General features: G+C 41.8%; 10 protein-coding genes and 3 long non-coding RNA genes across 15 annotated transcripts; 6 read left to right on the forward strand and 7 right to left on the reverse strand.

The window, feature by feature from the left end:
• Positions 1 to 20,581: 20,581 nt before the first annotated feature.
• Positions 20,582 to 25,822, forward strand: LOC122008693 (protein MAK16 homolog A-like). 2 transcript variants are annotated; one of them, XM_042564522.1, is made up of 10 exons: positions 20,582 to 20,874; positions 22,023 to 22,157; positions 22,264 to 22,373; positions 23,292 to 23,410; positions 23,491 to 23,588; positions 23,730 to 23,817; positions 23,894 to 24,031; positions 24,112 to 24,220; positions 24,394 to 24,542; positions 25,442 to 25,822. In XM_042564522.1, the coding sequence occupies exons 2-10, from the start codon at positions 22,096 to 22,098 to the stop codon at positions 25,478 to 25,480; spliced, it is 912 nt and encodes a 303-aa protein (XP_042420456.1). In that variant the 5' UTR covers positions 20,582 to 20,874; positions 22,023 to 22,095; the 3' UTR covers positions 25,481 to 25,822. The 2 variants fall into 2 exon arrangements, with proteins under 2 accessions (XP_042420456.1, XP_042420457.1); XM_042564523.1 differs by having other exon boundaries at positions 20,582 to 20,852.
• Positions 25,823 to 37,326: 11,504 nt separating this feature from the next.
• On the forward strand, positions 37,327 to 39,306 carry LOC122008696 (putative serine/threonine-protein kinase). The gene is made up of 5 exons (XM_042564525.1): positions 37,327 to 37,580; positions 37,685 to 37,824; positions 37,898 to 38,111; positions 38,303 to 38,697; positions 38,776 to 39,306. Exons 1-5 carry the CDS (start codon positions 37,511 to 37,513, stop codon positions 39,172 to 39,174), a joined length of 1,218 nt encoding a protein of 405 aa, XP_042420459.1. The 5' UTR covers positions 37,327 to 37,510; the 3' UTR covers positions 39,175 to 39,306.
• Positions 39,307 to 39,391: 85 nt separating this feature from the next.
• Positions 39,392 to 51,635, forward strand: LOC122008695 (DNA repair and recombination protein RAD54-like). The gene is made up of 21 exons (XM_042564524.1): positions 39,392 to 39,891; positions 41,433 to 41,816; positions 42,104 to 42,190; positions 42,310 to 42,550; positions 42,660 to 42,785; positions 42,973 to 43,029; positions 43,108 to 43,194; positions 44,260 to 44,355; positions 45,020 to 45,070; positions 46,988 to 47,062; positions 47,165 to 47,251; positions 48,084 to 48,175; positions 48,250 to 48,382; positions 49,193 to 49,312; positions 49,392 to 49,505; positions 49,583 to 49,666; positions 50,002 to 50,079; positions 50,156 to 50,214; positions 50,298 to 50,499; positions 50,596 to 50,694; positions 51,053 to 51,635. Exons 1-21 carry the CDS (start codon positions 39,665 to 39,667, stop codon positions 51,356 to 51,358), a joined length of 2,805 nt encoding a protein of 934 aa, XP_042420458.1. The 5' UTR covers positions 39,392 to 39,664; the 3' UTR covers positions 51,359 to 51,635.
• Positions 51,636 to 53,084: 1,449 nt separating this feature from the next.
• On the forward strand, positions 53,085 to 53,853 carry LOC122011445. The gene has a single exon (XM_042567836.1). It carries the CDS (start codon positions 53,203 to 53,205, stop codon positions 53,587 to 53,589), a length of 387 nt encoding a protein of 128 aa, XP_042423770.1. The 5' UTR covers positions 53,085 to 53,202; the 3' UTR covers positions 53,590 to 53,853.
• Positions 53,854 to 55,287: 1,434 nt separating this feature from the next.
• Positions 55,288 to 56,029, reverse strand: LOC122011455. The gene has a single exon (XM_042567848.1). The coding sequence runs from the start codon at positions 55,983 to 55,985 to the stop codon at positions 55,458 to 55,460; it is 528 nt and encodes a 175-aa protein (XP_042423782.1). The 5' UTR covers positions 55,986 to 56,029; the 3' UTR covers positions 55,288 to 55,457.
• A 12,452-nt stretch (positions 56,030 to 68,481) lies between these two features.
• On the forward strand, positions 68,482 to 72,216 carry LOC122008697 (65-kDa microtubule-associated protein 7-like). Its single transcript, XM_042564526.1, has 11 exons — positions 68,482 to 68,944; positions 69,155 to 69,358; positions 69,554 to 69,814; positions 70,011 to 70,226; positions 70,303 to 70,458; positions 70,548 to 70,707; positions 70,798 to 70,949; positions 71,030 to 71,117; positions 71,191 to 71,264; positions 71,368 to 71,442; positions 71,537 to 72,216. Exons 1-11 carry the CDS (start codon positions 68,885 to 68,887, stop codon positions 71,864 to 71,866), a joined length of 1,776 nt encoding a protein of 591 aa, XP_042420460.1. The 5' UTR covers positions 68,482 to 68,884; the 3' UTR covers positions 71,867 to 72,216.
• LOC122008699 lies at positions 68,785 to 69,247 on the reverse strand. Its single transcript, XR_006119352.1, has 2 exons — positions 69,107 to 69,247; positions 68,785 to 68,982 (listed from the first exon to the last, which is right to left on the reverse strand). It is a non-coding gene; the product is annotated as an uncharacterized LOC122008699 (long non-coding RNA).
• Positions 72,217 to 72,806: 590 nt separating the features above from the next.
• On the reverse strand, positions 72,807 to 74,335 carry LOC122008698 (protein Barley B recombinant-like). Of its 2 annotated transcripts, none has more exons than XM_042564527.1 (2): positions 74,290 to 74,335; positions 72,807 to 73,979 (listed from the first exon to the last, which is right to left on the reverse strand). In XM_042564527.1, exon 2 carries the CDS (start codon positions 73,870 to 73,872, stop codon positions 73,030 to 73,032), a length of 843 nt encoding a protein of 280 aa, XP_042420461.1. In that variant the 5' UTR covers positions 73,873 to 73,979; positions 74,290 to 74,335; the 3' UTR covers positions 72,807 to 73,029. The 2 variants fall into 2 exon arrangements, with proteins under 2 accessions (XP_042420461.1, XP_042420462.1); XM_042564528.1 differs by having other exon boundaries at positions 72,807 to 73,976; positions 74,290 to 74,328.
• A 201-nt stretch (positions 74,336 to 74,536) lies between these two features.
• Positions 74,537 to 77,209, reverse strand: LOC122008700 (protein GAMETE EXPRESSED 1-like). The gene is made up of 5 exons (XM_042564529.1): positions 77,075 to 77,209; positions 76,261 to 76,727; positions 75,592 to 76,179; positions 75,213 to 75,526; positions 74,537 to 75,130 (listed from the first exon to the last, which is right to left on the reverse strand). The coding sequence occupies exons 2-5, from the start codon at positions 76,719 to 76,721 to the stop codon at positions 74,703 to 74,705; spliced, it is 1,791 nt and encodes a 596-aa protein (XP_042420463.1). The 5' UTR covers positions 76,722 to 76,727; positions 77,075 to 77,209; the 3' UTR covers positions 74,537 to 74,702.
• Positions 77,210 to 83,185: 5,976 nt separating this feature from the next.
• Positions 83,186 to 85,993, reverse strand: LOC122008701. The gene is made up of 2 exons (XM_042564530.1): positions 85,249 to 85,993; positions 83,186 to 83,455 (listed from the first exon to the last, which is right to left on the reverse strand). Exon 1 carries the CDS (start codon positions 85,768 to 85,770, stop codon positions 85,249 to 85,251), a length of 522 nt encoding a protein of 173 aa, XP_042420464.1. The 5' UTR covers positions 85,771 to 85,993; the 3' UTR covers positions 83,186 to 83,455.
• A 1,012-nt stretch (positions 85,994 to 87,005) lies between these two features.
• Positions 87,006 to 89,595, reverse strand: LOC122011478 (putative vesicle-associated membrane protein 726). The gene is made up of 5 exons (XM_042567872.1): positions 89,238 to 89,595; positions 87,675 to 87,813; positions 87,479 to 87,599; positions 87,336 to 87,398; positions 87,006 to 87,152 (listed from the first exon to the last, which is right to left on the reverse strand). The coding sequence occupies exons 1-5, from the start codon at positions 89,425 to 89,427 to the stop codon at positions 87,006 to 87,008; spliced, it is 660 nt and encodes a 219-aa protein (XP_042423806.1). The 5' UTR covers positions 89,428 to 89,595.
• A 797-nt stretch (positions 89,596 to 90,392) lies between these two features.
• On the forward strand, positions 90,393 to 93,116 carry LOC122008702. Its single transcript, XR_006119353.1, has 3 exons — positions 90,393 to 90,471; positions 90,560 to 90,913; positions 92,866 to 93,116. It is a non-coding gene; the product is annotated as an uncharacterized LOC122008702 (long non-coding RNA).
• An 8,589-nt stretch (positions 93,117 to 101,705) lies between these two features.
• Positions 101,706 to 105,700, reverse strand: LOC122008703. The gene is made up of 6 exons (XR_006119354.1): positions 105,495 to 105,700; positions 103,441 to 103,853; positions 103,110 to 103,371; positions 102,837 to 103,040; positions 102,671 to 102,764; positions 101,706 to 101,896 (listed from the first exon to the last, which is right to left on the reverse strand). It is a non-coding gene; the product is annotated as an uncharacterized LOC122008703 (long non-coding RNA).
• Positions 105,701 to 115,379: the final 9,679 nt, after the last annotated feature.

Raw genomic sequence — 115,379 nt, forward strand, 5'->3', positions numbered from 1 at the left:
CGAGTTCCTCCTGAAAGCGTCACGGTGCTGTCGTCCAGCCTCGTCCATTGTCTCTGCTCGGATGCAGGAGCGTTCCCACAGACGGCGCCAATTTGATCCTGTCCGAACCAGAAGTCAACAGACGCTGGGCACGTGACGCTCCAAGGCTCGCTGATGTAGGTCTCCAACTAGTGTCGAGATGCTCCGGCTATCCTGCACAGAAGTCGAGCCGGGAAGGGGATTCCCAGCGACGACCCTCCGACGCTCAAGTCAGGTAAATCACGATGAACAAGGTGGCTCCAGAAGTCTCAGAGTACATACCAGAATCCTCTGTCGATGAAACCTGAGGTTCTTTATATAGAGCTGTGAAAGGTTTGGGCACGCGTACCAAGGTGCATAAGTGTCCCCTGTCCTATCCTAGGTATGCGGCTGTCAGAAAGTTTACCTGACCCATATCGCTACAGTCAAAGCATGCCCTCGATGGGACAGCAGAATCCCCTGTCACAAGATTTGGAGCATGACACACACGTGAAACCTACAGGTTGTTGGAGAAAGAAATCCTCTGGCCATTTCCTTTGCTCCAAACTTGTAGTCCGAGCGGAAAGATACCTAAACATCCGACCGGACATCCGCAGTGGTTTACTTGTGCTTTGTGGAGACTAACAAACAGGGGTGCTTTATGACTGTGATCGGTCAAAAGGTCAGCTCGGTCCATGACCTTTTTAACTGAGCGTCGGAACCCCGATTTGACAGGGTGCCTACCAACTATAAGTGCAAACCGGCCGGACCCTTCCGGGTACTCGATTCCATCGGCCGGCCGGCAGTCCAGTCGGACCGGCCATCTATGGCCGTCCGTCCGATCGGACCACACTATCCTCTGGGTGGGCGGCTGTTCCGGTGACTTCCACTTGGCGTTGACTTTGCCAGAGAAGGGGGGGCCCGCTCTTACTACCGGATCAATTCCCGTGACCTGGATCCAACGGTGGAGGCCGCCCGGCCTCCACCCTATAAAATCTTCGTTTTTTCCTCCGTCGCCTCACTCCTTCTTTCGCGTGCCCCCGATTATTCTTCGCGTTCTAGAGCTCCGGCGATCGTGTTTTCCTGCTTCCGTCGATCCCCAGTGTTCTTCCCTCGATCCTCCTTTTTCCCGTAAGATTCTCCTCTTTTCTTTCTCGTTTCCGGTGCTTTCTTTGCATTTCTTTCTCCAGTTTTCGCTTCCAGGGTACTCTTTTCGCTTGCTGCCGTCTTTCTTCTACCTTTCTGCCTTTTTGATTTCTCCCGCTCGGATCATGGCTAGTTCTTCTCATCCGGAAGACCAGTCCCTCGGCCCATGGTACACTACCATGCAGTCCCGATTCGACCAGCGTGACTTTGATGTTCTGACAGACAATTTTGAAATCCCCGATGATTTTGAACTTCTTTTGGTCGGTCCCTCCGCTCGGCCACACAGGTCGCCGCGCGGAGCTTTCTGTGTCTTCCGCGACCAGTTTACTGCTGGTCTGCGTTTCCCTGTACATCCTTTCATTATAGATGTTTGTAACTTTTTCGGTGTTCCGCTCGGCAGTCTAGTACCCAACACTTTTCGCCTTCTCTGCGGGGTTGTTGTTTTGTTCAAAATCCACAACATCCCCCTCCGACCGGACGTCTTTTTTTATTTCTATTACCCCAAGCAGTCCGAGCCGGGCACCTTCATGTTCCAAGCTCGGCCCGGCCTAGTTTTCTTCAACAAATTGCCTTCTTCCAATAAACATTGGAAGGAGTATTTTTTCTATATTTGTATGCCCGATCAGGCCAATTTCCGGACCAAGTGGCAGGTCGACCTACCCTCCACTCCTGAGCTGAAGAAATTCAAGACCCGACCGGACTACCTCCATGCTGCAAATATGCTAGCCGGTCTACGGCTCGACATCAATAAGCTTCTTCACGAAGGAGTGATGTACATCTTCGGTCTGAGTCCCATACGGACTCCTCTTCCGACCGGCTTCGGTAAGAATTTTACTTGGGCGTTTGCTTTGATTGCTAACTGATTTTTCTCCTTTCCTTTGCAGCGGACATCATCATGGAGTCGGTAATGGCCGGCATTCTGAAGAGAAAGGCGGCGGCGCTCGAAGTCGCAACAAAGGAGATGGAGGCGCTCGGCATCCAGCCGGTCGGCTCGCACGAAGAAGAGAGCGGGACACATGCTGGGGAGTCGGCCGCTTAGGCTTCTCTCCCTGAGCCAGCGGCTGGGGCAACCCTCACCCAAGAGCCCTTCGCTCGGGGTGACGGCTCAGCTCCAGAAGAAGAGCAGCCTCACCCGAAAAGGCGCCGAGTGGAGACTCCCGTCCGCTCAGCCACGTCTGCTGTTCAACCTTCCGCCCGAGCCACTGCAAGTGCTAGTGGAAAGGCTCCGGAGATCGAAGCCATTTCGTCCGATCGGACTCCTTTGGAATGGGACGAGCCGGCGGCCCCTATTGAAGCTGTTCCAGTCAGCTCCCTTCCGCCCGCTCCTCAACCAACCCAGCGTTCGACCATTCGATCTCAGTTTTCGGCGCCAGCTTCTGATCCTCTTCCGACCGCCGGTCGGATGACCCCAGGTCATGGCCGCACGATACGAGTCACTCTTCATCTCCCGACTGAAGAGCTGCTACCAGAGGCCGACCAACCGACAGCGCCCGAGCATACCATCACTCTGAAGGGTCCATTAGCTGAGATGTGGGCCGACGCTCGGGCACGCGTCGCTCTGATCCCCCTCCGAAATTTGGCCAATAGCCATATGCAGCAGGCCACGGGGGTAAGTTTATTTTCTCCCAAGCTTTGTATGCATTCCTTCCGATCGGCCAATAACAGCCTCTTCTTTTGTCAGAGATGGGTGGAGGAGATTGCTGTCTCCAACCGCCTGGCCTTGGTAGATGAAGAACTGAGACAACTGAAGGCGGCAGTTGGTCTGTCCAACCCTCAAGGCCCTTCATATGCCGAGCTGCAAAAGGAGCTGAAGAAAGCTCAAGATCTGTTGGCGGCCGAGCAGAAGAAGACGGCCGATCAGGCCCACGCCTTGGCCGAGTCCGAGCGACAGGTCAAGTTGCTCGACACAAAAATAACCCTGGCCACCACTCGAAAAAATACGGCCATCTCCGATCTGGAGAAAAAGAATGTGGAGGCTCGGGGCCTAGAGCAGAAGGTAAAGGGGCTGATGGACCAGCTCGATGGCGAGAAAGCAGGCCGCTCGGCTGACGCACTGAAGCATATAGACGAGCTGAAAACTCTTCAGGAGTCCCTCGAAGCGTCTCAATTGGCCTTCAAAGAATACCAAGAGGCCGAGCCGAGTCGGGTAGCTACCCTAAGACAAAGCTACATCCGCTCACCCGAATTCTCGGAGAAAGTCTGCGAGCGGATGTACACAACCTTCGACTTGGCTATGACCGCCACCACTACGTATCTGAAGTCTAAGGGTCTTCTTCCGGACTCTACTACTATTTCGGCCGGCGATCAAGTGGTGCTCCTGAACAACATTCCCAAGGACCTTTACGATTATATTGAGTAGGCGTTTTCATATGTAATTAGGTTGCTCAGCCAAAAATGATCCTTTTTTGTACTTAAGCCACTCGGCTTAAAGTTTTATTCTTAATGCAATGCTTTCCTTTCGCGTACTTCGCCCCTTTGGCTAGCTAATATATGTGTTGTCCGCCCATCTATTATCACACCTCTAGCATCCGAAAGGGATTTTTACGAAGTATTTGGCGTGACCCTTCCGCTAGGCTAAATATGTAATATTTCACTTTGATAGCAGAGATCGCTCGCTCTATGTTGATGAAGTACTCTTGGGTTCTGAGCCAAGCGGAACGTAGAGACGGTCGAATGATATTGACGGCGAGTTTCTTGGATACTTGCAGTCCTTTTTATTGGCCTCATCCGCTCGGAGGGTTTATAGACGCCAGCTCGTCTTTCGATTTTTAACGTCGGAGCTCGACGGTGTTCCGCTCGGATGATTTATAGACGCCGGCTCGTCTCTCGATATTTAACGTCGGAGCTCGACGGTCTTCCGCTCGGATGATTTATAGACGCCGGCTCGTCTCTCGATATTTAACGTCGGAGCTCGACAGTCTTCCGCTCGGAGGGTTTATAGACGCCGGCTCGTCTCTCGATTTTTAACGTCGGAGCTCGATGGTCTTCCGCTCAGATGATTTATAGACGCCGGCTCGTCTCTCGATATTTAACGTCGGAGCTCGACGGTCTTCCGCTCGGATGATTTATAGACGCCGGCTCGTCTCTCGATATTTAACGTCGGAGCTCGATGGTCTTCCGCTCGGATGATTTATAGACGCTCGCTCGTCTCTCGATTTTTAACGTCGGAGCTCGACGGTCTTCCGCTCGGATGATTTATAGACGTCGGCCCGTCTCTCGATATTTAACGTCGGAGCTCGACGGTCTTCCGCTCGGATGATTTATAGACGCCGGCTCGTCTCTCGATATTTAACGTCGGAGCTCGACGGTCTTCCGCTCGGATGGTTTATAGACGCCGGCTCATCTCTCGATTTTTAACGTCGGAGCTCGACGGTCTTCCGCTCGGATGATTTATAGACGTCGGCTCGTCTCTCGATTTTTAACGTCGGAGCTCGACGGTCTTCCGCTCGGATGATTTATAGACGCTGGCTCGTCTCTCGATATTTAACGTCGGAGCTCGACGGTCTTTAAGGCTAATTTGAACACCGTCGTTCGGCGAAGCTATTTATCATCCTTTTTATCATTTTTGCTGCCTGCATTACAAGTACATAGGCGATCAAAATATACACAAAAACGAATTACATCAGTGCACCTTTCACCCAGCTCGATAAGGTTGGAGATGATTCGCACTCCACGGTCGGTCCAGCTGTCGCCCGTCTTTATCCTCTAAATAATAAGCGCCCGAGCGGAGCTTTTCGATGATTTTGAAGGGGCCTGCCCAAGGAGCCTCCAGTTTGCCGACGTCGCCGACCGGCTTTACTTTCTTCCAGACCAGGTCGCCTACCTGGAATGATCTGGGGATTACGCGCCGATTGTAGTTTTGCTTCATACGTTGCCGGTACGCCATCAGCCGGACGGACGCCTTGGCTCGCTCCTTGTCGACCAAATCCAGCTCCATGTTCCTTCGCTCGGCGTTGCCATCATTATAATTCTGGACCCGGACGGACTCAACGCCGACTTCGACAGGAATCACCGCTTCGCCGCTGTACACCAGATGGAAAGGCATGACGCCCGTTCCTTCCTTTGGGGACGTGCAGATGGCCCATAAGACGCCGGGCACTTCATCCACCCAGCTTCCTCCCGAATGGTCGAGCCAAGCACAGAATACGAAGAATTTCCCGATTGGCTACTTCGGCTTGACCATTGCTTTGAGGATATGCCACGGACGTGAAGTGTTGCTCGATGCCATAGCTTCTGCACCAATCTTCGAGCAACTTGTTGGAACCCCGAGGTGTTTTGATGTGATTAAACAAGTTAAGTTAGGTCCTGCGTTGTTTAACCCTTGTGTCTAAGTGTGTAGGAACTTAGGAACACAGGAAGTCGAGCGGAAGACGCGGCTAGCGAGAAGGACGGCACGGGAGAGAGCCGACGGGCTCGGTGCGTCCGAAGGTAAGGTGTCCGCGGAAGAGTACACCGGTGGACGAGAAGAACGTGCGCGGCGTTCGAGGGAAGGGAAGGTTGCTCGAGGAGAAGGGCGGAACATGGGTTCGGTGAGCCCTATTCGGATGGCCGAGATCACCCAAGCTAGTGGAGCCGAAACAAGACCCGGACCGAGACGAGCTGAACCGGAAGAGCGATCAGACGGAAAAAGTCAACCGAGTTGACTTTTGGGGTCCGGGCGCCCGGAATGAGTTTTTGACCATCGTCAAATTGACGCTGGGGATAAAGTTTTATCCCCCTAGGGCGCCCGGAACCCTTCCAGGCGCCCCAACCGAGGTTATAAATATAGCCTTGGTCCAGAAGCAAATCAATAAATCAGAACGACGAACTTGTAATCAACTTCTGTGTGCTTTACTTTTCTTCTTGTACATTCAACGCTGTAAGAGGCTACTCCGCCCAGAGGAGAATCAGATAGTGCGCTTACATTCCTTGGATTAGCAATCCCCTGATTGCAAACCAAGTAAAACTCTGGTGTCTGTTTTTCTTTACTTAGTCTCTTTTATTTATTTATTACAAGTGTTCATTATATAGTTGAAATCCGAGAAAGGTTCGTGTTTTAATTTGTAGGGCAATTCACCCCTCCCCTCTTGCCGGCCTCCAAAGGGACCAACAAGTGGTATCAGAGCAAGGCGCGCTTCAAGAGGACTAACCGCCGATCGAAGCAACAAGATGGCCGGACCAAGCATCGTTCCACCAAAATTCGAGGGGAACTTCGCAGACTGGAAGCGTCGTATGGAGGTATTTCTAAAAACAGATTTTGAAATTCGGTTTATTATGAAATATGGTTTTGTAGCTCCAATAGATAAAGATGGAAAAGAAAAAGAAGAGAGCGATTGGACAAAGAAGGAGCAGAATGAGTCGGTAGCAAACAGCCGTGCGGAACATCACCTGCTGAGCGTGTTACCGCCTCAAGAGGTCAACCGCAAAAGAACTTTGGGAGAAGTTCTTGGAACTCCACGAAGGCACGTCCGAAGCAAAGCTCGCTAGAAGGGACATCCTCCACAACAAACTGATGAACATCCATCTGGAGAAAGGTGAGAAAGTAGCCAGTCTACATGCAAAGGTAAAAGAACTAGTTACTGGTCTCGAAAACCTTGGTGAAAAGGTGACAAACCGGGACACTATACGCTACGCACTCAACGCGTTTCCAAGAACTCCGGAGTGGACATCAATCGTCGATGCTTACTACATCTCAAAAGACTTGGAGGTAAGTACTTTAGAAGAGTTGTTTTCTACACTTGAATTACACGAAACTAGATATGCAGAGATATCAAAGGACACAACCCAGACTATGGCGCTAAACGCAACAAATAAGGATGAACCCGAGTCAGACTCCGAAGACGATCAAGAAGCGTACATGGTAAGAAACTTTAAAAAGTTTTTTAGATCTAATAAATTTAAAATGCAGAATAACAAGAATCAAAAAGGTAGAAGAAAGGTACGGTGCTACCAGTGTCAGAAGGAGGGACACCTAAGGGAAGACTGCCCAGAACTCAAGAAGGTCAAAATGAAGACACCTAAGAAACACAACCTAAAAGCAACTTGGGATGACACTTCTTCATCTGAATCAGAAGCTCAAGAATATGCGGGGATTGCACTGATGGCAAGTCATGAAGGACAAAGTACATCAGAACCCAGCATCGATGAAGGGGGAGCGACCTCAGATGAAGGCAGCGAAACAGGGGGAGATTCAAGCTTCAAGTCTGATATGGTAAGTGAGGTATGCCTCTTACCCCCTAATCAACTTTATTCTGGCATTAAGGCAATGACTAAATCCATGTATAAATTAGAAAATGAAAATATCAAATTAAAAAATGAAATTTTGGAAACAAAAAGAATTTTAGCAAAATCATGTCTTATAGAGGATTTTGATAAATTGAAAATTAAAAATGAAAAACTAAAAGAAGAAATAGAAAGATTGAAAAAATATAAAAGTTCAAATATTTCTACTTTTTATAGAGGTTTAAATTGGTACTATAGATTTCATCAAAGTCAAATTAGAAATATATCAAAAATCTATGTACCTAGGAAATACTTGGTTAACCCTGTAGGTAGGAACCTCTACTGGGTTCCAAAAACTTGTTTAATTTAAAATTAGACTTAGCATTTTCAGCAAGGAAATTAAACGACTAATTTCATTATGAGGCTTTGTCTAAGGAAGTGGTTGTTGCTCTAATAACCAAGAAGGCCTAGTGCCTCGCCACGACCTGGAAGTCAAGTATCGAAATGAAAAGTTTAATTGACTAACTGAAAAAGCATTAATTTAATTTACCTAATGCTTTAAAAGAGTTATTCAATTTGTGTTAGAAAATATTTAAAAATAATAATAATAATAATAATAATTTTTTTTTTAACTTAGAAATTTTTCTATGAATATTGTCTTAGATATTTTCCTTTGAAAATTGCCTTAGAAATCTTTTATGAAATTAGATAAAAGATGTTCTGAATATTGACTTAGAATTTTTTTCTCTTTTGAAACATTGCCTTAGAAATTAATATTAATTGCCTTAGAAAGTTTTATGAAAATTCACTTAAATTTTTTTTACTTGCTTAAAGAACCCCTATTTTTAATGTGATCAAAGGGGGAGAAGAATGTTAAGTCTAGGGGGAGGTATATAAACTTTTTTATGAAATATCTTTGGACTTAATTACAAAGAAATTGTTTTTATTGCATCTGTTTTTCCCTAGCTTAACTTGGGTTGCTCACATCAAAAAGGGGGAGATTGTTGGAACCCCGAGGTGTTTTGATGTGATCAAACAAGTTAAGTTAGGTCCTGTTAGTTTTTTAACCCTGTGTCTAAGTGTGCAGGAACTTAGGAACACAGGAAGTCGAGCGGAAGACTCGGCTAGCGAGAAGGACGACACGGGAGAGAGCCGACGGGCTCGGTGCGTCCGAGGGACGAGGTGTCCGCGAAGAGTACACGGTGGACGAGAAGAACGTCGCGGCGTTCGAGGGACGAGAAACCGGAAGGAAGGCTGCTCGAGGAGAAGGCCGGAACATGGGTTCGGTGAGCCCTATTCCGGATGGCCGAGATCACCCAAGCTAGTGGAGCCGGAACACAAGGAAGCGGCCGAGCGAACTGAGCGACCAGACGAAAAAGTCAACCGAGTTGGCGTTTGGGCGAACGGAACCATCAGGCGCCTGAATGAGGTTTGACGAGATCAAGTCCTCGATCTGAACGTTGGGGGATAAAGTTTTATCCCCCCAGGGCGCCCGGAACCCTTCCAGGCGCCCCGACCAAGGCTATAAATATAGCCTTGGTCCAGAAGCAAATCAATAAATCAGAACGACGAACTTGTAATCAACTTCTGTGTGCTTTACTTTTCTTCTTGTACGTTCAACGCTGTAAGATGCTACTCCGCCCAGAGGAGAATCAGATAGTGCGCTTACATTCCTTGGATTAGCAATCCCCTGATTGCAAATCAAGTAAAACTCTGGTGTCTGTTTTTCTTTACTTAGTCTCTTTTATTTATTTATTACAAGTGTTCATTATATAGTTGAAATCCGAGAAAGGTTCGTGTTTTAATTTGTAGGGCAATTCACCCCTCCCCTCTTGCCGGCCTCCAAAGGGACCAACACAACTTTCCTGTGAATTGCCGACCGTTGTCTGAAACAAGCCGACGGGGATGCCGAACCGGCAGATGATATGTTGCGAGATAAATTTCTTGACCATCTGCTCGGTAATCTTGGCTAGCGGCTCGGCCTCCACCCACTTAGAAAAATAATCAACCGCCACCAATAAAAATTTCCTCTATCCGGTCGCCATAGGAAACGGACCCACAATATCCGTTCCCCATTGGTCGAACGGACAAGACACAGTAGCTGCCTTCATTTCTTCCGCCGGTCGGTGAGAGAAATTATGATACCTTTGGCAAGAAAGGCATGTCGCGACGATCCGAGCGGCGTCTGCTTATAAAGTTAGCCAGAAGTATCCGGCCAGCAGGATTTTCTTAGCCAGCGATCGTCCGCCCGGATACCCACCGCAGGATCCTTGATGCACTTCTTGGAGGATGTACGCCGCGTCTTCCGAGCTTACGCATTTCAATAGTGGGCGAGAGAAAGCCTTCTTGTATAGTTGGTCTCCAATGAGCGTGAACCGACCGGCTCTCCTCCTTAGTAGCTGAGCTTCATCCCGATCGGACGGTGTAGCACCCGAGCGAAGGAACTCCATGATGGGTGTCCGCCAGTCGCTCGGAAACGAGAGGCCCTCCATCCGGTCGACGTGAGCCACCAGCAAAACTTGTTCAATTGGCTGCTAGATGGCGACCGACGTTATTGAGCTTGCGAGTTTGGCTAACTCATCGGCCGCTTGGTTCTCCGCTCGGGGTATCTTCTGGATAATAACCTCTCTGAAGTCGGCCTTGAGTTTCTCGAAGGCTTGAGCGTAAAGCTTGAGCCGAGCGTTGTTGATTTCAAAGGAGCCTGAGAGTTGTTGAGCGGCCAATTGGGAGTCTGAATGTAGCGTCACCCGTCCGGCCCCTACATGCCGGGCAGCCTGTAAGCCGGCTATAAGGGCTTCATACTCTGCTTCATTATTCGTAGCTCTATAATCAAGCTAGACGGATAGATGCATCTTTTCTTCTTAGGGAGACAGCAACAATACACCAATACCGCTCCCGAGCCGAGTGGTCGATCCGTCCACAAATATCTTCCACATGGCTTCGGGTTCTGGCCTTTGTACTTCGGTGACAAAATCCGCCAAGGACTGCACCTTTATCGCCGACCGGGGTTGGTATTGGATGTCGAATTCGCTCAACTCCGTCGTCCATTTAATGAGCCGTCCAGACGCTTCGGGATTCAACAGCACTCTTCCCAATGGGCTATTCGTCCGGACGATGATAGTATGAGCCAAGAAATAAGGACGGAGGCGCCGAGCGGCGAGGACCAAAGCGAAAGCTAGTTTCTCGAGTCCAGTGTAGCGAGATTCAGCATCTTTTAAAATATGGCTCAGAAAATATACAGGCTCTTCTCCGCTCGCCCTTACTAGTGCCGAGCCGACGGCTTGCTCGGTTGAAGATAAGTAGATACAAAGTGGCTCACCCATAGTTGGCTTGGCTAGTACCGGAAGAGAATTCAAATACGTCTTCAAATCTTCGCACGCCCGATCGCATTCTTCATCCCAGTGAAACTTGGTAGCCTTGCACAAGATTTTGAAAAATGGGAGACTCCGATCGGCGGTCTTCGAGATGAATCTAGACAATGCTGTTATCCGACCGATCAAGCGCTGCACTTCCCTCAGATTTCTTGGAGGCGGCATATCTTGTAAGGCTTTCACCTTGCTGGGATTTGCTTCGATACCCTGCTCGGTCACTATGTAACCCAGGAAACGCCCTCCTTTTGCTCCGAACAGACACTTCTGGGATTTAGTTTAACTCCATACCTTCTTAGCGTTCGGAAAGTTTCCTCCAAGTCTTCCAAGAGATCGGCCGCTCGGACGGACTTGATGAGAATGTCGTCCACGTATACTTCCAGATTTCGCCCGATCTGCTCTTTGAACACTTTGTTCATCAATCGCTGATAAGTAGCTCCCGCGTTCTTTAGTCCGAACGGCATCACATTATAGCAATAGGTGCCGTCGGCTGTAACGAAGCTGACTTTTTCTTGGTCTTCTCTGGCGAGCGGCACTTGATGATAGCCTTGGTAAGTGTCGAGCATACATATTAGCTCGCAGCCAGCTGTGGAGTCCACCAGTTGATCGATCCGAGGCAGAGGATAAAAGTCTTTCGGGCAAGCTTTGTTGAGATCCCGAAAATCTATGCACACTCTCCACTTGTTGCCCGGCTTGGAGACTAATACTACGTTCGCCAGCCAGCTCGGGAACTGAACCTCGCGTATATGGCCGGCCTCCAAAAGCTTCTCAACTTCCGCCCGGATGATGGCATTCTGTTTGGCGCTGAAATCCCTTTTTCTCTGCTTTACCGGCCGAGCGTCCGTTCGGACATGTAGCTCGTGTTGCGCTATACTTGGTGAAATTCCGGGCAGCTCATGCGTCGCCCAAACGAAAACATCATGGTTTCTCTGGAGGCATTGGATCACTTCCTCCTTCTGGCTCGCCTCCAGATCGGACGCGATGAATGTCGTGGCCTCCGATCGGGTCGGGTGAATTTGCACTTCCTCTTTTTCTTCATAAATCAAAGAGGGTGGCTTTTCAGTGATAGCGTTCACCTCGATCCGGGGCGTCTTTCGAGCGGCATTGGCTTCTGCTCGGACCATCTCGACGTAACATCGCCGAGCCGCCAGTTGATCCCCTCGTACTTCTCCCACTTTGTCCTCGACGGGGAACTTGATCTTCTGGTGGAAGGTGAAAACGGCCGCTCGAAATTCACTGAGAGCTGGTCGCCCCAATATGACGTTGTATGCCGACGGAGAATCCACCACGACGAAGTTCGCAGTACGCGTCCTTCTGAGCGGCTCCTCTCCCAGCGATATGGCCAACCGGATTTGTCCGACCGGCTGAACTTCATTGCCCGTAAATGCGTAAAGGGGGGTTGTCATGGGTAGCAGCTCGGCTTGATCAATTTGCAGTTGATCGAATGCCTTTTTGAATATGATATTGACCGAGCTTCCTGTGTCAATAAAAACGTGGTGAATAGTGTAATTGGCTATTACCGCTTTGATGAGAAGAGCGTCGTCGTGGGGAACTTCAACCCCTTCCAAGTCCCTGGGCCCAACCACTCGGGTCCGCCGCCTGCCTCGGCCGCACGATCAGATGGATCTGGAGCTACGACGCCGCCTTCCTTGCTCTTGGAATCTCCTCCGGACCACCGCCTATGATGTTGATCTCGCCGGAAGTATTACTTATTTTCTTCTTCCGAGGCTCGGGGCCGTTTTCTAGACATCCGGAGATTCTCCCGCCTCGGAGAGCGGTGCCGAGTCGGGTGTCTGCTCCTGTCAGCTCGCGTCCGATCGGCTTCATGAGTTCTCTGTCGCTGTCGGATGATGGCGATCGATGACCGCCACTCCGGAACGGGGAGCGATAAAGGAAGACTTCGACAATCCCTTGTGTTGTGCGTGTCCGTCCGTGGAAGGAGCAGAACATTGGGGTCCATTTCTTCTTTGGCTTGGGCCGCAAGATCTACCTCTTACACGGGACCCAGCATGGGGAGCGGATTGCTTCCCTCGGTCCTCCGGGTGGTGATGAACAGCAGGCGACTTTCGCTCGGCAGAGGAGCCCGCCGTTAGAGTTTCTTTCGGGCCGCTGGGCTTCCTCCACGCTGATGTATTCGGGTGTAGCATGTGGTCGAGTCTCGGGCGGCTTCCGAATGAGTGATCGGAAGAAATCCCCATCCACGAGGCCTTGTGTGAAGGCATTCATCATGGTCTCCGAGGTGGCCGTTGGAATATCCATGGCCACTCTGTTGAACCGCTGGATGTAGGCTTGGAGCGATTCGCGGGCTTCCTGTTTGATGACAAACAGGCTGACACTAGTCTTCTGATAGCGCCGACTGCTCGCAAAGTGGTGGAGGAAAGCCGTTCGGAAGTCTTTGAAACTTGAGATAGATCCGTCCGGCAGTCTCCGAAACCACCGTTGAGCCGATCCAGAGAGGGTGGTGAGGAAAACCCGACACTTCACCCCATCTGTGTATTGATGCAGGGTCGCCGTGTTATCAAACTTACCCAAATGATCATCCGGGTCGGTGGTTCCATTGTATTCACCGATCGTCGGAGGCACATAGTGCTTGGGCAGAGGGTCTCATAGAATAGCCTCTGAAAATTGGCGGTTGATCTGCTCGGGCGATGCGTCCGCTCGGGGGGCTTTCCCTTTTTTGTCGTCTCGTCTTGTCATTTCATCCGAAGAAGATCCCCGATCTCGATTAGTTGCTGCGGCTTCAGGAGTGCGGAATAGGGCCCGATGGAATGCAACGGTGGCTGGGGGTGCTTCCGCTCGGCCACCAGATGCTGATGTTGCTTGCTGCTCAGGCCGCTCGGCTGGTGCCTTCTGTTTTTGTTCCACAAGCTTGGCGACCCTCAACTTGATCAGAGCGTCGAGTTCCTCCGTGGAAAGCGTCACCGTGTGCTGTCGTCCAGCTTCGTCCATTGCTTCCGTTCGAATGCAGGAGCGTTCCCACAGACAACGCCAAATTGATCCTGTCCGAAAGCTGAATCAACGGACGCTGGGCACATGGCGCTCCCCGAGTCGCTGACGTGGATCTCCGACCGGTCGTACGGTCCTCCGGCGAACCTGCAAGGAAGTCGGGCCGGGAAGGGGTTCCCGGCGACGACCCTCCGACGCTCAAGTCAGGCAAAGCTCAACAAGAAAGTGGCTCCAAGAATCGTAGAATGCGTACCTCCGGTGAAGGATGACGACCTTTATATAGGGCTGTGGAGAAGCGGGTGCACACATACTGAGGTGTACACGTGTCCTCAGCCCATACCCCAGTAAAGGCCTGTTAGTGAGCTTACCTGACCCCATACTGCTACAGTCCAAGCACGTCTTCGATGGGACAGCGGAACCCCCTGTCATAAGGTTTGGAGTATGGCCTAGTCCTAGAGCATGACAGCTGTCAGAAGATGTTCCTTGTCCTTCTCTCCCTACTCCATGCCGGGGCGTCCGGCCGGCCGACACTCACATCACGTCCGGCCCTCCATATGCACTAGTATGCTTGGGAGATCCTCGATAATGTGATATGTGGGGACTGTTCGCAGTATGCTACCTTATGTCTTCGACCGAGCGTGCCATCCGCTCGGCCCTATGATCCTGTTCAGCGAGCGTCGGAACCCCGACTCCCGCCCGGGCACCTTTTGCCATCATTTAGACACCGGTGGGCCGTCTGGGCGGTTGACCCACCCTTATCCGGTCGGCCACCTGCCCTTTGACTTCCATGTGGCGTTGACTTCCCAGAACGGGGGTCCCCTGTTCTTACCGCCGGATCACATGCATTCAAGGTTTTCCAAATAGTCCTATCCATTGAACTTAATACAAAACCTTAGTCTAACTGGTTAGAATCCATAAAAGACAGCTTCGATTAGTTCCACTTAACCAAATGCACTGGATCGAAACCATATCTTCCTAGATATACATAGACTAAGCTTCCGTAACGTACTATCATCCAAAACTTCAACAGTATCATAGGTCAAGTTAAACTGTTGTCCATTTTTATTTTAATCCTAATTACCCCGCCGTGTAGGTTAGTTTTGGTTATCCTATCGGGTAAATTATTTTGGAGGTACCAACTAGTTTGGAGCCTCTCCTAAATTATTGATTTTCTTTTTAAGATTTTTGTATATTTTAATTTAATCTGTAAGTTTTTAATTTTGAATTAATTAGATGGGGCAAATTGTCTTTCTTTAAATGAGTGTATTTAATGTTTAAATTTTCATTCAATTTTAATTTTATTAAGTTAATTGAATTATCTTTCTTTAATAGCTTATTTTTAATCTTTAAGTTTTTATTAATTTTTAAATTTGAATTAATTAAATTATTTGAATTATATTTTTTTAAAGGTTTATCTTTTAGCCTTTTAGTAATTGTTAATTTTGAATTTTCTAGATTATCTTGGTTTAATATGTTATCTTTAACATTTAATTTTAAGTTTGTTAAATTTAGTTTTGATTCTATGTGTTTGATTTTATCCTTATATCTTCTTTGCCATTTAAGTTAATATGATTAGTTAAATTTATTATGTTAGTCTTACCTTTGTTAATTAAATTATCTTGGTTTTGGATAGCATCTTCTAGACTGATTTTATCTAGATTATTAAATTATTTATTAAATTATTTATTGATTTTATCTAAATCCATTCTCTCATTTTTAACTTTTAAATTCGAATTTAGTTTAATGTTTGACTTACTTATGTCTAAATGTTCACTTAATTTTAAATTTTCTGAATTGACTAAATTATTTGAATTAATTTGGTCATTATTCTGTTTGACCAAGTCAAGGTTGATGCCAAATTGATCAGAGTCTTGATTGACTTGATCAGAATCTAGATTATTTTGTGATTTTGAATTTAAATCATATAGATCTAGATTATCATTCACCATACTTGGGATAAGTTCAAACTTATCTAAATCATCATACAAATTATTTAAACTACTACTTATAGGGGTATTTTGGTAAATTGTACTAATCTTAAGCGCATCCCTTAATTCAGTAGGCTTTTGAATTGGATTTGAATCGAGTCCAGAGTTGATTTTGACTTGATCATCTACCTCCAACGACTCCTCGTGAAGCTTGGTCAAACAGGTCCAAAACTCGTGGGCATTCTTGATTTTTCCTATCCTGCAATTAACTTTGTTAGGTAATAAATCTGAAACTAACTTTATTACCTTTTGGTTTGCTTCTGAGTTTTGTGTTGATCTTCTCAGTGCCAAGCCACTATCAAAGTCGTTCATGAAGATGAAGCTTTTTATCTGCATCCTTCATAAATTGAATTCATGCCTCTCGTATATCTCATATGGAGGTGGTTCGTCGACGCTCCGTTCTTCTAGAAGAGACATTAGTCTTGCACACAAGGAAACAAAAGAAAGAACCCAAGACTTGGTCTTGGATTAGCAGGGCTGGAGGAAAAGAAATATGCGAAAAAAAAGATAATAAATTTTTTAATAATAAAATATTAAAAATATTTTTTAAAAAATATTATTACAAATTTTTGAAAATGCGATATTTCGCTAATACCGACCAATGGTGAAAAGATGAAAATGAAGTTTTCAAAAACGGTTTTTGGAGGGAAAACGGTTTTAAACCTAGACGATATCTATTTTACTTTTAAAATGAACCTCCCTTGCTTGATTGATTGTTGCACCAAATCAGAGCGGTACCTGTTCTGATACCACTTGTTGGATCGATGAGTTCGTAGAGGGGGGTGAATAGTGATTAAAAAAAATGTAGAGCGCACAACAAAAAGTTAAAGACAAAAAAGTAAAGCAACGCTAACAGAAGTCATTTTTACTTGGTTCGGAGCCTGTGTCGACTCCTACTCCAAGGCCCACACACAAGGGTACTTTCGATGAGCAATCCACTAGCAATTCAAAATGAATGTTACAGAAGAAGTACAAGAATTACTTAGCAAGGAAAAATCGACAATAAGAAAAACAAACAAACTAGCGATAGTCGGAGAATCTTTGCAGCGTCGCAGGAGCATAAGAGAGCAGATTGCGAGTTGTTTCATTGTTGTGTTGACCTTTAGCCTTCACCCTCCTTATATAGGAGGTTTGGGGTGCTCGGATCCCTTCGGGCGCCCTGAATATGACGTAGCCGACCCAACCAGGATGCTCTACGAGGCGAAGTGACGCTTGGGGATAAATTCACCTCCGGGCGCCTGGACCCTGGTTTTCCAACAACTTCTTTCCTGCAAGAAAATGTTAGTCCGGAGGCAAACATACGATATATATATCCTACAAAACAAAGTGTTAGCACAATTTAAAATTAACAAGTAGAGTATTAGTTAGATTCTGTCTCCTCGAGACCTGAATCTAGTCACGATCTCGACTTAGATATCCGAAATGGATCTAAGTCGGATCGACGTCTAATGTTCCCTTCTCGGGAATGCGTCCTCACAATCACTCCCCTCAGTGACTTACCTTTACTTACCTGCCAGACGTCTGGTCAGCCCTTCGACCCGTCTGGGTTTCGTGCCAGCTATCCGGTCAGCTCGTCGACCTAGCTGGACTTCGTGCCAAACGTTCGGTCAGCCTGTCGACCCGTTTGGACTTCGTGCCAGACATCAGGTCAGCCCGTCGACCTGTCTGGGCTTCTCCTGCACACTCGGTCAGAGTGTTAGATAACAACAAAACTAACTTAACGTATTTTGTCATTCATCAAAACTTGAGTTAGGCCGTTAGTGCTAACCGCACCAACAGAACCGTCTTGATCTCAACTTGAAAACCTTCTCAATTTCTTCAGTTGGATCAGCAACCTAGGGTTTGTTCCTTTCTAGAAGACGACCTCACAATCACTCCTTCAGTTTCATACCTCAACTTACTTGCCAAACATTTGTCTTTTAGACTTGTTTAGACTTTCTCTGCTCAGTTTCTGATCCCTGATCCACTAAGGCTTTTCCTGTAATATTACATTAGCCAATAACAATAATAGTAATACAGAACCATATGGTAAAACTGAACTTAGAATTACCGAGATCTGCTAGTCTGGTCTACAACCTTGCTTGGAGTTCACTCCTCCAAGACTTTCTGTTACCTAAGGTTACCTCCTCCTAGGATTTTCTCCGTCTGACTTCACTCACCAAAACATAAGGTTACCTCCTCCTAGGTTTTTCTCCACCTAGCTTCACTCACCAAGACTCAGCATTGGATCGACCCACCAAGGATTCGATATCGGGTCCTCCAGACCTATCGAATCCACCTGGTTTCCACGATCTACCAAGATTTTCCTTGTTTGGTCTAACTAGGACTTCCCTTGCATAACCGTAGTTAAGACTAGTTACTCGGTTGACTTCTCACCCTTGTTTAGCCGCGACTAGGGCTTTCCTTAATCAATCTCATTTAGACATATTTATCGGGCATTAAACGTTAGAGGTCGATTGCACCAACAGTTTCCACAGTGTTGTCTTCCCTTTCGTCTTCATTCGATTTGGCCAAGCCCGTCGTGGTTCACCTGACAGAAGCTCAAATCGATGGAGAAAGATCAACCCTCCATTACTTCCGTTCAATTCCATCAAAGGGGTTCTTCGGTGGAAGATTTCCTTACTATTGTCGACGAAGCAAGCTGTCCACCGGCTCTTAGCTACTGTCCACCGGCTCTAGGAGTTTCAGATTCGGGTTCTTCATGTAACGACAAAGAGTAGTCGGATTGGAGTTGATTGTGGAAAAGGGAGATTGGTTAACTATGATTTATTTGTTGTTCTTGTTTTATTTTGTAGTTAAGTTCTTATGCGTGTTTGATTGTTTCCTGTTTAGTTGTTAGCTTATTTTCATGTTTGATCTATATGTTATTTCCTTATGATGCATGTTAGACTATTTAGTTTTGGTACTTTGTTTAGTTTCATTATACATGATTGTTAATTTTGTCTCATAGTGTGATAATATGGTGCAAGTTTATCAATTATGTATAATTAGGTTTTGTTTATTGTTGTTTAGGTTTGTTTAGTTCACTCGTATAATTTAGTTATAAGTCTTGCAATTTTATTTGTTTTTGTATCATGCCTATTAATAGATGTTCTTGTGTCATAAAGCAGCAATGCGGTGCGAGTTTATCTTCGATAGTTAGGTAGGATTTTAGTTCCATTTCTCGCATGTTATTTTTGTTTATAGCATTATCCATAGTGTAGAGTGACACTGAGCTAGGGGTTCATTGTTTCTTATTAGTTAGGATTTCATTTATTGCATTAAGTTTAGAGAACAAAACGCCCAACAAAAACCCTGCTAGTTTGATTTGATATGAAAACAAACGTCCAGCTATTAGTTCTACGAGAGAGATAATCCGGTCCTCTATTTTATTATTGTACTAACTTCGTTTTGTAGGTTAGCCTTTGTTTTTTTAGACTAACACATTTTACAGGATGAAAGGAGTTAAAATTAACTCAAGCATCAGGTGAACAGCGACCTAAGGCGGCTCCTGTTCGAGTGGAGGCGCCTCAGATGTTTTGGTCGAAGTCCCCGCGTGGAAGGGCACGGAGGTGCCTCCCATGCGAATGGAGGTGCCTTGAAGCTTAGTGCTGGAGAGCTTTGAAGACGCCCTCAAGAAGATAATATCCGTAGGTTGCAAATTTTATCGATTCCGAAGATAAGAGGTACAAGTTGCTTTTGGAGGCATCTCGAATGAAGCTGGAGGCACCTTCAACCGTCTATATAAGTCCTGTTGGAGCAACCTTCATTACAAATCTTCTCTATGAACTACAAAGAGTTTTTTGCTATTATGAACACATTCGACTGCTACTGTGCTACTGCTCTGCGACTTCCAGCTGTTGCCAGTAGATCGACACCAACTCTTGAGCGCTTACGAATTCTCTTCTTGCGATTTGGTAACTAAACTAATTATTGTATTTATTTTTTACTTGAAAAAAGAGAGTCTAGGCTGTTACACTTCCATTTCTTCAATATCTTGTATTTGATCCCTTCTTCTAACGGTTCCGGAAGATATGTATAGTGAATTGTCCATCGATAGATCCAATGGATCGTGTGTCTTGGAGTAGGAGTCACTGATTGTTTCGAATCAAATAACTTCTCGAGTTCTTGTTTGTGTTTTTGTTTCTGTGTTGTGTTATTCCGCTGCCTTCTCGTTCTCAAAGTTGAAAAAGATTGATTTTTTAAAAGATACATGCTTCACCTCCTCTCACGTGTGCAGAAATTCTATACAAGCTATTGTAATAGACTCCACCCTTATAGGAAATTAATTTAATATTATATTAGATCTTAGTAAAAAAAAACTAAGAAAGGTGTGTTTCCTAATGTAGTCGGTTCAAGGTATTTATAAAAATTTATCCGCTTCCAATATTGCTAATCTTAAGATATGAGACTAAAGAGAATCTGAGAAAATTATTATGAGAAAAATTTGTAATAATATGCCTATGAAAATTACAAATAATTTTTAAAATGATTTTGTGAAAAAAATTAACATAATTTAATTTTAAAATTTATCAAATTAATCAAGAGTTGGTTAGTAAGGTCCATATTCTTCATAAAATCGTAAGAAATTCATTTCATTGCTCAACGTTTAATTTTATATAACCTAACAAATTTTATTATTTTTTTATTAAATTTATTTTAATTTTTTATTAAGATTAGGATTATAATTTTTAACCAAATTTATAAATAACACACACTTAAATACTGTTTTAGCAATTTGGTTAATTTTAAAATTATGTTTTTTTTATAAAATATAATTATTTTTTAAAATTAAGTTATAATATAAAAAACCATTAATATTTTTAAAATATTTTTTATATAAATATGTTATATATATATATATATATACAATTTATGTGATATCAATTATAAATTGATTTCTCTATTAAAATATATTTTAAATTGAATCAATTAAATTGTATGATATAAACCCTACCCTTTCTCCAGCTCCAGCGAGTTCCGACCTACCGCGCTAGCGTGTCGCCGCCGTCGCCCTCAGCTCCTCTCGAATTGGTCGGTGGCATCGCATCTCCGTTCAGCTCCCAAAACTACGTCTCGAGGAGATTATCGAGTACTCAGCCCTCGTCGGTGCTCCTTTTCCATCGTCACGCAAGCAAGCCGTCGTTTTTTTTCTTCGAAGAGCACTGCCCGCGAATCCTTCGAGCCCGCGAGTGCCATCCTTCTTCAGTTATTTCCTCGTTTACGGGTTGCTACCTCTATCCCCACAGGTTTGATTACATTTAGTCACCGCAAACAACTCGATCAGTAACCTGTTCTTATGGCCGTAATGTTTTAAGAGTCATTAGAATGTAGCATTTTGATTTTATGTTTATTATGAACTTGATTTTGTAGTGAAATTATGTTTCTGTGAATCGGTCACTATTTACATGTTCTTGAAGTTCATGACATGGTAAATACGTGGACTCGTAACATTAGTCATCTGCTTAGAAGTTACAAGGAGTATTGCTCTTGCTTGGCCCATTATTATTATTATTATTATTATTTTGCTCGATTAATAGTTAGCTACATTTTCCACAAATAACTATAGTCTAACTTCCCTTGCTGAGTTGCTGTTAGCATTAAATTTGTTCAGGGTCAAAATTTAATCTTTTTATATTTATTCTTTTTGTTTAAATTTATAGTTTTGCTGTTACAAATTGTACACTTCTTTTTGTTATAGGATAGTTTGATTGATTATTAGGATATGGTTGAATATTTGCTTTTGACTGTCACTGAAGGATAAGGGTGGACATTGAAACAGAAATAAAAAAATGAATTGGAACCAAAATAAATAAAATATATAAATTTGATTTTAACAACCTTTAAGTTGATGCAATATGATATACCATTTGATAAGTTTTTTCATATTAAACATAAAATCTATCATTTTTTTTTTTACATTTTCAATTGAAATTTAGACCAAATTTATTGTCTCAGTTTGTTTTCAAATGTTCTATTAATTACTCAATTTGGTCTGAAATTTCAAATAAACCAGTATATTGAATCAATGCAAACTCTTACCAACTGAACTCTCTTTTTTATTAGAAGCAACCAGTATCAAATATTATATGAAGCCATTGATATATGTTATCACTTTTATTTCCCAGAAACCATATGTAATATAGAATTCTAAAAATAATAGAAGAAAAATATTAATTCTGATCTGTAATAAATTTTCTTGTACAAGTTTCAATTTCCTTGAACCTTATATCTTTATCCTATTTATTGCTATGTTTCTCATCTTAACTGTGGTTCACTATTCTTTTGTATTTGTTGAAGTATTTAGCTAGTAATATGTTAGTGTTTAGTACTTTTGACGGCTGATGGTTCTCTTACTTTTTTTACTTCAATGGATCTAACCCTGACTTCATAACAGGACTACGAAGACTCTCCTGCTCCCATCATTTATCCATCTCTATTGAGTTCCTTGAAGAAACCTATCTTCAGAGATGCAGCACGATGATTTGATATGGCAGGTTATCAAGAACAACCACTGCAGCTATATGTGCAAGTATACTCTCCTTGTTTCTTTCTCTATTAAGGCTACTAGTTCAGTCAAGTGTTCTAAATAAATCCCCCAAGTCCTAAATTGTTGTTGCCTTTGGCCATTGTTATAGGATCACAACAGGGTCGTTCTGCAGAAATGTATATAATGTCACTGGCATCTGTAATCGTAGCTCCTGCCCTCTTGCGAACAGTCGATATGCTACTATTCGTGATCATGATGGTATGGAACTAGATCATGATATTATTTTGTGACGTCCGATAATTGATTCTACACTCGTGTTCAATTTTCATATTCTTGCCATGAATGACAGTAACTAAAAACACTTAAACATAACATGTACACTAGTAATTCTGGCAGGGAACAATTTCTCAGAATATAGTTTATTTGAAGAATTTTATTTTTAATAAACTTGCATTGACAATGTTAATAATTGGTGAATAACATGTGATTGAATTTTATTTTATGAATTCTTATCAAATAGAGTATGTAATTTTGGTTTGTGGTGAGTTTTGTGTTTCTTGGGGTTGATTATAATTCAATGGGTCTTATTTCATCTGTGAACATTGGTCACTCTGACTACCTAATTATATTATCATAGTATGGTCAAATAAAAAAGATAGCTCAATAAGTATGTAGACATATAGGTTACCAATACAGTTCTTTCGGTCATTGTGCAATTATTGCCAGGAGAGATTACTTCATTACATAGCGTTACTACCTTAGATGTTGTACCAGTGGACTATCTCTATGAAAATTTCTGCAGTTATCTATGACGTTTTTGACCATTGCTTGTTACAAAAGATTGCAAAATGTTTTGTTGGAAGGCGTGGCAGGGAGTCAACAGCAATCTAGCCCCTAACAGGTCAAGCTAAAAGATCAAACGAAATGCACGTTATAAATGTGGAAATGTAACAAGAATGAGCCTCAAAGCATGTGGAGGAAACAGAAATGTTTGGGCAAGGGAAATGGATTGCATATATACTGAATTGGAAAAATGAATATCATGATAATGAGGATTGCAAGCTCCAACAAAGAAAATCATTTTTTGTTGTTTTGGTACTTTGGGATGGAAGTTTTTTATATTGTTCCTTTCTTTCAAATTTTCTGATTCTTTATATTCCAACTTATCTTCTGCAGGAGTTTTTTACTTGTATATGAAAACAATTGAAAGAGCACATAAACCAAATGAACTGTGGGAGAGAGTTAAACTTCCGAGAAACTATGAGAAGGCTATAGAAACTATTGATAAACATTTGGTACTTGCTACTCTCGCTGATTAATTATTTTGAATTATATCTTTCAAATGTTAAATGCTTTTAGCTTTGATTTTTGTCAGGAGTTCTGGCCTAAATTACTCATACACAAAATAAAACAACGATTAACCAAAATGACTCAATGTCGAATACGCATGAGAAAACTTGAACTGAAAGTGAGGTATGCAGTAATTTTAGTTAGTGCCTAGAAAGAAGTATTGTTATCATATTCAATTGTGTACAGCGTCTTTGTCATCATCATCTTTATGCCATTTGCTCTTGGGAAATGACTTAACTTGCAATCATATGCTATTTACCTCAGGGAAAAGATAATGACCGTACCCAGAAAGGAGAAGAAAAGAGAAGCTAGGAGGGAGGAGAAAGCAGAAAAGGCTGCAGTTCTCGATAAGGTTATTTTCATTGCTTGTATTACTCTTCATCCTGTGTATACATTCAGTTTAGTGTAACTGGTTATTTTTGTGGCAGAGCATTGAGACCGAACTGCTAGAGCGTTTGAAGAAAGGTGTTTATGGTGATATATACAACTACCCTGTCGAGGCATATAATAATATATTGGAAATGGAAGGTCTCCAGCCAACTGCAGTTGAAGAAGAAGAAGAAGAAGTAATGTTGTGACCCATTCTAAGTCATATACTTTTCTCAATTGGTATTGGTAGATAATTCAATTTGTTCTTATTTTAAAGGAGGCAGAAATAGAGTACGTTGAAGGCTATGATGGACTTGAAGAGGAAGAGGACATGGAAGATTTTGATGGTTTCATGAATGATGAAGGCTTGATGGGCAATGATGAGGGTAAAAATTTCTTGACCGATTCCTTTTGTTCTTCATATTTTTAGATTGACGTAACAAATTAAAAAACCAGCAATATGTGAATTCCTTGATGACTAGCTTTACCGAATTCCAGCATTGGTAGTTTGCTCAGCTTGATTGTGAACTTCCTCAGTAATAAACTAATTTTGGTGCAGGTGGAATGTATGAGGATGATGAAGAAACCGATCCATTAGAACAGCAAATTGCCAAGAAACTAAGACCATCATATGGATCTAAATCGCAAAAGACAGACAGTCATTATTCTGGCAAAAAGCCAAACAGAAAGGGTCGGGTAATCATCGAGGTATGCATCGTCTTCTTAATCAATTGGCCCTGCAAAAAATTCGTTAACATGTGATTGTTGATAACTAGCATCTCAGCATCACTCATCTTCTTCAGTCCTGCTTGTAACAGCTATTGGAAGTTTTTTCATTTTTCTTGTCTATGGAAACTAACCTCTCGCCTGGCACTCTCTCTCTCTCTCTCTCTCTACCATCTTTTGCCTTTTCCCTCCGGTCCATTTTTTTCTTTCTTGTTTCCAATTTAGGCAAACGTTACAAAAGGCTCCACTTGTTGAGTATCTAAGCGTCTATTCTATTTCTAATAACTTCCATTGAGGCCTCATGAAATAAGTAATTCTGAGATTATCTACTAAACTTTGATCAAACTTGACTGTAAAAAAATCATGCACAATGTGTTTGCTCAAAACGTTTTTGTAGGGTCAGCTCAGTATTTTTTCAGGGCTCCTCAGTAAAGAAATTTTGAAAATGGGGTTCTAGTTAGGTGCTTTGGTACAACAGAAGCCTTATTTGCTCCTTTACTCTATTTTTTTAGCTTTCTTTTTTCAAATTACTGTCTCTTTTATCAATCAATCAACTGTTCTCTACTTTTCACTCATCAATAATGCTTATATTCTATTGCTTTGTTTTTTTCCCTTCGCATTGGAACCTTTAAGGTTTATGCAGCCATATGAAATCACTCAGATCATTGTGTTGACATCTATTGGTAGATAACTTTTGCAGAGTTTGAATTGTTGTTCTAACAAGCTATTGAATATAATGGACTATTAAGGAAACCAATTCGCTATGCTAATACACGGCCGTCACAGTGATCTCATGAGTCTATTCCTTTCTTCTTTCGCATTATTCTCATAAACATTGCAAAATTTTTGGAAAATACCTGCATGCTTCGTTTGGACTGCAGGTCGAGGAGGAAGGAGAGCCGAAGCAAAAGGCACTTTAGTTAAATTGATTTTTGACATCTACTTCAGTAAAGTCACCCGGCCATTTTCAAAGAAGATTAGATCATAATTTGGGACCGACATCGAGACCGTGCTATTGATGAACGTCTAGTTTATTTTTACTCATAAGTCGTGTGCTATTGAGACCTCATGTTTCTTTCAGTCTCTAGTGGTAACATCGAACCAGACCTCTGTGCTTCATTGTGACCCCATTCGAAGAGGTTGGTTTACACTTTGCCTGGTTTTGATCAGTAAGCAACATATTTTCCTGTTTTTTATCATTGGGGTCCTCATAACTCATAAATTTACAATTTTAATTTTCTGCAGTTGTCTTTAAAATGCTATTAAGTTGTGCAAGTGACAGCTAACAAGTTTGGTAGATCATGAATCCTCATGGTTTGGTAGATCTTAAAAATTGCACCCTTTTTTTTTTTTCCCCATTTTTTAAGATTTTTTTTTCAACTTATTATGTAAAATCTCATTCAATTTGAATTAAATTGTTCATCTAGCTACATCATTATCGTATTTCTATTTCCTTTTTTTATGGTGTAAATTGTACCATTTCTATAATGATCCTGTCCGAGCGCTGAGTCGACAGACGCTGGGGACGTGGCACGCTCCGCTGTCTCCGATGAACCTGCAAAGAAGTCGAGCCGGGAGGGGTTTCCCGGCGACGGCCCTCCGACGCTCAAGTCAGGCAACGAGAGAGGCAGCGTAATGAGACTACAGTAGAGATGTGCGCATACTTTCGTCGACGTCTGGGGGTCCTTATATAGGGCCCCGGGGAAACGTAGGCACGTTTCTCGATGCGTACGCGCTTTCCCAAACTTACCTTAACGAGCTTGTGTCAGAAAAGTACCTTTGGCGCCATTCCGCAATCGTCCGAGCATATCCCGGATGTGACGGTGGAAGCTTCCACCGTATGATCCTGTGTACGGCTCGACCGTCAACTCTGCTGGTTGTCGGCGGCAGGTGTCTCGAGGATGATGTTATCCCCTGTCTCCTTTGTCCTCTTGTATCCCTTGTCTGTTCCAGGGCCGAGCGGGTAGGCCGCTCGGCAAGTATATTACTCCTGTCGCCGGTTATAGTCATCGGTCCGATCGGGATACCTCCCGGCCGTATGCTCGGATGATATTGCCCTACCTCTGTTGCCTGGTGCTCGGCCGAACGGACATTCCGTTCGACCTTGAAACCTTTTTGCCTTGGAGCATTGGAAACCCGACCTTTAGTCGGGTTGTCTTTCATTCGGTTCGGGTCATGTCCGGTCGATCGACATGCGATGCTCGACTCGGTAGGCCTGCTTCCTCCGATCGGCCTATCTCCGTGTTGACTCTCCTGACCTTTGACCTCCACGTGTCGTTGACCTTCCGCTAACGAGTGTCCCCCGTCCTTATCACCGGATCACATGCCTCCCCTTCAAGTCTAGTTGAAGGAGGTGCTAAGTCCGACTGACTGGACTGCCAGTCGGCGTGAATGAAACCGCCCTGCCACTCTGGAATGTTCCTCCCCTGGCCACTCGGCTCCTTCCGAGCGCTGGGTTGACGGTCAATGCTGACGCCCTTCGGATCTCCTCGGGATTCGTGCAAATCCTCTCCATTAAGACCGAGCACGCGCGCTGCGCGCCGTAATGACGCTCATTAAATGCGCCTTTATGGCATGATGCCACGTGGCGCCTTTGCTGGCGTCATCGTACGGCTCGGCGGTGTGTCCAATGGGACATCGGCGGTGTGTCCGATGGGATATCGGCGGTTTGAAATGAACGACCCGATGGGGGCCTCGGTTCCTGTGACCTGCATTGGACGGTCGAGGTCGATCGGGCCCGACCTTATAAAGCCGTCACCTCCTTCCTCCGCCGCATTTCTACCTCCGCGTTCCTCCGTCTCTCTTCGGTGCTTCAGCTTTCCGGCGACCCCGCTTCTCCGTTTTCCAACGATTCTCCGCCGCCTTCCTTCGATCCCCAGCTTCTTCGTAAGGTTCCTCCTCTTCTCCTTTCTAGTTTCCTCGTCTTCTTTGTCGAGTTCCCGTCTTCTAGTCATTGTTTCTCCCATCTTCTGCTTGCCGTGTGTCTTTTTCCATTCTCTCGGTTTTTGCTTTTTTTTGCCCGATCGGATAATGGCCAGTTCATCCCGACCGGTAGACCCCGCTTTAGGTCCTTGGTATACGACCATGGAATCTCGCTTCGATCGACGTGACGTCGAGGCTCTGTTTGACGGTTTTGACATTCCATCTGACTTTGAACTTATTCTACCTTCACCAGCCGCTCGGCCTCACAAACCGTCGAGCGGAGCCATATGTTTTTTCCGCGACCAATTCACAGCCGGTCTGCGGTTCCCTCTTCACCTCTTCTTCGCCGATGTTTGTAACTTCTTTGGTCTTTCGCTCGCCCAACTAGTTCCCAACACTTTCCGCCTTTTGTGTGGAGTGGTTGTACTGTTCAAGATACACCGCATCCCTCTCCGACCGGAAGTTTTTTACTACTTTTATTATCCTAAGCAATCCGAGCTGGGCACCTATCTATTCCAAGCTCGGCCCGGTCTGGTCTTTTTTGATAAACTCCTCTCCTCCAATAAACACTGGAAGGAGTACTACTTTTATTTGCGTCTCCCCGAGCGGGCTTCCTTTTGGACCAAATGACAGGTCAGACCGCCCACTTCTCCTGAGTTAAAAAGATTCAAAACCCGACCGAACTATCTCGATGCCACGAACATGCTTGCCGGTCTGAAGCTCGATATCAACAAGCTTCTGCCTGAAGGCGTGTTGTACATATTCGGCCTGAGTCCGAGTCGCACTCTACTTCCGAGCAGCTTTGGTAAGGATTTCACTTGCACATGTACTTTGAGTGCTAACTGATTTTCTTCTTTTTCTTTGGCAGCAAATATCGTCATGGAGTCCGTGATGCAAGGGATTTTGAAGAGGAAAGCCGAGGCGCTCGAGGCGGCCGCCGCCAAAGAGATGGAGCGATTGGGCATCACTCCGGCCGGCTCTCACGAGAGTGAGAGCGACACACATGCAGAAGAGTCGGCCGCTCAGGCCTCCCCCGTGGAGGTGACGGGAGGCAATACATCGAATAGGGAGCCAGCTATGCAAGAAGAAGGCTCCGGTCAGGAAGACGAGCAGCCACTCAGACAAAAGAGACGCCGGACGGAGATGCCGCTGCGATCGGCTACTTCCGCTGTTCGTGTATCCGAGCGAGCGGGATCCGATTCTCGCGGTAAAACTCCAATGGTGGAGGCAGTATCCTCCGATCGGACTCCGTCTCAGTTGAATCTGCCCGCCATCCCTATTGAGGTTGTGCCAGTCAGCGCTCTTCCGCCTGCCCCTCGTCAGGTCCAGCGCTCGGCTATTTTGTCCAAGTTCTCCGTCCCGGCCTCTGCTCCCTCCGCATCTGCTCACACGTCTCCTGGCCAGAGTCGCACCATTAGGGTCACCCTGCATCTTCCCACCGAGGAGCTCTTGCCCGAGTCCGATCGGCCAACCGCGCCTGAGCATATGATCACTATGAAGGGGCCCCTCGCCGAGATGTGGGCCGACGCTCGGGCACGTGTCGCGATGATTCCGCTCGGTAACCTGGCCAACAGTCATATGCAGCATGCCACTGGGGTAAGTGTGTTTTCTTTGAAGTCCTCTACGCACTTTCTCCGATCGCCTATTAATAATCTTGTTTATGTCATAGGTGGGTGGAGGATATCGCTATCTCCAATCGTCTGGCCATGGTGGACGCGGAGCTAAAGAGGCTAAAGAGCTCGGGCGGTGCGCCCTCCCAGGGTCCCTCATACGCCGAGCTGCAGAAAGAGCTCAAGAAGACCCAAGACTTGTTGGAGGCTGAGCGAAAGAAGACGGCCGATCAAGCTTATACTCTGGCCGAGCTCGAGCGACAGGTCAAGACACTTGACCGGAAAATAAGCCTAGCCACCGATCAGAAAAATACGGCCATCACCGATCTGGAGAAGAAAAACGTCGAGGCCCGGGGCCTGGAGCAACGGGTCAAAGAGCTGATAGAACAGCTGGACGGCGAGAAGGCGAGTCACTCGGGCGAAGTGCTCAAACATAAGGACGAACTGAAGAAATTGCAGGAGGCTCTCGAAGCTTCCCAAGCCACCTTCAAGGAGTACCAGGAGGTTGAATCGAGCCGGTTCATCGTGCTGAGGCAAAACTACATCCGCTCAGACGAGTTCGCTGAGAAGGTCTGCAATCGGATGGCTGAGGCCTTTGAACTGACCATCACTGCCACGTCGGATTACTTGAAGGCCAAGGGTCTCCTCCCAACTTCAGCGGAAATTCCCGCCCGGGAACATGCGGCGCTTCTTGCAACCATTCCGAAGCATATCTTTAATTATTTTGAGTGAATGTGCTTTCAGGAGTGCTTCCGATCGGCGTGTCTTTCACGTGGCATCTGTAACCTTTAAACGCTAATTTTAAATGAATGCCTACTCTTGGTGCGTTATTCTCTTATCTCGCGTTCTCTTTGACTACGCCGACAGGTTACTAGACCTTTTTCTCGCAGGGAATTTTTTAAATTCCTTGCTTTGCCGATCGATCAAACGCCCATCCATCTTGTCTGGGATTTCTATGAGCTTTTCGCTCTTAAGTGCTTTTCTTTGTTTTGCCGATCGACCAAACGACTATCCACCGCACTGTGGATATCTATAAGTTTGTGTTTTCCTTTACCGCGCTTGACGGTCTTCAAGTCGGGGGGTTTATAGTCGCTGGTCCGACTCTAGAGTTTAACGTCGCCGCTCGACGGTCTTCAAGCCGGGGATTTATAGTCGCCGGTTCGACTCTAGAGTTTAACGTCGCCGCTCGACGGTCTTCAAGTCGAGGGGTTTATAGTCGCCGGTCCGACTCTAGATTTTAACGTCGTCGATCGACGGTCTTCAAGCCGGGGGGTTTATAGTCGCCGGTCCGACTCTAGAGTTTAACGTCGTCGCTCGACGGTCTTCAAGCTGGGGGGGGTTTATAGTCGTCGGTCCGACTCTAGAGTTTAACGTCGCCGCTCGACGGTCTTCAAGCCGGGGGGTTTATAGTCGCTGGTCCGACTCTAGGGTTTAACGTCGCCGCTCGATGGTCTTCAAGCCGGGGGGGGTTTATAGTCGCCGGTCCGACTCTAGAGTTTAACGTCGCCGCTCGACGGTCTTCAAGCCGGGGGGTTTATAGTCGCCGCTCGGCATTATCTTCGTCGTAGTTCTAGATCCGGGCGGACTCTACGCCGACTTCGACTGGGACGACCGCCTCGCCTCCATACACCAGATGGAAAGGTGTTACTCCCGTTCCCTCTTTAGGGGTCGTGCGGATGACCCATAAGACTCCTGGCAGCTCGTCCACCCAGCTTCCTCCCATGTGGTCGAACCGAGCCCGAAGAATTCGGAGTATCTCCCGGTTGGCTACTTCGGCTTGACCATTGCTTTGGGGATACGCCACCGACGTGAAGTGCTGCTCAATGTCATATCCCTTGCACCATTCCTCAAGCTGATTTCCGACGAACTGTCGCCCGTTGTCCGACACGAGCCGGCGCAGAATGCTGAACTGACAGATGATGTTTTGCCAGATGAATTTTTTTACCATATGCTCGGTTATCTTGGCCAATGGCTCAGCTTCTACCCACTTGGAGAAGTAATCTACCGCCACCAATAGAAACTTCCTTTGTCCGGTCGCTATAGGAAAGAGTCCTATGATGTCCATGCCCCACTGGTCGAATGGGCAAGACACGGTGGACGCTTTCATTTCCTCCGTCGGCTTATGCGAGAAATTATGGTACTTGTGACAGGCATGTAGCGTTGGCCAGAAGTATCCGGCCAGCAGGATCTTCCTAGCCAGAGATCTGCCGCCCGGATGACCTCCGCAAGATCCTTGGTGTACCTCCTGAAGAATGTACTCTGCGTCTTCTGAGCGGACGCACTTTAGCAGCGGTCGGGAGAAAACCTTTTTGTAAAGATGATCTCCGAGGAGAGTGAACCGGCCGGTCCTTCTCCTTAGTAGCTGAGCTTCATCCTGATCGGATGGTGAGGCCCATGAGCGCAGAAACTCCATGATGGTTGTTCTCCAATCGCTTGGGAATGTGAGGATTTTCATCCGGTCTATATGCGCTACCAAGTATACTTGCTCGATTGGCTGTTGGATGACGATCGACGATATCGAGCTTGCGAGCTTGGCTAATTCATTTGCCGCTTGGTTCTCCGCTCGGGGTATCTTCTGGACCACTTCCTCGGTGAAGCCAGTTTTGAGTTTCTCAAAGGCCTCTGCGTACAATCTGAGTCTTGCATTGTTTATCTCAAAAGCGCCCGTGAGTTGCTGAGCGGCAAGCTGGGAATCCGAGTGGATCACGACCCAATTGGCTCCAACATGTCGTGCGGCTTGCAATCCGGTTATGAGGGCTTCGTATTCCGCCTCGTTATTGGTTGCCCGATAATCTAGCCGGACGGATAAATGCATCCGCTCTCCCTGAGGCGACAGTAGCATGATCCCAATTCCGCTTCCGAGCCGAGTGGACGATCCGTCCACATATATTTTCCATGTAGCTTCGGGCTCAGGATTTTGTACTTCGGTCACGAAATCTGCCAAGGACTGTGCTTTGATCGCCGAGCGGGGTTGATATTGGATGTCGAATTCGCTAAGCTCCGTTGTCCACTTGATGAGCCGTTCGGATGCTTTAGGGTTTAGAAGTACCCTTGCGAGTGAGCTATTTGTCATCACAATAATGGTGCGCGCCAAAAAGTAAAGGCGCAACCTCCGAGCGGCGAGTGCCAAGGCGAAAGCCAACTTCTCAAGACCGGTGTAGTGAGACTTAGCATCTTTTAAGATATGGCTTAAAAAGTACACTGACTGTTCCTCACTGCTCGGCCTTACTAATGCTGAGCCCACAGCATGCTCAGTTAAAGATAAATAAATGCGGAGCGGCTCACCTTCGGCTGGTTTCGCCAACACGGGTAAGGAATTCAGATAAGTCTTTAATTCCTCGAATGCCCGATCACACTCCTCGTCCCATTGGAACTTGGTGGCTTTACGGAGGATCTTGAAAAATGGCAAGCTCCGGTCGGCCGTCTTAGAAATGAACCTTGACAGCGCCGTTATCCGACCGGTGAGACGCTGTACCTCTCGGAGATTTCTAGGAGGCGGCATGTCCTGCAATGTCTTTATCTTGCTGGGGTTCGCCTCTATACCCCGCTCGGTCACAATGTAGCCCAGGAAGCGCCCGCCTTTTACCCCGAACAGGCACTTCTGAGGGTTAAGTTTGACGCCATACCTTCTCAACGTTTGAAAGGTCTCCTCAATGTCCGCGTAGAGATCGCCCGCCCGGAAGGACTTGATAAGTATGTCGTCCACGTATACTTCCAAGTTGCGTCCGATCTGTTCCTTGAAGACCTTGTTCATCAGACGCTTGTAGGTGGCTCCCGCGTTCTTCAGCCCGAACGACATTACATTGTAACAGTAGGTGTCGTCCGCCGTGATGAAGCTGACCTTCTCTTGGTCTTTTCGGGCGAGCGGCACTTGATGGTAGTCTTGGTATGCATCTAGCATGCATATCAGCTCGCACCCGGCCGTGGAGTCCACCAGCTGATCGATCCGGGGAAGGGGGTAGAAGTCCTTCGGACACGCCTTGTTCAAGTCCCGGAAGTCGATGCAGACTCTCCACTTGTTGCCCGGCTTGGAAACCAGGACCACATTTGCAAGCCAACTCGGGAATTGTACTTCCCTTATGTGGTCGGCTTCCAGAAGCTTCTCTATCTCCGCCCGGATGATTACATTTTGCTCCGCGCTGAAGTCCCTCTTCCTTTGCTTCACCGGGCGAGCGTCCGACCGGACATGAAGTTTATGTTGCGCTACGCTCGGTGAGACCCCAGGCAGCTCATGGGTCGACCAGGCAAAGACGTCGCAATTTCGCCGCAAGCATTTGATCAACCTCTCCTTCTGCTTCTCCTCCAGATCGGATGCTATGAAGGTAGTGGCCTCCGGTCGGGAAGGGTCAATCTGCACCTCCTCCTTTTCTTCATAAATTAAAGAAGGTGGCTTTTCAGTAATAGCATGTACCTCGACCCGCGGCACTTTCCGAATGGACTTGGCTTCGGCTTGGACCATCTCCACGTAGCATCTTCGAGCGGCCAGCTGGTCTCCCCGCACCTCCCCTACTTAATCTTCCACCGGGAATTTGATCTTTTGGTAGAAGGTAGAGACGACCGCCCGGAACTCGTTGAGAGCCGGTCGCCCCAAGATGACGTTGTAGGCAGAGGGAGCATCAACCACGATGAAGGTGGTGGTCCTTGTCCTTCTGAGCGGCTCCTCGCCCAACGAGATAGCTAGTTGGACTTGGCCGATCGGCAAGACTTCGTTCCCCGTGAATCCGTAGAGGGGGGTCGTCATTGACAGTAGTTCGGCTCGGTTAATTTGTAGTTGGTCGAAGGCCATCTTGAAGATTATGTTGATCGAGCTGCCTGTGTCAATGAAAATGCGGTGAATAGTATAATTAGCTATTACCGCTCGAATGATCAGGGCGTCATCGTGAGAGACTTCAACTTCTTGAAGGTCCCTGGGCCCGAAGCTGATCTCGGGTCCGCTCGCCCTTTCCTGGCTACAGCCGACCGCGTGGATCCTCAGCTGCCTCGCGTGCGCCTTTCTGGCTCTATTAGAATCTCCGCCGGTCGGGCCCCCGGCGATGATATTGATCTCTCCCCGAGATGCGTTGCCCCTATTCTCCTCCTCCCGAGCAGAAGGTCAAGGTCGTTCATTTGACGCTTGGTGGTGGGCTCCGTGCTGCTGACGATGATGCCGCTCGGGGGATCTCCGTTCTATCCTTTGAACGGGGCTCCGTGGTCGATGTTGCCGATCTGGTGAAGGCGATCGGCGGCGGTAACTCCTCGGTGCGGGATGAGCGATGGGGGGTAGGCTCCGGCAGTCGCGGGTATTGTGAGTGGCCGACTGATGGAGTGAACAAAACATCGGGGTCCATACCTTCCCCTTGTGCTTGGGCCGATCAGTGGCGACTTGTTGGACGGCGTGCAGCTGAGTGTGCTGATGAGGACGGGCGGCTTCGGCCCGCGATCCTCTGGGTGGCTGGTGACTGATGGGTTGCTTCCGCTCGGCGGGAGCTGGTTGGTCACTCTGGGCTTCTTTCCTTCTTGCTGCCTGGGCTTCCTCCACATTGATGTATTCGTTGGCTTTATGCAGCATGTGGTCGTAGTCCCGAGGCGACTTCCGGATGAGCGATCGGAAGAAGTCACCGTCCACGAGCCCTTGCGTGAACGCATTCACCATTGTTTCCGAGGTGACCGTTGGAATGTCCATGGCCACCTGGTTGAAGCGCTGAATGTACGCTCGGAGCGGCTCCCTCGCGCCTTGCTTAACGGCAAACAAGCTGACGCTTGTCTTCTGGTGGTGCCTACTACTAGCAAAATGATGGAGGAACGCCATTTGGAATTCCTTGAAACTTGTAATTGAGCCGTCTGGCAGTCTTCGAAACCACTGATGCGCCGATCCCGAAAGCGTTGTGAGGAACACTCGGCATTTCACACCATCTGTGTACTGATGCAGAGTGGCGGTACTGTTGAATTTACCCAGGTGGTCGTCTGGGTCGGTTGTCCCGTTGTACTCCCCGATCGCAGGGGGCACATAATGCCTCGGCAGTGGATCGCGAAGAATGGCATCTGAGAACTGCTGGTTGGTCCGCTCGGGCGACGCGTCCAATCGGGGCGCCTTTCCTTTTCTGACGTCCCGGATGGGTGCCTCGTTTGATGAGGATCCCTTGTCTTGATTGGCTTGCGAAACCTCCGAGGGCGTCTGGAACAGAGCCCGATGAAAAGGTATTGGGGCGGGCGACACACCCATCTGTGTGCCGGGCGGCCCCTTGTTTTGCCTCCATATTGAGAGATGCTCCTGCTGGTCTTCGGGTGGCGCTCGACCCCCCGAAGCTGACATTGCTTGCTGCATTGCCCGCTCAGCCTGAGCTTTCTGCTGCTGCTCCACAATTTTCGCTGCTCGCGCTTGGACGAGTGCTTCGAGCTCTTCAGGAGAGAGCGTTAACAAAAGTTGACGTCCAGCTTCTTCCATCTTCTTGGCTCGGATTCAGGTGCATTCCCACAGACGGCGCCAATTTGATCCTGTCCGAGTGCTGAGTCGACGGACGCTGGGGACGTGGCACGCTCCGCTGTCTCCGACTGGTGGTGTAGCTCTCCGACGAACCTGCAAAGAAGCCGAGCCGGGAGGGGTTTCCCGGCGACGACCCTCCGACGCTCAAGTCAGGCAACGAGAGAGGCAACGTAATGAGGCTATAGTAGAGATGTGTGCATATCTTCGTCGACGTCTGGGGGTCCTTATATAGGGCCCCGGGGAAACGCAGGCACGCTTCCCGATGCGTACACGCTTTCCCAAACTTACCTTAACGAGCCTGTGTCAGAAAAGTACCTCTGGCGCCATTCCGTAATTGTCCGAGCATATCCCGAATGTGACGGTGGAAGCTTCCACCGTATGATCCTGTGTACGGCTCGGCCGCCAACTCTACTGTTTGTCGGCGGCAGGTGTCTCGAGGATGATGTTATTCCCTGTCTCCTTTGTCCTCTTGCGTCCCTTGTCTGTTCCAGGGCCGAGCGGGTAGGCCGCTCGGTAGGCATATTACTCCTGTCGTCGGTTCTAGTCATCGGTCCGACCGGGATACCTCCCGGCCGTATACTCGGATGATATTGCCCTACCTCTATTGCCTGGTGCTCGGCCGAACAGACATTCCGTTCGGCCTTGAAACATTTTTGCCTTGGAGCATCGGAAACCCGATCCTTAGTTGGGTTGTCTTTCATTCGGTTCGGGTCATGTCCGGCCGGTCGCATGTGATGCTCGACTCGGTAGGCCTGCTTCCTCCGGTCGGCCTATCTCCGTGTTGACTCTCCTGACCTTTGACCTCCACATGTCGTTGACCTTCCGCCAACGAGGGTCCCCCGTCCTTATCACCGGATCATATAATATTAAAAATAATAGACAGAAATAAGACCATAGTATAAAATGCATAATTCAATTTTATACTAAACTAGTAAATAAATATATTTAAATTATCCACAAATTTTCCTCATAATTATTAACCCACTAAATATTAATGAGTTACATTGGTTACCCTTCAGATTTATTTATTTTATATATTTAATTCCTAACACATACAAATAAGCTTAATAAATAATTTATTCGTAAAACCTACTCAAATTCAAAAATTGTAATTTAATAATAAAATATAATAAATAAATAAATAAAGTAGTTAAAAAATCGAATTTTTTTAATGGGATGCTGGGGGAGCTGAACAGGCAAGGTACTCTACTTAATTAACTACTCCTTATTTGGTAAAATAGAAGAAATTCTTTATTTGGTAAAATAGAAGAAAAAAATTATAAATAAAAAAATAATAAATGGCACATTTTAAATCTTGAAAATACAGAATTTTTTTAAAAAAGAAAATTAGAGAAATAATTGAAATAGATAAGGTTCAAAGTAGTGGGATACTGGGATGAGATCAGGATTAATGCCATTTTTTATGTTAAATTAAAAAAAATTAAACATTATCTAAAAAAAATGCTAAACAAATTTATCTGTAAAATTTAGAAAAGATCGATTACGATACGAATTGAGTTTTGATTTATAAGGAGTCACAATCTTGTGACTTAATTCACGTAGCGAGAGAGAAATGACATGAAACACTTGAAATAAAAAATCCGCCTAGTGTGATTTACTTCGCCGCCGGGTTGACCTTTTGTTAACGTCAGCTTTTACTGGTTGACTTTTCTGAATCTTTGAGCGATAGTTATAGTTGTTGGTAAAAACTCTGACCCGGATGCTACCCGCTTTCCTAATGGTGAGAATACACTATCTCACGGGACGGGCGGAGAGCTGTTCCTTATCAACCGGGTGTGTTTGATCGTCAATTCACCTTCCGCGCAGGTTCGTCCTTCCGACGGCTTCTCGATACATTTAAGGAAAGAAATGGCCGATCGAGACCGATGGGTTGATTTCCAAATCGAACTCGTCGGAATCGCTCGCGCCTGCTCTCTCTCAATTCATCGTCGTCGATGGGCAAGAGTCGCAGGAAGTTCTTCAGAGGCCTCGGGAAGCTCTTCTGCGGAGCTGGCGGCCACCAAGGTCGCCCTTTTATTCTTCTTCTTCTTCTTCTTCTTTCCCTCTGTAATCTGTATTTTCGATCTTCCGTTGCAAATTGATTCCTCGATTCGCTGTGGCGGTTACAGACGGGAATGACCAAGAGGCCTTGGAGGCGATCACAGCGACGGAGCAGCGGGTGTTCCGGTACGACAAGCTGGCGGCGGCCACTGGCAATTTCAGCTCCAAGCACAAGCTTGGCGAAGGGGGATTCGGCCCTGTTTACAAGGTACTGTTCCTGTAGTCGCTGGAGAAGAAGATGAATTGGGGATTGATTAGGGTTTCGGTTGATGCGGAAACAGGGGCGGCTGGAGGACGGGCGGGAGGTGGCGGTGAAACAGCTGGGGCGGGGCTCGCGGCAAGGCGCGAGGGAGTTCGAGAACGAGGCGCTGCTGCTGTTGCGCGTGCAGCACAAGAACGTGGTGAAACTCCACGGCTACTGCGCCGATGGAGACGACAAGCTCCTCGTCTACGAGTACGTCTCCAACCAGAGCCTCGATAAGTTCCTCTTCTCCAGTAAGCACCACCGCCATTAATCCTCCTCCTCCCTCGCCCTCTTCCATCTGCTTTTCCTCTTCCCTCAGATTTCCTCTTCCGATCTTCGTCAAGATCTGAATTTGATTTTCAAAGGTTCAATCTTTCTCCCTTTAGAATCTTAAAAATGATTTTTTTTTTCTCTTTCGTTCTGTTGGTGATGGATTGAGCAGGAGAAGAGGGGAGGAAGGCGGAGCTGGACTGGGCGCGGCGGTACCAGGTGATCCTTGGGGTGGCGCGGGGGCTGCTCTACCTCCACGAGTCGGCGCACACCACCATCATCCACCGCGACATCAAGGCCAGCAACATCCTGCTCGACGGCCGGTGGACGCCCAAGATCGCCGACTTCGGCATGGCGCGGCTGTACCCGGAGAACCAAACGCACGTCAACACCCGCGTCGCCGGCACCAACGGCTACATGGCCCCCGAGTACGTCATGCACGGCGTCCTCTCCGTCAAGGCCGACGTCTTCAGCTTCGGCGTACTCCTGCTCGAGATCGTCGCTGGTCGCAAGAACACTGCCTTCGCCCCGCTACCAGACCCCGACGCCGGCAATCTCCTCGAATGGGTATACGATACGATCTTTAACTGGTACTTGATGGAATCGCACTCGGTTTTTTTTAACCAAATCGTGTTCGTTTATCAGGCGTGGAAGCTTTATGAAAAGGGGAAGAGCGTGGAGCTGTTGGATCGGGCCCTGTCGCCGGCGATCACCGCCGCCGACGAGGAGCAGGTGGGGATGTGCGTGCAGCTGGGGCTCCTCTGTACGCAGACCGACCCGAAGCATCGCCCCGACATGAAGATCGTCCTCGTTGCACTGTCGAAAAAGCCGGCGACGATGGCGTTGGAGCAGCCGACGAAGCCCGGGATTCCTGAAACCAGGCGCCGGAGGAGATCCCATGGAACCACCACCACTCGGGGATCCACTACTACCCCCGTCGCGGCTGTCTCCGGTGACAAATCTTCCTCCGCTTCCTCCTCCGCCACCATCACAACCACTGCAACCACCACCACCACCACCCACTCGAGCAATTTGCTACACTAATCTTGTCAACATCAATTCAAATGTAGTTATTTAATTATAGCATATTCCTTCGTTTAGTTATAATATATTTTTGTTTAATTATAATTAATTTTTAAATCGGTATAATAAAAGGATTAAGTTAACTTTTGGATGTATATTTAGATATGTATCAAATTCGTAAAGACTATATACTACCTAAAATCATTTTAAATTAAATAATTAATATTTTAGTATTTCAATTGTTTAATGATTCTTGTAATAATGTCAATACAACAAAAGTAAATAATATTTTTTTTGCAATAAATTATATATTGTTTTGATAATAAAAATATTTTGAATTAATTAAAACATTATTGTAGATTTAAACTATTAATCTAAATATATTTGGATCAGGAAACGAGAATCGTGAAAAGCATCGGTATCTCGTTTCCTTTATTTGGCCGAATTGCCGCCAAAAAATTGCTTCACTTGCAAGCTCGCAACCTGCGAAGCGGCGGCGGTGACGGCGACAATGGCGTCCAAACAAGAAGAAGAAGAGAAAGAAGAAGAAGAGAGAGAAGGGGAAGAGTTCGCATCTTCCGATTCCGAGCGAGGCGAGGAAGGATCTGATTACGAAGAGCAAGATGATGAAGAAATCGAACAAGAAGGCGACGAACCCGAGGAGAACCAAGCGTGCTCCTCTGAGTCTCCCTCGTCCGATCAGGATAGGAAGTCCCAGAACGTTGCTGCCCTTTTGAGGTAAACTACCTTTTCTCGGCCTCGCGTTGCCGCTCGTAGCGCAAGTGGTCGGTGGGATTGCGGAATTTAGGGTTTCGATCGTTACTGAAATTGATCATTTCCGGGGGCTTCCGATCTTTGTTGATGAGATTAAAATGCTGTCTTTTACCTCTGTTATTTTGCTCGGATTTGGATGGCTATCAGTAGTTGTATCTCATCGCCATGCCCAAGCTACACTCCACTTTTTACCGTTATTTTTACGGTTCACAGTGTTGTTATTATAAGGATATGCTTTTCTCGTTTGGAAACTTAGTAGAAATGTAAATAAGACGGAGTAGATTGAAATGTAATCAAATGAATGTGCTCCATGTACATAATTTTGGTTAAATATTATGTTAGACATTCATGATAATAAGTGCTGGATTGATGTCATTCTAGCACATCTTTAAGTTCGTATCAACACTAGCATGAGACCACGGGTTTGACAACTCTGGTAAGATAGATGTCAAATCACCCCATGTAGATTGAAACAGGTGCGCCTAGGTTATGGAAATCTACCCCTATCACAAAGCATGACAAAATAAAACGTGGAGAATTGCCTCGCATGCAAATGCACCAAGAATAGGCCACAAGAAATACATTATATGCACTAAATACCTTGTATGCAATCGAGAATTACCCTGACTAACACTGTAATATGGCAAACACAAAGAAGACACAAGAAAAGTCCACAAGTAATAAAACGTGGTTCAATGTGAGCCTAATTTAGAAAGAAAATTTGAATGTTTTAATATGAGAGAAAAAATAGAAAAACAAATTTGGGCAAACCCCCTTATGGAAATCAACGCAAGAACCTTCAATATGTCATTGTAGACATGGAGCTAATCCGAAGGACGTATCTGCTCTTGCCTGCATTCTTACCATAGAACTCATCAAGAGGTGCTTCACAATGCTGTACAATTCATCAGAGGGGCTAAAGAAGAGTGTAATACGATATGGTGGGGCTCATCGATTTGTGTTATATAATCCAAAATTGATATACCAAAGAGAGTTCAACTAAAATATTGAGTTTATCAGTTTGATTTAGGTATGTAAGCTAGGTAAAATTCTCTATTTTGGTTTGAACCTATGCATACCATTCTGAATTAAATCATCTGGTTTTATATATATATATATATCAATTTAGTTTTATTTGTTCTTACTATACTGAATGGTTCCCACCCTAATGTAACCATCCTCAATTAGGCAGAGTGGCAAAATAATAACAGTAATAATGCAGGGAAGTGGGATTCATTCAACTATACAAGTTCGTACATACATTTTAACCTAAGAAATAAAGTCTGCAGATCTTTGACTGTGATACTAGTTGAGGTTATATAAAAGCAAGGTTTTCATTGTTACATGGGATAATAGAAATAACAATTTCTACATATCATAACTGGTAGTTGCTCAGCAGAACATTTAATTAGCCCTGGACATCATTCTCTATCTTGATTTCATGTTTGTGAAATTTGTTTTGTGTTAGCTTACTTAATTTTTCTGATCTTTGCTTTATTTGTCAGAGGAAATCTTCATGTAAGAAGGCAGCCACTTATTCCACGAATTCTCTCTGTCTCTGATGGAGCAGCAGTGGCTAGAAAACCATTTAAGCCACCGTGCTCCAAAAGATACAAGGATCAAAATGATGAACTATCTCGACGGCTTTGGGCTCGTAAAAGGTTTGTTCCATGGGGTTCATCAGCACCAAGGAGACCATTGGTAGCCATTGACTACATTCAGCATCCACCTAGCATTAATAGTGATGATCCTGAAAGAGAAGATCAGCTTCTGCCACCTGGGATAGAGCCTTTAATTTTATGGCAGGCAGATGGAACAGACAAAACAAATGATTTACCTCAAATTGAGGTAGATGCCTTACTTGTTCGCTATCTTCGTCCTCATCAAAGGTATTGTTTTTTTTTTGCTTCTCTTCCAGATGACCATCTTGTCTGTAGATAAATCTTCATGTTTTCTTTTACCATGTGTTAATATGGTTTTGGTCTTTTGGACCTGTTCAGTTGTTTAAATGTAACTATCTCTTTATCTAGTCAAGGTAGGGTATCAATTTAGTTGCTATGAAGTGAGCTGAGAACTTCAGCTGAACCAAATACAAAATGATATTTGGAATCAAGGCCACCTAATGGGTGTGTTTGTAATGCCCTCATATTAATGTGCAACCCCTCATATTTTGTAGGGAAGGAGTTCAATTTATGTTTGAATGTGTGTCTGGGTTATCTGGTTCTGATGGTGTCTCTGGTTGCATTCTGGCCGATGACATGGGGTACATGGCTTTATCTCATCTTTATCAAGAACAATAGTTTTTTTGTTGTTGATTCATGTGGTCTGCATAATCTAAATCTGATGTTTCTAATTACCTCAATTTTTTGTTAAACTTTTCAGTTTGGGTAAGACACTGCAATCAATAACTTTATTGTATACACTCCTTCGTCAAGGCTTTGATGGGAAACCAATGGTTAAGCGTGCAATGATTGTTACTCCCACAAGCCTTGTTAGCAATTGGGAATCAGAGATTGATAAGTGGATTGGACGAAAAATTAGAGTTGTTGCTCTCTGCGAAACTACACGAGCTGATGTTCTATCCGGGATTGAAAGTTTCCTAAACCCTTGCAGTGCTTTTCAGGTTTTTTTTCTCTTTTTTTCTTTGAAAGTTCCATCAAGCCATAAATTATTGATGAGTATCGCAGTTTAAGGGATCAAGTTTATGGTTCTGATGCATGAATGTCTTTCAGGTGCTTATCATATCTTATGAGACATTCAGAATGCATTCGTCAAAGTTTGATAAAAATGGAAGTTGTGATCTTCTTATATGTGATGAAGCTCACAGGCTTAAGAATGATCAGACGCTAACTAATAGAGTATGGGATATTATTATTTTTTGAAAATGATATTCATTTGCTTCTTAACTTCTTTTCCATTATCTTGATTAGGGTTGCTATTCATTATCTTCATTTTGGCATGCACACTGATATACTCGACTTTTTCTTCACACACAATTTAAACCTCACCTCTTTCTTCTCTGTTACATCTCCTTTATTGAATTAGGCATTGGCTGCTCTTCCTTGTTTAAGGCGTGTCCTATTGTCAGGAACACCAATGCAGGTAGCCTGATTTTTTGTTCTTATAATGCAAGAGTTTTCTATGAGTTTATTATATCTCAACTGTTTTTCTTTCCTGCAGAATGATCTTGAAGAATTTTTTGCCATGGTAAACTTTACAAATCCAGGAATTCTAGGAGATGCTTCATATTTCCGACGATACTATGAGGTGACTTGATGTTTGATACCTTGATAAAGTATTTTCTACATGAATGTTGTGTGTACATTTGGCTATGGTCTGGCAAAAGTATGAAATTTGTGTTTCTTTTTGATGGTTCTAATGGAAAATATCAACTTATAGTTTTGCTTTGCAATAACATGAAACTTTTAGTCAATGAACTTGCCCCTTTAATCATGTGGAAGATGTTAAAAATCACAAAAGATTAAAATCTAAAATCATGAAGCTCAAAATTTAGAATCTTTATCAAACTCTTTTTACACATTAATTTTTGTGAAATATTTTTTTTGTTTAATCTAAAATCCTTGACTTCTGGACATGATTTTTGGTTTGAAAATGGAGCTCACTTTGCAATACCTCAGAATACTAGTTTTATTCAATTTAGTCTGATTTTCCTGGAATTCATTATTTCAGTTCCCATCCAACTTATACTCTATTGGAGAAAATTTATGATTATATTACGGCTTAAATACTGCTTGAAAAAAATCATTCTGAAATATAAATTAATTAAACTCGAATAGAAACCTTGGCGTAATTAATACCTACATATAATTACTTAAGAGATTGATTGAAGGCAATGCTTGACAATAGAAATAAAGAACAGAAAAAAGAAATATCCTGCTATTCCATACTGGCTGATTCCAATCTGGTTTAGTTAATTTGGTTTGTGATGTTTCAAATTTCATAGTTATCCAATCTATCCTTTCTTGTGCTTTATCAATGAACTTATCATACTTAGGTTGCACTTAAAACAGCTATTTACAATCTAATTGAGTATAGTGAAGTCCCATACATTATATAACCTATTGTTGTCATGCAATTTCTAGATTGATTTTCTATGTAAGCAGGAGGCTCTGGATTGCACTTCAATTCAACTTGCTTTGTTCATGTCTGCATTTTTAAAATCTATTTCTATAGTTGATTGATGAATTTTAAGTAATTTCAAGTTCAGCTCATGAGAGCTAGTTCTTGAACAAGTTAATTAATATTCTGTTTAGAGAATTATGTAGCTTTTATCATTGCGTTTGTTTCCTTATTTTCTTGTCCTACTTCAAGGCACCAATAATTTCTGGACGAGAGCCAACAGCAACTCTAGAAGAAAGGAAGTTGGGTATTGAGAGATCAGCAGAACTGAGTGCAAAAGTAAATCAGGTAATTCTTTGGAAAACAGTGCTAATCTTGCATCATGCTGCTGAAAACTTAATTACACTGCACTACAACAAGATGTGGTCATCAAATATATGTACTAATGTACCCTGAGATGCCTGTATAGAGAACATAGAGATGGGGCAATCATGATTGCATATATACCAATTTAAACTCCTAGAAGAAGCTCAAAAATTCTAGACATCATCTATGATATCCTTTTTTTCTTGAAGAGTATATATGTGAGTGGTAGTACAACTATTTATCAGGATATGTGAGTCTAGATGCATGATGTAGTATACCAAATTTCTTGGAGAGTGATAGCAACATGTAGATGCATTTAAATATTTATGAGAGTGAAACTGTTTGCTGTTTAGAAATAAGATGTATTATGACAGTAGCATCAGCAGGGAACGGTGGTTCTCTAATCATGGTATGAACAACCATCTTAGAGATAGTGCCTACACTACAAAATCTCTTTATGAGATTTTACTCATTATATAAAACTAATTTGCATAATTGTTTTTCTTGTTTGTGTCTCTATAATAGCTCCATAAATTTTAAATTTCTACAAAGCATAATAGAACAGTTTCTCAAAACTGGTTTGTGAATACGCACTTTATTGCAAAATTCCTTGTGCTTACTTGTGATCTATTTTGTCATATTTCAGTTTATACTTAGAAGGACAAACACATTGTTGTCAAATCACTTACCACCTAAGGTATGCTGTCTCTTCTTATAACCTTGAAATTTACTTTGCCAAAGATGAGCTTAAAATTCTATCTTAAGATAAGTGATGCTCTTCTTGACAAGGTTTACAACTCTGCACGTTCAGTTATTTTGCTGTTTATAGGACAATGATTGATAATGACACAGAAGCTTTCTGCTGAGATCAAGTGTTGCACATTCTTCTAGATCATACTTTTATGCATACCACAGGCACAATTCCCAACTTATGTATTTGCACTTGTAGTCTTGGACTTAAATATTTGGTAGGATTTTTGTGTATTCCCATTTTCTCTATTAAATGCATAAACACCAGAAGAGCAGTAATCATTAGTTATAAGTACATGCTATCAGCACTAATTAGTTAATATCTGCTATTGGCACTAAGGAGGATTTTTCTTCCGTTTCATGTAGCTAAGCTTCCTTAATAGAGAACAATCACAAATTTGAATAGTAATGTACAACCCAGCATCTTGAAATAAAGTTCCCAGTTTTGCAATATTGGAAGAGAGCCCCACTATATTTGTTGTTAGGGAGAATAGATTTTACGTTTCAATAGAAAAGTTGATAGAGACCATAAGTGGCACTCACATGTCTGTTGTGACATGTCTTTTACTAGCTGTTAAATTTCAAGTATGCTTCCTTTTTGTGATGCACAATTATTATGCTCAGGCTAAAGTTCAATTGGAAAAGAGAATTTCAGTTTCTAAGAGACGAAAAAAAGTCACCTCCTATGTTGCTTAGAGCATAGGAGATAATATTTCTTTCAATGTTGTAAATAGTGGTAGGCGGTGACGGGGTGGTCAGTGGCCGCCTACCGCCTAGGTGGTTGAATTTTTTTACTATTTTTTATACATAATATTATAAATAATAATTATTTTTTATAATATTTACATTTAATCAAATATATTAATTAAAAATTAAATATTTAGTCTTAATATTTTAAAATTATATATATATATATATATATATAATGGGATAATTTTATTAGGTTTTAATTAAGTCTATTTAAATTATTCCAATCGTAATTAGTAGTTGATTAAAATTATTAATCTAAAATAATTTAATTAAACACTAACTTACAAGTAATCCGCGTACCCTATTTTGGCAGGGCGACGAGTTTGATGCTCGTCTGGACCGCATGACGAGTTCGGACGCGTCGTTGAGCCCGAGCAACGTGTCTGACTTGTTGCTAGATCAGGATGACGCCTTCGGGCTCGTCGTTGAGCTCGGGCAACACATTCGGACGTGTCGCAGGGCCCGAGCAACGCGTTTGGGCTTGCGCGATGCGTCCAAACTAGTCGCCAGGCTCAAGCGATGCGTCCAGGCTCATCGCGATGGCGAAATGGCAAGCACGACGGCTCCTAAGGTGGTGCAATTGATGCCCGCCTAGGCCGCTTCGACCGCCATTTAGAACACTGATTTCTCCCAAATATTTGTGGTCCCCACATCTATGCCACTTCTCAAATATCCTAAGTTTCATAATTAATCTCACCAACCCAATATTTATGGGTCCCATTTATCAAATATCCCACTCAAATATTCCAAATTTCACACTCAAATATCTCACCAACTAAATATTTATGGGTTCCATTCTCATTTTATTAATTTACATTTAATCCCAAATATCCCCTGCAGGCCCACTTCACTGTCATGCTACAGTGTTGTTGTTTTTTTTTTTAAAAAAAAAAAAACAGAAATCACCAGGCAAAACTCTATGCCCGGTGATTTAATACCCTCACTTTTATTCTCTCCAATGGGAGATATTTGAAGTGAGGGGATATTTGTTGAAATATCCCCTTCAAATATCCCTCATTGTGGTTGCCCTTATATATACATATATTTTATTTTTTTTCATTTTTATTTTTAAATAATTTTAATTTTTAATACGAACTTGATTATTATAATGCAGATAATTGAAGTGGTATGTTGTCGATTGACTCCTCTGCAACTTGAACTCTACAACCATTTTATTCAATCAAAAAATGTCAGAGCTCATTCTTGTGAATATGTACTACCTTTTATTTGTGAATTCATTAAGTAATTTTACTAATGAGAGGTTTTTCTTCAATATTTTTCATTTCTATAGGTTAAGAGAGTCATATCTGAAGAGATGAAGCAATCCAAAATTTTAGCATATATAACTGCTCTAAAGAAGTTATGCAATCATCCAAAGGTAAATACTGATCATTGCAACTTGTTTGGCAAACATAGCTCCATGACATTATCACAATAAAAGTAGAGTATGCGCCATTTTTATTAGCCTTTTAATTTGCTTTCATTCTGCAAGTGATTGTTTTGAGTTCATTGTTAAACATTGAGATCTATTCCATATAAGCTACTCATTATCTGGTGGCTCATATTGTCCAGCATCAAAGTGTTTATTAAGAATAAAGAATGGAGATCCTATGTGTGGGCATACATATTGCTAGCACATTGGTATGAATTATTTCTTTATGTGTTGTTTGACACATTCAAGGTGTTTAGTATTTGCTGCTTGTGACTGTCAAGTAGATCATCTCAAGTTTTTTTGTTGTTTAACTTTCTATTTCTATTTCTTCAATGCTTGGAAGAAGATGGTTTCCAAGGCACTTTGGAAATTTTCTTAGACATAGCAAACCATATTTGTAAGGTTTAAGTCTTTATCAACCTCTTAAATTTAGGTGATTACAGTTAGTGATTGAACTTTCAAAAGTATGCAGTTGGAAATGTCAGTAGATGATGGCACAAGAGATGCCTTTGTATCTCAACTATTTGCCCTTTTGCAGTCTACTACTTGGTTCTTATCTCACCATTTTGCTTTATGTAAGGCTCCAATGCTGGCAATACCTTGGTAATTTAGTCACTTTTTAATATGGTATATACGAGTTAAACTTCCAAAGAATCGTTTTAGTCATTAATTAAAATATGCTCATATTATTTATTGTTCTGGTCTCTTGCTTTCTCTTTTTTGTTGGCTCTTAATTTCTATTTACTGCCATATAATTGTTTTTCCTTTCTTTGATCAGCTCATATATGATTCTATCAAAAGTGATAAATCAGGAACATCAGGATTCAGTGACTGCATACGATTTTTTCCTCCTGAATTATTTTCTGGAAGGTATAATCAAATACTATTTTATTTGATTACTAACCTCAATTTTTCATTTGTCCTTGATTTTAATTCTTTAATAGATCTGGTACCTGGACTGGTGGTGCTGGAGTATGGGTGGAACTATCTGGAAAAATGCATGTCCTGGCACGACTACTTGGACATCTTCGTCAAAAGACAGATGACAGAATCGTTCTTGTATCCAACTATACTCAGGTGCATTCTTGTAGATAGTTAACTTCACTTGCCAAAGTGCTAGACCCCTTTTTCTTTCTTGGTAATAAATGAAGAAAATTAATTGCTAATATGCAACTCGGAAAGAAACTAATTGTTGTCAGCTTATCCAATTTAGTCTCCTTAATCTGCTTTTTTACGTGTACTTTACTTTAGTATTCAAGATACTCTTGCAATATTTATTGTTTTCCTCTTTTTTTGTTAAATATTTCTTGTTTTCCTGTTTCATGGGTTCAGTTAGTTCGCATGGAATGATTTGAGTTATATTGAAAACAATAATTTTTTTAGCTTATATACATGATCAAACACTATTCTCATGTAGCAGCCATCAGATCCTTGTGCAGCACAATGACAACTTATGCATACACAAGCCAAGTGTTGAACTTTTTCTTAGTCGTTTTGTTGGGGGCATTCTGATCATTTTAGATGTATTTCCAAGCACCTTCCTGTTTTGCCTTAGTTTTTAGTCAGCGGGGATTTGTCAAGGTAGCATCAAGATGTCCACGATATATAGCTCTTTTTAGAGAAATAACGAGGACATGACCTCTGGTGTATAGAGATGATTAACAAAGTTAAGTCCTAGATGCAGCTTTTATGGTTAGACAATGCTTTAGGTTTCTTTCGATGGATAAGCAAAACTTTCTTTAAAATTCATGTTCAGTTGGAGTTCTGCCATGGCATATTTTCCCTTTCATAATTTCTAGTCATTTGTTTTGTGTGAATATTTCTTTGCCATACTCCCATGTTCAGTAATGCAATATGATTGAAGTTCATCCTCTGGAATTCCTTTAGACATTGGATCTTTTTGCTCAATTGTGCCGGGAAAGACGATACCCCTTTTTGAGGCTTGATGGAACTACATCCATTGGAAAAAGGCAGAAGCTGGTCAATTGTTTTAACGATCCATCTAAGGTTGGCAACTTCTTTATTTTGACCCACAGCAAATGTACAATCATTTTTTCATCATAATGATATGGCAGATTCCAAGCAGGATGAGTTTGCATTCCTTCTAAGCAGCAAAGCTGGTGGCTGTGGACTTAATTTGATTGGCGGAAATCGTCTGGTTCTTTTTGATCCAGATTGGAATCCTGCTAATGACAAACAGGTACTATTTTCACTAGACTGCCTTTCTACATGCTATAAGGGGTGGTAATTTTCAGATTGTTTCTGTTCTCTTTGAAGGCTGCAGCAAGAGTGTGGAGGGATGGACAAAAGAAGCGAGTCTATATCTATCGATTCTTAAGTACAGGAACCATAGAGGAAAAGGTTTGAAAATTTAAATTTATGGCATAATATATCCAGGAAATAAAATATTTCACATTGCAATTTCATTTTAAAATTTTTGTTTCTGAGAAACCTCGTGAATAATATTCCTTAATAGACTCAAATTCTAACTTGAGTGCAACCAGATTGGTCAGTTTAAGAAATCATTTGGGCCTGGTTAGTTGCCTGCTGTGCACGTAAAGTCGTAAACATGAGTTTGTAGAGCGTCAAATATCCGTAATCAGTAGAGTTTCAAACCATAAACTCACAGTCAAAAGTTTCACTGAAGTAGAATTCAGTTTGTAATGAGAATGCAATACTGATACAACCTTCTTTAGGTGTACCAGCGTCAAATGTCGAAGGAAGGACTTCAGAAAGTTATTCAGAAGGAGCAAGCAGAAAGTGAGATGCCACAAGTGTGTAATTGTCCCAAGCTTTTACCCTACTTTCCTTTCTAGCAGTTCCTGATGCTTGAGATACATGTTATTGCAGGGGAACTTTTTCTCTGCAGAAGACCTGCGTGATCTTTTTACTTTTCATGAAAATGTCAGGTAGTTCAAAATATTACTTTTCATGAAACTGTCTCTTAATTAACTAATTTAACGTTATGTTTGCTGACTCTAAATTCTGTAAGGTCTGAGATTCATGAAAACATGAATTGTGCGCGTTGCAAGAAAGAGCCAACAGCAATGGACAGAACTTCGAATGAGATAGAGTTAGATAATCTTGGGGGCTCATGTGAAGGAAAAGAGCAGCCCAATGTTGCGGTGAATGATATTGGTGGATTTGCTCAAGTTGCTGGATGTTCACATAAATTGCAAAGCTCACAGCGACAGGCTAGAACTTGTTTCCTTAAGCCTTGTATCATTTCTTATAAACAAAAAAAGCTAGAGGTTCGCTTACACTATTATCTTTTCTCTCACTGTTTTCAGCTCGGAACCCCATCTGAAGAAGATTTGGGAAGCTGGGGCCATCACCCAGACCCAGCAACTGTACCTGATGCAATTCTTCAATTGTCAGCTGGTGATGAGGTTTGTAACATCCAAGTAACTACTATATTGTGCCTTACATCGATAACTTTTTCGAAAACGAAGAAAAAAACTTACATGCATAATTGTTCCTCGTGTCTTGGCAAGTTCATGATTCCTATTATATAGTTCCTTGATGCCTTTTTAACTACAATAATGGCAGGATCAGGAATATTACTTTACAACATGTTTCTCTCCTATGACTGGATTTTATTTCGACACAGAAATTAATCGCAGGTGGCACAAGCATAGCCTGAAAAATCTTTCATTAACTTATTTAGTTTTTCGTTTTTTTCCTTCGACGCGTGAGTTCGCTGCTAAATCTAAACACAGATTTAACATGCTTGATTCTCCATTTCAGGTGGCATTTGTATTTACTAATCAGGTGGATGGAAAGCTTGTTCCTGTTGAATCTGCATCAAGATCCCAAAACCAGAACCAAACCTATGGGAACTTAATGGTGTCTGCAAACTTTAAACAACAAAACCATAACACTCGCCAAAAGAGTTTAGCGACTGTAGGCACCACCGTGTCGTGGGAGTCAAAGTCGATAAGAAGAGCATTGCCCAAATTACATGCGATTGAGAAGCCTAATGCTTCTTGTGGCGGTCTATCCTCCCTCAAAAGGACACCTACCTCTGATTTGTCTGACGATGATTTCACTTAAACCAGCTTGTTTGATCCTTCATTAAACCGAAACTGATCCTCTGCCGCCACACTCAAATCGGTATATACCACAGAAACAAAGTTGCAGATACTCAACACATTGGTGAAGGTCCCTTCTATATCTATAATCAAACGAGCCTCTTTTTCTTGTTTTTTCATGTCGCAGTCATCATTATTATCATGTTTTTGCATAAAATTGTCATCTTGCGATAAGCATTGTAAACTACATAGTTGAGGTTATTCGGTTTGTATTAATTTTGTAATATGAAAAGAATTAATTTTAGTGTTGTAGCATAACGCCCATAATTAATATAATAAATAAAATTATTTTAACGTAATTAATATTATAATACATGAATAACTAATTTAATTAAAATTATTCAAAGAGGATTAACTAATTTAATTAATTTAATAGAATTTTAACAAATTTTTGCAGTTTTCTTTGACCATGTTAGTAAGATTAGATCATTTATTTTATATAATAATGTTGCAATTTTTATTAAATTTAGTTTAATATAATTTTAATTAAATTGAAACATATCAAAGTGATTTTGACTATCATAATATTAAAATATTTTTCATTAAATTATCGTTAAATGGGTAATTTTGTATGCAGTTCCTATTGGTAAACAAATTTTTGCATGCAGTTCTCATCTATGAAAATTTTTGTTTTCACTCCCTAGTCAAATATCTTTACCTAATTACCCATGATATTTTTAGGTATAAAAAGTCTAAAAATCAGTATAAATCTTTTTAAATTGAGTATATTAACTTAGAATTTAGTATATTTTCTATCAAATTGAGTACGATTCTTTTTTTACCTCAAAATATACTTGATTTTAGTTTAATGTGCTGAATTTAATAGGAATTATATTCATTTTTAGACTATTTATACCGAAAAATATGAGAGTTAATTTCGATAGAGAATATACTCGATTCTATTATAGAGTACTAGATTATAGTGTAAAGTGCTGAATTTAATATGAATTATACTTATTTTTAGACTTTTTATATTTAAAAAATAAGAGGGACAATTTTGATAGAAAATATACTCGATTTTTAATATAAAGTACTGACTTTAAGAAGAATTATACTCATTTTTAGACTTTTTGTACTCAATTTTGAAATTTTTGTACCTAAAAAATTTGAGGGGCAATTTAGGTATCAATATTTGCATGAGGGAATTGAAACAAGTAATACTTTGTATGTAGGGAGTGGAAACAAAATTTTTTGGACATGGGGATTGCATGCAAAGTTAACATTGTGATTGGAGATTTTTCTCTAATTTACTGTTAAATTAAAGGGACTAAATTAAATAATTTGTTTTATCATTTTTATTTATATAACAAAATTAAATTAAATCACTATATCGAATTTTAAAAAAAATAATCTCCATATATTATACAATTTACCAAAGTTAGAAATATTTTTAAATTTAAAATAAAACAAAGCATTTTTATAGTCATCACCCTTTCATATTTTGCTCAGCAAATATGTTAAAAACTCTCAATTTAACTATTTAAATAAAATTTCCAGAACTTAATTAGATTTCATAAAATTATTGCAAATAAATATTATAACATTTCACACTACTACTAATTTGGAGTTTCATTAACCCACCATTCGAAGATCTCCGTCAGAAGTGCGTGGGGCCCCGGCTCTTGAGCAACAGACATTCAAATATCGGTAAGGTACCCAGAAGTGTATGTTTATTTACGTGCGTTTCCCTTCGCTCATCTCCCCCGTCAAAGCACCTGAAGGAGGGCGTCACTCCTATTCGGGATCTGTATCGGGCTCCGATTAGGGTTTGTTGAGGTTCCGCTCGGATCCATCGATCTCGCTTCCATGGCTCTGGAATGGGTGGCGCTGGGCTACACGGCCGGCGCGGAGGCGATCATGCTGCTCTTCCTTACGCTCCCGGGCCTCGACATTCTCCGCCGAGGGCTCGTCGCCGTCGTCCGCAGCGCCTTGAAGCCGCTCCTCGCGGTGGTGCCCTTCTGCCTCTTCCTCCTGGCCGACATCTACTGGAAGTACGAGATGCGGCCGACCTGCGAGCAGGAGCACGCGTGCTCCCCCTCCGAGCACGTCCGCCACCAGAAGTCCATCATGAAGAGCCAGCGCAACGCCCTCCTCATCGCCGCCGCGCTCCTCCTCTACTGGCTCCTCTTCTCTGTCACTGGCCTTCTGGTCCGCATCAACCAGCTCAACCAGCGCATCGAGAAACTCAAATGAACACGGCGATTTTCAAAATGCAGGCTTGGCCTTTCTATCACTTCGATTGTCATCGCCCAATTTCAATATTTTAATGTTAAAAATATAGTTTTGATCGCATCCTGTTATTGCTAATCCATGCATCTTTTGATAGTTAAGATGGAATGCTATACGATCTTCGAAAATAATTGGATGATTGGCCTTTCTATCACTTTGATTGTTGTGGCCCAATTCCAATCTTTTGATGTTAAAAATATAGTTTCGATTGCATTCTGCTATTGTTAATTCATTCACCTTTTGATAATTAAGATAATCTTTTACAATAATTGGATGATTCACAGCAAAATTGGCAATTTCATATATTGTTCTTTTAAGGAATCTCATCGAACTTTAATTTTTTTTGTCTATTCTATTTCTTCTATTAATTCTTACGCTTGTTGGTTCGCTTCCTTCTTTTAATGAAAATTCACTTTTTGCTTGTATGTTCCCTTGTGAGGAACGCAGAACAACACATTTGTCAGATCCACAATGCACTTTGAGTTTTTGTTGACAATATTGGAATTTAATCTCCTCCCCATGTTTGTGATAACTTGTAAGCAAATAAATTTGTTGAAGTTCTTTTGACACCATATCTAGTTTTATGAAAACTCTGCTTGCTTATCTGTACCCTTGTGAGGAATGCAGAACTTCATACTTGCTCAGATGTATAATACACCTTCAGTTTTTGTTGCTACTTTTGATCAAGGGAATTAACCCTTGATCAACAAATCTTTGCTCGATTTAATAAATTTGTCGAAGTTTTTACAGATATTACCGGTCTTCATTTTTGACACCATGGCTAGTTTATCAAGAACTTCACTTCTTCCCTCATGTTGAAATGCTTAACTTCATATTTCATCAGATCTATACTGCACTCAAGTTCTTGCTGATATTCTTTATGATACCATATATAGTTTAGCAAAAACTTAAGTGTTCGTATACTTCTTCCCTTGCGTTAATGCGTTGCACTTCAAAGTAAAATTGCTCAATTTCCTAATTGCATTGCCGATCTTCCTTCGATACCATGATGTTTTATCAAAAACTTCAGTGTCTTACATCTCATTCCTTGTGTGGAATGCAGTAACCCCATACTTGTTGCATTCGATCTATTGCCATATTGTTGAAAGGTTAACTGACCTCATTTTTTTCGGTACAAACATCGCCACCTCACTGATCTGTATGCTCATCTTTGGATTAGTAAATTTGTTTGAACTCTTTGCTGATCATTGCAAATGTTCTTGTTATTGTTGATTTTTTTCTTTTGCAGATCTGTTTCTTTAGATATGTTTAGTTCATTCTATAGACTTGAAGTAGTTCCTTCAAATCTAAACATCTTGTTTGGTTCTTACAAAATTCTAATTTTAATTTTTTAAAAGACAAATTTGTGAAATAGAAATTTATCATTATCCCTTCTATAATCATGTTAGAATTGGAGTTTAGCAGAATATTGAATTGATGAAAAAGCTTATAAAGCTGGACAAGAAGATATCAGCAATCAATATATTCTTGACAGAACCTGCTGCAATGAAAATACAATTTAACACGAAAGAACAGGAAGCTCTCTATTATATGATTCAAATATCCATCACAAAAATTTGTGTCACGGGGTAGGATTGTGCTTTTCGAATTACTTTGATGAAAAATTTTTATAGTGAGAATTAATCGGATGAAAAAAATCCATCACAAAAAATACAGGACATCGTTATTATTATTTTTTTTTATCAAACTTGAGTTTAGATTAAGCTAAATGATGATCTATTACAGGAGATTTATCAAATTTGAATGGAAAAAAGGAGCAAACTCGAAAGTGAGTAAATAAATTTTAAAAAAGCAAGTCGCTACTATCGAAGTTACCGTACTGGCTTTTCTCGCCGACGATCTGCCGGCGACTGTGCCTTCACCGCGTCCCTTGCCACCCCGCATATTCCGACGGCATGGCGCGCCCATGTCTTGCCTGCCTTTCTCCTCAGCATCATCGCAGGGAAAGCAGAGCAGGACGGGGGCGGAGTGGCCGTGGCTGCCGCCGCCTCCCTCCGCCGGGCTCCGCCGCCGCCGATGATCCTCTCCAGCTCCCTCGTTATCCTCTCTATCTCGTACGAGTCCATCAACGGCACGACGCCGGCCGTTCCGGGCTCCTCCTCCTCCTCCTCCGCCGTCGCCGTGGAGCCGGTGGTGATAGCCTCTCTCTTGAACCGCGACGGCAGCCGCGGCCGCCGGTGATTGAGTCGGCTTAGGTCGGTCTCCGACACGGTGTCGCGGGCGTCGACGGCGCCGGAGCCGTGCTTGTAGTTGTACCACGCCCAAGCGGACGCCTTGGGCATCGCCAGGCGATCGGCGTCGGCGGCGGAGCTTCTTCGCCTCGCCCAATTCCAATTCATGGTCGCATTAATCGCGTGGTTCGATTTGACTGCACTACTTCTTCGTCCTATTTTTCCTTTTTGTTTTTAAAAAAAAAAAATTATCAAACAAGTATAATTAATTTTGTCTTTTTTCTAAATCAATCTAATTTAAACAAAAAATGATATATTTACACTGATTTTATTCATTTATATTTTTTCCCCTTGTTTTTTTTTTGCACGCAACGCGTTGGCCCCACCTAGTTGGTCACGCATTTGGGCTTGGGCTATGTTTGCTCATGCAGCCCATCAGTAACGGGCTTATAGTCAATTTTGACTCGTCCAGTTTCCTCAATTTGATTGCATAACTCGCCTAGCTCGAATCTCATTCTCATTCGGCGCGGTAAAATTGCTCGACTAAACGTATCTTGATTCGCTCGGTTGGAGTCGATGACTTAATTTGTCAATCGACCTGCATGATAAAACATGACTGTCTCGAAATGCAAAGGATGAATTAGATTAGAAATTGCGACACCAAGCCAAGTGTATATTCGGTGAATAACTAACGATCGAGTGATTGTCATTTGGACTAAGAGGATGTTAGGCTGAGCTTATAAATTCTCTAAAATGGTTTATAAGTTCTTCAAATTTGTTTAATAAAATTTTTTTCAAACAGCTTATAAGCTGTCAAAATAAATTATTTTTGAGCTTATAAGTTGTTTTTAAAAAAGTATGAAAGATCCTATTTTTAAAAAAAAATCTTATTTTAATAATTTTCTTCTCTAAAATATCCTTATATAATTTCATAAATCCTCATCTTATCCTCTCTAAATTTTTATAAACCTAATATCTTTCTATTTCCACCGACTTCTCTTCCAGCGCTGTGTCATCTTCTCTGCCAACATCTCTTTCCAATTTTCTCTCCCCCGGTGCAGAAAGTCGCCCAAAACTGTCTATTAATAAAAAGCCGAAAGCCCTCAATTAATAGTATTATACTCTTTTTGATAATTTTATTAATAAAAAGATCTTATAATATCAAACACAATACCTTTAAGTTGATTATAATAAGTTTACCCAAATACTTTAACAATTTATTTTTAAAATAAGACCTAACGACTTATAAACTTCTAAAACAAAGTTGTACAAGCTTATAAGTTGTTTTTAATAAGTTTAGCCAAATACCTATTAGAGTATCCACATCAAAATCCTCATCCAAAATCTAAAATTTAAAGTAAAAAATTATTTTATTAAATTTAGATATCCATTTTCACTAAATAATACATCAATTTTCTTATAATTTACCATATATTTTTTTTTCATTTCTTCATTTTTATTATTAGATGGAGGAGAGAGAAATCTTTTATTATTAAAGAGAGGAGAAAGAAATATTATTTTAATATTTAAGAAATGAAATTAGTTTACTAAATTTAGAAAATTATTATTATTGTATATTTAGGAAATGAATAGAATAATTGATAAAGATATTTTAAAATGTAATATTTAAAATAGAAGTTTAGTTTTGGGTAATCCATATGAATGCTCTTAAGGTTTAAAAATATTCAAACATTTAGATATCGAAAAGAAAATCATGTTAGACATCGCTAGTTTTCACCATGTTAAATTAACTATGAAAAAAATAAAAAAAACAGTTAAAATAAATATTAAAAGCATGATTTATTAGTAGACGAACCCGAATTAATCGGGCGAAACATGAACATTATATAAAAAAAGATTTATTAAAGTACTCATTAAATATTTATACACAATATTATTTATTGAATAAAAAATATGGCCTCCCATATGTTTTTTGTCAACAAGTGTCGGCAATTAATTATATTTATTAAACCAATTATTGTAATTTTTAATAAATTTGGTTAGGCAGATTTGATAGCACAATAACCAACTAATTGGACCCACTTCATGATTATCAATAGAAGACGAAATGGACAAAAAAAAATCTAATTCTGAATCTCCTCATTGATATATGACCTTGGCCCCATCGTATGTCACTTATAAGCTTGACCTTAACCTAACACCCATCGTCCGCGATCTCACCCCACCTTGTCCGTGTCCGGTGTCGTTGTTCGATCCCGATGATCAAGCAAAATAGTAATAGAGGAATGCAATTCCACTTAAAAGTATATTTGTGGAATTGCAAGTAGCATTATTGGTTTTGAATGCTTAATGATGGTTGGAACAAATTTTTTCCCTTTTTTTTAAAAAAAATGGAATTAAGAAATTGTTATTGGACAAACCCTAGTCATTAATTCAAATGATTATATTAATGGAGAGTGGAAGATAAGGATTCCAAGTAGGGAGGTCACATTAATTGAAGGCACTCGTGCACCTTCTCAAGTCTTTATCATAATCAAATAATTACATTAATAGTATATATTTAAAAAAACTAATTTGTTATTAAAGACATAATTATGAGATTTCGTGTGCCTAAAAACATCGAAATTGTAGTAATAATAAAAAATATTATTAGATATTATTTGTCGGTGAAGTAATTATATATACACACTCATGATTAGGGATGATGATTTATTGACGAGTCATATTAATAATAAATATTATCAACAATAACTATTATTAAGAGTTAGTTTTCTTCCCATATCTAAACATGTTGACTGATCCGATCTGAAAGCTGAGTCAGACGGGTCGTCGGGTGAGATGGCGAGAATATTGACGAAGTAGCGACGTCCCGGAGGGGGGTGTGCTGAGATGGCTCCCGTGTTGATCAAGTCTTCAGAAGTCCTCTGGTCAACGCTACCTGCATCCAGTGACCGGGTTGACCCGGCCCCCGGTACCCCGATACTCGAGGCAGATCCAACGAATATATGAGTACAAGACTAAGCCATGAAATAATGAAAATACATATGAAATATGAACGAGAAACGTACCCTGGCTCAGGGGGGCGCTCTCGGATGGGACGCGGCTCGAGTTGTCGCGACCCGAAAGAGTAGATGACTCCGATCAAGCTGGAGAGATGGATCTGATGACGAGAAGCTGAACGAAGCACGGACCCGGAGGACGAGCTGCAGATCTGGATATAATACCGGCACGTAGGCCGGGGGTACTAGCGGCACGCAGGCCTGGACACGAAGTCAGCATACAGACTGGGAAACGAGATCGACACGCAGGCCGAGACAAAATATCGGCACGCAGGCCGGGACAAAACACCGGTACGCAGACCGGGACAAAACACCGGCATGCAGACCGGGACATAAAAAATATCATACAAGTAATGACAGAATATAACGACAACGCGGACTCGGAGGCCCGACCGGCATCAACGATACCCGACGATGCGGACGATCCAGAAGTGGCATGAGATGAAGCAGTACGAGAAGCAACGCTGCAGCGTCCTGGAGGAGACCGCTGGTGAGACCATGCTTGGCTGTACTGCAATCCAAAGGGCGACAGCCAGAGGCTATGGGCGCCGACTGCTAGCGTCACTGGCAGTATGCACGAACAGGAGAGGAAGCAGCGACATCCGAGGAGGAGGATGGCAGCATAGCGAGGAGAAGGAAGGAGGAGGCGGTGCTGTGACCGGCGTTGTGAGGAGAAGGAGGAAGAAGATGGAGGGGCGGTCGCCTTAGCTATGGAGAGGAAGAGGGAGGATCTGTCGCCGATGTTGTGAAGGTGGCGGTAAAGGTGGCTGGAGGTTGCTACCAGCGAGAGAGGAGCAGTGGCCGGTCAGGCGGCGGCGTTGCGAGGAGTGCTCGGGGGCAGCGAGCTTGGTCCAGTGGGGATGGTGTCTTCCGGCGTGTGATGGTGGCTTGGAGGAGAGGTGGAGTGGCAGCTGTTGGCCGGCGCCGACGAGGAGCCTCGCGTGAAGGGGCTGGCGGCGAGAGAGAAAGAGAGAGAAAGGGAGGAGAGGTAGCGGCCAGTGGTGAAGAGAAGGAGAGGAGTGGAGAAGAGGCAGCCGGCGACCTTGGCTCCGGCGACATCGACGCGAGGAGAAGGAAGAAAACCAGCTACTGTGGCGGCGGAAAACCAACCATGAAAAACCCACCTCCCTGCATGCTACAGTGCATACCCCACTTAAAGCCCTAGTTAGCGAAAAGACCTAAATACCCTCCTTCTTTCCCCTTATTTCTTCTCTACCACCCCCCTAATCATATCCGTATCATTGACCATCAAGACACTACGGGAATTTCTCAATTTATCTTAGTGATTGATGAAATTTTTTTATAAGATTGGGTTGGTCATCTCTAGATAGGGATGGAGATAGAAATTTCATATCGAGGAGGCGAAAGGTATCTGTTTATATTAAGGGGAGGTGACCGTGCCAGCGTCTCTTTTTTGCCCAGTATTTTTAATCCGTTCGAAGAATTAGATATCTGATTAAAAAAAATAATTCACCATTGTTGACAAACGAGGATGAAAACTTGCAAAAGATTTCGAAATCGAGGCAAATTTGTAGGGTTCCAACCCAAACCATATAAAGAGTTCACAAACATATCTAGAGGTGTAATCGAGCTGAGCAGAGTCGAACTCTTGAATATTTGAGTTTGACTCGTTTATAATCGAGCCAAGCTTGAATTTTATTTAACGAATATATATATTCATAGCTCACGAGCTTATTCGAGCTTTTATAGAGCCTAAACGAGTTTAATAAATATAAATTATAAATTTAAATATTTATTAAAAATTAAATTATATATTTAGAGAAAATTATAATATTCTTATTAAAGTTTATAATTTTATTCTAATAAATAAATTTAATATATTTGTCTATATATTTTATAAGTAATATCAAAATTGTTATTTTTTTATTTAAAAATTGATTTATGAACTTAACGAACATGTTCACGAGCTAACGAGCTAAATATTATGAATCTTGAGCTTGGTTTGTTTATCTCAACGAGCCTCATTAAACGAGCTTTTATCGAATCGAGTTTCAAATAGCTATGAGCGGTTTGCTTCATTTACACCCCTAAACATATTTAATCCTAATAATTTTGATATTGACCACGACAATTGTTTGGGGGTTGATTTTAAAATAAAAAATTTGCCTAAAATCGTATAACTCAAACACACATAACTATATCGTGTGTTTCTCTCCAAATCCTCGCTTTAAAAGTTACTTTCTTGGACTCTCTCTTCCGACTAAGGTGGTACATGAATTGAACATTTATGAATAAATATGGTATTCAATTTAGTAAGAATTTATTTATGTTCATTTAATACACACAATATCAATTGAATAAATAAATTTAAATAACTCGTTAAACTACATGAATAAATTTAAATACATACGTGTTTATAAAATCTTATCAACATACTAAATAAACAAAGAAAATTTTCAAAATGAACAAATAAGTTTATATTATCAAACTTAATAATTAACCAAATAAGTTAAAAATATAAAAGTTCTAAACAATCAAATAAACTTGAATTAAGAGCTCGTAACATCTAAACAAACCAAGCCAAAGTTGAACGAAGCTCAAACTCATAAAAAAGAAATTAAGCCAAAGCTAAACCATCATTTTAAACTTAGTTTGGATTGACTCGATTATCTTATTAAATAAATTTGAACACCATAAGTTTGGCTTGACGTGGCTTATTTGTAGCACAATGATTATAAAAGGTAAACCCTAAACTAATGACACGATAACTAAAATAATTTAAACGTTCAGTTAATTGCTATTTATAATAATTTTAAAATGAAAGAAAAGGAGTGGTTTTATAAACATTTCCTTTTTTTATTCCAATAGTTAATCTTATTAAAGAAAATTTTCTTAATTAAGAAATATTTTACTTTACCATTAAAAAAAAGGTAAACTAATCTAAGCTGAACTAAACTCAAATTTATAAAAAAGAAATTAAGCCAAACTTAAATCATCATTTTAAACTTAGTTTGACTTAGTTTAGTTATCTTATTAAATAAGTTTAAACACCACAAAGTTTGGCTCGACTTGACTCATTTACAACCCAACTTCTTGTTGGATAATCTACCAGAGATAGAAATTTTAGATGAATTAAAATTACACAAAATTAATTTTAATTTATCTGTCGAGATGACCTGAATAGATAATCTCATGTTATTGGTTTAAAAGTTAGGACAAGTCACTAGGTTGTTTGGAAGATGGTTGTTTTGTATCGCCAGTCCAAGCCCCAATCAAGTCCGAGTGGTAAGTCAAATCGAGTGCAAGTCATCAGAGTGGATGCAGAGTGCAGCTAAGTCGGGAAAGGAAGCCACCGAGTGGTTCCTTCAGTCATGAAGTGAAGAAGCCAAATGCTCCGCTTAGTCGGGAAGCAAAGTCGTTGAGTTGGGAAAGGAAGAGTTGCCGAGTTTGGAAAGGAAGAGTCACTGAATCTCGAAAAGAAGAGTCGCTCAGGCCTGCATTCAACGCAGTTTAATTTCCTTGAAATAGAATTGCCCCACTAGTGATCACTACCAAGTTGGCTTGGCTTAGTTACTTTATTAAAAAAGCTTGAACACCATAAAGTTTGGCTCAACTTGGCTTGTTTATAACCCAACTTCCTGTTGGATAATTTGCTGGAGATATTGGGAAATGATCCGGCGGTAAGAATGGGGGACCCACAGATGGGGTCCCGTCCGAGCGGAACCAGAGATTACCCAGCCAAAGGTTTGGGTTTCCGACGCCAAAGCAGAAGAACCGGAGCAGAGTGGCCGAGCAGAGGTGTCCGCTCGGCCGAGGACAGAATGGCCGAGCGGAGGTGTCCGCTCGGCCGGAATCGTGGCGAGGGAACAGTGGTTAGCCAAGCGGCCTATTCGCTCGGCTCGGGATACGATATGTCAGCAAAGGCATGATGATTAGACTGTACGCAAGATGACACTATTAAAGGCCCTACCATCACGTCACGGAAAGGTTGATACAGTAGCAGTATGGTCTTATGGATGCCCTTCTGACAGGCCCACACCTAGGCATGGTCGAAAGCAGGTGATCGCTTCGATTGGTGTGCCCAGGCTCCTTCGAGAGGTCTATATAAGGCCTCCATTTCTTCAACCGAAGGTACGCGAGTCTTCATCCTACAGCCACCTTCTTCGCCTATTCCCTTGCCTGACTTGAACGTCGGAGGGTCGTCGCCGGGATCTCCCCGGCCCGACTTCTGTGCAGGTTCGCCGGAGCATTCGAGGATCCAGCAGAGAGCGCCACATCCCCAGCGTCCGTTGACTCCTCGTTCGGACAGGATCAAATTGGCGCCGTCTGTGGGAACGCGCCTGTATCCGAGCGGAATAGATGGACGAAGCTGGACGACCTCACCTTGACGCTCTCCCAGGAGAAACTCGACGCTCTAATTGAGGCAAGAGCAGCTAAGCTCGTGGAGCAACAGAAACAGAAGGCTCAAGCTGAGCAGATATCTGAGCGGCCCAGGAGGAACGACCGGAGAAGCATTAGAAATGGGGGCAAAATAAGGGTCCGACCAGCACTCAAGTGGGAGTAACTCCTGCCCCGATATCGGTCCGACGAGGGAGCCATGATGAGTTTCGACAAGTATATATATTCTTCATCACTCCACGAGTATTCGGGAGTCGAGAAATTGGGTCAGAACCCTCGCTGGTCGGCAGCCGAGCCCCGAGCTCGATGGGAAGCCCGTGCCGCTCGGCCGGGAGTATATTAGCCGAGCCAAAGGCTCGAGGATCGAAGGCCCCGTGTCGTTCGGCCGGAGGTAAATTATCCGAGCCAAACGCTCGAGTATCGAAGGCCCCGTACCATTCGGCCGGGAGTATATTAGCCGAGCCAAAGGCTCGAGGATCGAAGGCCCCGTGCCGTTCAGCCGGAGGTAAATTATCCGAGCCAAACGCTCGAGTATCGAAGGCCCCGTACCATTCAGACGGAGGTATATTAGCCGAGCCAAAGGCTCGAGGATCGAAGGTCCCGGACCGTTCGGCCGGAGGTAAATTATCCGAGCCAAACGCTCGAGTATCGAAGGCCCCGGACCGTTCGGCCGGAGGTAAATTATCCGAGCCAAACGCTCGAGTATCGAAGGCCCCGTACCATTCGGACGGAGGTATATTAGCCGAGCCAAAGGCTCGAGTATCGAAGGCCCCGGACCGTTCGGCCAAAGGTAAATTATCCGAGCCAAACGCTCGAGTATCGAAGGCCCCGTACCATTCAGACGGAGGTATATTATCCGAGCCAAACGCTCGAGTATCGAAGGCCCCGGACCGTTCGGCCGGAGGTAAATTATCCGAGCCAAACGCTCGAGTATCGAAGGCCCCGTACCATTCGGACGGAGGTATATTAGTCGAGCCAAAGGCTCGAGGATCGAAGGCCCCGGACCGTTCGGCCGGAGGTAAATTATCCGAGCCAAACGCTCGAGTATCGAAGGCCCCGGACCGTTCGGCCGGAGGTAAATTATCCGAGCCAAACGCTCGAGTATCGAAGGCCCCGGACCATTCGGACGGAGGTATATTAGCCGAGCCAAACGCTCGAGTATCGAGGAGTATGTTAGCCGAGCCCCTAGCTCGAAAGCGAAGGCCCCGAGCCGTTCGGCCGGAGGTAAATTATTCGAGCAAAATGCTCAAGGACGAAGGCCCAAGCCGCTCGGCCGAGCGTGCGATAGCCTTGCATCGGCATAAAAAACCGAAGGCCCCGTACCGTTCGGACGGAGGAAGCAAAAATGATGAAAGATGGCAAACAGCTTCGCCGGACGGCAGAGTACAAATTAGCCTCAAAGGCCGACGAGCTCCGTCGTTAAAGATCGAGAGCCGCGCCAACCAGCTATAAATATCCGCGCCGACGAGCTCCGTCGTTAAAGATCGAGAGCCGCGCCGACCGGCTATAAATATCCACGCCGTCGAGCTCCGACGTTAAAAATCGAGAGACGAGCCGGCGTCTATAAATCCCCGAGCGGAAGACCGACGAGCTCCGTCGTTAAAGATCGAGAGCCGCGCCGACTGGCTATAAATATCCGCGCTGTCGAGCTCCGACGTTAAAAATCGAGAGACGAGCCGGCGTCTATAAATCCCCGAGCGGAAGACCGACGAGCTCCGTCGTTAAAGATCGAGAGCCACGCCGACCGGCTATAAATATCCGCGCCGACGAGCTCCGTCGTTAAAGATCGAGAGCCGCGCCGACCGGCTATAAATATCCGCGCCAACAAGCTCCGTCGTTAAAGATCGAGAGCCGCGCCGACCGGCTATAAATATCCACGCCGTCGAGCTCCGACGTTAAAAATCGAGAGACGAGCCGGCGTCTATAAATCCCCGAGCGGAAGACCGACGAGCTCCGTCGTTAAAGATCGAGAGCCGCGACGACCGGCTATAAATATCCGCGCCGACGAACTCCGTCGTTAAAGATCGAGAGCCGCGCCGACCGGCTATAAATATCCGCGCCAACGAGCTCCGTCGTTAAAGATCGAGAGCCGCGCCGACCGGCTATAAATATCCGCGCCGACGAGCTCATCATCTAGCCGTTCATTTCAAAACAAAGGGCGTCCCATCGTACGGAACGTCATCGCCAATAGAGACGAGCCACGTGGCGCTCTGTCACCGAGCACAATTAATGCGCCCATACCGCGCATGTTTCGGCTTAATGAAAAAGACTTGCGCGATTTTCAAGAGGATTTAGACAAGCAAACAACCACGTTGGGCGCCAAGGCATATAAAGCGAAGAGCCGAGCGGCTAAATTTGGCATGAGGGCCGAACGGCTCACGGGATGTCAGCAGCATCGATAAGGCGACGACCGCCCGCTCGGACACATAGTCCAGTCAGTCGGACTCACTGCCTCCTTCGACTAGACTTGAAGGGGAGGCAAGTGATCCGGCGGTAAGAATGGGGGACCCACAGATGGGGTCCCGTCCGAGCGGAACCAGAGATTACCCAGCCAAAGGTTTGGGTTTCCGACGCCAAAGCAGAAGAACCGGAGCCGAGTGGCCGAGCGGAGGTGTCCGCTCGGCCGAGCGGAGGTGTCCGCTCGGCCGGAATCGTGGCGAGGGAACAGTGGTTAGCCGAGCGGCCTATTCGCTCGGCTCGGGATATGATATGTCAGCAAAGGCATGATGATTAGACTGTACGCAAGATGACACTATTAAAGGCCCCACCATCACGTCACGGAAAGGTTGATACAGTAGCAGTATGGTCTTATGGATGCCCTTCTGACAGGCCCACACCTAGGCATGGTCGAAAGCAGGTGATCGCTTCGATTGGTGTGCTCAGGCTCCTTCGAGAGGTCTATATAAGGCCTCCATTTCTTCAACCGAAGGTACGCGAGTCTTCATCCTGTAGCCACCTTCTTCGTCTATTCCCTTGCCTGACTTGAATGTCGGAGGGTCGTCGCCGAGATCTCCCCGGCCCGACTTCTGTGCAGGTTCACCGGAGCATTCGAGGATCCATCAGAGAGCGCCACATCCCCAGCGTCCGTTGACTCCTGGTTCGGACAGGATCAGGAAATTTTAACTAAATTAAAATTACACAAAATCAATTTCAACTTACCTGTCGAGATAACCGGAGTAGATAATCTCAGGTTGTTGGCCTTGAAAGTTAGTCCGAGCTACTAGGTTGTCTAGAAGATGACTGTTTTGTATCACTGGGTCTGAGTGGCAAGTTGAGTGAAGATGCAAGTCTTCCGAGTGGATGCGGAATGTAACCGAGTCGGGAAAGGAAGCCACCGATTGGTTCTTTCAGTCGGGAAGTGAAGAAGTCGAATGCTCTCCTTAGTCGGGAAGCAAAGTCGCCGAGGTCTGTGTTCAACGCAATTTTCTTAAAACAGATTCGCGCCTCCCATGATTGCCACCAAGCACTGGTGGATCATGACGAATTGAGATTGACAAATTTTGCCTTGATTGATCCAACATTCGACATATACAGATCGTACTCACATACGAGTTAACTTGGTTCAGTGCAATCCAAATCCTGAATTTGCACTCCATGCTCACTCACACGTAAAAGAAAGTCTCTCCATATACATTATTCACATCATACATACATGTGCAACAATATAAACCAACACTGACACACCCACACGTAAAAGAAAGTCTCTCCATATACATTATTCACATCATACATACATGTACAACAATATAAACCAACACTAACACTATCAAACTTTTAATACGAAACTAAAAACTCATTTACAATAAAATCTCCTTTTTCCATCTCTTATTCTTCAGTCACATATTTAACATTTCCGATACAAAAATCCAATCTTATCTTAAAAAAAATTTCAAACACAAGCTTCTTGTCGCTAATCTTTCCTACCAACTTGACCTCCTTTACCACCAACAAAAATGATTAAGCTGCCCCTACCATTCATTAAACTACCCACAATACCTAATTCCACCACCTAATAATTAAAGTTGAGTAGATGATTCTTTTGTATGAATTACACTACAATACATTATTAAAAATATAAAAAAAAATCACTAATTTTTAGATTTTTTCATCATAAAAAAATCTAAAAATTAGCTGGATGCCAGCAAGGATCGCAGTGGCTAATTGGTGGTGAGTCACATCAAAGCTTGAATCATTGAAGGGGCCCCTTTCAAAACAAGGTCAATTTTCCCCCAACATTCTACTTTCTCCTCACCTTCCTTTCCTTGCTTCCTATTTAATGCTCAACCAATTCTCACAAAGGGTAGAGTTAACTATTGTTCTAAACCTAGATCCGATCGATCGACTGGTTCGATCGACAAAGTAAAAAACACATTGGTTACTAGCTTCGATCGTAGTTGTGGTTCGCATCTCATTGACCTCTTAGAGATCCATAATTTTTACTTGTTTTACTTTTACTATGAAGATAGAACCATCTTTAACATTGGCAAAGAACAGTAGACAACCAAATACTTCAGTATTGACAATAATCTACAAAAATCTCTCCATACTGAACTTTGTAATGGTTTGATGAAATCTCAATTTGAAACAATTTACAGATTTTAAATAGAGAAAAATAAAACTACTGAGAACAATTAATTTTGGTATAATTATTGAGTGTGACAGGGACACTAAAGTCCTCATTTCAAGACAAGTTTGGCCAGCTCATCGAGTGGATATGGTGCAGGGTTTGTTCACCTTCCTCTCTTCTTCTTCAGAAGATTTTCCTGCCTGCATTATTATTTCAAGCCAAGATTTGTTAGGAAAAAAAAACTCAGAAATATTGAATCAGTTGTGTTTTTCAGTTCAACAGTTCACTTGAAAATGCAGCTGTGGCATCTACCAACACAAATCATTGGCCATCCCTCGATTATTTTTGCATCATTGAGGTTTGCCTGTATGTTCCCTTAGTTAGTAGTTTTCAAGAGGAAGAGGAACCGAATGACCGACTCAACCGGTTGACTTGAGAATTAGAATTGAGTTCGGTTTGGTTCGAACTGAATTAGGAAAGAGGAGAGCTTTTGGTGTGGTATCACTATTAGGTTGATGTAGTGGTTTCAGACAATCACAATCTAGGTGGTAAGTCAAGTGATAATTCATCGGTTTTTTCTCCGGTTCGTTCGCTCGGTCGGTCCAATTCGGTTCAGTTGGAAGATGTTGTAAGCTATGATCAGCTCTTCACTGCTCCTGAGCACACTTCTTGAGCACTGTGTAACTAAATTGTCTTGGTCCTCCAGCCATTTTGAGCTCCCACCCCCTGCTAACATTGTCCTCTCTACTCACCACTCTCTCCCCCTTTGCTTTCCCCTCCTTCCACTGCAGTTGCAGAGTGCTGCAGCAGCAGCAGCAGCAGCCTCCCCTTTCCTTCCACTTTCCCTCCCTCTTCTTCTGGTAGCTCATGCAGAGTACCATGGGGGCCCATGGTTGGGGGGGCCTTGATGAGTGAGCTCTTCTGAAGCTTTAGGTGGAAGTGATAAATAAAAACAGAATTGGAAGGAATTAAGAGTTTTGGAGGAAAGAAGAGGATGCTTACCTTCTCTGTTCTTTATTTGCCTCTTGGGAGCTTCTAAATTCTAGAACTTTTGTGCTTCCTCATCTTCTCTGCCTTCCTTTCTTCTTCCTTTTTGGGTTGGCTTGGAGGAGGGAGAGGTGATGGTGGGAATCTCAGATGGAATGGTCAGGAGCTGTGGTGCTTTGCTGGAAGAGCTTCAGGTTTTATTTCTTCCATCTTTAATTTCTCTGATGATAATCTGAAGAAAACATAGAAGTTTCTTTTAGAAAATAGCATATTTTGGGGGTTATTCACGGATGCCATAGTTTGTTGAAGTATGAGAAAGAAACTTCTGTGCATTTGTTGAATCAACAAAAATTTACCTATTGATCTCAGGAAAGGCTCATATTTTCCCTTTTTTTGAATCACAGCAAATTTGGGAGGAAATTGGGGAAAGTAAAGCAGACAAAGACCGCATGCTCGCAGATGCCGAAAGGGAGTGCATCGAAATTTACCGGAGGAAGGTTGATGAAGCTGGCAAGGCCAAGGCACAGCTTCATCAGTCTGTTGCTGCCAAAGAAGCAGAGGTTGCAGCTCTGGTTGCCACCCTGGGAGAGCATTCCTTTCATTCAATGGTATATCTCAATACCTGTTTAACTGACAAACTTTGAACAATTTAGATGAAATCCATAGAAAGATTACTTGGATTCAGAAATAATAAGAAGAAAAAAAAAAACTGATCGACCAATTTGTCGAGGTACATTAGCTACCAGTTATTTTCTTCTTTCTTTTCTAACTGGCGGAGTGCTTTATAACCCCTATGAATCCAGAAAGACAAGAAACCAGCATCACTGAGACAGCAGCTAGCTTCAGTCATTTCTGTTTTGGATAATCTCAGAGCAAAGAAGGATGAGAGAGCCAAAATCTTTTCTGATATGCGATCTCAGATAGAGAAGATCAGTGAGGAGATAAGAGAATATGAAAACCAACAGGATAACACAACAAATCCTATCATAATAGATGAACATGATCTCTCAACAAGAAAGCTCGATGAGTACCATGCCCAACTTCGTACCCTTCAGAAGGATAAGGTACTTCATTCTTATCATGAACAAAGTTTGTGCATATGTGCTTTCGTAGTTTGATAACTTCTTTGTTTCCTAACTCCGTAACCATTTTGTTATGCTCTTCACACACTTCACAGATGAGACTTATGTATGCATAACTTGAGTTCAACTATTTGCTTCTACAAAATATGATTAATTGCTCAAATTGTCTGCCTTCCAGTCCGATCGCCTCCAGAAGGTTTTGGAGTACGTGAATGAGGTGCACTCCTTATGTGCCATGCTCGGGTTAGATTTCAGGAAAACAGTGGTTGAGGTGCACCCAAGTTTGCAGGAGACATCACCAGGGAAACCTACAAGCATTAGCAACAAGACCCTTGAAGGTTTGGCCAAAGCTATCTTGAAGCTAAAAGCGGACAAAAAGATTCAACTGCAAAAGGTAATGGGTGATTATTCCCTTTTCAGAACTCTCAATTTGCAGCCCCTAGATTTAATTGGTATAGTTTCTTGTATAGATGCGTGAAAATATGGAGTCACTATATGAGCTGTGGAAGTTAATGGATACATCAGAAGACGAGAGGAGGTATTTTGTAAAACTAGCACGCTACCTTGACTTGCCCGAACAGAATGTTACACATACAGGTTTACTCTCGTGTGAGACGATCGAGCAGGTCTGGGAATTGGAGTTTACTTGGAGTTCCCCTTGTCTGGTAGAACATTTGAAATAACTTCAATTATCTGTGGATTAAATGTTTGACAGGTAGAGTCTGAAGTTAGTAGGCTAACCAAGCTAAAAGTTAGCAGAATGAAAGAACTAGTTTTGAAGAGAAGGTCAGAACTGGAGGAAGAATGTAGAAGAGCACATGTCGAACCTGATACAAGCACGGAAACAGAGAAAACCACTGCAATGATCGACTCTGGTGTTTTTCTTGGTCCTTGTGTTTGAAGCTTGAGAGATTTTTGGCAACTCTTTCTTCTTAGTCAATCGTCTGATATATGCTGCATCACAGGTCTTGTAGATCCTTCTGAACTGTTAGCTAATATTGAAGCACAAATAATAAAGGTGAAAGAAGAATCGATGAGCAGAAGAGATATCATGGATAGAATAATCAAATGGCTTGCCGCTTGTGAAGAAGAAGCTTGGCTTCAGCAATACAACCAGGTATTTCTGATTCTCTAGCGACCCAAATAAGATTCAGAACAACACATTTAACCTGTGGATTATATTTGTTGCAAGTGCAGGATGGAAAGAGGTACAATGCTGGAAGAGGTAGTCATATAAACCTAAAACACGCAGAGAAGGCACGAATTGCTGTTAGCAAAATTCCAGGTACTTCATCGTCTCACCTTTAACGCTGAGTGCAACCTTCATTAGTATGTAATTGAGTGAAGAATGCTTTCAGCTATGGTGGACAATCTTATTAGCAAAACATTTGCCTGGGAAGATGACAGGAAAAAGCCCTTTCTATATGATGGGGTGAGTTGGGAATTTCTGCTAACGCTTACAGTGCATGTAACTCTTTGTTCTTCTACTCGCTTCATTTGATAAGATGCTGATCAACTATGCTCGTGGATCCCAGGTTCGCTTGGTATCTATTCTCGAGGAGTATAAACTTACTAGACAACAAAAGGAAGAAGAGAGGAAAAGATTTCGCGTAATTTCCTTTCTCAAATTATTAGACTACATGTTTTGCAAGTTTCATTCATATAAATGAGAAGTTTTATTAGAGCATACCTTCATTGTTGTAGGACCAGAAGAAGCTGCAAGCTTTACTGCTCTCGGAGAAGGAAGCAATGTTTGGTTCAAAATCAGTCCCAAAAAGGAGCAACAGTTTGAACAGGAAGTATGCAAATGGAAACGGATTCATGACACCAGCACCACGACGGATATCAGTGGGAAGTGGAACTCCAGAGCTCCTCACACCGCGCTCATATTCCGCGCGCGAGAATGGGTACTTCAAGGAGACAAGGAGGTTGTCAATGGCACCATTGAACTTTGCTGCTCTACCCAAAGATGACTCCATGTCCACACTCACATCCATCAGTGGTTCAGAACCTGAGTCTCCACTCCTAAATTGAAACTTATGGGTAGATGTGTTTTGTGATAGCTAACAGTCCAGGAAGTTGTTCATCTTTGGTTACAAATTCAGCCTCGAGTGTATAAAGAGTGTGAATTAGTTCTTGTGTCAGTGTGCCACTGTTTAGGACTTATTGTTCCAGTTAGGTGATGTTTGGGTTGGCTGACATTTAGAATGTAGATATTGCTAATTGTCTTGGCGTTTGTATTATTTTTACTCAAATTGCATTGCTTGTTTTTTCTAGGTTTGTGCTGACGATGTATTCGGTTGTGAATAGAAACAAGGATTGAGGCTTGCTTTCTTATGTAAGGAATATATCCATTGTGTATTGAGGTTTTAAATTATCCCTTCTATGCTGCATCAGTTAACTAAGCACAAAATTTTTTTTTGTTCATGTTCTATGGATACGGTAGACAAAAGAATCACCCTAAAGGATTTAACGGAACGTATCTTGAATCTTAACTTGAAGCATTTATATTCAAAGCAACACAAATCATCAGGTAAGTAAAACTACAAAAAACCATTTACTGAATACTGAATTGTCGATAATAAGTGCCTAAGGTTGCACAGATAAGAAAGGGGCATTGAGCTAAAATGCCTACTGTATGGATCAATCACAAGCTGAGGGTGGGCTACATCACCTTGAGTTAAATATTTTTCTTCCCTTTCTGGTTTTGATCTTAGCTACGGTGTAGATTCCAAGTGTGATCTATGATAAAATGTGTCTCTAGCATGGAGAAAAGAAATTCTTACCAAGAGATTCTTCAAACTGAAGAGAAAGGATGCAGTTAATAGAACCTAAACTTTTTCACAAAGAACCATTCTAAATTACAGATTTAAAGGAAACTAATGAGGTAAAACGAATAACTATTTTGTGTTCCAGGCAAAACTGTAAAATTCTCATCTGGCAGAATTGACAATTCAACTTATGTAAAGAGCCATTTGACAACAGCTTGTTCATCAGAACTACATGTTGCAAATATTAAACAGAAAACTACAAAACTTCTGCCCACTAAAGATATAATTTCCGAAAGCATGTAAAGACACATCAACCCTACACACTATCAAAGAGCCTCTGCAAAAGTCGATATGCTCATATACAGGTAAGAGAAGGCTCAATGCAGAGCTCAGGTACCTACATAGCTAATGAAATTTGTACAACTTTTACCTGATTGTTACAAATTTATTCGTACCATGTTTTGCCCAATGATTCTTCAAGTCAATTGGGTTAGACAAACTATATCCTTCCCCAGTGAGCTTCTCCAGGACCTTCTTGAATGCGCCGAGGCTCATCTTCCTGCCAGCAATTCGCGCCCCTCTCTTCTTTGTGCTCATAGGGAGTGGGTGCATTGAAATATAAGTAGTGCAGCAAGCAGATTGCCACCCTCCAACTCCCCACTTATAGCATTGCCGCCGACTGCCTGTGCAAGAGCACACTGGCGTAGGTATGCTTGAAATGTCCAGGTCAAATCCATTTATAACGATATCAGTACTCTTCTTTGCAGTCCTTGCTCGATCACCAGAATGGCCAGTAGACTCATCATTTGGTGAAGGAACCTTCTTTGGCTTCTTAATCCTAGGGGCCTTGCAAGGGTGAGGCTGCACTTGGGATCTTTTTCTCAAAGGTGCCTCCTTTACACTTTGCAATTCATTTTCAATCAATACGACCGCCTTTCCATCCTCTGGCGGAGGCGCAGGTTGTTGTACCATTGGCAGTGAATGGACTCCATGAGGTTCAGAAAGGATCGAGTAACCATGATTGAAGGGGAGCATGTGGACCATTTTGTTGTCTCTGTGGTTGATCCAACCATTTCGCACAAAATCCATTGGAACTGATGGCTGAGGAGGAGTCTCACAGTCATGGCGGACGAAGACTCCATTCGGAAGAAGCAGCTTCGTCGATTCGCACTCGGTTGAGACCATGGACATGAGCTGTAGCCCCAAGTTGCCTTTCAAGGTCTGCTCGTAGTAGGCCCAACCACGCATCCCCATTCCATCCCCATCCATAACGTAAGGTAGAAGAAGATAGAACAGCCAAAACTAGCAGAAAAGCCCTAACGATGATCCTTTTACAGATTAAAAAAGTATCAACCCATCCGCCGCATTGTTGCCTTCTGATAACAAAAGAAGAAGAAGAAAATCGCAACATCAAATGCACAAATCCTGTACAAATGTAAGCTAAATCACGCGAGGACAGACAAATCCAACAAGAGGCGGCATTTTGGACACAAACCTAACGGCAAAACAAGATCACACAACAAAAAGGCAGAATAAGATGGGGTAAAAACATATACCAGAACTTCTAAACAAAGGAAAATGGAAGCTGCAAAAGGGAAGACAAAAAGATGGAACAGGAAGAAAAAGTGAAGAAAGAAACAAAAACCAACAAAAAAAAAAGGAAAAAGAGGAAAAAAGAGAGCTTACTTTGTTGAGAAAGAGATGATGTTAGGGTTCTTTTCTCCCTGGCAGGGTGCAAGATCTATGCTATTTATAATTGTGAGAAATGTGATTTTCATTACTTTTGCAATAAAAAAAAGAATTTTGAAAATAAATTATATATATATATATATATATATATATATATATATATATATATATATTTCCTTTTGCATTGACTCTCATGTTTGTTCTTAATCACAAAGATGACAAATTTGAAACTTGCGTCCTTATCACAAGCTTATCCATTCTCTGAACTCGAACTAGTTCACAAGAGTATTTTTTTTTTGGCAAGATTCATATTTAGTTTTTTAATTGAGGTAAACTGTTCATTAAAACAAACCCCTCCCAACTCAATCCACATTGATCGAACGAACTCAAACACACTCAAATAACACATCTCATCGTTGCCGAAGGCGAGGCCGGAGGTTGTACTTCCGATCGTCTGGAACCAAAACCACTGAATTCTCCCCGACTTCCTCGAGCAACGAGTAATCAGGATCAAGTTTTTCATCTTCATCATCGGGCAATTCCTCATGCATCCATGATAACCAGCTCGTACTGATAATACCATCACTCTCCAAGCATGAAGACGACTCTGCATTCTGTTCCATGATCCGAACCTTCTCCACCAACGTTTGCAGCAGCTGATGATTCAAAATCTCATAGTCTCTGTAAGTGATCAGGGAGTGAAGTATTTGGGTGGTAGCAATGACTAGAAAGGAACTTCTGGCCAGGAACACTTTCGATAAGATTCGAGATTGTTGATTGAAGTCATCTTCGCCATGCTTAACTATGAGAGCCTCGATCACGAATGTGGCACACAGACCTGAAGACCATGAAAGTCCGAGAGTGATTTCAGCTTTTAATAATAGCATGAATCCAAATGGTAGATCAGTATGAGTTCTTACCTAAATAAAGGCGTGCCCGGATTCTGTAAGTCTGCTTGGTGCTGGTGAGCATGTGGAGAAGGAAGATGGTGCAGGAGTAGAAGAAGAAAGCCTTGATGGATCGCGACTCGACTAAGATCGCGTTGTGCAGCGCGAAGAGCTTGTCTAGTGCAGCAAATATGTTGGCTTGCTTCGATTCGAATTCTTCCTGAGCTGCTAATATCGATTGAGAGTTCTTGATCAGACGAGCATGAGCACTTTGGATCTGTTCTTGTCCTCGCAGCAACTCCTCTTGCTGCTTATGACCGAGCTCTGCTAGGCTTCGCAGCGTTCCCCTGCAAGAAGACATGGAGTGAAGCCATTGAAAGGGAATTGAGCTGAAGGAATTTGGTGAACTTACCTGCTTTCTTCCATGGCTTGTGATTGGAACTTTGCGAGTGTATCCAGGCCTTCGAGCGCCATGGCCTGCCTGTCCAGAAGCTGCCTCTGCTTCTCCAAGGAAGCGCCGGTGACGTCACCGATATCGTCGGCTTTGGTTTGGAGTTGCTGCATCTTGGAGGTCATGGAATCGCCGACGACCTGTATTTCCTTCTCGATCTCGATGGTTTCCTCCCTCAGCCTCAGCATTCCGTCGTCCAGGCTCTTGTAGGAATCCTGCAAGTCAGCGATGCCGGCCATGAGCTTCTCCTTCATATCGAGCTGCCCTCCTCTGAGCTCCGACTGGGAGGCTGCGATTTCCTTGGACTGTGCGAAGATCGCCTGCGAGTGCTGCAGCACGCTGTCGATCTGCGCCGCCACCGCGCTGGACGACTGCGCCAGTTGGTGCGTCTGGAGGCCGATCGAAGACAGCGAGTCCTGCACGTCGTTCGCATTTTGCAGCAGTTTCTCCGACGATGCTTCTATGGCTCCGAGCTTCTCCTCTGCAAAGTGAGCTGATCTCGATAACTCGTTCACCAGCCGCTCCGTCTCATGCTTGAATGCATCAGTCCTGAGAAAGAAAACAGGGAAGAACTTGACGCAAAGCCTGATCTTAAAGTAGGCAAAATCTCATCTTGCTTCAAAAACTTACTGCAATTGGTGGCAGATGGAATTGGTCTCCAGGAAGAACTCGAGATAGATTTTGTGCTCCAAATCGTCCAATTTCTTGAGGCATTTCACCATTGCCGCCCCTTCGCCGCACGAAGGAAGAGCTGACCTACCCGAATCAATCTGGAAGCAATCGCTCAGCTTCCACGCCAATCTCGACTGCTTCTCCTTGTCGGATACGATCTCTCCGCAGCTGGAGAAGAGGCTTCGGTACGCGTTGTGCCAGCAAGTGTTCGGGCCGGCGAGCTTCCTCCTCGCGTCCTCCACCAACTTCACCCCTCGCCGGTCGTCGAAATTTTCCACGGAGAACTGCGCGGCCACTCCCATGACGGGCTCGCTCGGCGCGCCTTGCTGTGCGGAGGACGGAGCGGAGAAGGGCCAAGGAAGGCCATGGCTCCCGAAGCATAGACACAGGAAGAGAAGCCATGACAAGGAGTGCATCATCAACCTCTATCAGAATTTTAGTCCGTGAAAGAAACAATCGATCGAAATTTTCAAGAACAGAGAGACAAAAGAGGAAGAACAATCAATGCGTGTTCTACCTACAAATATCGCGACCATAAATTGCGTTTAATATGGGTTTTAATTCTTGAAAACATGCTTCTTTCGTGAAACTCTTATAGTAGAAGATCATATCAGGACAATCAAGAGAGCAAGCTGTTCCATGAACTGTGATAAAATCTTAGGCCGGCAATAGGAGACAGAAACCAACCAATCATGCTCTAAATTGAAGCAGGTAAGTTTTGAAATCTTAATACTGCGGTGGAAGAAGCAAGCTTGCAGAGGAAGAGACAAACCTGCGCAAACTTGGAGAGGAAGGAAAAAACAGAGAAGCTTTTTTCGTCTTGGCTTGGAGTTGATGCGCGGAAGGGAAAGCGACCTGTTATGGCGTTTAAGGAGTCGGTTTATCTTCGAGGAGGCACGTCCAGTTGCAATGAAGAGGGGCGTCTATTTATGGGGAAGAAATTAACGAAAGCCAGATTTGATTGAGACAATTTAGGAAACAAATAATTGTAACAAGAAAAATAGTAATAAATTTATACAAATATATATTATGAAAAAAAAATCCCAAGTGGCGGCTGCCCATGGACGGTGGGCTCCCTCTCCGCTCTGGCCGCTGACGGTGGCGGACCAGAGGACGACGACGATGTCCTGGGATTTACGTGGGAAGCCGCGGAATTTCCGGCCGCGCCGGCGGCCGTCGAGGAGGAGTTATCTTATCATAAAAAATTTTCTAAACGATAAAAAAAATAGGTCAATAAATTTCGGCCGGCGCCGGCGGAATTTCCGGCCGCCGCCGGCGTCCGCCGGGCAGAGTTGTCTCCCCTGCACCCTCGGCGACGGTGGGGGCATGGAATACATTTCGCCAGGTCTGCCACTCGGGGTAGCAGCACCAGCGTAGTGCTGCTAATTACCTCCGGCGCAGGGGAGACAACTCTGCCCGGCGACACTGCTGTATCAGTAACTTGAGGTGGCACAATTGGGGGCCATGGTGGCGTAAGGTGTCGATTGATTCGCCCCGGTGAAAATGAGCTATGTTCGTCAGAAACCATTGACGATAATGTGATGAAGAAGCCGAGGGGTACTCATCAATACTCTTCGCCGCGTCATTTACTCTCAGACCGACGCTTTCTTCGTGGTCCTTGTCCCCTGCCCAGTGGCCGGAGCCAGATCAGCCTCCGTTGAACCCACATCGCAATAAAGCATCAAAGTCTGGTTGTCTACTCTGCTTGCTGCCGGCACCGCTGCCGTTTCCCTAAATGTACATAATCGTTTTTGATCCGGCGATAAGAATGGGGGACCCATAGATGGGGTCCCGTCCGAACGGAGCCAGAGATTACCCAGCTAAAGGTTTGAGTTTCCGACGCCAAAGCAGAAGAACCGGAGCCGAGTGGCCGAGCGGAGGTGTCCGCTCGGCCGAGGACAGAATGGCCGAGCGGAGGGGTCCGCTCGGCCGGAATCGTGGCGAGGGAACAGTGGTTAGCCGAGCGGATAGGCCGCTCGGCTCGGGATATGATATGTCAGCAAAGGCATGATGATTAGACTGTACGCAAGATGACACTATTAAAAGTCCCACCATCACGTCACGGACAGGTTGATACAGTGACAGTATGGTCTTATGGATGCCCTTCTGACAGGCCCACACCTAGACATGGTCGAACGCAGGTGATCGTTTCGATTGGTGAGCCCAGGCTCCTTCGAGAGGTCTATATAAGGCCTCCATTTCTTCAACCGGAGGTACGCAAGTCTCCATTTTCTGAGCCGTTTTCTTATTCCCTCGCCTAACTTGAGCGTCGGAGGGCCGTCGCCGGGACACCCCTCCCCCCCCGGCTCGGTTTTGTTGCAAGTTCGCTAGAGCACTCGAGGATCCAGCAGGGAGCGCCACATCCCCAGCGTCCATTGAGCCTGGTTCGGACAGGATCAAATTGGCGCCGTCTGTGGGAACACGCCTGTATCCGAGCGGGATAGATGAACGAAGCTGGACGAACTCACCGTGACGCTCTCCCAGGAGAAACTCGACGCTCTAATTGAGGCAAGAGCAGCTAAGCTCGTGGAGCAACAGAAACAGAAGGCTCAAGCTGAGCGGATATCTGAGCGGCCCAGGAGGAACGACCGAAGAAGCATTAGAAATGGGGGCAAAATAAGGATCCGACCAGCACTCAAGTGGGAGTAACTCCTGCCCCGATATCGGTCCGACGAGGAAGCCATGATGAGTTTCGACAAGTATATATATTCTTCATCACTCCACGGGTATTCGGGAGTCGAGAAATTGGGTCAGAGCCCTCGCTGGTCCGCAGGTCAGTTCTTTAGTTATCCTCTTTCCGTTGTAAGATTTATTATAGTTCCTCGAGCTAAAAGCCCCGTGCCGCTCGGCCGGGAGTATATTAGCCGAGCCCAGAGCTCGATGGGAAGCCCGTGCCGCTCGGCCGGGAGTATAAACCAAGCCAAGTGCTCGATGGGATGCCCGTGCCGCTCGGCCGGGAGTATATTAGCCGAGCCCCGAGCTCGATGGGAAGTCCGTGCCGCTCGGCCGGGAGTATAAACCGAGCAAAGAGCTCGATGGGAAGCCTGTGCCACTCGGCCGGGAGTCTAAGCCGAGCCCCTAGCTCGATGGGAAGACCCCGTGCCGCTCGGCCGGGAGTGTATAAACCGAGCCAAGAGCTCGACAGGAAGCCCGTGCCGCACGGCCAGGAGTATATTAGCCGAGCCCCGAGCTCGATGGGAAGCCCGTGCCGCTCGGCCGGGAGTATAAACCGAGCCCCGAGCTCAATGGGAAGACCCCGTGCCGCTCGGCCGGGAGTGTATAAACCGAGCCAAGAGCTCGGTGGGAAGCCCATGCCGCTCGGCCAAGAGTATAAACCGAGCCAAGAGCTCGATGGGAAGCCCGTGCCGCTCGGCCGGGAGTATAAACCGAGCCCCGAGCTCGATGGGAAGACCCCGTGCCGCTCGGCCGGGAGTGTATAAACCGAGCCAAGAGCTCGGTGGGAAGCCCGTGCCGCTCGACCGGGAGTATAAACCGAGCCCCGAGCTCGATGGGAAGACCCCGTGCCGCTTGGCCGGGAGAGTATAAACCGAGCCAAGAGCTCGATGGGAAGCCCGTGCCGCTCGGCCGGGAGTATATCAGCCGAGCCCCGAGCTCGATGGGAAGACCCCGTGCCGCTCGGCCGGGAGTATATCAGCCGAGCCCCGAGCTCGATGGGAAGACCCCGTGCCGCTCGGCCGGGAGTGTATAAACCGAGCCAAGAGCTCGGTGGGAAGCTCGTGCCGCTCGGCCAAGAGTATAAACCGAGCCAAGAGCTCGATGGGAAGCCCGTGCCGCTCGGCCGGGAGTATAAACCGAGCCCCGAGCTCGATGGGAAGACCCCGTGCCGCTCGGCCGGGAGTGTATAAACCGAGCCAAGAGCTCGGTGGGAAGCCCGTGCCGCTCGGCCGGGAGTATAAACCGAGCCCCGAGCTCGATGGGAAGACCCCGTGCCGCTTGGCCGGGAGAGTATAAACCGAGTCAAGAGCTCGATGGGAAGCCCGTGCCGCTCGGCCGGGAGTATAAGCCGAGCCCTGAGCTCGATGGGAAAACCCCGTGCCGCTTGGCCGGGAGAGTATAAACCGAGTCAAGAGCTCGATGGGAAGCCCGTGCCGCTCGGCCGGGAGTATAAGCCGAGCCCCGAGCTCGATGGGAAGACCCCGTGCCGCTCGGCCGGGAGTGTATAAACCGAGCCAAGAGCTCGATGGGAAGCCCGTGCCGCTCGGCCGGGAGTAAATTATCCGAGCCAAACGCTCGAGTATCGAAGGCCCCGTACCGTTCGGACGGAGGTATATTAGCCGAGCCAAAGACTCGAGGATCGAAGGCCCTGGACCGTGCGGCCGGAGGTAAATTATCCGAGCCAAACGCTCGAGTGTCGAAGGCCCCGTACCATTCGGACGGAGGTATATTAGCCGAGCCAAAGGCTCGAGGATCGAAGGCCTCGGACCGTTCGGCCGGAGGTAAATTATTCGAACAAAATGCTCGAGGATCGAAGGCCCCGGACCGTTCGGCCGGAGGTAAATTATCCGAGCCAAACGCTCGAGTATCGAAGGCCCCGTACCGTTCGGCTGGAGGTAAATTATCCCAGCCAAACGCTCGAGTATCGAAGGCCCAGTACCGTTCGGACGGAGGTATATTAGCCGAGCCAAAGGCTCGAGGATCGGAGGCCCCGTACCGTTCGGACGGAGGTATATTAGCCGAGCCAAAGGCTCGAGGATCGAAGGCCCCGTACCGTTCGGACGGAGGTATAATAGCCGAGCCAAAGGCTCGAGGATCGAAGGCCCCGGACCGTTCGGCCGGAGGTAAATTAGCCAAGCCAAACGCTCGAGTATCGAAGGCCCCGGACCGTTCGACCGGAGGTAAATTATCTGAGCCAAACGCTCGAGTATCGAAGGCCCCGTACCATTCGGACGGAGGTATATTAGCCGAGCCAAAAGGCTCGAGGATCGAAGGTCCCGAGCCGTTCGGCCGGAGGTAAATTATTCGAGCAAAATGTTCAAGGACGAAGGCCCAAGCCGTTCGGCCGGGCGTGCGATATCCTTGCATCGGAATAAAAAAACCGAAGGCCCCGTGCCGCTCGGCCGGAGGTAAATTATCGGAGCCAAGCGCTCGACGACGAAGGCCCCGAGCTGCTCAGCCGGAGCTATATTGTACGAGCCTAAGGCTCAATTCCGAAGACCCTGTGCCGTTCGGCCAGGTAAACATTGTCCAAATTAGGCAATATCCGCGCCGTCGAGCTCCGACGTTAAAAATCGAGAGCCGCGCCGACCGGCTATAAATATCCGCGCCGACGAGCTCCGTCGTTAAAGATCGAGAGCCGAGCCGGCGTCTATAAATCCCCGAGCGGAAGACCGACGAGCTCCGTCGTTAAAAATCGAGAGCCGCGCCGACCGGCTATAAATATCCGCGCCGACGAGCTCCGTCGTTAAAGATCGAGAGCCGCGCCGACCGGCTATAAATATCCGCGCCGTCGAGCTCCGACGTTAAAAATCGAGAGACGAGCCGGCGTCTATAAATCCCCGAGCGGAAGACCGACGAGCTCCGTCGTTAAAGATCGAGAGCCGCGCCGACCGGCTATAAATATCCGCGCCGACGAGCTCCGTCGTTAAAGATCGAGAGCCGCGCCGACCGGCTATAAATATCCGCGCCGACGAGCTCCACCGTTAAAGATCGAGAGTCGCGCCGACCGGCTATAAATACACGCGCCGTCGAGCTCCGACGTTAAAAATCGAGAGACGAGCCGGCGTCTATAAATCCCCGAGCGGAAGACCGACGAGCTCCGTCGTTAAAGATCGAGAGTCGTTATCCGCGCCGACGAGCTCATCATCTAGCCGTTCATTTCAAAACAAAGGACGTCCCATCGTACGGAGCGTCACCGCCACTAGAGACGAGCCACGTGGCGCTCTGTCACCAAGCGCAATTAACGCGCTCATACCGCGCATGCTTCGGCTTAATGAAAAAGACTTGCGCGATTTTCAAGAGGATTTAGACAAGCAAACATCCACGTTGGGCGCCAAGGCATACAAAGTGAAGAGCCGAGCGGATAAATTTGGCATGAGGGCCGAACGGCTCAAGGGATATCAGCAGCAGCGATAAGGCGACGACCGCCCGCTCGGACACACAGTCCAGTCAGTCAGACTCACTGCCTCCTTCGACTAGACTTGAAGGGGAGGCAAGTGATCCAGCGGTAAGAATGGGGGACCCACAGATGGGGTCCCGTCCGAGCGGAGCCAGAGATTACCCAGTCAAAGGTTTGGGTTTCCGACGCCAAAGCAGAAGAACCGGAGCCGAGTGGCCGAGCGGAGGTGTTCGCTCGGCCGAGGACAGAATGGCCGAGCGGAGGGGTCCGCTCGGCCGGAATCGTGACGAGGGAACAGTGGTTAGCCGAGCGGCCTATTCGCTCGGCTCGGGATATGATATGTCAGCAAAGGCATGATGATTAGACTGTACGCAAGATGACACTATTAAAGGCCCCACCATCACGTCACGGACAGGTTGATACAGTAGCAGTATGGTCTTATGGATGCCCTTTTGACAGGCCCACACCTAGGCATGGTCGAACGCAGGTGATCGCTTCGATTGGTGAGCCCAGGCTCGTTCGAGAGGTCTATATAAGACCTCTATTTCTTCAACCGGAGGTACGCAAGTCTCCATTTTCTGAGCCGCTTTCTTATTCCCTCGCCTAACTTGAGCGTCGGAGGGCCGTCGCCGGGACACCCCCCCCCTCCCCCGGCTCGGTTTTGTTGCAGGTTCGCCGGAGCACTCGAGGATCCAACAGAGAGCGTCACGTCCCCAGCGTCCATTGAGCCTGGTTCGGACAGGATCAGTTTTGTTGTTTGAACAACCTTCCAATTTATTTATTGTACAATGGTCCTAACTAACAATATTTAACATGATAAACACGATCAGCATCCCGTTACACTAAATGTAGTCAGAAATCCAACAAGAAATGTTTCAACTTGGAGTTCGTGATTCTGTAAATTGTTCGTGTACAGCAAATATACATGAGTTTTGAGTGCAGTAAATATTTACCAAAACTATACTAGTTGCAGAGACAGCCAAAGCCTTTTTTTTTCTCCAGAAAATTACACTTCATTTAGATCTTGTGGGAAGCATTCTCCAACTTATTCGTCGTATGGGTGGCGTCATTTTGGAGCTGCAGAGTATTTAGAAAAAGCAACAATGAAAAAAAAGAGTTAAATAATTTGCTACATAATTTATAGGCATACAAACTATATGGAATTCATTGCTACTATCCATTATCATTCAAATATCATCCATGCAGCATGATCTAAATGGACTCCATTCGAAGTCACAAGGCATGTAATACTGATATGAAATTAAATTAGATCATTGTACTTAACAAATAAATCATACACATTGCAGGCATACACTGTCTCACATCAGCCAACCAATTATTCTCTATGCCTTAAATATCCTCACCCAGAAATCTCCTAAGTAACATGGTTGCATCAGAGGTTCCCTAGAGAAGAATAAGTGCTCGGTTGGAATAAAGGTACAACTATAGGTGACAAAGATTAGCAAAAACCATCAAGAGGAAACGGGGGGAAATGAATAAAAATTTTCAGGCATCAAATATAGAGTAAAGGCAAATCACAGAGATATATTGTCCGAAAAATTCAATACAGAAGAGGCTCTGATTTTCAATGAAACCAAATGTTGCTGTTTATATCACTTTACAAATTTATAGTAAGGTATAAGGTAACTGATAAAGTGAAAATTTACACAAGTTGAAAGTGTTGGAGAATACTTGGCACGTTGGATTGGTGAAAAATGATCTATTTCACGGATCTTCAGGGTGAAAATTCATCAGACTTGGGATAGGTAAGATTGACACTTGAAAAGTGTTTTCAGAATTTCAACTTCATAGGGTCCAGGAATATTGGCAAAACAGATGATATACAAGAAATACTTTTCTTTGAATAGAAAAACAGATGATACTCTTCTTCTAAGACATTTGACAGCATGTTTTCTGCTATCAATAATGAATCAAAGACCAAAAAACTAGTTAAAAATTTCTTTATAGCCTATATAGACAAACATATGTTTGTATTTCTGTGTTTTGTAGACCTCAGGCAGGCCACCAGCATATTCTGACATTGTCACAGTTCCTTAGACTAAATAGTAAACATCAATCAGAGTTGGTTAGCAGCCAACAAGCCGTCGCCAGATTTAATTTCAAAGTTCAGTCCTGATATGATACTGTTCCAACAAAATGTAATTTTTATATTGTTTAATGACAAACTGCTGACTCAGATTGTGTTCCTAACAGAAGATTTAAATTGATGTGTAGCCCATCGGTGCTTTTGGTTAGTGATTATCCAATGTATTATCATACTATAAATACTCTCAGTACTTCCTGCTACATCTGGAATGCAAACTCTTGACCAAAAAAGAACCTTATTTCTTAAATCAAAAACTGATCTTTTTCATTTATCAGTTGCAATGTAAAAGTTTCCTTGGCCAAAATCCTATAAGAACAGCCAATCTAAGCATGCTTCTGAATGTCTCCTCTATCAGACTTCAGTCACTTTAACAATAATATTTAAATTTCAGAATGAAACTGCCCTCACAGAATGATATCTATTCTCCCACATAATTACTCTGAAGAAATCTATAAAGTTAAGTTGGTAATAGAAACAAAAGTTCCCTCCATATCTAATAATTATTCCTTTAGATTCTTGAGTAGCTCTCAGCTGAGTGCAAGGGTGTACATCGGACATGGATCAAATGTTAGATAATAACTATTCTTTGTCGATAAATTCCTTAAACACTCTATTCTCCTTTATCAAGCACCAGTGTGCCTACAAAGATGGATGCCCTAATCTCAGAAGATACAAAAAGACAAGTTAATTTCTTGGTTAGGAAGGAATCCTACCGATAATAGCAATAAGAAAAGGACATGGAAAAAGACAGAAGCACGCATACCTATAGCGACCAATCGAAAAGCTCCTGGGCTCCATCTAGCAGCTCCTTATTCCCGTTGCAGGAGTGCACCGTCCGGAACTGCTCGACGCCGAGCTTGCGCGTGATCCACCCGACCTGGAAGTATATATACTGGGAGGGTGGGAGGTCGACCTTGATGGCGTCGACGTCCATCCAAATCAGGAAACGGCGAACCTTGACTCCTTTGAGGTCCTCGATGCCGCCGTACCTGACGACGCCTGAGACCTTGGTCTCATAGTAGACGAGGTACTCGAAGTCGACGTAGCAAGGGCCGTAGAGATCGACAGAGAAGCTTCCGTTGGAACTCAGGGAGAAGGCCTTGACCGTGTCGGGGAGGAGGCCCGGGGGGAGGCCGTACTGGGGCAGGAGATCGTAGATGGTGGTGCCGTTAGAAGCCGAGGAGAGGTCTTCGGCGGCGGCGAGTGAGAGAAGGAGAAGATAGGAGAGGAGGAGGAAGAAGAAGAAAAAGTGAGAAGAAGACGAGGAAGAAGAGAAGATCGCCATGGCGTCCTGGAGAACGAGTCGGGTCGAGATTTGGGGAGGAAAGTTCGAGGTTTCGCTGCGTAGTTGCGTTTGTTTCGGGGCGTTTCGCCGTTTTGGATCTTTTCCAGATCATAATTAAATCTAAATTTAAGGGCCCATCTGTTATTCGTTCAACGGACCGGGCCTAATTTAACGGGCGGAAACCGAAGCCCATACCCGTTAATCCGCAACGAAAGATTCAAAATTTTTTTTTTAGGTTCCAATTCCAACCCTTCGCTCTTTAATTCTCCTTTCCGATCCGACGCCTTCCCTCCGGTTCCACCTCGGGGCAGCGCGCCGGCTTCCTCCTCCGCCACGGAGTCTCCTCCGACGAAGAAGCGGCGAGTCTCCGACGAAGCGCCTCCGCCATTCTACAAGGCCCTCCTGTGCCTCGACTTCATCGCCACCGGGTGCTGCCCCTACGGGGATTCCTGCACCTACGCGCACGGCCGAGACTACCTCCGCCAGGATCCGAGGATAAAAAGGGTGGATTCTGTTGTTCACCTAGGAGCTCCGGCGGTTTGGGCTCCTTCGGCATGGGACAGCCGCCGGTCGCCGGATAGGAAGGATCCCCAAGAGCGACGGGAGCTAGGGCCGCCGCGTTTAGGGAGGTATGCCACCTCTTTAGTTGAATTTCCAATGGGATTTTGCATATAAGTTAATTGTAAATTAAAAAAAAAAAAAAGCAGTCTGTACACAAAGCTCCGGGCAAAAGACTATTTCTAAAATTCAAATATATGATCTCTACATCATATAACGTCTTTACTGTTACGCCAAGCCTTCTAAATTAATTGTAAATAACTGTTCATTAAGTTGTATGGTTGAACTGATATAAAGATTATGTTTCTTGATTATAGTTCATCAGTGTCACGTTATTTATCATGCTTTTATCACTTGTTTCATGGCCTGGTGCTTGTTTGCTCCTGTGATACTATTTTCAATAGGAACTACTCAAATGGTTGCTGGTTTAGTCACTTAATTTGTGTGCCTATTTCTGTCTAAAATAAGCATTTTTCGAATGTTCATTTTTTGATGTTATCCAAGTTTACCTCTTATAACAAACAAATAATTGTTCCCAACAAAAAATTATGTATATAAAAGAGTCGAATCTATACACTTCGCAACATGTAAAGGCAGTAGAGTCAATATCAAAGAATAAATGAATGGAGTGAAGTCAATACATCCAAAACAAATAGTTGATGTAGCAATCGATCACATCAGAAGCACCTGAAGCCAGGGCAAATTGATAAGATTATGAGCAGAATAAGGAGACCGATGATGCCGAAAACAGCCAACTTTATCTTCATATTGTCTACCCACATTTTCCTTTTCAGCTTTGTGCCTTGTTGCCTGAAATCTTGTGCCTGAAATATCACAACATAGCATATCAACTAGAGAGCTACGATCATGGAATGATTGTGTAATGAGACGAATAGGTTCAGATATGAAAGAGGCCATGACTTCTTTTGCAAATTAAAAGCAGCATAACTTGCTACTTTGATGGCAATTACCTCCACATATATGACAAATAAATGTTCAACTCATACCTGGGAGCGAAGATCTTCAGTTTTGTCGACGAGAAGTTCAATTTTCTCACCCCGCTCAAGAACCTAAAACCAACAAAAAATGGGAAAGAATAATCAGATGCCAGCAGCATATATTAGCAATCAAACAGGGGAAACAAAATCACCTTCTCAATGTTCTCCATCATGACTCCTTTTACTTCAGAAACTTGAGCTTTCACTTTGGCTATCTTGTTTATCTCTTCGGGGTGATCAATACAGAATTGCATGTGCTCTTTAAGCTTTGACCTGAACAAAAACAAAAATTCAAAATTAACTGCAGTTACAAATGACAATAACTAGTTTAGGGAAAGCAAACTGTACTTGTATTCTCGGTTTAGGCCATTGGCTGTTGCAGTTGCTGCTTTTGCTCCATATTTTTTACTGAAGTCCTCCTTAACCCTCTCCAGCAAGGCCATGGGAGTTTGTTTGCCAGCTGACTCAACAGCAACTACACAGTATGCTGCAACCATTGTCATGGCAGACTTAAAACCAGTTTATCCTTAATTAGTTGGCCAAGGAAAAAGATGGTATATGAGGTCATCTTCATCGATATCATCATCAAGTTATGCTCCAACCATTTGTAGTCAGCTACATCAATCTTATTACTCGATGACTATATTACCAGTAAAGATTTGGTCCTCAAAGTGTGAAGTTGAACAATAGATTTCATGATTTGCTTCCAGTTTTTTTATTCGAATAGATATCAAACTGTTATGGTTAACTTATAACAATTTATAAAAGTATGTCAGCTAAAGTAGTTTGGCTCAAACCTCAGTTGGGAACAAGGCAAGGGGAGCTCAAGTTAAGAAGGTTCTGTCAAGCGGTGATGTGGTCGAGTGGAATTCACCTAAGCTGAGTTTAATTCACTTCAGCCCATTTGAGTTGCTAGGTTTTCAAACGAGTTGTTTTAGCTTGGTTTTATGTTTCCAGTGGATGAGTTTAGGGGAGTTTATGTTTCCAACGATAGCAGGATTAATGGATTTTCTGCCCAATCTAACTCGAAGTAAATCACAACAATTAAGCATATGATATTCCAACCTCAAACTCTTACCCAAATTCAGTACAAGCTTCAGTCCCATCAAGAAGCAACAATACACTTCATTTAAATATGAAAAACAAAAAATCAATGTTTATACAATTATCCTAGTAAAAACTATCCTATATCACATTACCAATATGCTTAGTCGATTGAAAATTGCAATATCAATTGGCATTGCCCTGGTTTTGTATTTGTTGACAGTAGCTAGCTGTTTGGTTTGTTAGCTTAACTGAGTTAATTATGTCGAAACAGAAACTTTGCAATGCTGACAAGTTGCAGATCTATCGTCGCTAATTAAGAAATACAAATCAAGGCAGTAAAAATCAAATAATAGCCACATTCCCAATCTCTGATTGTATTGTGAAATATTTGTACAATTAAAAGACAATTTTATATCGGCATGGATCAACAAGTGAGTGAGATAGCTGAGCTATGAAGGTCAACCATATTCCAAAATCAATTTCGCAAATCCATAAAATAGGAGAAATTAAAAAGAAGCTTACGATCCTTGTGAAATTGTCAAGGATATGAAGGTCAACCATATTTCGCGAGTGAGATAGCTCAGCTATGAAGGTTAACCATATTTCACAAAATCATATATTGTGAAATATTTGTACAATTAAAAGACAATTTCATATCTGTATGGATCAACAAGTCAGTGATATAGCTCAGCTATGAAGGTCAACCATATTCCAAAATCAATTTCTCAAATTGCGCAAATCTATAAAATAGGAGAGATTAAAAAGAAGCTCACGATCCTTGAGTGTCAAGATTGCTTTTGGGGGTCGGGTAACAAGATAATCAAGATCACAGAAGAGTGAAAAGGGGATCGGGAGCAGACTCACTGAATCCATTTTCGACGAGGTAATTGAAGGTGTGGCCGTCGCAGTTGTAGGTGAACCTGTTGTTGGAGGAAGGGAGCTTCTGGAGGCATTGGGAGGCGACGGAGGTGAAGTTCCCTGTGAAGGCGGTGTACTCGACCAAGATGACGGTGCCCCGGGCGACGAAGCTGTAGATGAGCGTTTGCTGCCCCATCTTCCCGACCCGGGAAGAGGAAACCCTAACCCTAGTAGGTGAGCGCGGAAGGTGGGAGGGAGGACGGAAGGATGAGCAATGGCGGAGGAGGATTGGAGTCTGCGGAGACGAGAGAGGAGAGGCGATTGATGCGGTTTTGTTCTGCTCCTCGTCTCGCCACCTGCCATCGTGGGCGTCGCTCTAATTTTGGTTCGATGACATTTAAATTGAATTTAGGAAACATTTCATTTCGCCCCCTATACTTTTTAATCTTTTCATAATTTCAAAACTATTGGTCTCCTATAGGCTCTAAACGAGCTGAACCAAGTTAAATGTAATGTTGTTTTAAGCTTATTTAATAAGACGTTGAAATTATTATTCAAATTAAGTGAGTTTGTTTAAGCATAGTTTAAGTTTTGATTAATTTAGACGTTATGGAATTCTCCATTCGAAGTTTTTTTTTAAAAAAAAAATTATTTATTAAATTAGTGAGTTTGATATTATAGACTTTTTACTTATTTTGGGAGTTTCTTTGCCAATTTAAAGATTTGATAAGAATTTTCTAATGAATTTTATTTAATTGTGAATATTGTTCATAACTATTTTTCACGAACAATTTAGAATTTTTTATTTTTTCATTTAATTGAATAAATCATTCATCATTTAATTTTAATAAATCCACACATACGTATTTAAAATAACACTACTAATTTTTCATAATTTTATAATGCTTTAGAATTATAAAAATAACATTAAAAAAAAAGGCTTCTATGGAATTTTTCCATGAGGTTCGGGTTCCTTCCAAACCGTCCGATCAATGGGCAGATGCTACTTAACAAGGCTGCCGAGTAATCAACGGCACCTTTTGATTGCACTGGACCCCTAAATGATTTCGCAATCGAACCGATGAAACCCGGTCAATTCCTTCGATCGTCCGGTCCAGTTTTTCCCTAGACACCAACTTTAGGCGCCTTTTACCTTTACGTCAACCTGCGCAAGGGCAACCCTAAGTGCTCCATCGGCGACGGCGAAAATTTGCTTGATATCGATCGGTGATTCTTCGAGGTAAGATCCAAATTGTCTGCTTGCCTCGTATTCTTCCCGTTTCATGCTTTTGAGATAGGTTTTGATCCTTTGATTTGCGAATTCGCAGTTCTCGTTTTAGTTCTTCAACCTAGCCTTCTCTCGGTGCTCGGAGAGAGCGGTCAAGATAAGAAACGTGAGATTAGATAGCCATTTGAGATGTCGTACGACGAGGTGGAGATCGAGGATATGGAATGGAGCGAGGAGTTGCAAGCTTTCACCTACCCCTGCCCTTGCGGTGACTTATTTCAGATCACTAAGGAAGATCTTCGCCTCGGGGAGGAGATCGCTCGCTGCCCCAGTTGCTCCCTCTTCATCACGGTCGTCTACAATCCTGAGGATTTTACTGATCGCCCTGACAAGTCGAAGAAGACCCCCGCCCAGCCGTCGCCTGTCGCAGTGGCTTGAGCTTCTTCGGAATCAGGTTGGCTTACATCTCTACTTCCTTGGATAGCCGCAGTTAGTAAACAAATTCCTAGTTTGATCACTTTGGCAACGTTGAAAGCATGTAAAGGTCTCAAATTTTCTTTTTCTTTTTTTGATAAATGAAGCGAAAATATTGTGGAAATTAGACATAAACACTATATTTTTATATGTTAATATTGTTTTGGTTGATCATATTTATGTTTATTTAATTTGAAAACATCAAATTTGGAAATTCTCCTAGAGAATTAGGGTTGTTACGCAAGTGAAATCAAATGTGTAAGTGCTATCTTCTCTTGTTTTTCTTTCGAATGAATTGTAGTGCTTCAGGGTTTTTTGAAATTAAAAAAAAAACGTAGGGAAGAAAGTATTACTACTATAGCTTCGTTGTGCATAAAATAATAGAGAAAATCATGTTAATTTTCTCAAACTAAATAAGTAAATAAATGCTAGCCAAGAGCATAGTATAATTATTTTCCATATTACATATATGGGTGAGGTGATGATTGAATCCTTGGGTGTGATTCTAGGGAGAGTGAAAGCTATTGATCTTGAGGGTGCAATCTTCTTGTTAACCTCCATTATGAGGGCCCTAATTATGAATCCTAAGAATCTATGGGTCTAATTAAAGTATTCAGGCCCATTTGTTGTGCACAAAATATTATCTCTGTAAAATATTCTTAGAAAATTTTATAGGGAAAATTAGTTTTTCCTTCTCTCTGACATGATAAATATTTTTGAATCCTCTCCTCTCTCTTCCATCCTGAGCTCTATTTAGATTTGAGCAGCAATCCACCCAGATTAAGATCAACGGTCGTTTCTCAGATTGGGGGTGATATCATTGTTGCCACTCGTTGTCCAACTTCTAGCCACCTAGCATCCCTACCTTCATACCTTCTGCAGATCAACCATGCCATAAATCCAGCATACGACACCGTTGGGCATCAGGATACAGGTGACGGTTTAGGTGACTGATGGTGAGTAATGGTGGTGGGTTATAACATTTATTTTTCAATATTCTAGAAGTATAGCACCTTTTATAAGATCCCACTGGATATGAGTTTACTATTTTAAAAAAATTCTTGAAAATAGTTTATTAGCAATGATAAAACTGGGATTCTTCAAAAAGTATACTTGGAAGGTTGATCCTTATAGTATATATTATACCACTCTCATCTCATCAGTTCTCTCCATTGTCCTTTAATTGGTACTAGGTCTAAACCTTGTTGTCCTGTTGTAGTTTGTATTCTAAAGTATATTTGTATAATCAAATATGAGAATTGTTATTCCATGAAAATTTGTAAGCTATAGAATTACCATTTCTGCAAACCAAACACACCCTTATTGTCCTATATTCCCTATATGATTTCTAATGGGAAGGCATTTCGTTAATGCTCATTGACACTCCGTGTGGAATTGTTGTAGGTTTGGAAGTATTGATCCACCAATTAGCTACAGATTCATCTGGCAATATCAAAAAAAAAAAAATTTCTATTTAGACAACACTTTATGTACCTTAAGGTTAAGGTTTTTTTATCACTATTTGATACTCGAGAACTTCGAGTAAGGGATCACACTTCTTACCTGCTAAGATGGTACACAATCAACAGACTCTAAAAGTATTGATTGTTCCAGGAGATTGGAAAAGTTGAAGCCTTGGATGTGCAATAGACAATAACAAAGGAATTGATTCAAAATAGCAGATTCTAACTGTCATCTTAATGTTTTATCTCAATTTTGAATTATTTAAGACATTGATCATCGTTCACTATGGCAAACGAGGATTGGTAAACGAAGGAATGCTACCAATCAGTGGATTCCACTGAGATTGATTTCTTGTTGGTTTGTTTACAATTAGTTGAAATTGTTGTATCTTCAAGGCGCATCATTTATCTGTTGTATATCTTTCATTTGTGTTTACTTGGTTTTTTATATTTTTTGTCTCAAATACAGGCATATTTTTGCGTATTCTGGCAACCAGAAGTTTAACATCATTCGATATATCAAGTAGTCGCTGTAACACGGATAAAATGGTTGTGTAACCTTTGGTATGTTTTGATCTACGGATATGTGGAAATGGTTTAGATAATCTTGTAGCTTTTGGTATGTTTTGATACATGGATATGTGAGAGCTGAAGACATCGTGTAGGAGGAAGACGTGTTCTATTCAAGTCTGCTCAGAGAAATAAATTTTTTTTAATGTATTTTATGGTTAGTGATTCTTGCTGTTGTGATCGACGATGCTATCTCCAAATTCGACGGTTTGGCTATTTTTTTTTTCCTTTTTCTTTTTTCTTCGTCTTTTTGATTGATCATGTTTCCTTTTTGAGGTTGGGCATAAAGGCCTAAAATGGCTATTTTTTTCACAAACATTCCATTGAAAAATCATGATATATGCTTTATATAATTTTTTAAAAATTCATTAGAGCTAAGGTTGAGTTATGTGGAGTAGCCACGTGGCAGGTAAAGAAAAACTTTTGAAGGAAACACAACCTAAGGGCATGGCAATGGGGGTTATACTATGGGAAATTTTTTATTATAAACTCCACCCCATTATATGGGTGGATTTATAATTTTTTTTATAAATCTGCTCTACAATGTTAGGACTAGTTTATTTTTTTTTTTTAAATTATAAAGAGGATTTATATTTTTTCCTTTTGATGTCCGCGTGAGAGGCCCACTGTCTTATTAATTTTTTGAAATTTATTTATTTATATTTTTATTAAATATTTATTTATTTTTATCAAATTATTGTATTTACATAAATTTAAAAGACTAATATAATTATAAATATTAAATTAAAATATTAATTAATATTATATGTAGTAAATGAAATTATAAATAATGATAAATTAAAAATATAAATAAAAATAAATAAATTAACAATGGAGTCATTAAAAAAATTATTAGAGAACTTTATGATAGTAAAAAGAGGTTTATAAAATGAATGGGATTTTTAACTTTTAATGTAGTGGAGTATAAATCTTTGTAAAAGGCTTACGATTATGGATTCCTCATGATCATCGCCATTGCAAGATTTGTCAAAAAGGTTTATAAAATTAAAAAATCTCAAAAAAAAAATGAATAATTGTAGAGGTGAGAGGTTTCAGTTAAAAGCATTTGAAAATTAAATTTATTATTTTCAAAATTGAAGATGTATTGCATATTTTATCATTTGAAAGTATGAAACATTTAATTAAAATGTTTTATTTTATAAATTATGGGTAATAATTAAAGTTATACTGGCTCGTTTTGGAAATAAATATATTCGTTAAAAAAAATACAAATAATTATAATTAAATTAAAATTTATAAATTAAGTGGAGGAAGTGAGGGACGGGGAGCCGGATCTAGCGGCGGCGGCGGTGTTGGAGGATCGATATGCGCGTGTCGCCGCTGTCTTCAAGGCCTCCTGTGGATGTCAATGTTGCGTCGTCTTCATCGTTGGTGGTCGGTTCTTCTTCAAATCTTGGAAGAGAAAATAAGCGGGGGTTGAGGAATAAGCGGCGATTCCTCATCTCCGCCTCCGGAGTCGATCGAAGAGTTGTCGTTCAATTCTCGCCCGAGGTACAGGACTGAGGGACACAAGTGTGTCGCGATGGCAAACCACTCCCTCGCACCGATCATAAGACTATCTTTCGCTACCACGTGAGATTCTTTGGCTTTCTTTTTGTTGGAATTGTTAATACCTTCATATCCTAGTTACGTTATTAAGGTTGGAACGTTGATTCGGTGACTAATAAATTAAATAGGGATAAGACGGTTATTTCATGAGTAGACTTTCGTAAATTAATTTCTCGAGTGAATGAAAAAATAATATTTAATGAATGGTTAGTCCGATATGATTAGACAGAAGTTTGACTCACATATGAGTTGAATTCATGGAGGAGATCACATGTATTGGTGCAATTTTCCCTAGGTCAAGGTTGTCCAGGTTGATTAGGCTTGAGTTGACTCAAACTTGAGTCTTGATGTTTGAGTTCGATGTTTGACAATTTATAGAGATTGCAGGTGCAATTGTCTATATGCGATATTGACGGTCAAACGTTGATTAGAAGAGTTAAATAGGTCAAGGTTGACTGAATACTTGAATGGGAAGTTCTAACTGAAGGTTAAGCAAGGACAAGACTAACGAGAAGGTTGCAAAAGAAGAAAATCCAAGTGGGTCAGTGTTAACTAGACACTTGGTGTGGAAAGTCCTAGTGAATGAAATTAGGCTAATTGGAAAGCCTTAGTGAGTGAAGCTAGGTAGATGAGAAGTCCTAGTGAGTGAAGCTAGGAAGATGAAAATCCTAATGAGTGAAGTCAGGTGAAAAGTCCTAGTGAGTGAAGTTAGGCAGTGAGAAAGTCCTAGTTAGCAGACAGTTGGGAAGTTCTAATGAGTAAAACTAGATAGATGGAAATTCTGGTAAGTGAAACTAGATAGTGAGGAAGTCTTGGTAAGTGAAGCTAGACAGTCGCAATCCAGGTGAGTCAAGGTTGACCGGACATATGATGAGTGGACACTTGGCACGAGATAGTAAGTCCAAGTGGGTCAAATGGTTGATCGGACATTTGGTGATGAAGTCCCAGCAAATCAAGGTTGACCAGATACTAGGCAATGAAAAGTCCCAACAGGTCATGGTTGATCGAATGTTGGGTATGAGAACCCTAGACTTGAGCTAGGCAAGTTAGGGTTGGTTAATCGGTCAGGTGATCGATTGAGTTAGAGCCCAATCGTGATCGATTGGGAGAGTGCTATGAACAAAGGTGGCCCAATCGATTGGGGCTACGCCAATCGAACTGATCAATTGGCAGTCGTTCTGGGGAGCACAGAAAGGTTCCTAATCGATAATCAATCAATTGAGCTACTCCTCAATCGATCAAATCACTAGGTAGCCGTAATCGATTTTGGGTCTTCTATGAGAGCACAAAGGCAATCTGAATCGATCAATTGATCGATTGAAGTCTCCCCAATCGATCAACCTATTGATTGGGAGATGACCATTGCGCAGGATGTGAGGTTTGTGTTGGTTAGTCCTAGGAAGATCGTACCGGTTCCACTGTACAAAAATTTTATACAAGTGTCAAACATATCCTAATTAATAACCTATTGTGTTCTTTAGAAATTAAATTCGGAATCACAAACGGAACTTAACATTATTGATTCCAAATTTAACTTATCTGTTCTTAATGGTTTAGACTTGGATCGCAAACGATACTTAACATTATTGATCTAAATCCACTTATGTTATAAATTCAATTAAATATTAATTTCAGAAATCGGCTTCCAAGTTAAATATGGTGAGACACTAGGCCTTCTTGGATATGGGAGCAACCACCACTTCCTAGACAAAACCTTTCAATGAAATCTAATATTTAATTCCCTTATATAACCCTAGATTTAACCAAAAGGGACAATCGAATCACAAATTCGAAAAATAAAAAAAACATAAACTCAAATCACAAATTCGAAATCTAGAATTATATGTCTCTTGTGTTTAGAATTCATACAAAGAAAAACTAGTATGATGCGGAAAACAATTATTAGTTATATCTTTCTTTGTATGCAACGACCTCTTGATCTTTTACCGTATTCCTCTTTTTATCTCGGACGTCGTGTGAGCGACGATCTACCGAGACGAGAACCACCCAAGCTCCTTCTTCTCCAAGCTAGTTTCAACCACCACAAAAAAACTCCAAGAGTGTGAGGTTCGGCCACCACCACCAAGCTCTAAGGGATGCTAGAAACAAAGTCTTCTTTCTCTCCTTCTTCTCCAACCAAGATCCGGCCACCTTCCAAGCTCCCAAGGATGAAGAGGTTTGGCCAAGGAGAAGAAAGAAAAAGGAGAAGGGGAAATAAGAAGGGCCGGCCACACCAAAGAAAAGAGGAGGAGAATAGAATAGAGTTGTTTTCATGAAAACATCCCTACCCCTTCTTTTATAATCCTTGGTCTTGGCAAATAAGGAAATTTTAAATAAACACTTCCTTATTTTATTTGCCATGAAAAGGAAAATTTTAATTAATTAAAACCAATTTCCTTTTCTTAAATATCATGGTCGGCCACCTCATTGCTCCAAGCATGGAAAGTTTTAACACAAAATTAAAACTTTTCTGGAAATTTTAAAATAAAAATTTCTTTAATAATTTTTCCGTTCATGGTTGGTTATAAAATGAATTTTATAAATTAAAATCTCTCTATTAAAACATGTGGATGATTTCCAAAAAGGAAAGTTATCTTTTAAAATTAAAATCTTCCTCTCAATCTACAAATAAGGAAAGATATCAAATCTTTTCTTAATCTTTTGTAAAAACTTATAAAAGGAAAAATTTATAATTTTAAAACTCTCTTTTAAATCATGAACATAGTTACAAAAAAGGAAAGTTTTATCAAAAAAAATTAAAATCTTCTTTTTAACTACAAATAAGGAAAGATATCAAATCTTTCACTAAATCATTTGTAGAACACTATGAAAGGAAAGATTTAAATTTTAAACTCTCTCTTTTAAAACCATGATATCCACATAAGAAAATATTTTAATTAAAATCCTTTTAATTTGATGTGGCCGGCCACACCAAGCTTGAAATTAAGCTTCATGTGTTCGCCCCGAACACCCAACTTAATTTGATCAATAATAATTCATACCACTAAAGAATTATTATTGAATTACCGCACCAATCTCAAATTACATTTTGGGCTCCTTCTTATTATGAGTGTGTTAGTCTCCCTGTGTTTAAGATGTCGAATGTCCACTAATTAAATGAGTTACTGACAACTCTCTTTAATTAATATCTTAGTCTAAGAGTAGTACCACTCAACCTTATTGTCATTTCGGACTAAGTCCACCTGCAGGGTTCAACTCTTGGGTTTAACATGACAAACCTAAGTAATATTATTTCCCTACTTATCAGGCCTATTGATTTATCGAGTTAAATCTCACCCTTTGATAAGTCAAATAAATAAATACTAAATATATGTGCTTGTTATTATATTAGGATTAAGAGCACACACTTCTATAATAACTAAAGTCTTGTTCTTTTATTAAGTCAGCAAAAAAAGAACTTACCTTAAATGACCCTGCTCAATACACTCAAAGTCTACTAGTGTAATTTTATAATTAAAATAAACTAATTATAAAACACTAGGTAATTAATCTGATTTTATGTAGAACATGCCCCTCAAGATTGATGTCAGTATATCAATTCTAAATTTTTTCATGTCTCCTTGTTTGAAGTTCATCTCTAAATCATATAGCAGACATCGAATGTATTGCATCACAAAGAAGCCATAATCAACGCTGTAAATAACATCAACAATTTAATCTTTGATATTTAATATACAATTGTTATATTCATACAGTTTCTCATTTACTTACCTGACTTCTTGTTGTGGACATTCTATTGTACGACAAACTCATTTATCCAATCGATGATGACTTTCTAAATATGGATGAATAACAACAAGTTGCTCATGAATATATTATTTTATCTCTGACACATGTAAGAATGAACAAACAATTTATCAAATAAACATCAACTATAATTTTTAATTTATATTGCAATACTAACGGACACATGAATATTGGATGTTCACCGTTGATTCAAACTCATATTTCGATTTAGAGCTACTTGCATGAGAATTATAATGATTGAAAGTCATTGCTTTGGTGTCTACCACCATCAAGTGAAAGTGTGCACTATCAGTGTATAAAGGTATACAATTATACCTAACCCCTTCATCTTCAATATCTATCTTTATCACTTGTTGTTGCATGCCAAACTTCATTGCGAACTTTTTTGCCAACTACAAATATGCAAAGGTATATTTACTTAAGAAAATAATAAAATATCATAAGATATTATATATTATCAAATCATTTAAATTCCTTACTGTGAAGAAGGTGGAACGATATATAAATTTGTTATATGGCCTACCAGACGAGGATGCCTCCCTAAACAAAATTTTACAATAGGTGTCAATTAACTCCCCTTTGTAAACACATCTTCATTCACACCAGATAAGAAGGAAGTCATAGTTAAACCAAAGGGCGGTTCCTCATAAACAAAATTTTTTGTACACTTGCTAAGTAAATCAATTACTATAATAAATTAAGAAAGGAACCAGATAATTTTTATAACTTTTCACTGAATTAAATAGACTATGTATTTCAGAATTCACACTACCATACTTAAGGTTTTTCATTTGTTTTAACAGGTAGGCCACATCTTTGTCTTATTTTTTCTTCTTCGAAGTCTTAAATTGCTTCTTCACATACTACGACAATAAATATTTAACATATTTAATTAATAATTTAAATCTAACATCTAAAACTAATTAATATATATATACACACTTATGACAATGACTTTTTTTTTCTCATTTTGTTGAGTTGTGCAATCCTAAGTGCATCATTTCCCATCTCTTCTTCAGAATTGCCTTCTGACATTGAGATAATCTCTGTTTCTTCTTCCATATCATCCCCATCAAGTTTTCCTTTGCCCTTGTCCATAACATCCTTAGCTTCACCTTCTTTTACAATTTTTTCAATCTCTTCTACTGCTATGATGTTCTCGATAGACTTGCATATTTATATTTTACTTTGCTTCCTCTTAGGTAAAAGTTTTCACCACAATGGACTATCACTTGGAGTATCCATATAATCATACCGACTACAGTCACGTACTCTCCTACTCCTTGTTCCAAAAGCAACTAGGTCTTGTGGATCGACTACACGCTCGCTTGATTGACCTTGCATGCCTTTATTTTCTATTATTTCGATTAATTCTTTCACCCTTTCATTCAGATGCATGTTTTCCAATGTTAGCTCCCTGATTTGGTTTGCTCGAATGATGCATTTATAGCATTCCTTATTACCTTACCATCCAGCTTCAGTGTCATCTAATTGTGATATCTTCATTGGATGTAGAATATCATCAGCCAAATCAAGGTTCTCAACTAATATTTTTTCAAATCGGGTAGGGATTAATTCCATCATAACATGTAATAAAAATAAATATAATAAATTGTATATTTACTTTGAATAAGTGGCAGTCTTCAATATTTACCTCTTCAGCTGATACTCTAACAAGGTCCTCACCTTACTAATATGTGAAGGAAGATTCCTCTACTTGTTTATTCATGCTCCTTCAATATTGTATAATTTTTGGATTGAAACATGCTCCAAAAACCATGCCTGATTCATCATAATAACTGTTACATAATCATAAATGTCTATAAAAATTATCAAATTTAACATAAAAAATATACTCACAAGCAAAAGACCAATAAATCTCTTTAGGTAAGAGAGTGTGGTGGTCTTGGGGTCATATGTCTGAGTTGATGAAAATAAATCCCTAATCGTAGCTAATTGTGGAGCCATAAATTGATGGATGACTTCAACCCAATTGAATCTACCAAGATTCTCAAAATCATCTACTATATCTATAAGACCTAAAGGAAGTTTATACGTATTAGAAGAAATTAAGACACAAACAAATATATACAAAATGTAGAATTTACAAAATAATAAACATTAGCATGTGCTTCAACTCTATTGAAATAAAATTTCACCAACTCCTCAATTCTTGATCTGGTTATGGTTTTGTTATTTGAGAAGTGAGCAAAAAAGAGGTCACCCGATGCTTGATTTGAATTCATAGGAACCGAAGCACCTCGGTCTGCAATACCAAGTAATAAAGATTCGTCTCTTCGTGTAAATGAAAAAGGTACACCTGAAAATCATAAATTAATAGTTATATTGTAAGATATTTTTTTACATATCAAAATAAAAAAAATAAAATATTAAATTTCTAAAACTATTTAGTGCTTAAGATTAAAACCTGGGAGCTATACCTGAGAATCTAAAGGTTTGAGATGTTAAAACCCAATTTTGAAATATCTTGACCAGTATACCACGGATATACTGGATTTCTTGTATGTCTAAGAAAACACAAAAGTGGGATTGTTTGATCATCGCTATATGATGATCATGTAAAACAACATATCTATGATGCCTTCCTTTGATTATGGATGATCGAAAAAAACTATTAAAGTGACCTACAACCACTACAAAAAAATAAACCTTTAGAAGCGGTTTTAAGGCACCTATAGCAACGGTTTTCACCCGCTACTAACTCTATTGCACCAGTTCAAAACCGATGCGGATGTTGGCGACGCTAAAGCCAACTGAAGCGGTAAAGTTGACCGGTGGTTCATGATTAAGAGCCGATTCTAATGGATACCTATAGAAGCGGTTTTTGACCGATCCTAATGGATACCTATAGAAGCGGTTTATTACCGATCCTGATGGATACCTATAGAAGCGGTTCTTGACCGATCCTGATGGATACCTATAGAGGCGGTTAATGACCGATTATGGTGAATACCTATATAAGCGGTTAATGACCGCTCCTGATGGATACCTATAGAAGTCGGTATTAACCGATCCTGATGGATACCTATAGATGCAAATGAACACCCTTTAGAGGCGGTCATGACCGCCTCTATAGAATTTTCCATTCTAGAAAACTACCCTTTCGAAGCGGTTATAACCGGTTCTAAAGGTCTAGTTATAGGAACGGTTAAAACCGCTGCTATTATTGAATTATCAATTTTACAATAAAAAAAACTATTTTTTATTCTATAGAATTCCAAATCACATGCTCAAATTAAATCAATTGACAATATTCATATTTCATTTCACAAACCTAATTCATTTCCATAACACAAATATAAATTTGATTACCAAATCAACACATAGAATTTGTATTTCATTTCAAAATATTCATAACATATAACATTTAACTCCACACTATAACACAAACATAATATTTTCTTCAATCTCCAAAATATATACAAATATATACAACTTTCAATAACAAGTTTTCTTCACCAAAAAAACATCAAAAGACATGTGCTCCAAACAACAAAAGGCATGCGCTCTAAACGACAAAAGACAAGTGCTTCAAGCGACAAAAGGCATTTGCTCCAACCTTCAATAGCAACCTTCAATAGAACCATCAAATTATATTCTAAACAACATGCAAATACAAATACAGTGATAATCACAACAATATAGATAGCTGATAGAGAAAAAAGAGTCATTGGTTAGAATCCAATAAACAATTATAGCTCAAACATGTGGAAACTCATACGACAATATATAACTTAAATTACTTATGAAGAGTTCACTTGGAAGTGAATTAGGAGTCTGGAATTAGGTTAGCAGTGTATATGAACATATGAGAGAGTTTGTGCTAGCTAGCTCTCAATCCTAGAGCTGCGAGTGGGGTCTTGGCACGCTTGGAAGTATGAACCGTGCACGCACCAGTAGCGTTGATACAACAACTTCTTGTGCCCTGATATTGACAACATGAATTGGGATCTAGGAGGAAGCTAAGAGGTTAATTAATTAATGATTCGCCCATCCATCCATTCATAAATGCTCTACCGTATGGGTTGTGCCACATGGGAGCTCCCCAGCCTCCTCATAGAGCATGAAAGTAACTGTAGCTATATATATATATGTGATGTTAATGCAAGATAAGAAATCCATATTTAACACCAGATTTTAATATAATAAATTATTCTATATGTGCAACAACTTATATTGCTAATTTACACATTTCATCAAAAACTAACTAATACATTGCTTGTAATCAATATTTAGAATCTCATAAAACCTTGGAACTTCAAGGATAAGAGCATTAAAGTGTAAAACAATAAATGAACAGTGAGAAACTAACTATAAGAAAGAAAATAAATAATTTTGATTCTTACAAATTTATATTCCAATGACGGAATATTAGTGTGTCCCCTATGCATGAGTCCCTTTCTTTTTGTTTGCATTTTCTCTATTGATTTTTGAGGTTTTCTGGCACAAAAATTTATAATGAAATTATAACATTTATAAACATATGTCAAAAATAATTCATACTAGTTATACCTCAGTAGACTTCCAATAGTTACATAAAACTTCCCAAGTTTGAGGTGTCAATCCATGAGGAATGGGTTGTGTTGCAACAAGCTCTTCTAGTGGAGTATTTGAATCATAAGATGTAGCTTTCACTTCAGTCCTCCACCGTCTCCATGCGGCCCCCATCATTTGCAATATAACTCTTCTATGATGATTGGGGATATAGAAACGTGCCTATAAACATAAAATGAAATGTGTTCATGCTTTAAATTTAAAATTGAAGCTAAACACTTGTAAACTTACGGTAACAAGTTTCCATGCATCATTCAAGCGATTTTTCGGCATTTTTCTCCAATCTAAAAAGTATAGGGGCAACACAAGTCCATTCCGTGCAATAGTCCCAATAAAATTTGCAAGCATCGGTTGTAGATCACCGTAAGGTTGTCCCCTTTCATTGAATTCAACTACGAGCACATGATCGGGATGTAATGCATGAATATCTCTCATGATAGTCTTGCCACGTTTCTTTGCTGACTTTGGGATGAAGGCATGACCTCATTTTCAACTGAAAAAAGTAATTTGCACTTAGTGTTGCAAAAATAATTTACTATTCATATCCAAAAATATTTTTCACCTTGCTCATTAACCTCCTCATGTTGTATCTCTAATGGTGAATGGGATGCCTCCACGGGCGGGATCAGCCGGTTATGACATGGTATTCTTGCATCATGAGTCGGGAGGTCGAAGGTCTGCGGCAGCAATTGCGATAACATCAATATCTGTCCGTGCTAAACACCTAAGACCGCCATGTCATAGCTGGGCCCGCATTCACCGTGATTTACTCCCTCTCATACTTGTGGGGCCGGGATGAGGGGGCCGCTGGGTTGGCGGTTCCAACCTTTTGCATCTAATGGTGAATGGGATGTTGTGTATTGTAATTCATTTGCATCATCAACTCCTCTGTTACTTGATTCTTCTCTCCTAGATCGTCTTTGGCTATTTTGGATTAGCTTTCGCATTCTTTTATTTGCCATTTTCAAAAGTTACCTACATAACACAATATAGAAATATGAATGAACTTTGAAGTGTACAACGAGAACTGCATACATAATTTTATTTGTGAACACAATAACATGACAAATTCGTAAGTAGTAATAGTTCAAAAAGTCTGTCACATACAATAAGCTACAGACACTTGGAAGCATTGATCAATAACATGACAGATTTGAATGAACTAGAAGTATTCATGAACTAGAAGTAGAGATATAAATTGATGATCATGATGGAGGGATATGACTAATGCAGCCAACCCCAAGTTGCTGGAAAAACCATAATGATGGTGATGAAACACGTTAATTTCATCACGAAAGATTTAGACAATATGGGTTAATTTCTATGCTGCATTTGACTAAAATCAAGCAATTGGTTATTTAGCAAGCTGCTGAAGATGATAATGAGTTACTAATTTCATCACAAACCATATGAATTACTAGTTTCATCACAAAAAAAAAACATAAAGGTAATAGGGGTTAGCTTATAGAATGCCATCCTTCTGCTGCATAATTAAAAAAAAAAACAGTTGTATGGTCTCTCTAAGATGCAATAGTTAAACCTATACAAAGAAGACTTATTCATTTTCAAGAGAAAGACAAAGGATTCAAGTACAGATTCCATATCTAATCAAACATAAAGGTTAAAAACAAAAAAGTTGCTGAACATCTGTCATCACAATATAAACATGGAAACATTGGTTATTCAAAACAAGTGCATAGACTTAGCATAATCGAGTGTTTGGAATCAGTATAAATATAGCCATAGTTGGTATTTACTAATTGGAAAAAAAAAAACCCAAATTTAAAAATATAAATGATTCATGCATCAGATGTGACACACAGAATTGTGCAATATGTTGGTTATAAGACAAAGCATCAGTTAGAGTTGGTTTTTTCTCGTTCAACTTTTCCTGAAATGAAAAATGTAAATGTATGATTATTAGAATGGCAATTTGAGACATAATTTAAGTAGGAATTAGAGAGCCTATGTAAAAACAATCTTAAACCATAAACATGACAACTAACATAAATTTGCATTCCAAATATACAAGCCAACATTTATTTTGTGTCTACTTGAGAGGAAGGGAGCCCAGATGATAGAAGGGAGGAAAGAAAGCAACCAAATCCCTTGTCTGCTTCAGTAGAAGCCAAAAGGAGCTTTTTCCTTTGTCAAATTAAAAATCCAAGATTACATAATTGTTCCTCTGTTTCTTTTCTATTGTTCAAACAACAATTAATACATTACCCTTTATGCTTCAAATCCTTAGTTTCTAAGCATCTTCAAGATCTGAAGCATGCACAGTTATCTCATCAAAGTAAGATCACAATAATAAAACCATCTAAATGCAGGACTGAGAATGGGAGGAACAGGTCATCCAGAACAGAAAAAATTAACAATAGGTTTACTTATATGCATCAGGAAATCATAGGTTCTTGTAAGACACATGAAGCAAGACCTAAAAACCCAAACAGCAGATAGGAGTAGGAAATAGGTCAAATCCTCTGTAGAAGGCTTCCAAAATCAATAAGCAACAAAATAAATAAAAACTTGAAAACAGTGACGGAAGGAATTGGGGACGATAGCTAGGTCAAATAGTGTACCTTGAAGGAGGAGGAGGTTATGCTAGCTGCGTACCTGGGAGGAGACGATCGTTCTCCTGGCTGTGTAACTGGAAGGAGGTGGAGGTCGAAGGCTGGAAGGAGGCGGAGGTCGGAGGCTGGTCGTCAGCGATGGGATGAATCTGACAACGATCGACGACACAGCAGCAAGCGACGAACACTTTGGCATAATCAAAAATCGCGAGAGTAAGAAGAGGGGGAGGGAGATATAGCGAGAACGTGTAGGGCAATTTTGGGTGTTATTTGAGTGAGGAAAATTAATATAGTCCTATTTTTATTTTATTAAAAGTAATATTTTATTTAATTAATATTTTAAATAAAATTAAATAAAAATAGTAACAATTAAAATAGTTAATCGATTTTAGATTAAAACTTGATGCGGTACGATAACACAATCTTTTTGGCACTATTTTTTTCTTTTTAAATAAAAATGTAATAATAACACTAATAATGTCTAATAACAAATAAATTGATAAAAATATGAATTATCATGAAAATAAAAATTATAATTATCATTTTTAATAAAATTAAACAAAAAGAATAATAATAGCGATAAAAAATAGGGAATGTAAATAATTAAGGACACTATCGCATATAATTAAAAAAATAATCCAGACTTATTTCCTATGATTTTAATATGAATTGTAACAAGGTTAGATTTGATACAATGCAATACATTTTCAATAACTAACGACAATCCAAATTAAGAAGACAAGTAAATAAGATTTAACCTTGTGCTCTGCTTATATTGTAAACAAAAAAAAAAATAATGTAAACTAAGCGATGTTCGTGTAAGGTACCATTTATCATCAGATGTTCGTGTACTGTCTCACGATCATGACTTAATGAGTTTATGCATTTGCAACAAGAACATGGTCTCGTAACATCTGGAGCCGCATCACCAAATGCATAACGTAAAAAATATAGGATTCCCACCCGATACTCAAGACTGCCATGTGACGCAACCATCCATTGCTTCTGCATAATTTGATGTTGTTCAATAATTTATAAAAGTTAACACATTGGAGCAAGATTTATCAAAATTAAAGAAACTTCGTAGATAAAATTTCAAAGAATTCAACAACCATATATATAAATACAATTCCTAAATAAAAAAATGAAGCTTAGCATCATAGACACGCTATAAGCAAACAACAATAATAAACTTGAAAAATAATAGGGATAACTTGTAGAAAAAGACGAATTAAATTAAGGGATTCATTGAAAAAATTTACAAATCTACCGACCAACAAAAATTAAACCATAATCGATTATAATTTTTATCACCATTAACATATAAAAACATTATCACCATACGAAAACTAAACCAAGAAATTACCTCAAGAAACAAAATCAAAGGCGATTTATGATGTGGATGTCGAAGGATGATGCTAGGGTGCAATTAATCTGATGTGTCTCTAGAATAGATAGGATCGCTGGAACATAGATGGTCGATAGAAAAGAGAAGGTCGTTGGAACAAAGAGGGTCGCTGAAATAGAAAGGTTTGCTGGAATTATGAAAATATTATGAGATGCGAGCATGTTTTTTTTGTTAATCTCGTGTGTACCCTTTAGAAGTGGTCGTATGTAACCTTTAGAAGCGGTTCTAAACCGCTTCTAAAAGTAATTTATAGGAACGGTTCTAATAACCGGTTCTATATGTGTCCAATAGCAACGGTTTACCAACCGCTTTAAAAAAAAACTCAATTGAAGCAGTTTTAAGAGCGGTTAAACTTAACCGATTCTATTGGGTCTATTTTTACAACCGCTTCATCAACCGCTGCTAATATTGCGGTCCTAATGTCCTGTTTTTTTGTAGTGAACCTATAATTTTTACAAATTTAATTTATTAACAGCAAAATTAAAATTGGTGGAATGTTTTCCTAATCGAGATGTACATTATTCTGGAGGGCCTGATATGAGATCATATCAGACCCACGTTGAACCTGATATGAGATCATATCAGACCCACGTTGAACTTGATATTTTACCATATCAGACTCACATTAACTCTAATATTTTACCATATTAGACCAAGTGTGATGATCTCATATTAGGCGCTTATATCCTATGGTTTCTGGATATATCTTGTGGGTTTCTAAGGTGAACATGTTCATGATACTTATCTTTGCTGTCGCAGCTTCTTGCTTCATTCTGAAAAGAGAGTATTTCGTCGGAGACACTCAACATTTGAATGGACAGACCTCTGTATGGATTTCGTCGGAGACCCTCAACAAAACCCTAAATATTTGAATGGACAGACCTCTGTATGGATTTCGTTGGAGACCCTCAACATACGCCGCCTTAGATTCATGTGTGAATTTCGTCAGAAAGCCTTGACGTCACCTTAGATGGGCACACTGTGTGGATTCAGTCAGAAACCCTGGACGTTGGGACACACGAAGCCAAGGTTTCAGTGGGGAACAATGACCATGGATTTCCACAAGGTGAGAAAGAGGGGAATGAGTCTCGCATACATCTGAACCATTTTATTAATTTTAAATTTAAAACTAAACATATGTGGCTCGGATGCATTAGAAAACGAGGTTTGGAGGGAGGGGATTTAGGCAGTTGGCAGGAGGAGTAGGAAGGGAATAATACTATTTTTGGTACTCTTTTTGATAGTTTTGAAACTAGGGTGCTTGTTTTGATAAATAAGGAAACATGACTGCTCTTTTTTTAGTAAAAAGCCGTTTATTTTTCGTACTCATGATTTCTCTTACTTTTGCTCCACAGGATTGTTGTGGTTGTGTGATTCACTAGGTGATTACTTATCTCAGAATTTAAATTCTTACGAAAGTTTCAGACCTAGTTTCAATATTTGAGTGAATGCTTATTATTCCAAAGGCATTAGTAGGAAATAAGAGTGGTGAAATTATTAAAAAAAATTATATACAGTATATACTATATATACCGATATATACTGTTCATATTAAAACTTTGGTATATTGAAAATTTCAATACTGTTCATACCACTATTGTGCTGATTTTAAAAACTAGCACCATGTGGTGCCCGCCCATTTTCACTCTCTACAAGTACTTCAATTCTATGGTGTTGATCCCCGGGTAGATTCTGGAGTATACAAATTGATCGTTGAGGCTAGTGTTCGACACTATCTCCGTAAACGATATTGCTCCGCTACGGTGCTTAACGGATTAGTAGACTTCTTGGACTCTTGAATGCATAAGATGAGATGAATGCTTGAGGAAGAGAAGAGAGGATTGAGTGAATTTTCCATCATCTGGAGGGTTCTATTTATACTGAATGAAGAGGTTGATTGTCCTTTGGGTGAGTGGATGTGTTCCTTGGGCTGGATCGATCTAGATCATCCATTCTGAAGGGTTGTAACCCTTCACCAAGCCCACTTCAATCTCATCCATCAGATCTGAGGAGTTGTGACCCTCAGATCCCGCCTATTGTCATCGGCCATCGGATCTGGATCCATTGATTCGATGCTTCAGATCAAGTCTCATCCAACGCTCTAGATCGCATCACAAGCGATCCATCATACCTATTTGATCAACGTTGATAAACGGTAGCCATCCATTCCCTAAGTCAACTGTCCAGTCATCTCCCTTTGCACACGTGCACACGTGGCGGGCGCTCGCCCTGGGCTAAAGGGTAACCTGTCCTTTTATTTTTGTGTTAACTCCATTAACACATCTTCATTAATAAGTAGAGAATACACATCGAGAATTTTCGATGTGGGACTATTCTCCCATGCACTTTATTAATGAATAATAAATATTATTTTGGGCTGACTTTAAACATTAATTTCTCATTCACCCTTAATCGGTTTTGAGCAAATTAATAGTCTAAATCTATCTACGCGAATCGTAGATTTCAATTTTGAAGTCAATTACGACTTTCAACAATTGATGGCTTCCTTCCTCTAAATCGTTTTGGTCCATTTAAGGCCCCAATATCCAACACATGGTCTGCTCCTTTGTGTTGAACTATTCTTCCTGCAAAAACAATATTCAAGAATCTAAGACAAAATAAATCAAATGATTTAAATCTTACGAAGTTGAGGAAAAATCATGCATCAAGGTTGTCGCAACAGGCGCAACCATGAAGAAGCTCTATGTAATCCCTCCTTTCATTCAAAAATTTCCTCATCATCTTTGCTTTTAAGGCCTCATGAAAATCTTTGCATGATTCCCGTATGCTCTTGAGGTATTTGCACGGTGTGGAAGAAGTCGAAGTTATGTGGATGAATAGCTCCACTGTGAGGTGATGGGAAGGGAGGCAACTATGTTCTCATCATGGTGGTCACCGTTCTCCTTCTGTCCTAATCGGCCAAAAAAGTACAAATCGTATGATATATTTATAATTTCAGTATATCCAAAATATCAAAATATTGAAAAAATTTGAACAATATTAAATTTAATCATATCAAAAATTCAGTATACTAAAATTTCGATACGATTTTAGTATATATTTTGTAAGTATAAGAATTTTCAATATGGTACAATATACCACCCCTAGTTGGAAAAAGTTGTACCTTTACCTTTTAAGGAAAAAGATTTTACAATAAAACTCTGAAGAAAATAAGGGAAACACTAGGTGTGGTTGCACGAGAGAGTAATTTAAGTATATATATTACACACTTATGGATTATTATATGAGTTTCCTCTTCAATATATCAGGCAAGAGAAGGAATTCAAAATAACAATTAATCATGTTGCACAGGGATATAATAATCATCTGAGTTCGTATATACCAGAAGGCTTGAATCTTCACATATCGTGCCTTCTTCTACCAAGTAATCTAACTTTATTATTCTCTATGTCATGCCTTATATTTTTAATAGCTCCTACACTAATAGCTAGATTTCACATACAATTGTTGCTCTGAGCTACTCTAACTATTTTTGCAGATATATAACATTATTCAAGGTCATTCTTTTCTCCCACTTTCCGTAATGTGCCTGATATAGGTGAAGATATGGAATGCTGGAAGGATTACTACTAGAATCTTCGTCCAGAACAGATGGGGTTGTCTTTGAACATTGGTATTTTCATATGCAAACACTTTATACATTCACCATATAAATTGGTGTCCTTTCTTGATGAGTGATTTTTTTTTGGGTAGATTACATGTTGTTGAAAATGGAGGTACTTAAGTATGTTAAAATATAGTAAACAGTGAATTTAATTAATTCTCAATAAGTTGTTTTGTATACAAAGTTGATAACAAATGCATGCTAATTTTTTACATATTCTTTATCAGATATATCTGGTACCTCTTTTTATAAATCTAGAATGGTAGTGGACTTAATAACTTCATATCTTAACCTCCGTGATTTCTCAAGCAGCTGTGAAACAAATTAGGAGAGTTGAAATAGATAGAATTTTCACATCTAGGAGATAGAATATTTTCAGAACAAGAAATCATAATAATTTGAATTTTCATTCAAAGAATATTTCCATGTTATTTAATAGATTTATTTAAATTCTTTTTATTGACATATTTTTTTTTGTATTTTATATTTATTTAATGATTGTTCTTTAAATATTTTTGGTTTGATACATAATTAATTTTCCATCCGTTATAAGATATAAACGAGTTGATTCAATAAACACATTAAGGTGATTTCCTAAAATAACAATAGCCTCACTTAGTATTATGTTTGGTCATCATATTTGATAATTTAGTATTTTCTTCTGTTGTCATTCTTTTATTTTCATTATTTTTTTTTCTCTTTCATAGACACTAAAATTTCGTCATCTTACTTTTACTTAATATTTTCATAATTAATCTCCAATATAAAGCAAATTACACCCTGCTTAATTGAAAATGTAATGAGATAACTATGGTCTAGGTGAGAAAAATTCAATTAAACCAAACAAACAGATTTAATTTAAAAATCTGGTATTTAAATTTTCTCCATTAAAAATTAATTTTTTGATTAATTCGGTTCAGTTTTGATTTAAAATTTATTATTCAGTTAATAAATTAAAATTAAAAAAATCAAATCGGTGAATCTTTTGTGATTCTATTATTATTAAAAAAATCAGTTTCAATTTCAATTAAATCTCTTATTATTTAAAAAAAATAGTTAATTCAATTTTCAACCGAATTAATTAATATTTTAATAGGTTTATTCAATTTTTATTGAAAATTTTAATTGGTTTTGTTAGTTTAAAAAAATTTGTTAATTCAATTTTGGTTAATTTAATTCGGTTAAATTTTAACCGAATATTCACTCATATATATGATATAATATTTTAGAAATTAGTACAATTACCGTCTAAAGTTTACATCATGGCCATGTCTTCAAGCTGACAGCTACACCAAACCAGCTTACTTACTGATGGAGACCCTTTTCTTTCATTTCCACATAATTATTGGTTGCATTGACGATTACATCTTCAATGAAGATCTTAAGTGTTTTTTTCCTCCATGGAATGTTCAAATTTTTTAGGTTCCTAGAGGAAGAGGTATCAAGGGAACTTAGTGAGCAACAAGTTGTTAGGACCAAAAGTAGCTAGAAGGGAGGGGTGAATAGCTCGTCGCGTTCGCTCGGTGCTCGGCGTTGCTTGTTCCTTCAAAGATGTGCAGCGGAAAATACAGAAACAAACACACAACGCTAACACGGTTGGTTTTACTTGGTATCCACCTCGCAAGAGGTGACTAATCCAAGGATCCACACCAACACACACACCCTCCACTAAATAAAACTCTCCTTTGTGGTAACTACCAAGGGCGGAGAAGCCCTACAATACTCAATACAAGAAGAGAGGGAAAGGATACAAGAAATACAAGCTTACAAGCTTACAATGAGTACAAAACCCTAACCCTAGCTTCTCTTCTTGGCTTTGATCCGCCTCTTGACTTGGAGAGCTTCCAAGATCCTTCAAGAACTGGCGATCTGAGCTTTGTGAGCGCTGTGGAAGAGTTGGCGAGAGCTCTGGAGTGAATCGGAGAAGAGATACCGCAGCCATCGAACGCCTGCAGCTATAAACGACGCCAACGGTCGGATCCCGATCGATTCGAATGTTCCCAATCGATCGGGGAGGCTTTGGATCGATCCACGGATCGATCCAGCGCTTATCGCGCGAAGCAGTCGTGTCCCAATCGATCCACTGATCGATTGGGACCTCTGGATCGATCCACGGATCGATCCAGAGGCTCTCTGTTCGCTGGGACAGGTCTGGATCGATCCACTGATCGATCCAGAGCCTGGATCGATCCACTGATCGATCCAGAGCCTGGATCGATCCACTGATCGATCCAGCACTTGATTTTTGTCCAAAACCAAGTCCCAAACCTCCCAAACCAACATCCGGTCAACCTTGACCTGTTGGTATGTCATGCCTAGCATCTAGTCACTCCCTTGACCTGCTAGGACTCCCTTACCAAGTGTCCGGTCAATCCCTTTGACCCACTTGGACTTTTCTCTGTGCCAAGTATCCGGTCAATCCCTTTGACCTACTTGGACTTTTCTTTCATGCCAAGTATCCAGTCAATCCTTTGACCTACTTGGACTTCCCAGCACCAGATGTCCGATCATCCTTGATCCATCTGGATTTTCCCTTGCCTTCACCCGGGCTTTCACCTAGCTTCACTCACTAGGGTTTTCCATCCGCCTAGCTTCACCACTAGGACTTTCACCGGCTTCACTCACCAGATTTCCATCCGCCTAGCTTCACTCACTGGGGCTTCCTGGCTTCACTCACCGGGACTTTTCTTCTGCTGGCTTCACTCACGGGACTTTCATCTTGTCTAGCTTCACTCACTAGGTCTTTCATTTTGCCTAACATCCCGTTAGGACTTCCCGATCAAGTATCCAACAACCTTGACCTACTTGACTCTTCTTCAATCAATATCTTATTGTCAAACATCTAAACCCAAACCAAGACTCACCTTGGTTACCCAGTCAACCTTGACCTGAGGGATATTGCACCAACAATCTCCCCCTTTTGATGTTTGACAATACCACAATAACACTTACAATCCCATATGTAAGTTAGGCTAATCCCATAGCCTCCTTCTTCATGCCACTAGGTAATGAAAGCATAAATTAAGCTCTTCATTCTCCCCTAAGAGGGCAAACTCCCTCTAGGTAATGAAAGCCTAACTTACTTCCTTTCATGAGTCCTTTCATTCTCCCCCTATGACCTTCCCATAGGTAATGAAGGACTAAGCTTAACCATACATTCTCCCCCTATTGGCACACATCAACCCATCGTTGGACACACATCAACCTATGCTCCAAGGCACACTTCAACAAATCCATTTGTTGAAGACTCTCCCCCTGAAGAGTTGCTCATCGTTGTTCACAACATCACTCGTTGTGATCAACACGATAATGAAGGTCCCACACCCTTCATTTTTCCTTAACTTCTCCCTCAATGTAGACAACTACCCAACCTTGAGCATTATCTACCACTTGAGTGTCCACTTGAAATAATGAGGATATCCACTCCCCATTTCTCCCCATTTCAAGTTTAAATGCTCAACCTTGAGCAAGTTCACAACAGAAGGTTAACCACCTTCCAAGGTTCATGAAAAATAATTTTCATGTCTTTAAAGAGTCCCTCCCCCTAAAGACATGGTGGTAACTTCTGTCATTGCACCAACAATGACTTGGAATCCCTAAACCTTTAGGAAACCCAAATTTAGAAGTTTTGAGGTTCAAATATTCAAAATTTGAAACAACCTCAACCTAAACTTCTACTTAGTCTTCGTTAACCAATCCATCCTTGTTTTCAACATGAAAACACCCTTTGTATGTATACAAATGTATTTAAGGGGTTTGGGATGGTTACCTAGACTCAAAGAGGTTCAAAGATGCTGAAATCAGGCCTTTCCAGCCAAAATCAGCAACTTGGATCGATTGGAGTTGGGTTCCAATCGATTGAACCTTTCTGAATCGATCCACTGATCGATTCAGACTCCCTGAATCGATCGGCCGATCGATCCAGCGAGCTTCTGCTCGCGGGAATTGCCTTCATGGATCGATTCAGGAACTCCAATCGATCCATGGATCGATCGGAGCTCTGATAGTTGCTGAAATTCCATTTCAGTCAACTTCAGAAACCCCTAGAAAATTCTACAAAAATCCAAAAATTATGAAATTTCGTGTAGACATTATTTAGGGCATACTTAATCATGGAAAAATAGCTTTCTATGAAAATACATCATATTTTCAAAGATTGACACAAACTTGAAATCTTGCAAAAACTTTAGTGTTTTTCTTCAAGTTTGTGTCTAACTATTCAATGGTGATTACTATCAAAAGATAGCCTTCACCAAGGTTTTCCAAAAACCTTTTTTTTTTTAAAAAACATTTTCAAAACCAATATCCCATCATGTTCCTTGGGCATAATGCACATGACTTGTACATTAGCTTTCCCAATGATGGGAAAACACATAACTATGTGTTTTGATGAACCTAAAACTCAAAAGAATGCACTAAATCAACATCTTGAGCTTTGTTCATCATCCTAACATCTCACTTGTATATAATATGCACTAAAACACATACAAGTCACCTTAGAGGTCTTAGTGAGATGTAAAATTTGGTTTTGCCCTATTCTAGGGATCATGCATATCTATCTAGGCATTTTAGAGATATTAGACATCCACCCAGGATGTCACTTGTTAATAAGTGTCGTTAAATGTCATTCGTCCTTAATTACAAGGAATTAAACTAAATGCATGATTATGTTATGGCATACATCAAAAGAAAATAATTTTCAAAAGAAAATATCCTATTACTACATGATGTATGAATGTCATGACATGGTATTTTTTTGGATTTTTCTTAATAAAACATGAATGTAAAAATAGACATGATGTCATGACATATGATGGGCAAACAATCATGGTAAGATTTAGCATAAATAAAATATACCTAGATTAACTATCCAAGTATCCTTAAAGTCTTAGCTA

This window comes from Zingiber officinale, chromosome 8A (assembly GCF_018446385.1).
Source record: "Zingiber officinale cultivar Zhangliang chromosome 8A, Zo_v1.1, whole genome shotgun sequence".
NCBI classification, from domain to species: Eukaryota; Viridiplantae; Streptophyta; class Magnoliopsida; order Zingiberales; family Zingiberaceae; genus Zingiber; species Zingiber officinale.

What these genes read in the sequence shown, in the direction of transcription:
- LOC122008693 (XM_042564522.1), top strand. Translation starts at nt 22,096, where the DNA reads ATGCAGCACGATGATTTGATATGGCAGGTTATCAAGAACAACCACTGC. An exon ending in CACTGCAGCTATATGTGCAA is followed by an intron (nt 22,158 to 22,263) that starts GTATACTCTCCT and finishes CCATTGTTATAG; the next exon opens with GATCACAACAGGGTCGTTCT. An exon ending in AAACTATTGATAAACATTTG is followed by an intron (nt 23,411 to 23,490) that starts GTACTTGCTACT and finishes GATTTTTGTCAG; the next exon opens with GAGTTCTGGCCTAAATTACT.
- LOC122008696 (XM_042564525.1), top strand. Translation starts at nt 37,511, where the DNA reads ATGGGCAAGAGTCGCAGGAAGTTCTTCAGAGGCCTCGGGAAGCTCTTC. An exon ending in CGGAGCTGGCGGCCACCAAG is followed by an intron (nt 37,581 to 37,684) that starts GTCGCCCTTTTA and finishes TGGCGGTTACAG; the next exon opens with ACGGGAATGACCAAGAGGCC. An exon ending in CCGGCAATCTCCTCGAATGG is followed by an intron (nt 38,698 to 38,775) that starts GTATACGATACG and finishes TTCGTTTATCAG; the next exon opens with GCGTGGAAGCTTTATGAAAA.
- LOC122008695 (XM_042564524.1), top strand. Translation starts at nt 39,665, where the DNA reads ATGGCGTCCAAACAAGAAGAAGAAGAGAAAGAAGAAGAAGAGAGAGAA. An exon ending in AACGTTGCTGCCCTTTTGAG is followed by an intron (nt 39,892 to 41,432) that starts GTAAACTACCTT and finishes TTTATTTGTCAG; the next exon opens with AGGAAATCTTCATGTAAGAA. An exon ending in AGTTATGCAATCATCCAAAG is followed by an intron (nt 47,252 to 48,083) that starts GTAAATACTGAT and finishes TTCTTTGATCAG; the next exon opens with CTCATATATGATTCTATCAA.
- LOC122011445 (XM_042567836.1), top strand. Translation starts at nt 53,203, where the DNA reads ATGGCTCTGGAATGGGTGGCGCTGGGCTACACGGCCGGCGCGGAGGCG.
- LOC122011455 (XM_042567848.1), bottom strand. Translation starts at nt 55,985, where the DNA reads ATGAATTGGAATTGGGCGAGGCGAAGAAGCTCCGCCGCCGACGCCGAT.
- LOC122008697 (XM_042564526.1), top strand. Translation starts at nt 68,885, where the DNA reads ATGGTGGGAATCTCAGATGGAATGGTCAGGAGCTGTGGTGCTTTGCTG. An exon ending in AGCATTCCTTTCATTCAATG is followed by an intron (nt 69,359 to 69,553) that starts GTATATCTCAAT and finishes CTATGAATCCAG; the next exon opens with AAAGACAAGAAACCAGCATC. An exon ending in CGTGTGAGACGATCGAGCAG is followed by an intron (nt 70,459 to 70,547) that starts GTCTGGGAATTG and finishes AATGTTTGACAG; the next exon opens with GTAGAGTCTGAAGTTAGTAG.
- LOC122008698 (XM_042564527.1), bottom strand. Translation starts at nt 73,872, where the DNA reads ATGGATGGGGATGGAATGGGGATGCGTGGTTGGGCCTACTACGAGCAG.
- LOC122008700 (XM_042564529.1), bottom strand. Translation starts at nt 76,721, where the DNA reads ATGATGCACTCCTTGTCATGGCTTCTCTTCCTGTGTCTATGCTTCGGG. An exon ending in TCCATCTGCCACCAATTGCA is followed by an intron (nt 76,180 to 76,260) that starts GTAAGTTTTTGA and finishes TTTCTTTCTCAG; the next exon opens with GACTGATGCATTCAAGCATG. An exon ending in CAAGCCATGGAAGAAAGCAG is followed by an intron (nt 75,527 to 75,591) that starts GTAAGTTCACCA and finishes GTCTTCTTGCAG; the next exon opens with GGGAACGCTGCGAAGCCTAG.
- LOC122008701 (XM_042564530.1), bottom strand. Translation starts at nt 85,770, where the DNA reads ATGGCGATCTTCTCTTCTTCCTCGTCTTCTTCTCACTTTTTCTTCTTC.
- LOC122011478 (XM_042567872.1), bottom strand. Translation starts at nt 89,427, where the DNA reads ATGGGGCAGCAAACGCTCATCTACAGCTTCGTCGCCCGGGGCACCGTC. An exon ending in CCTCGTCGAAAATGGATTCA is followed by an intron (nt 87,814 to 89,237) that starts GTGAGTCTGCTC and finishes CAATGGTTGCAG; the next exon opens with CATACTGTGTAGTTGCTGTT. An exon ending in TGATGGAGAACATTGAGAAG is followed by an intron (nt 87,399 to 87,478) that starts GTGATTTTGTTT and finishes TGTTGGTTTTAG; the next exon opens with GTTCTTGAGCGGGGTGAGAA.